This window comes from Pelobates fuscus, chromosome 2 (genome assembly GCF_036172605.1).
Source record: "Pelobates fuscus isolate aPelFus1 chromosome 2, aPelFus1.pri, whole genome shotgun sequence".
Lineage (NCBI taxonomy): Eukaryota > Metazoa > Chordata > Amphibia > Anura > Pelobatidae > Pelobates > Pelobates fuscus.
In genome coordinates this window covers 85396428-85513508 of record NC_086318.1, presented here as the reverse complement: position 1 = coordinate 85513508, position 117081 = coordinate 85396428, and the positions used below count along the sequence as shown (strand labels likewise).

At 41.8% G+C, this 117081-nt stretch overlaps 4 protein-coding genes across 4 annotated transcripts; 1 reads left to right on the top strand and 3 right to left on the bottom strand.

Moving 5' to 3' along the window:
* The first annotated feature begins 1745 nt into the window (after window positions 1-1745).
* On the top strand, window positions 1746-22382 carry ILKAP (ILK associated serine/threonine phosphatase). Its single transcript, XM_063442390.1, has 10 exons — window positions 1746-1860; window positions 7031-7147; window positions 7920-8034; window positions 8740-8846; window positions 8922-9015; window positions 10079-10166; window positions 14478-14599; window positions 20541-20660; window positions 20872-20953; window positions 21720-22382. The coding sequence occupies exons 1-10, from the start codon at window positions 1818-1820 to the stop codon at window positions 21858-21860; spliced, it is 1029 nt and encodes a 342-aa protein (XP_063298460.1). The 5' UTR covers window positions 1746-1817; the 3' UTR covers window positions 21861-22382.
* A 2017-nt stretch (window positions 22383-24399) lies between these two features.
* Window positions 24400-42972, bottom strand: LOC134585539 (erythroferrone-like). The gene is made up of 8 exons (XM_063440969.1): window positions 42403-42972; window positions 40051-40254; window positions 39739-39850; window positions 37684-37823; window positions 35323-35431; window positions 34909-34984; window positions 27873-27948; window positions 24400-24567 (listed from the first exon to the last, which is right to left on the bottom strand). Exons 1-8 carry the CDS (start codon window positions 42526-42528, stop codon window positions 24460-24462), a joined length of 951 nt encoding a protein of 316 aa, XP_063297039.1. The 5' UTR covers window positions 42529-42972; the 3' UTR covers window positions 24400-24459.
* A 2519-nt stretch (window positions 42973-45491) lies between these two features.
* On the bottom strand, window positions 45492-94889 carry KLHL30 (kelch like family member 30). The gene is made up of 8 exons (XM_063441676.1): window positions 94767-94889; window positions 60998-61821; window positions 59001-59160; window positions 55734-55820; window positions 55008-55163; window positions 50643-50831; window positions 48125-48270; window positions 45492-45749 (listed from the first exon to the last, which is right to left on the bottom strand). The coding sequence occupies exons 2-8, from the start codon at window positions 61769-61771 to the stop codon at window positions 45492-45494; spliced, it is 1770 nt and encodes a 589-aa protein (XP_063297746.1). The 5' UTR covers window positions 61772-61821; window positions 94767-94889.
* A 138-nt stretch (window positions 94890-95027) lies between these two features.
* ESPNL (espin like) lies at window positions 95028-101421 on the bottom strand. Its single transcript, XM_063442389.1, has 4 exons — window positions 101331-101421; window positions 98544-98660; window positions 97936-98115; window positions 95028-97101 (listed from the first exon to the last, which is right to left on the bottom strand). The coding sequence occupies exons 1-4, from the start codon at window positions 101418-101420 to the stop codon at window positions 95656-95658; spliced, it is 1833 nt and encodes a 610-aa protein (XP_063298459.1). The 5' UTR covers window position 101421; the 3' UTR covers window positions 95028-95655.
* Window positions 101422-117081: the final 15660 nt, after the last annotated feature.

Sequence of the window (117081 nt, the reverse complement as noted above, 5' to 3'; positions counted from 1 at the left end):
ATACAAAGACACTCCACAGGTACCGAAGATTTAGTATTTTCCAACCCTCCAAAATGTCGCTATTTAGGAGTGACAGTCCCTATTTTAGGCCCATATCAATCTGTCCCTCTTCTCTATCCTAATGTTTCTCTTTCATAGGGAGCTTCATGTTGTTAGTGTGTGATGGGAAATTAATTGTTTTACCTATGCAATGCTTAGTGAATATTCCCCTAAACATACAGAGCTATAAATAAATATATATCAACCTATGGATGTATTGCATAATGAGACATGGATTTAATAACATATATTATCCTGTATCTACAGATATCTGGACAGGCCCTCCTTGATGGTTCTGTTGGTGGAAGATGGCAGGGGAATAGAGGCAGGGGAATAGAGGTGAAGCTATAATTAAAGTCCCACAGGTATAATTAGTACACCTGGATATACCTTGCCTAACACTCTCACCTGCAGTGCCATAAAAGGGGACTTATCATAGATACAAGTAAATAAGGGGTTAAAAGCCTTTGCCTTAGTTAAGTCTTTCCACGTCTGCAGGGGTTAAAAGTAAGAATTTTCTCTCCTAGTCATGTCTGCAATCTGTTGCAGTTGCCTCCCTTTTCTTTCCCATTAAAGAACCTTGCATATTTTAGATAAGACGTGATATACATGCGCAGTAGACTAACAGCAATAGATAATGTTCTATGAATAATTATACTTTTTGCACTGAAACTTCTATGATTGGTTGATTCTGTATTTTATTGTATACACCCCTAAGAAAACGGTGTTTCATATATACGATGTACATGCATTAAAAATATATACTTTCTTGAACTTCATAATGACTGCATTAATTGACTGCATAATGACTGCATTAATTGTTCACTGCAGTGAACATATACAGAGACAAGGAATGCATAATGTGTGAGTGCTTAAGTCCATTGCAGCTTAAGGGTTTCAGACCCTGTAAAATGTTGCTGCCTAACAGTGTGTCTGAGTGTTTAACAGAGCTCCAAAACAATGACACTCACAGCGTCCCGCTTTGTCTATTTGAAATGTTTGGAGGCATGATTTGTCTCTATACAGTAGGCCCAGTAGGCTCTCATTCATGCACTTGGGTAAGTGATACATGAGATAAAAGATTTGAGGCACAAATGATGAGGAGTTCAAATTCCAAGATGTTGAAACACTTGGGGAACTCGTGTCTTAGGGACGTATGTTGGATACAATTGACACTGATAATGTGGAAATATTAATTATGCAGTCCTCTTCGCTGGGTTTATATCGCAATGATATGAAAGCCAGACACACGGCCATTGCACGCTAGGCAGCATAACTATTACTGTATGCCGCAATGGTTATGGTGCTTAGACCAAGCTAACCCCCAAGCTAAGCTCACCCTAAATCAATATTATTCAGCTGGCTGATGATTATTTATTATAGCCCACTGTATGTAAAACAGCTACCAGCCTCTATTAATAAACCTCTAACTGGTTACAGGGAATGATTCATTATGTTTTGCAATAGCTATGAACTATTGTCACTGTGTAAACATTTGTTGTCTCTAACACGGGATCCATTTACTCGGAGATAACAGTATAGGTCTGTCATAAACGTGGACTCCAGGAAGATGGCCGCCAGGCCCGTATTGTGGTAAAAGACCTGGAGACACCAACATCCTGGGACGTGTACGCGCAAGCAACGTCACACGTCCCCGGCGTATACGGGAACTTACTTCGTGGCGCACCCGCACGTGATCACGTGAGACGGGAGAACCCGAGACCCCACTTCTCGCGATAAGAGCCGTGGCGTCCAGGCTTTGGGTCAAGCAGTTAGTGATGGAGCTGTATGACGAACTGCCTGAACCTCCGCGGGCCCCTGGTGAGGCAGCCATTTTTAAAACCCCCACAGACACTGCCAGGCGTTACCATGGAGAGGGCAAATAGCAATGCCATAGTGTGCCATCTAACCAGGACATTACACTGCCCCTTTACTAAAACACTCCTCTCATAGGGCAGCAATGACTTCAATACAGTCTTACTATATACATTTCATATAACCAGGACATTACACTGCCCCTTTAATAAAATGACCACCTCATAGGGCAGCAATGCCTTCTGTACAGTCTTGCTATATACATTTCAAATAAGCAGAATTAGAGAACAAGGAGTGGGATATTTTTGTATAACCAATGCAAACAGCCAAGGGATATATGTAGAATATATGGCAGAGAAATCTGATGTATGTCACTAGGATGGAACACTAGTCTTGGCTGTGCACTAAGTACTGACTGTTACAACATATTACACAACTATTATTATACAACTATAGTTAGTATTGATACAATAAAGGTATTATAGTATGCAGAGCATTAACCAGCAAAGTATTAAAAAGAAAAACATATATTGTGGGAGATAATAATGGCTAAATTATGTTACTGGGCATAGGTTTACCTTGAATTCTTTTATATCAATTCTTCTACTTAAAGCTAGATGTTACTTGCTATTCATTTTGAACATATACAAAACCATTGGTAGAATATGGACTCATATTCATTGTAAATAAAACTGTTTAAATATATATATGTGTGTGTGTGTGTGTGTGTGTGTTGTGCACTGGTAATTTGTGTATATCGAATTGTAAAATCCAAAGTTAAAGGTTGTAAAGGAATCTTGTTGTAGAGAATGTCTTGAATTTAATGACATCATCAATTAAATTGCCTGTTTGCAGTTAATATGCAAAACTGTCAGTTATGTTGTAAAATGCATCTTTTAGACCCAGATTTGCTGATGTGGATTGCATGTTGTACACCAGGGATAGGAAACTTTTTAAGTAGTACTGGGCCAAAGCAAGATCTTGAAGTCCCTTGGTGTGTGTATGTTGGCTATTATATTGCATATGTTTTGTGTAGTTTGTGACACCTATGAATGGGGCTGCGTATGGGGACTGCTTGTGTAATTGTGTGTTTGGTGTGTATAGGTGTGAAGTTGCTGGTGGTATTGCGTGTGAGAGGCTGCTTATGGGGTTGTGTGAGTGTATGTGGATTGTATGTGTGTTATAGGGAAGAGGATTATTCTGCAGCTCTGTGTATAACTAGCAGTGTGTGTGGCTTCCCTGGGGTCCAGTGGAGACCAGGCTGGCCAGGTAAAGATCAAGGAGAGGAGCTGCAATAGCTGCTGCAGGCTGCTTTACTCCAGTGTGGATTCCTGTTCACAAGTGCTGGGAGGAAGTGATCCGAGTGCTGCAGTGCATTAATTGAAGATTGGCTCTCACCACCTGCAATCTCAAGTTGCACTAGAAAATATCTGAAGTTCCTCTGGGACTCCTGATAGGCCACAACCTTTTTGTCTCCAGGAGCCTTGAGTGCAAGCTACTGTTGATTTTTTTTTTTTAAATGCTTAATTCAGTGTTGTAATTTCAGAGAAGTGAAAGTTCCTCTTTAAATGGAAGACTTGAAGTGGTAAAACCATATAAGACCAGTTTGAGAAATTACATTGGTCCTGCTGCGTGCCTGGTTCTGCTTCCTCTGCACTGAGCTAAGCCTGGCGGTGCAGGGCTACACTTATTGACGGAGAGCACTCAGCTGACGCTTTCAGTCAATGAGCACAGCCCTGGAAAACCGGGTTTAGCTTAGTGGAGCTTTCATGAGCTTTCGGCTACAAACGAGGTGGTAATTAGACATCTTGCTGTCATCTGTTAAGATGTCTCTGAAGATATTTAAAGGATCACTATAGGGTCAGGAATACATGTTTGTATAGTGCTAAACCCACCATTTAAGTGGCTTGCCTGGCTTCGCCCCCCCTATGAAAGTTTAAAACTCTTATTATATAAACCTTATTACCAGCGCCACGTTGGTCTGCCGGTGCTGGCTCCGCCCCCTTTGTGACACCATCAAAATGGCCCATAGGGAAAGCATTGGATTGGCTTAAATAGACGCGGGGGCGGGCCAAATGTGATTTTGGCCAATCAGGACCTCCTCATAGAGATGCATTGAATCAATGCATCTCTATGAGGAAAATTCAGCGTCTCCATGCAGAGCGTGGGGACGCTGAACGGCAGGGCTGCTTACTGTGCAGCCTTGAGCCAGGATGCCCCTCCAGTGGCCATCTAAGGAGTGGCCACTTGCAGGTGTCTCTAGGGGCAGTGTAAACACTGCCTTTTCTCTGAAAAGGCAGTGTCTACATGAAAATGCCTGAAGGGAACTATTATACTCACCAGAACAACTACATTAAGCTGTAGTTGTTCTGGTGACTATAGTGTCCCTTTAAGGGAGACAGTCACTGGTTGGAGCTAGCGGAAAAGGTGTTGGGTTTTGGGAGTAGTAGTATATTAGTGTGTCATCAGCATAATATTGAAATCAAGTGAAGTGTTCTTTTTTTCGGAGACCAGCACATGCAGATATTGAAACATAAAACAAACTGTTATCACATCAAGGATCGTAGCAGGTGCCATAGTTGAAAACACTTGTAAGAAATAAATAATATTTCGAGGAAATTATTTCATTGAAAGTGCAATACAGAGAAGTTGTCAGTGATTGTGACAGGCAACATAACATTTTTGGAGGTTGAGTAGAGATAAATAGCCCTTCAAGTAAGAGGAGTTAGTCGGAATAGATATAAGATCAAATTTGAAAGGAAGCAGAAACATGCTGGTGTTAAAAGATAAGTGAATAAGAATTAAAGCTGGCAATTGAATGTATCTGGTAGCTCAGACACACAAAGTATGACATTTTGTTTGTCGGTCTGAATAGCGTTGTAAGCCATTTGTGTAAATATGTTGTCAGTTTTAGATTTAAGGTGGTGGGGCTATTCCTGAGCAATAAGATGGTATAGGGCAGGGGTAGGCAACCTTCGGCTCTACAGATGTTGTGGACTACATCTCCCTTGATGCTTTGCCAGCAATATGGCTGTAAAAGCATTATGGGAGATGTAGTCCAAAACATCTGTAGAGCCGAAGGTTGCCTACCCCTGGTATAGGGGTAGAGTGCAGGGAATATATATGAGATTTAAAATTTTAGAAAAAAACCCAAAGTATTTGGTATTGTATGAAGAAAATGTAGTGACATGTGATCAATAAATGCATTTTTAGTGGAGGAAGTTATTGGAAGAGTAAGATTATGCACATGATTGTGACAGTGCATTTGTAGAAAGTGGGCTATAATAGTATCACAGTTCCTGATACAAATATGTGAAGAGGAATTGAGGTGGTGGGGTCATCGTTTACTAGCATTGATGATAAATTACTTATTGTCTTATATTAAAGAGCAGTGTTGGAATATATCTCACGTTGTGTTTAAATTGATATTTAAAGGACCACTCTAGTGCCAGGAAAGCATACTCCTTTTCCTGGCACTAGAGTGCCCTGAGGGTGCCCCCACCCTCAGGGACCCCCTCCCGCCCGGCTCTGGAAAGGGGAAAGGGGTTAAATCTTACCTTTTTCCAGCGCTGGGCGGAGAGATCTCCTCCTGCTCTCCTCCTCCGATCCTCCTCTTCTCCTCCCCGTCGGCTGAATGCGCACGCGCGGCAAGAGCTGCGCGCGCATTCAGCCGGTCACATAGGAAAGCATTCATAATGCTTTCCTATGGACGCTGGCATGCTCTCACTGTGAAAATCACAGTGAGAAGCACACAAGCGCCTCTAGCGGCTGTCAATGAGACAGCCACTAGAGGACATAGGGGGAAGGCTTAACCCATTCATAAACATAGCAGTTTCTCTGAAACTGCTATGTTTATGAAAAAATGGGTTAACCCTAGAAGGACCTGGCACCCAGACCACTTCATTAAGCTGAAGTGGTCTGGGTGCCTAGAGTGGTCCTTTAATGGAGGTTTAGGAGGCTATAGTCATGAAGCGGGTTAGAACGTTGAGCACATTCACACTGATGGTGAAAAACAATGGCAAATAAGTAATAGTGATACACTAGAGTAGTATTCTACTCTGTGACATCCAAGGAGTTAGTAAGGTAAAGATGTTTTGGAGGTTGTCAAAACTATTTGTACTTCTCCAAGAATGAGTGTAGGTTTCTGTTCTGTAAAATCCTTTGTTAACAATGGTAATGTGTACTCTGTTTTAAAAGATACAAATCTATTATGTATCTTACAACTTTAGACAAAAGTTCAGGTTAGTTGTGTATTAACAGACCAAAAAGAGCAAATAGATACCATTTCTTTTTAACAGAATGCTGTAAGGTCCATTACTGCTTAATGTTCCTTACGCCGTTTATGGTGCAGTTGGTTTCATGTTGCTATCTTCTCTCCTGTTTTTGCGAATCCCTGCAGCTGTGCAGAGGTCTGTTGATTATGCAAGGCAGGTAGTATAGGCTGTGATTAAGGAGATCAGTCTGACTTTTATTGATGTATGTTTTAAAGGGAAACTCCAGTGCCAGGAAAACAATCTGTTTTCCTGGCACTGCCGGTCCCCTCTCCCTCCCACCTCCCATCCCCGGTAGCTGAAGGGGTGAAAACCACTTCAGGTCACTTACCTGAGACCCTGCCGATGTCTCTCGGCGGTGATTTGGGGTCGGCGTCGCTCCTCCCTGTAATCACGTCAGCAGGTGGGCGAGACTGATCCCGCCTGCCGGCTGAGGTAACCTAATGCCTGTGCGCGGCAATGCCGCGCACGTGCATTAGGTCTCCCCATAGGAAAGCATTGAAAAAAAATTTCAATGCTTTCCTATGGGGAATTGAGCGACGCTGGAGGTCCTCACACAGCGTCTAGTAGACAGCCACTAGATGTGGAGTTAACCCTGCAATGTAATTATTGCAGTTTATAAAAAAACTGCAATAATTACAGTTGCAGGGTTAAGGGTAGTGGGAGTTGGCACCCAGACCACTCCAATGGGCAGAAGTGGTTTGGGTGCCTGGAGTGTCCCTTTTAACCCCTTAAGGACCAAACTTCTGGAATAAAATGGAATCATGACGTGTCAGACATGTCGTGTGTCCTTAAGGGGTTAAACTGAGAAAGTGATCATTGAATGTTTGTCTGTAAGGAACAGATTCTTTCAAATTGCGTTTGTGACTATCAATGAATTGTATTAAATATCATTATATCCCCAGTATTGTCACCACCTGATTCTGGACCTGCTCACCTGAACTCCACTGGCAAGCGGAAAGCAGAAACAACTGACTCGGAGGACAGGGAAGGCTGTCATCAGGAAAAGAAAGTTTGTAAAGGTTTTCACACAACTCAAAACTGCACATGGCATTTGTGTGTGGTGGGACTGATTCCTCAATGTGTGTTCATATGTAACTGCTCTATTGATTGTCTTGGCCATCAAGTCTTTGCGTAGTGTCTAAAGTGCTTCTTTCGATCTGTGGTCATCTATTCAATGTATTCCTTTTGATGTCACTATATGGATAGGAGTAGAAGTAATGCTTCACGCACTTAATAATTGTGTCTATGATGTTGACTGTCTAATGTGATTACAGAGGAAGCCATTAACTATTAGAGTGTAATTATTACCCTTAATAGAGCTTTATTATTCCTCAACTTTCTAAACCTAATTGCTTGTAAAGAATCCAAAATATAGTTTAGCGCTTCAATAAATGTAGTTTTGTCAGTTTGATATATTGGCGGGGGAATCTGCATAATTGCTTGTAATTCTGCTACTTAGTGTTTTTTTTGGGGGGGGATGGAGGGAGGGGGATTGATTAGCCATAAAATAAACTAGTGTACATCTAATAAGATGGGGTGAAACCCATAGTTCTAGTCGTGGGTCTCTCCAATACCATTTATTGCCATTAAATTCTGTTCGTTGTAGAAATATTTTGTTTTCTTACTAATTCAATATGTAGATGTTTAATACTTTTAGTATTTTAAAATGCATTGTTTTTTTTTTTATTGGAAGTCTTTTATGATCTCACTGGGAGTTATAAGAATTTGTGTAAAGTATTATACTTTGGCTATTTTTCAACTGCTGTTGATAATTTGTTTTTGTTTTTTTAGGACTTCTTACTTTAAAAGCTCATGTAGCCGAGAGAAGAGGAGAACGAGAGGAGTTGCAGGATGCTCATACCATATTTGACCTAAGCCAGGAGTGTCAGCCAATGCCAGCTGACATGTAAGTGGACCCAAACCTGAGTTAAGTGTCTTGCATTGCTTATCAATGTAAATGCCTTAATAGCATTTGCATGGGTGAAGAATTGAGGAAATATTACAGTTCCTCTTGAATTTCACAGAAGAAGAGTAAGTACTTTGTCATTAAAACTCCTATACTTGTAATATTGTAAGCAGGATTTATGTTTACAGCTAACCTCCTGCTCTCTTAGTGTCCGTGTACCAGCACAGTCTTCCAAAACATACTTTCACAGTGGAGAAAGTAAAAAGTCATTGGTTTTGCAATTTGAATACAGCTTCACAGCTGACATGCTAATGCTTAGAAATGACAGATTCCCATGAGAATTACACAGGAATAGTGATGTTCAGGCTCAAACAAAAAATCAGGAGCTAGAACTTTACTGATCCCTTCTGGTGGTGCTCAGAATATGGAGGATTTTAATGTGATGTATGGTCAGGTGCAGGGCTTTTGCTTTTAATATTTATCCTTCCTTTTAATGCTGTAGACAACAGCTTCAGATTATTTCTGCTGCTACTATGTGCAGTTCTTCAGGCCATAGCAAGCATGTGAAAATATAATGAATGACATAAAGCAATCACGCTAGACCCTTGGGAGGACAGTGCCATTAAACAGGAAGTACTAATGTTTTATACTTGCCATTTTAATATTTTCTCTCTAAATTCTGTTTCCTATCCCTCCATCTTTCAGTTCACGTTTACTATACTTTGCGGTGTTTGATGGTCATGGAGGTAACCGAGCTGCACGGTTTGCTGCTCACAATCTACATCGGAATCTCCTGAAGAAAGTACCTCGAGGTAACACAAGGGTGCAACTCTTTATAGTGGGGGTTATCATGTGTCTGTGAGAGTCTGACTTTGTGAATGTTGTAGGCGAGGGAAGCAGTGTAGAGAAGGCAATGAAGAGGTGCATATTGGAAGCCTTTAAACAAACCGATGAAGAGTTCCTGAAACAAGCGGCCAGTCAGTGAGTATCCCATTTCTTCATAATGCCCTCTAAATATTTATTTATAAAATATTTTACCAGGATGGATATATTGAGATTTCTCTCGTTTTCAAGTATGTGAAAACACTTGAAATAAGGTATCACATAGTATGAATGGACTTTTGAACCCAAGTTTTAAAAATATTTTGGTATAATACCTGGAATACGCTTGGCAGTTCTCCACACTTCCCAAATAGTGCGTAAATCCTACTGTTTCTCCTACTGTGACAGACCGCAATAATATTGGATATACATATTGTCATGTACAGTGGGCATGATTCGGTCCCAGTATTACCAGGGATACCTGAATTGCCTGTTTTTGTTTTTTTGTTCGAATCTAGGGTTAACCTGAATGATTGAAATATTTATTCTGTTTAGCAATTTTGTCTGTTATGGAAGGAAAGGGAAATCCCTTTTGATCAAAAAAGCACTGCTAGGGCTGTGTTATATACTATTTTCACAAAGAACCCCCGCTGTACCTACAGCTAGAACTTGGTAATGTAACACTTTTGGGCCCAATAAATATAAGAATCCAGTGCTTAGTGCTTATCCACATCAGTATTTTCAATAGACCAGGTGTCGTATACTGGTCATGTTTTATGCAGCTCCATGAGAAGTCTTTGCAAGGCAGATGCTGTAATTGCCTTTAGTTTAGCTCCACTGAGCTGAACAAACCAGGAAGTAGCGGGAGCCCTTATCTGACATCCAGGGGTGTAACCAGGTTAATTTATAAAAGTGCCAATTTCTATTGAAATCGCCACTTTTTGTCAAACTAAAAGGAAAAGAAAGACACTCTTCACACACTTCAATCAAGCTGAAGTGCTTGAGGGTCTGGAGTGTCACTTGAAGGGGGAATTTTTTATTTTTTTTAAAATCTTTACTTTCCTAGTGCAGACAAGTAGTGAATTCATATTAACCCTTTCACTCCCAGAACAAAGTTGCAAGCACACTTGGAGTAGTGTGCATCATGACACATAGCTATACCTATTTACAACCAAATGTAATTTCCAAAAAGATTCTTTCGTTATTATTTTGTGTCTTACAGCAAACCGGCATGGAAAGACGGAACAACTGCCATCTGCGTTCTGGTTGCAGATAATGTCCTTTATATTGCCAATCTTGGAGATAGCAGAGTGAGTCTTCTGTAAAACTGTCAGCAGGGACTGAGGGAAAAAAATAATACATTTGTCTTGTTTCAACCATCTGAAAGTGCATGGATGCTTTTTGATTGCAGGAAATTTTGCCCGGTTAATAGTTCACGTATAGTAGGCAATTGGCAGTGGTTGCTGTCATGTGTGAACATTTAATAGCACTCAAATGCACAATTTGTATACTCCTGGAAAGGCATTCAGTTGTTCACAAGCACTCAGCCTCATGGCAATCAATTTATGAAACAGAGTTAAAAATGGTCATCTTGCAAGCGGATAATTAGTCATTTTTATTGTTTGCAGTTGCAAGTTAACTGGTTTGATTTGTTAACCTGCAATGCTTACACTGGTGCTTTTCTTGTGTGCATGAACTGACCAAAAAGTAACTCTCTAAATATATTTCAATTTATACATTTATTAGCAATTTATCGGTAATCACCTGCATAAATTAAACGTTGTTCTCAGACAATAAACACACATAAGTAGGAATATGTATACATGGACGTAAAGACAAAGTATATATAGTTAACCAACATATTCAATAACATACCAAAGGTCTTACACAATTTTATGAATGTTGCCGGGATTTCACCAAGGAAATGTGTAATGTTTTAACCCTTAAATATAATCAAATAACTTGACTACAAGCAAAGTTACTTATCTCATTAAAAATGAAAATCTTATTGGCTATTTAACTAAAATGTGCAGATTTAATTTCAATAGTAGCCTAAGGCAGATCTTGTCGGTCATATTTTTAATGACTGGTCAACTTTAAAGGGAAACTGTAATTTTTCTGTCAATTAAACACTCTAATAAACACTATTAAAAAAAAATTTCTGACATGAAGTGTTCATGAAGGTGTAGGTATTTAACACGCCTTAAAATAACACTATAGGGTCATAAATATAAACATGTATTCCTAACCCTATAGTGTTAAAACCACCATTTAAGTGGCTTGCCCCCTTATAAGGTAAGAAAATGTACATTATTTCCAGCCCTGCGTGGGTTATCCAGCTGGCTCCGGACCCAATTCGCCTCTTTGGCTGACATCAGAATTCATGATCTTAGCCAATCCAGTGCTTTCCCATAGGAAAAGCATTGGATTGGTTGAGATCGGCAAGGAGGTGGGCGGGGCCAAACACTGGCTTGCAGTCAACATCTCCTGTTAGAGATGCATTGAATCAATGCATCTCTATGGGGAAAGTCTCCATGCAGAGCATCTCATACACTGTGCAACACTTCCCCAGGAATCGCCTCTAGTAACCATCTGAGGAGTGGCCACTGGACCTGTCCCTAGGGAGCAGTGTAGACACTGCCCTTTCTCTGAAAAGGCAGTGTTCACATCAAAAAGGTTGCACGGACAGCCTATACTCACCAGAAAAACTACATTAAGCTGTAGTTGTTCTGTTGACTATATTGTACCTTTAACCGCAGAATTATTAATATTGGCACCACCATATTCATGACATGCACTGATCACATGTATAGTAGGGCATCTCTTCTTTCTAACTTGTCCGTTTAACAATGTTTTTTTTTTTAGTATTGGACAGGATGTGCTAAACAGTGATGTACATCCGGGGGCTAATCCTAGGGTCACCGACACCTGGGTGCAATAATCTTTTTTAAGCCTTCAGATGGTCATGGTTATATCACTAACTTCTTATCTTCACAAACCTACACTTTTAACCACACCCATTTCCTATGGAAACCACTCCAACTCTTTGCCACTCACCCAATTCACAAGGTAGCATGTCACCCACTTCCTACAATGCCAGCTTTGCTCCCAAAAAAACTTTTCCATGCCATCTTTGTGCCCAGATTTCCAGTGCCATTTCTGTCCCCATACAGCTACCCAGTGCCATTTGTGTCCAAAAAGTAGCTAATCAGTGTCATCTTTGTCTCAACATAACTAACCAGTGCCATTTTTGTGCCTAAATAGCTTATTAGTGCAGTCTTTGTGCCCAAATTACTTATCAAGGGCAGACCAAGAATCTAATCTCAGTAGAGGCATATGGGCTATAATTTAGGAGTTATGGGTGTATACGGGCTGTAGTGGGAAGGTGGGGACTGAAGTAAGTATGGTTAGGAGCTGTAGTGGAGGGTATGGGCTGTAATTGGGGGTTAGGAAATCTATTGAGGGATACGGTAGTATGGGTGTTAAGCAATGAATTTAGGGATGGCTGTAATGTGGGGGATATGGGCTGCAGTTTGGGGCAGGTGTAGTGGGGTGTAAAAGTGGGAATAGGGGCTGTAGTGGGAGGTATTGAGGGAGTAGTGGGGGATATGGGCTGTAGTAGGGATAGGGACTGCAGTGGGGTTATAGGGGCTACTGGTGGGTTGAAATGGCTTTTGTAGGGGGTTTAGGGGCTGTAGCAGGGTATAGAGGGAGCAATTGGGAGGTTAGGGACTGAGGTTGGGTATATGGGCACTAATTTGGGGGTTAGGGGTTGTAGTAGAGTATAGGGGCAGTAATTGGGGGGGTAGGGGCTGTAGCAGGATATTACGGCAGCAATTGGAGGTGAGGAGCTATAGTAGGGTTTAGGAGCAGCAATTGGGGATTTAGGGACTGTAGTAGGGTATGGGGCAACAACTGGGGGTTAGGGGCTGTAGGAGAGTGTAAAGGGCTGTGGTATCGGTGGGTTAGAGGCTGTGGTAGGGTATAAAGGCAGCACGTAGGGGTGGGTTAGGAGATGTATTAGGGTATAGGGGCTGCAGTAGAGTGTAAGTGGCAGTAGTAGTGGGTTTAGGGGCATGGGATGGTTATGCGTGCTGCTTTAGTATGGCTAAGGGCAGCTATTGGGGAGGGGGGAAACTAGTTCATCTCTCTCCTCCCTGAGGCTTATCTTGGGCTAGGGACGAGTAGAATCCTGATCTCTGGTGGTCCCAGGTGCCGGGGCGCTAAGTGGAGCCTAATTGAGGGGATGGGGCCTACCACGAAGGGGCAGGACCTAATGTGGCAGTGCGCATATAGCTGCAGAACGCCTGGGCGCTGTGCACCCCATGCACCCGCCCAGGATTGGCTCTGTGTGCATCATATGCCATGCTTTGCCATGCTTTTTATATGTTTAAAGAAAAGCAAAACCCTAAACTAAGTTTTGGGGGGGGGGGGGGGTTTGTTTAAATTGTTTTGTTCCTGGAATTTCTCCAGATACCTACACACTTTTCTTTACTGTGACTACAAACATGTAGAGATGGAAACATTACTGTTCTCATCCACATTTATAATATTACTTGTATTGGTTAAGGAAGTGCATGTATCATACATTTTTTTGATAAAAAAAACAGTCATAAACTGTACAAATATTGATATTTTTCAACAGTGTCCTTTCTTAGCTCCATGCCTTTTGACTGAATCTGTTATCTGTTTTCTACCACTCCCCAGCTACAGACACTGACTAACTTGATTGTGACTTATCTTGCGAATGGTTTGCTTCGGTTCTATCCTGGCAGTCACTCAGGACATGCTGTCATTGAGTACATCTTGCAATAATAACAAACACTGTTTGATTTAACTTCTGTTACTTTCTGGATACTCTGTAAATGTACATCTAGTGTTCTGTGCCTGAACATTATAACAGTGATGTCTATAAGGAGAGGAAAGGTCCCAGCAATGTTTAGAAAGTGCCCTTCAGTGATCTAAACAATTTGTAAACTTGTAGCCAGTTACTTCCATTCCCACAGCCTTATTCTCTCATGCACATAGCCACTAGTTTCTTCTTACAAACCCATCACACTTTCATGGGTTAAACTAAATCTGGAATTGTGTATTACGCTGCCTGGGGTGGATTTACACCCCTGGTAGCAGAGAGGTTTGACTCGGTATGTACAGCATTTTTTATATCTCCTGCTACACATAAAGTTTCCAGGCATTAACATTTCAAATCACTGAAGTGGTCATGGTGCATGGAGTAACCCTTTAAATATTAGTTATGTATTTTAAGTGTTACAGAAACATACAGAAAAACCAGTCTGTGCAGCACAATTATGTGTACACACATACACTGTAGGACATCCGTTTTCTGTCATTGTTTGACTGCATCAGGGACATTTTGTACATTGACATAGTTACACTTTTTCATCATGTCCTTGATATTTCTCTCTTATTCTGAGATCTCAGATTAATTTTATTGTACATTTCAGGTCATTGATTTGTTTTGAGCTGTTTTCCACCACATTAAATTTATCTAAAAAAAAAAGTGCATGCAAAAATGTGAAAGAGGATGGGCAAATATTTATTTTATTGGTTTATTGTATTGCTTTGTTTTTCGTTCTAACTGTAGTATTTCTTTCCTCTAGGCTGTGCTTTGTAGGATAAATGAAGACACTCAGAAACCCACAGTGCTGAGTTTGAGCAAGGAGCATAATCCTACTCAATATGAAGAGAGGATGAGGATTCAGAGGGCTGGTGGCAACGTGAGGTGAGAAACATCACAGCTAACCTCTCTGTACATATTTAAACTAGAAATCTCAACATAATGGTCCTTCGCATGCATTACCTATGACACCCATTTATTCATTCTATTTCATATTTCACATATAGGAATGTTGTTAGATTCATCAAGAATTATAACGCTAGCTTGCTGGGGTGGTTATAGTTCCATGATTTGATCTTTGCAGTATTTAAGCACAAAACTTCAAGGTTCACGATATACAAGATATTTAGGGTTTCATGTGTTCTTTTTTGGCCAGAGCTAATTTCAACACTGGCACCTGTCAACCAGCCGCCCGGAACAAGTTCTGTGCTGACTATACTAATTTTATCTAATTTGTGTGTATTGATGCTGCACACACAACTTGTTCTAAGAGAGCGGGGCCAAAGAGCGTTTAATATAGCCCAATTCGGGGGGCGGGGCCGGGCCGCCGAGCAGAGCGGTCGCAGGGAAGACCAGCTCCCGCAAACAACGACCCTGTAAGCCTGCCAAACTAGAATTTGCCCACCTAACTTACCCATCACTGCGACCCTCGATGGCAGAAGGCTTCCGGAACCGGGGAGAGGCTTGCTCCCCGAGTTTTAGTCCCCCGGAGGGGAGATCTCAGCTACAACTGGCGGGAACTCTCTTGGCGGTGAGTGAAGTGGACGGCCGCCGCTCCGCTATCCCGCTTTCCGATGCCTGAACGACACGCTACACCAGTGCGGACCCGGCCTCGGTCCCCCCCCCTGTGGGCCGGGGGGGGTGATCCCGGCCCTCACCCCAAGGCCGCACGCTGAGACCACGCTGTACCCAGAAGGCCCGAAGCCTGAATCCAAGATGGCGGAGGCAGTGTGTTAAGGAGTCAACTCACGGAGACCGCTGATCCCCGCCGGACAGGCATGCTTGGGGAAAATTCATTGCTTGGGAACGAGGCCTAGTGGGCGTTGTGACGGGGAGAGGCGACCGATCTACAGGCCTGACGTGCACTGACCCGAACTAACATGGAGTTCCAGCCTCGCTGCACACCCCTCATCTCCCCATGCCCCTCCAGCAGTCCCAAGAATGCCACGCATGGCCACAGACCCCAGGATGACCGGCCTCAAGAGATGTGGACGGCACCGGCAGTAACCAAAGCAGCGCATAAGTCTATAGACCAGTGCCAACCAAGACAGGGGTCTCCTGGGAGGTCTACAGCTGGAAAACCACAAGCGGCAAAGGGCCTATCAAACCACCAAGGTAGAACGTGCAATGCAGATCAGACATTTCAGACAGGAGATAGGCAACAATATTGAGCTGGTGATGAATGTCAGAAAGTGTCGATAAGACTGCACATTTTTTGTATGGAAGAAGCATGCGGAAAGTAAAAGTCTAGACACTTTCCTTGGATTTTCCTGCTATGCTGAAACTGTTCCTGATGTCTTGCACTTTTTGTGGAGTCTCCTGCAACTCAGTCATCAAAAAAATATTTCTCACCGCTGGAAATACCACACAGCCCAAACGCTCGCATCACAGCATATGCCTATCTTGAACTGAGAACAACTAAACCCATATTGCACTGACTAGCCGTGCAGGTTATTAGTTATTAGTTATTGGATTGCAGCTAAAGCAATGTTTTATGCCTTACAAACTTTAACTATGATTTCACTTTTGTTATGTACAGTTTACACTGAGACACGCTGAATTACAATCTAATGTTCCTAACTGCCACCGTTACGCTCCTTGCAGTGTTTTTCACGCTATTGCCTACATGCGTTAAATTTGAGGAGGAAAGGTTAAATCTTATTAAGCATGCTTAACTCTAATTAAGAAGTTAGACACCAGTACTGGATGTTGATATTGCATAGCCTGTAAACTGACAAACACATAATAACTGTAGTAACTTAAGCCTGTTCATATAAAAAATGTGCAATGTCTAATTTAGTTCTACCTAATCTTGTACCATACCTTTCATGATAAGCAAAATAGAAAAATCTTCTTACTCACTATTACGCTGAAAGTATAATTGTTTAATTAAGCTTGTTAAACCTATAAAAATGTGCGAATTTTCATGCCACTACCTAATGTATGTTACTATTGCAATACGCTGTTGTAGCGCCTGAATTTATGCTGTACCTACCCGCACAACAAAAATAAAGAATTAAAAAAAAAAATATAGCCCAATTCAGTGAACCGTAAACCACACTGTGCACTACGGGAAACTTGATGAGGGTTTTTTTCTTGTTAATGCCATTTCTATATATTGTATTAAAATTGGAAGTCATTTTTTTATTTATTTTTTATTCTTTATTTTTGCTGTGCAGAAAATATACATGAGAAGTTTGCAGTGCCACAATAGCGGGGCAAACTATGCATTTTCCAACAAATTAGACACTTGTAAGGCGTTTGTATGATATGCACAAAATGTTTGGTATATGTTGAGTATATCATTCTGGTTAAGTACATCTAAATAAACTTAAGAAACGTAAATTATTTTTAGTCCCTTTTGGAGGCTACCGAGACAAAGGCATTAGACAGAGAGATGTATAAATGCCGTAAGGGCAAATTTGGACATTAGTATGGTGTTTAGGGTGTCAGCACATACTTAGTAGTAAAAGCGTGAGTCAGGCTTTAACCTTAGTGTTGCACCAGGTGTGATATGTGTTTGCTGTTTAGGCAGCCTAGTTGATTTTAGTGTAAGTACGTTTAATTCTATTTGGTGCTTTCGCCCCTCCGGCGTTTGTGTGCCCTCCCCAGTTGCACTGAGTGCAGTGCTGCTTCGGGTTCTGCTAATTCTGCAAGATTTTTGTGTGGGTGTGTTGGGGAGGTTACTCCGGTAAGACTTCTAGTTTTAGCTTAGTTTCCATGGAGGCCAGGGAAGCTGTGCCCCTTTAGACTACATGGTGGTGCCTGCGGTGATGTGTCAGTGCTGTGACAGGGTGTTGTTCTGGGTACTGTTTGCTGACTATCTTGTCTAAGTTTGCATATGTGCGGTCTTTACTTGGGCATGGGATGTCTAGACCTGTGGACAGTAGTCGGGAGCAGAGACAAGTACCTCTCTAGAGGCTGACGCCACTGTCCGTGCTACAGGTGCCAGAGTGTAGTTCAGTGGTCATAGTGGTGATAGGGGGGCGGCCGCGGGGGTGTATCTCCTGCATGGTAGTGTGTTGATCGGGCCTCATTTGGTTAAGGGGGCTTTTGTCAATGAGTTGTGCTGTCTATGGGACATGGCGCTTTTGTAGTATGAGTACGTTCAGGGATGGGAGGCTGTAGCCTGAGGTGTTAGTTCGTACCATAGCCGGGTAGGCAGGGGGAGTGATGATTGCGGTGGCTGGGATTCGTTTCTATATGGGGGGGAGGGAGTCATTTTTACCCCAAACTTCCCCTTGCAATCTACTTTATCCTCCGTCATAGTTCTAAAGTATAGTGAAGTGAATTGTCTGTATCATAAACATTGTGAGTATATTATTGTACGCTAAAACAAGTCTTTTAAGATTTCCCTTTTGCCTTCAATCATCACATGCCTCCCACTTGCATTTGTCAAGGGGCCCACTGCTTTAGGGTGTGTACAGTGTTCTGCAGAGTCAGCAAATTCAGTGAAATGCCAGCTATCAGTTAGAGCCATACTTGCAGATAGCGCTCTGCCCATGTCTTGGTTTTGTATGTACAGAAAGCACTACCCTGTAGACAATTTAGGCTTAACTCCAATCCCTTTAGGCAGACAATCTTTTAGAGTGCACTTAAAGGGCACTGTCACTTCCCCGGACTTTAATATTCTGTTTAGTGAAACCTATATTTAAAAAAATGCGTATTTATGTGGTGTGAAAAATAAAATGCCTTTTTATCCTGCAAATGGATACCCACATCTTAGTTACCCCGTCAATCATTGTTACAAACTTTTGTCTCTATTTTTAAGCTGCAATGATCGGCCGACTGTTAGAGTTAAGTCGTTAAGCGCTGTTTTTTAACGAGCATTGAAATGTCTGACGTGACATGCAGGGCTGTTGAGATAGCTGAATGCGCTTCACGTCTGAGCAACGCTAAGTTAGGCATGGCTTCCCCTTGGGTTAATAACAGTGGCACTACACTTTGCTACCTGCCGTGTTTTAATTAATTGTTATGTATATTTTTTAATAATAAAGATATATTTTTCCTATACCATTCTGTATCGACTCCCTTTTGAGTGCAAGAGATTTTTCATGTGTGTCCCAAATCATGAGCGGAATAAGGCTTAGAGGAAATGAGACTAGACAAATAAGATCTATCGAGAATACTCAGATTATAGGGCAAAACAGAGAGAAAATATGTAAAGCTGCTGTCCTTTACCTCTGTCATTGGAAATAGTATATGCACTGTTCATCATGAACAGTTCTCTTCATACAAACATGAATGCGAGGAAAAGTCTGTCTGTTATGACAATGAGTGGTGTGATGTACATAATAATCTTATATGGTTGCAAATTGATTTGCCCTGGATGCCTTATTTTCATTTTTATTATTTCATTTTTTCATTTTTCCTCTTAGAAACATGTAGAATTACCTAATTAACTTGCTTAGCTCTAATGACTTTAACAATCTACACTATGAGTTTTAACCCCTTCACTCTACTGATAGGGCAAATATATTAAGCTGCTAAATATGCCCCAAGTCTCTCTCAGTGCTGTGTTTTTCACTGTTAGTCACCTTCTTGACTTGATATATTGCGTAGTTTTTTTTGAGATGCAGTTTTATCTGTTAACTTGCTCCTCTATTAACTCATTTTCCTCTGGTGATCACATTAACCTTTTAGATGTCTTGTCTTCTTACAGTATGATACTTTTTCCAATATTATATGGCTACTGATATTATTTATGAGACCATTATTTTGAGATTTACTCATCATGTTCTGTCTGTTCAACCTCTTCACATTACCATTTCCCTCTCCTTAAGGAACACTATAGCGTATAGGGAATACAAATATATATTCTTAAGGCTATAGAGCCCTAGTCACCTAAACGGTAACTATGGCCTTGTTCCGCGGTGAATAAATGGTTAATTAACCATTTATTTGCTTACCTTAATCCAGCACCGGGCTCCCTCGGCGCTGGTGACCTCTCCTCCTCCATCGACGTTGGCTCCCGAGTGGAGCCAGAGGTGCGTGCGCATTCAAACCCGCCTGTAGAAAAGGGACACTATAGTCACCAAAACAACTTTAGCTTAATGAAGCAGTTTTGGTGTATAGATCGTGCACATGAAGTCTTACTGACATTTAGGAGTTTAAGCACTTTTGTTTCTGTTTATGCAGCCCTAGCCACACCTCCCCTGGCTATGACTAACACAGCCTACATGAAAACAAAATGGTTTCATTTTCAATCAGATGTAACTTACTTTAAAAGTTTTTATGCCCTGCTCTGTAAATTGAGCTTTAATTACATACAGAAGGCTCTTGCAGCAGGGTCTAGCAAGTTATTAACAGAGCAGGAGATAAGAAATTATAGATTAAACAGAATTTGCAATAAAGGAAGTGTAAATGAAGTTTAGATGACTCTTTACATGAAGTGTTTTGGAAGGCTGTGCAAGTCATCTGCAGGGAGGTGTACCTAGGTCTCCATGAACAAAGTGATTTAACTCCTAAATGATAGAGAATTGAGAAGTTAGACTGCACGGGCATGACCTATACACCAAAACTGCTTTGGTACAAAGCCTTCCCCATCACGGTGGATTAGTCTCTTAAGGAGTGGTCTCAATCGTAAAGCTAGCCTTTTAGTGAATAATTTCAGATCGATGTTTATTAATGAGATGGGCAGTAATTTCCACATAATTCTGGGTTCTTCCACAGTTTTGGAATCAGTGTGATGGTGACTTCTAAGCTAGTTGTGGTGATCTGCCGGAAATGGTTTATTGAGTTTGATAGCTTCTAAAAAATTAGGAATAAGTTCCTTCTTAAAAGTTTTAGAATACACTAAGCATTTTTTGTGCCTTTTTTTACACAGAGATGGCAGAGTTTTGGGGGTGCTAGAGGTATCGCGTTCTCTTGGAGATGGACAATTCAAGCGCCTTGGAGTCAGCAACATACCAGATGTAAAAAGATGTCCACTCAATCAAAGTGACCGGTGAGGTTTTATACATTTATTTAATTTCCATTATATTAGTTAATTCAAGTATAACAATATGTAATATTAAAGCATACATGCAGCTATGAATAATTAATAGGATTTGACTTATTGATAAAAACCCACAGAATGGTTCATTTTTATGATTTATGCATGAGGAGAAATATTATATTTTTTGTATCGTATCTAATACTGTTCTTTCTGCTTTTAGGTTTATTTTGCTAGCCTGTGACGGGCTTTTCAAAGCCTTTTCAGCAGAAGAGGCTGTAACATTTATCTTGACAAATGTGCAGGTAAATTACCTTCCCATAACACATAGGGCTCAATTTAAAATTCTGTTCCTCACAAATCTCTTAATGCTGCTCGCTAGGATCTACCTATCTTTACTAATACACAAGTAAGTCCCATCAGGCCCCAACGCTCTGCTGAAGACTTATGTCTGTTCACACTTGCACCTTCATTTAGGGCAGCACTGTCCTTATGGAGCCCTTTTCCCTGCTCAATTAGACTCTAATCAAGTTTTCACTCTTTCAAATATCTCTTTAAAAAAAAACTAAACTTTTCTTGATATTAATTAAACTATCAATAGTTTTCTCTCCCAGCACCTCACTAACCCACTGTGATTCCTCTCCTGTAACTGTCACGTAAAATACTATGCCGTCATTGTAAACTTTTCTAACCGCCTACTTCCCATCTTACACTTACTTATTGTGTCATTTTACCCCACTCCCCTTAGAATGTGTTCCTTTGAGCAGGACGCTCAGCACGTTCTGTTACCATACATCTAACTGGTCTTGTTGCAACTGCTTGTTAGTCCCCCTAGTGTTCAGTGCTGCGGAATTTGTTGGCTCTTTATAAATAATACATAGGAAATCAGATAAAATATAGAACAAAAATTTAAAAAAGAAATTAATTGAGCAACTTGCTCCTAGTATTGTGTCTTTAACTTGAATGGTGTAATCCAGATGAAAGTATATTATATTTGTGAATTTCGTATCCACTTTAGGGTCTTGGGAGAGTGCATAGTTTAGCTAATGTATTGTTTTCCTGCTGTCACAGGAAGAAAGTTCTCCTTCAGAAAACTCTCCTCCAGTCCTTGATGCTCGGTATGAATCTGCATGCCACCGCCTTGCCAATGAAGCAGTGCGCCGAGGTGCTGCCGATAATGTCACTGTTCTGTTGGTACAGATCCAACACTGATAGAGTTGGGGGATGGATGGGGCCACACCACAGACGGATCTATTCACAGCTTTAAAACCTGTTGTAAATACGTTTTTCTATCATATGTTCAATAAGCAAAAAATCATTAGCATTGTTAATATTTTACAGTAAGTTTGATTTGTGTTTTAAAAATTCTGTAGCAAAATACAGCTACAGAAATCTTGCCGAGTATTTTTGCCCTGAGTGTAAGGTATGTCTGTGAGATTACAAGAAGAGCAAAGTGTCTTCAGTTTGAAGCGTGTGCTTTATAATGTAGTATGTCATTTTTAGGTGTGTAGCAGTAAATAGCAAGATGTTTTTTTGTTTGTTTGTTTGTTTTTTTGTAAATGCCTACATTTCTGCATTATGAAATAGCACTTTGTGTTAAAATGTCAACTGTGACTTGTAGATTAATGCATGGTATGTGTCAGAGATACTGTGTAACTCGCTTCACCATGACATTTGTTAAAGTACTGCAATGACATTTTTTTGTATTAAAAAAATGAATGGCCGTCATGTGAACTGGCGATTGTTTTTCTTTCAACATTTACCAGTTGATGCCTTAATTCCAACTCAGAAACAATTTAATAACTCTGCTCTGCAAACCGGAAAAAGCATGTGTGGGGGTTAGTGAAATCATTGTGCTGCACGTGCCAACTATCAACATATATCAACATACTGTGCAGTGGGAGATATTAGCTCAACATGGTTGTCAATCCCTGCTTTTTTTAATAGAGCACTCTTTATTTAATATGTGAATAATTTAACATCACAAACTGTATGTAATCAGCTTTCGTGACTATTTTCTCTTGATCTTTAAATTACATACCACACACCATAATCTTAAAAGAACACTCTGGCCACCATAACTGGTTTATATAAATTAAGTTTGTATGGTTCCAGGAGGCCCTCTGGCACTTTCTTACCTGAATGGGTTAAACTGCTTTCAAACAGTTTAACCCCAAAAGTTGCATCCAGAGCTGAATCTCCAGTTCCCCTAGCAGCATCTGGCTTCTGAAATTGATTGTCAGGAAATGCAGAGTGCCACTGGGCAGGGTCACCCACAGAGAGGACTCGGCGTTGCAGCTGTGGTAGCAACAACGTATGTGAGGAAGGCTGAACTTGATGGACGCAAGTCTCTTTTCAGCTATGTAACTATGTAATGTAACTATGTTTGCCATCACTGCTATAAGCCAATCAGTAGCTCCCCATTCATAGATAGGTTTTAATACAGAAATGTATCTTGGTTTGTCTCACTGGCGATCACTATAGTCTTTAAGTAAACAGGCTGATTCTGCAGTCTGTATTAGCAGAGAAACCTCTCATGTGGCAATCTGACAGCACTGGGAGAGCAGAGGAAAATGAAATGCTGTCTGCTTTCATAGCAAGCAGATACGCCTGGCTGCCTTCTATCACAGTAGCAAATAGTTTACAAAAGCAGTATAATAACTAGGATCATGGACTTAAAAAGAAGCTGAATATCGGATGGTGCAATAAACTCCCAACATACATGTGCGGTATAGAAATGGGTAGTCTGACACAGAAGAAGAAATTGAGGCTGTAGTAACAAACTAAGGTACTGCAATAATAGAGCTATAATTTGGCATGACATGTATACTATAAGTAACATGGTAAACAGAGCTGAAGAATAGTATCACAGAGAATTCTAAAATAAGATAGCATAATAAGGGATTATAAAATTAGCTTACTAACGGACCATAGTATCCAGCAAATATATGAGGAATTATCTGTAAAATGACTTATGTATGTCAGATGTAACACTGTTGTATAAATAGAACCTTTAACAAAAAGAGAAAGGCGTACAAAGAATGGAAGCACCATTAAATATCTCCAGAAGGTTCAGTTGGAGACAGAACAGGCATTTTGCCAATAACTTGTTATTTAGCTCTAGTAGTTGGATACTTACAGAGGCATAAAGTGTGAGATCAAAATATTTATCCCAGTTTATCAAGGAGGGGTGTGTAAATCAGTCCACAGTTTTCACTTGTCTGTTCAGTCTTTTCTAAAAAATATTTGTACATGTAACTAAAAAAAAAAAAAGTGCAGACCTAGCTTCCATTACAGATTGGAAATGACAGACAAAAGTATGCCTTAACTAAGTTGTGATGTCATGTAACAATCATCACCCGCAAGACTGTTGTGGCCAGACGGGCTGTTTTGTAATTACCCATGCACGCAAAAATGAAGAATTGGAAAAAAAAAAATATTCTGTGCATGTGAAAATTCAGATTTTAAGATCAGTTTTTCAAATGTCAGCAATTGGATGACTATTGTCAGTCACAAATATAGGACATTAAACAAATTAGAATATATGAGACAATCTAACCATACATGTTATAAATAGGAGTTATAATAATTTTATGTATACGTTAAATACACTTTTAGTTTTCACTGTCTTTATATCTTGGAGTTTAGTAGGTTGTGCTTTTATTTTACTTAAAACTTTAATATTCATCATTTCACAAACCTACTAAATATTTTAGACAAATTAGATCTCAGAAGGATCGGATTCAAGCTTGAAGACGTAGAAGAAAATCTTGTTTGGTCAGAGGAATACAGTTTCTTCGCTCAAAAGATTTTATTGCGGACCACGATGTAGCAGCACACCACTGAAATCGGATCCTTTTTCCACCACAAGCCAATATTCCATATGGTTCTCCAGGAAAAGTGACACATATTGTCCTGCCTGAAAGAGAGAGTTCAGAACTGTAGTAATTTACAGAGACTACTAGAAAGATATGGGGTCCACGAGAAAACAATAACCTATACATTTAATATGAAGAGAAGATACAATTGTGAAATATAATATGGGAAATAATGTTATTGAGAGATAGTAAACCACAAATCAACATGTCATGTTATGCTTCTGATGTATCTTTTATATTGAATTATTTATTTAACCCCTTAAGGACCAGTGATGATCTATGTCATCTTAACAATCTGTTCTTTGAGGATAGTGTTCCAAAATGGAATGATCCTTTTAATTAAAGGAACACTATAGTCACCAGAACAACTACAGCTTTGCATGGAGACGCTTAACTTCCTCCTAGAGATTCATTGAATCGTGCATTGCATGCACAATAGCCCATCAATGCTTTCCCATGAGATCATCAAGGTAAGTAAACTATCTTTTATTTTGCTGGCATGGGGGCAGGCCACCTAAACTAGGTTTTCACAGCCATAGTGACAGGAATACATGTTTGTATTCCTGTCACTATAGTCAGGGCCGGATTAACATAGGGGCTGATGGAGCTGCAGCTCCAGGCCCAAGCCCATGGAATAGGCCGAATGATTTAAAAATATATATATATATATATATATATATATATTTTATTATTATTTTTATTTTTTTTACACAGTACTGTTAAGGTTGCCAGGTATTTCTCAAAAGTATTTCTCAGGTATTTGAGGCTGCCTAGCCTGTATTGCAGAAATACCGGCAATACAAATGTCAGTCTCAGTAAAGACAGAGATTATTCTGCAATACCAGCGCTGGCCAGTAGGGTCGCTGTTTGTGTGGAGAGAGGCAGGGATAAGAAGTTACAGCATCTCCCTCCCTGCCTCTCTCTACTCACTGATCCGCGGGGGAGCATCTCTGCACAGGGAGTCCAGACAGCAGCTCTGAGCCTGCAGATACAACCAAAGCTCAGGAAAGTGAGGGATGGAGGGAAAGGCTGCATGGGGACACTGAGACACTTGGGAACACTATGAGACATGGGTACACTGAGACACAGGGACACTTGGGAACACTGGGAGACATGGGGACACAGACACTAGGGGAAACTGTGAGAGATGGGGACGGTGAGAGATTTGGGGACACTGGGAGACACTAGGGGGCACTGGGAGACCTGTGGACAGAGACACTAGGGGAAACTGGGAGAGATGGGGATGGTGAGAGACATGGGGACACTGGGAGACATAGGGATACTTGGTGACACTGAGACACTAGGGGGCACTTGGAGACCTGGGGACACTGATACACTAGGGGAAACTGTGAGATATGGGGACGGTGAGAGACATTGGGACACTGGGGAACATGGGGACCCTGAGACACTAGGGGCACAGTGGCCCCATGTCTCTCAGTGTCCCCATGTCTCCCAGTGTCCCTGGTGTCTCTGTTTCCCCAGAGTCCCCTTAGTTTCCCAGTGTCTCCATGTCTCTCCCAGTGTCCCAATGTCTCTAAGTTTCCCCTAGTGAGATGGGGACACTGGGAGACATGGGGACACAGACTTGAAGAGACATGGGGATACAAACACTAGGGGACACTGGTTGACATGGGGACAATAGGGGACACTGGGAGACATGGGCACTCCCAGTGTCCCCCTGTCTCACAGCCAGTGTCCCTAGTATCTCAGTATCCCCATGTCTCCCAGTGTCCCTGGTGTCTCTCAGTGTCTGTAGTGTGCCAGTTTCTTAGTGTTTCCTAAAAAAATCTCAGGCACTCACTGTTCTAGATTTAAGCAGGTTTATTGGACACCGCAATGTTTTGACCTGTACCCAGGTCTTTATCAAGTCTCCAGTGTCCCCTATATATCAGTGTCCCCTATGTATTACAGTGTCTCAGTGTCCCGTGTCTCCCATAGTCCCCTCGTGTCTCAAAGTCACCCAGTTTCCTCAAGTGTCTTAGTGTCCCCCAGGTCTCCCAGTGTTCTCTAGTATCTCAGTGTCCCCATGTCTCTTATTGTCCCCTAGTGTCCTAGTGACATGGTGACACAGACATGCCCCCTTTTTGTGTTCGCCCCTTTCAGCAGTTCTGGTTATGTGATTTGCGTCACTGGCCCACCCTTTTACCCCATCCATAGACTTCCTGCTTTACTGGACACTGCTGCTAGGGGGTATGGATTAACTTGAAAGATAAAAGCATGACATTAGCATAGGGTATGTGTTTTCTCATAGCTGCATCCTATGAGTTTCCCTCTAACACCATCTCTATGAGATACATGACGCTTGGGAGGTAGGACTGTTTTAGTGTTTTTGCTCAATAAGATTTTGTAATTAGGCCCATCATAATTGTCAGCACCAGGCCCACTGGGCTCTTAATCTGGTCCTGACTATAGTGTTCCTTTCATAAAATGATCGCTATAGGCACCCACTAAATCTTAATGAAGTGGTCTGGGTACCATTCCCCTGTCATTTTGAAAGCATTGCAGCGGAAGCATTGGATTGACTGAAATCATCAAGATTGCTGATGACCGCAAAAGAGGCTGGGCCAGCTGTGGGGAGGGCACCAGGACAAGCGAGAAAAGGTAAGGAAACTACCTTATCATTTCACACGGGGAATAAATAGTGTACAGCAGTGGTTCCCAAACCAGTTCTCAGTCCAGTATTTTCTACACTATTAGTTTTCTGCATAGAGCTATGTGATACACAGTTGCAATAGTTAACTGTGCATGGTATAAGTGGTATAATTGATACTTTATTATCCACTATCCTACCAGGAAATATCTATGCCTAAATGTGTACTATTAACTTTTGACTCATTTTGTATCCCATCTACTAAGCGAGATACTTAGATTTTTTATCATAATTTTGTATTATTTGTTTTCACCCCCTTGTTCTACTTTATATACTCTTTCTTTCTATGTATTTATCTACAGACTATAGCTCAATACCCCCCTTTTTTGGGATATTTTAACGTCAATCAATAAAAGTTATATTTTCAAGTGCTCACACCACACTAATTTATTTTGGTTTCTATGTTACTGGCAATGAGTTAGGCTAAAAGTGTGCCAACCTCTTGGTAGCAGTGGGTTAAATGTTGATGTTCCAGGCATTCCATTGTCTTTTTATGTACCTTCAACAACGTTTAACAGTTCAGAGTCGTTTGTAGATTAATAAAAATAATAAAGAAATAAAAGTGTATTGTGCCAACATCACCAGCAACAATGTGTTAGAAGATAATCTTAACAGTCATGAGACATTTTTTCCTCTCCCTAAATTACTGTATTGTCTTCTTATACCGTACTTTTAATTTTAACAAATTTGCGTTACCTGTAAGTGTAAGACTCCATTCAAACTGATTGTGTGAGGACCAGTTAGACTCAGACTGCTGATTTTTTGCAGGGATCTGGAGAAAGAGATTTTGTTAGGGAGGAATATATCATGAACATTAGCTTTTATAGCAATGTATGGCTGGCATTAAGTACAATTTTCGTAAGATTAGGAGAACATAGAATTAATGCACTCAGCAGAACATGGTATGTAAGGATTCATTAATGCCCATATGGTATTAAATGCAGATAAAGGGGCAAGGGTCCTAAAATATTTGCACCTTTTATTAAATTAAATGTAGTGGACCCTGGCATACTCTGTATACATTGCTTCTCTTGTTATCCTATAAACTACTCTGCCTATAGAAGGAGCGAAGTTGGTGTTGTCAGCACTGGCAAAATGATTTCTCATTTTTGTAGTGCCGTAACCACACTTTAAGTTTTATTTTGAAAACTTAACAGTTGAATATGATCCTTGCTCCATGCATTTATATCTGAACTGCCATGTCTACTTTTGTTAATTGGTAAATTCCAGACAATTCCTGGTTTATGGAATATGTTTGTTCTCTTGTATGTGGTGCCTATCCTTGAAATTTAAAGGAACACTATAGGGTCAGGAACACAAACATGTATTCCTGACCCTAGAGTGTTAAAACCACCATCTAGCCCCCTAAATATAGAAAATTCTTACTTTTAATGCAGTCTGATGCTGCTAACTCTGCCCCTGATCTGCCTGATTGGCTGACATCATCAGAAGTGTTGAATAAAAGCCAATCACAATGCTTTCACATATGATTAGCTGAGACTGTCAAGAAGGCAGATCAGGGGTAGAGTCAGCACAAGTCAAACACAGCCCTGGCCAATGAGCATCTCCTCATAGATATATATTGAATCAAAAGCAAAAAGAGAAAATGAGGACTGAGATAAAGAAAACGATCCCACTCAGTGGGTGTAATCCAATCTCGTAATAAAAGCCAATCACAATGCTTTCACATATGATTAGCTGAGACTGTCAAGAAGGCAGATCAGGGGTAGAGTCAGCACAAGTCAAACACAGCCCTGGCCAATGAGCATCTCCTCATAGATATATATTGAATCAAAAGCAAAAAGAGAAAATGAGGACTGAGATAAAGAAAACGATCCCACTCAGTGGGTGTAATCCAATCTCGTTCTCAGTTATATACCTCCAATTATAAGTGTCACATGTAGAGAAGGGGGAGGGAGGGGGAGAGGGAAGGGGGTTTTTGGTTAAGCCTTTATTAAAGTATAATAAAAATTAGCAAACAGTTTCCCAATAAGTACTAGAACCTCAAAGGTGGGTAAGTAGAGTATAGTTAACGTATTTTAGTTCGTGGAGCAACAGGTATGTCCAGGATACAAATGCCTGGGTAGGTAGTGGATGGGAGGAACGATAGTAAGAGGGGAGAAGGAAAAAGGGGGGATCAATATACCGAAGTATAGAGAGATGCCTGGTAGCGGTAGAGGTAGCTCAGGGAGTCACTATATAGAGAACCAAATGGTGCACTTATCCTGAGGGAATATGGAGCATATATATGTAGGAAAATACACTGTGTTTCCTGGTATTCCTGCATACGATTTGTGCAGGTGAGAGAGTATTGCTCTGATATCAAGGGATATTCCGGCTAATGTTACAGAGCCGTAACCCTTTACTCACATAAGTGCCACACCAAAGTCCTAAGTATGCCCTGGACTAGCTGTCAAAACTCACAACAGTGAGAAAAGAATTAAACTGCTACTTCAAGGCAGCCTCACCCTTTCCCTATCTCCCCATACAAATATCAACCCAAAATGCTAAATGGGGGTATTCCCCATCCACTCTGCAAACAGTTACACGAACAAAAAGTAAAAATAAACAACCCAGCCAAAAGGAAAAAGTGAATGAATCAAAAAAGGAAAACTGAAAATAAATTGCATCGGCTCAAAATAGCTCGACGCGCGTTTCGGCGTTTAAATGCGCCTTTGTCAAGAGCTGAGCAGAGACTGAGCTGATTGCCGTTTATGTAGGGTAGAAGGACCTCCCATTATGGGACAGCCACCAATCCGCATGCAGGGGCTGTTACCGGAGACCACGAGGGGCCCATGGGCTCCTCCCACATATTGCTGTCCAATCAGAGGGGGAAGGGGAGTGGTCACCCTTTGTGTGCCGCACTGAGAGATCGTAACCCATTGTGAGTGAAGATGTAAATAGTGGTAGCATCGGTTTACATATTGTATGGGGGAGCTTGTGTATGTATGTAACACGTCAATGTGGTTATACTAATCTCCCCAAGCAAAATGTAAATATACATAGATGCATAGTAGGCTAAAGGGTTGAAAATAGAGTATTTTTACATGTAAAGCTCCTTTTCCGTCAGACAGAGGGTGTTAATACCCGTACAAATCGTTATGTCGCTCAAAAGGTAACATGTAATAGTCTGTGTGATCTGACTATATACAGTATGTACAATATGTATATTGTTTGACAGACCGAGGAAAGGGAGGTTTGTAAATTATACTAGAATTTAAATTGATAGCCTAATGCATTAATAGTGAAAAATTGTGCGGACATTGTATTCCCAAATAATAAATAAACTAATAAATATATTTTTTTGTGTATTTTATTTGATTTTATTTGGTTTTGTTTCTATTTTTTATTTTTTATTATTATTGATTTCATATTATTTATGTATATCAAAGGTGGGAAATATTCTCAAAATGTGGGAATAGGGGGCCCATAGGCAGGGTCAGTCATCAGTTACTGAAAAAAGAAAAAAGAAAGGGAGGGGGAGGGGGAGGGGAGGGGGGGGGGAAGTGTATTATGTGTACATAGATTCACACAAGTACTCAGTCTATATTAGTTAGACGGGTATTCTATATAGAAAGAAAGTAGGGTGTCTATGTCAAATAGGCATAGACTCATCGCTTCAACAGGGTTAGGTATTATATCCTCAGTATAAACATTCAGTTAGAGATGGAGTGGGGGATATCGAATACCAAATAAAAACGTATTGTGTACATTCAATGCGTGGGACTCGTTTAAATGACAGGGGACATATATAATATAATATAATGGGGGGGGGCCCTTATTATTCAAATAAAAGGGGAAAATGAAAAGCCCTCGGATTGAGGGTCTTCAATTTGTGAATCCACCTGCATTCCTTTTGACGCAGGATTTTGTCGAAATCCCCCCGTCTCTGTTCTCGTTTAACCAGTTCTAGCCCGCAGAACCGTATATCCCTGGATAAACCCCCATGTTTTTCTTTAAGGTGTCTAGAGATGGGTGTCTCCATTCGGTTCTTAGTGCACCTCGCATGTTCTTTTATGCGCTCCTTGAAAGCTCGAAAGGTCTTCCCCACATACATTAGTTTGCAACTACATGTGAGAAGATAAATCACACCCATGGAGTTGCAATTGAAAAAATGCTTTTTTGTGAAGGACTGCTTTCCCTCACTATCCTGGACTGTCTTAGAATTCCTCAGAATAAACTTACAGGCCACACACCTACCACATTTGTAAGTGCCAACTGGGATCGTACCACTAAGCCATGTGGATTGAGGATTTTGTTTGGCTACAAAGTGGCTAGGGACCAAGATGTCACGTAGGTTTTTCCCCCTTCGGGCCGTAATTGTGACCTGTGGAGACAGTACTGTTTTTAGGTGAGTGTCTTTAAGTAAAATGGGCCAGAATTTTTGAAGAGACCCTTTTACTTCATCCCAACCGGTATCGAACGTTCCAATCATTCTGATGGTTTTGTTCGGGGTAGTTATAGAGTCGGACGGTTCTGAAAGGAGATCCTCCCTTTTGGTGAGAAGGGCCCTTTTATAGGCCTTTTTCAGGCATTTATTCGGGTATCCCTTCTCCTTAAATTGTAATCTCAAGAGTTTAGCTTTTAACTGGAAATCCTGTAAATCAGAGCAATTTCGTCGGAGTCTAAGATACTGGCCGGTTGGGATTCCTTGCTTTAAAGCTCTAGGGTGGTGACTCTCCCATTTTAGGAGGGAATTAGTGGCTGATGGCTTCCTAAATAGGGTTGTTTTAAGTGAGCCATCCTTGCAGATTGAAATGGTTAGATCCAGGAAATTTAGGGAGCTGCCACCAAATTCCGCGGTGAATCTAAGATTCTCCTCGTTATTGTTGAGGAGAGAGACAAATTGGTCAAATTCATTCCTATCCCCTTGCCAGACCAGGATGACATCGTCGATGTATCTATACCAGGATGTAATCTTAGACATAAACGGCGCTAGTATATCACAAGTCTTAATTTGTTCCTCCCACCAACCCAGGTGGAGGTTGGCATATGATGGCGCGCACGCCGTGCCCATAGCCGTCCCTCTCACCTGGTGGTAGAATTTGTTATGAAATAGGAAGAAATTATGTGATAGTATAAATCTCAGTAGCTTGATCGTGAAATTGGTATGTGCCTGGTATTCAGTGCCTCTTTTGGTCAAAAAGAACTGGATGTGGTCGGTTCCCCTTTGATGCGGGATAGAAGAGTATAAGGCCTCCACATCCAAACTACATAGGTTGGATGTAGGCTGGATGTGAAGGTTCGAAAGGAGATGCAGAGCCTGTTTGGTATCTCTGATATACGAGGGAAGGTTTTCCACAAAAGGTCTGAGGACCTGGTCAATATACAGACTCCCATTTTGGGTCAGGTTATCGATCCCAGATACTATGGGACGACCAGGTGGATCCCCCAGACTCTTGTGGACTTTCGGCAGGCAGTAGAAGGTTGCTATTCGTGGACACGGGTTGAGGATAAAGGAGTATTCCTCGTTAGATAGCAACCCTCTACTGCGGCCCTCATCTAGGATCTCCTTATATCCACCCAGGAACATATTAGTGGGATCCGACTGTAGGACCGTGTATGTGTCCCTATTGTCCAGAACATCTTGGACCATCCTCTCATACTTAGCTATATCCATTACTACCACGTTCCCCCCTTTGTCAGCTTGTTTAATGATAATAGCATCGTTCTCTTTTAGCTCTTTCAAGGCTCTCCGTTCTTTATGAGACAAATTCTCATTGGGATATGAGCTAAGGTTTTTAGTTTCAATGCAGTCAATCTCATTCTTAACAGCTTCCAGAAATAAATCGATGTTTCTGAATGCTGAAAAGTTTGGGGTAAAGCGACTCTTGGGTTTAAGGTCTGTGTGTTTAGATGAGGGTCTAATTTCGTTTTCATCGAGTAAAGACACCAGGTTATTAAGACAATCAATATCACCACTGGAAAGGCCCAGGGATCTTGCCCTCTTCTCCTTATTTAGTTCATGGAATTTATGGAGTGCAAGTTTTCTCACAAAGAGATGTAAGTCTTTTGTCCATATGAATCTGTCAAAAGGAGGAGTAGGGACAAAGGATAACCCCTTTTCCAGAATTTTATGGTGGGAGGCGTTGAGCTGAAAAGAAGATAGATTAATAACCTGTAGTCTGGGCGTATCCATGGATTGAGGGACTGATTTATCAGTTAACCCCTTAATGACACAACTTCTGGAATAAAAGGGAATCATGACGGAATATATCCGTCGTCTGTCCTTAAGGGGTTAATATCGTCTTTTTCTCCCTCCTTCCCCCCTTCTCCCTGCTCTCCCTCCTCGGTTCCTTGATTGGTACCGTGTTAGGTAGTTTGGGTAATCCTCCTGGTGGCTCATTTCTAAAAAATCCACTCCTTTTTTGAGGATACCACGGGGATTGCTGGTACCGGGGGTTATTGGAGTTTGAGAGTCAGGGGGTACAGTGCTAGAGTCTGTATCCGATGAGTCGTACTCCGAGGTAATGTAATTCTCGGAATTGCGTCTCAATCGGCGGTTCGGGAAATTATAGATATTGCCCGTCTGGTAGTCTCGGGAGTCCCTAATAAATTTTTGATGTTTCCGGAACTTAATAGATTCTTGATATCTGTCTAGGTTAAGTTTTAGTTTGTTTTCCAAATTAGGGAAACTCGGTTCACCCTTGAAATGATTTAATTTTTCAATTTCTTCCCCCAATTTTTTATTGGTGGTGTCTAATTTGGTTTTTTCAAAGGTGCAGATAATTTCCATAAATCTCCTAGAGCAGGTACCAGCTGAAAATTCCCACTCTTTCATGAACTCAGGGTTGTCTGAATAAGCTGTTGGAATGTTACGTACTCTTAGACCCCTGGGGATCATCTCTTTCTTGATATAGTTTTCTAAGGATGAAATTTCCCAGCATGTCCTAATCTGCTGTTTATACAGTTTAGTGGTTGCATTAAATGATTGATTGATATCTGGAGAAGACTGTTCATTTTCCAGTCTCTCATTTGAGAAGACGTTTTCGGCGTCTTTACACCATGTGTTAAAGTCCTGTTTGTTAGATAGAAAGCCCGTCATGGTTTGATTTGTTTGTGTAAGTAATGTGTGATAATAGGGTAACCTTTAGGTACTGAAACCTTTTAAATACAGAAATAGATCAAGAGGAGGAGGGAGTGAAAGTAGACTAGCTAGCTTCACATGCTCCGAGTAGGTTACCAGAGGTATATAAGGGGCTTAACCCCAAATAAAGTCAAAAGCAAAAAGAGAAAATGAGGACTGAGATAAAGAAAACGATCCCACTCCATATATTGAATCAATGCATCTCTATGAGCAAAGTTCAGTGTCTCAATGCAGAGAGAAAATACACTGAATCTCGGTGCTGCACAGTGTGCACCACTGCCTCAGGAAGCACCTCTAGTAGTCATCTGAGGAATATCCACTGGAGGTATCCCTAGGCTGTAATGTAAACACTGCATTTTCTCTGGAAAGACAGTGTTTACAGCAAAAAGCCTGAAGGGAATGCTTATACTCACCAGAACTAATACAATAAGCTGTAGTTGTTCTGGTGACTATAGTGTCCCTTTAACTGCAAGACTAACAATGAGTCAAGAACACTCAAAGCATCCTTCAATAAATCATGAAATTGCCCAGGTTATTTCAAATGTTAGTTAAATAAATTGATGACCTTTAATTGGATTCATTTTCCTATTCATTTATTTTGACCTTTTGTTTGAAATTCTCTGAACTAAATTTTGTGTCACTTACAGGTTCTTCTGGCATAGGGACTGGATACAAAGTTGGACTTGAAAAAATCCATGGGTGTTCTTCTTAGTTTCCTGCACTGATAATCCGGAAAATAGATGTAAGGATGGTACAAAAATATAGCAACCAAAACATATATTTTAGTAATTTAGTTATCAAAAATTACATTTAAAAATACAACTAGGGTATGAGAATACATTCAGGAAACCGGTCTTAAAAATAAAATGTTTAATATACCTACAGACTATCCTTATCACCAAGTATTTCATAATTTCTTTTTTTAAAAAGATCTGAATTTAAGAAAAAATTATTTTATATTTTGTGCAAGTGTTAAAAATTTGTATTATTTTTTATTAAAAAGAATTCACAATGACACTCTCATAATCTAGGAAAAACAATAGCCAGTCTGAAACGTACCAATCTTTAGCCTTGCACTGAAGGTATAAAGGCCACTAATCGGAGCTGTGTATCGTCCGCTGGTCAGATTGAACCCATCACCTATGTTGAATGATCCCTCGATGTTTGGCTACAAGATAATGTACATAGTTACATAGCCTGAAAAAAAGACTTGTACCGATCAAGTTCCACCTTACTCACATCTGTTTTTGCTGTTGATCCAAAAGAAGGCAAATCACCCAGTTTAAATTGCTTTCTTTGCATCAAACTAGGAAAAAAAATATTTCTCAACCTCAGATCCTTGGATCAAATGTAGGATATAATTTATGCATAATAAAAACACCACACCATGGACTCACACTATGTCTATTGTCTAATAATTTTAATTCCTAGAGAAATCATGTAACCTACTGTTGAGACCTTCTGGTATGCAAACCTGTGAAAAAAAAAATCTTCACAGCGCCCTCCCTGGCCACAACCCCTCATCCAATACCTCTGACCATTTTTTTTGTGTGTGTGTGTGTGTGTATGTGGCAGTATAGAGGCTATAGTATGTATGTGGGTATGAGCAGTGATGCGTGTCTTTGTGGGTGACAGGGGCTAGATTGTGTGTGATAGGCTGCAGTGTAGAGAGATCGATATTGTAGTGAAGTGTCTACTCTAGGCTGTAGTATAAGAGTTTCAGGCTGTGGTGTAGGGAGTAGAGGCTGTAGTGTAATGTAGCTGGGTGCTAAAGTGTAGGAGATGGAGACTGTAGTGTATGGGGTAAAGGCAGTAGTGCAGAGGAGGAGAGAAGCTGTAGTATAGGAGGTAGATGATGCAGTGTAGAAAGAGATAGGGTTTGTAGTGTGGGAAGATGGGGCCATAGTGTAAGGGGATATAGGCAATAGTAGTGGGGGATAGGGCTATAGTGTAAGGGGATATAGGCAATAGTAGTGGGGGATAGGGTCTGTAGTGTGGGAAGATGGGGCTATAGTGTAAGGGGATATAGGCGGCAATAGTAGTGGCGGATAGGGTCTGTAGTGTGTGATGGGGTAGGAGGGCCTGGGGAACGTTACTGTAGTGGGGGACAGGGACTGCGGGGGCTATGGATGTTTGTGGGAAATATATATATATATATTTTAAAGTATCAAAATGTAAGTGGTGAGCGCTGTGCTCCCTGGGCAGGCACTAATGAAGAATTAGAGTATTGCCACAGTAACTAGCGGTAATGCTCTGATTTTATCCAGGGAACGATGAGTGCTTCCACAATGCAATTTCCCTGGCCCCTATTGCAGTTCACTGATCCACTGGCATCAGAGACCAGCTGTTCCATTAGACAGACTTCCGGTGGTGCCTCTGCCAGTAGCCTAAGCATGCAAGACATTTTAAGAGAGCAGTAGTCATTACTGCTTCCTCCCGATCTCTCAGGCTATAGGACTCCTCAGCCGGCTGCAGTCGGCCTTAAAACATAGCAGGCCTCCTCTGAGGTGAATGAACTATTGTCATGGCGCCCTGTACAGCTGCACAGCTCGCACACCTCAAAAGCAAACCCTGCTGGTGTGCCCATCATGTAGTAGGCTCATTTTTAACACATTTTTTCTCTCTGTGATGTGTATATCCCAGTCATTTTGTAGATTGTCCCAAAAGTGCAGAATTCAACCAACAGAGTAGTATTTGTTTATATATATCTTGAACAATATATTGTTATGTCTCCAACATAACAATCAGCTGATTATGTTTATGATACATAGTTGTTCATAGGTTGTTCATATCCCATCGTTATTTTAAAAACTCAACACAAAAATGCCAGGTATCATATTTTAATATGTTGCTTTATCATCTCAAGTTAAGCAGATATTGAATCCCATTATGGGCAATTATTTATTCTTTGTCATATTAGTTATTAGAAAACCCCTCGACATCTGTCAGTCATCCTGTTAATGATGCCCCATGGAAAATGATATATAGGGTACATCATCTGATAGGGAGCAATATCACAGATTTTCAAAACGAATATTACATATTTAAAATGGAGAACCCAAAATGTAGTTCACCGGATAGATCAGAACTACAACTTCCATGATGCTTTAATATTCTAAAGACTTGCAAGGCATCATGGGAATTGTAATTCTACAATGACCTTTGGGTACCCCTGATCTAAAACACAAAGAATCTCTTTTGAAAAACCAATAGAATACAAACTTCATACCAAACTGGCTTAATTCAAAGCACCCTTTTTCACTCCTACTATTTGCAAATCCTGGGCTCCCCATCCCTACATCCACCTGTCACTTTGTGTAATTGGAAATTCTTGGTGCGAATATCTTCCCTTTCTTTTAAATCTTTCATAGAATTCTTTTTCACTCCACCCATTCATGTCTCCATATTTTGTATTCTAACCTGATGGTAAAGCTGTAATTCTATCTGGTTTCCAGGTTCCACGCTGGCGTCCTGATCCGTCATGCAGGTGAAAGCCGCGTTTACCATTAAATGATTCCCGTGTCCTGGGGTATTCTTCCCATTCTTGCTTTTCAGAATATCTATTAAGAATTTATCATAATAATAATTCATTATAACAAAAATGAGAGTTTCTTTTGGTTTTTAACCGGAATTAAAAAGTAATTTGAATTCCTTAAAAAATTACATAATTGAATAAAAAATTTTAAAAATCCCAAATAACTTGTTTTAACATATTTTTAATGCACCATTTCCTTTTAAATATATAGAGAGATTTAGCAATTGACATAACAATCATGTTCAATCCTGGCACACCCGAGGCAAAACATTTACTGGTAGAGGCAACGTCTGTTTTTTTATTTATCACAAAAACTTTGACACAATTTATAACTATGATTGACAGAGAACCAACGATGGAGGCTCTGCAGCATAGACATAAATACAGCAGGGTTGATATCTGTATTTAATTTCCCTTTTTAGATCCCACAAACATAATTCTTAAACATACGGAATAAGTAGACATTAAAAGGCTTATTTAGTTAATTAAATTTCAAATTTAGCGGCAAAAAAGCCAAACTAGTAAAATTCTCCCAGTAAGCTATGCTGTCAGTTCATCTACTATGGCATTAGCATTCAAAATTCAAAATTAAATTGAACAATTCCCACTTTACAGAATATCCCTGTAATAATCCCAGACTGCGATAGTGAAGTAATTTTTCTAGGATATTAGTTTTTCCCTAATGTTTTTTTGTTTAACATCATGAATAAGAGTACAGTTCAATGAACAGCGGGCAGAAAGTTGCTAGGCAGTTTAACTGGAAGAAAATAAAACCTTGATGCTTTTGTGGTCCTCAGCAATCAGACATTGCACATTAACCCATTGGACCTTAAACTTTGTTCCCAATTTCCATCATGGGAGAAATTTATTGAAGTATTGCATTCACCTTACTGCATATTTCACAAACGTATAAAGTATCTGGTGGCTCTAAAATGCCACATAATAATTCACCAGAGTTTTCAAAATACACGTTTATCTGTAATTTCATTGGAGAGAGTTATGACGTGTGACACTGGCTAGTAATGAAGTGAGTTGAAGTTTAAAATATGGATCGATCACAGTGGAATCAAGAAGAATCAGAATGATCTTTTCCATATTTTTTTCCATGGTGATGTCTTTACTATCAGAAGTTTGCTCTGTGTCTCTACAAGTCACAGGTTAAACCTCCTTCAGTGACATAGCTAGAATATTACTATCAAGAGACCACGCATACAAACCAATCACAGAATATCTACCCATCTTGAATTGTGTTTTATTAACAAGCTTGAGATGATCTTTTAGCCTATGCACTGGTTAAAAATAATTTCTGATGCTTGCCACATCTATGTACGTTCTACATGTAATGTGCAAATCTTTACACCTGCCATAAAAAAGCTTTTTCTTTTTCTTCAGATTTAGGATATTTAAAGATATGTAAAAAATATAGTGTACATGGTTCCTGATTTAATATTGTTGGATAAACTTTTAAAGTGATTTAATATTATGAACAAATATTGCAATTTTGTAATATCTTGATATTGTTTTATATATATTATTTTTTGCATATGATATATTTTTTTTATATTTTTATAATTTGTAAAAATCATTTTAAAAATGTATCCAAAAATATTACATCAAGGCGCCATGATTTCTTTGCAAAAAAAACTGGCCAACGTATGCGGTTTTGTTACATGTATCTTTTTTTACATAATTTACATAATAGTAGGGATAACTATTGAGTATGTATGTGGAATTATTATTATATTATGTGAATATCCTAATTATGTGCATGATCAAAAACTATTGTTCTTATTTGGTAGCATTAAAGAAATACCCCCAAGTGCACCATAACTAGAATATTAATTTAGAATAACTCAAACAATGATTAATGTTATTGTGCAACAGTGTAGGAAGAGCTGATTGGTTCTCATTATTTTTTTGGTATGTTGTTTCGTACTTACCTTTCAACATTTGTATGAAAACATGCAATATTTTTTCATGTGGAACTGCATTTGACAGGTGATTATGATGTTGTGGAGGTGCCGGGGGTCCTATAGGGCCCGGGCGATGATGCTGGAAACCAAAATACAAAGACACAAAAATTATTTATAACAATATCCTCTTCTTTTCATCAGCGATGGACCCAATGTATTTTAGTATGAGCTTGTTTAAAATGATAAAGAACAGGGTTAGAAATCTAGAATTAAACAAAATAAACAAATGGGTTATAGCCTTCCAATATTCACTAAAATAAAAGGTGTTTAGGGGCTTACATGATGGTGGTCTTTATGTCCTTTCTTCTTGATGCGATCTACTCGATCTTTTCTCAAAAGCAGGAGCCAGGCTTCTCTTGGATCCCAATAAGGACGCTTTAACACTGGAACCATTTGGGTCGATTGCTTTAATGTTGTGTGATATGGATATGGGGATGTTGGCGCAGGGGTATCTTGAAAGGGTAGCTCTGTGCCTGGGGCCTCCTGTATGGATAAAAGGCTTCAAATTAGACTATCCCCCTTTTTTACTGCTCACGTAATGCTCACTAGAAGTACCATCAGGCAATAATGTTTTGTTTCAGCAAGTTATTCCCTTTGGTGGCTGGTTTAATTTTGAGCATGGAATGAACAAGAGGGTGGCTCTGCAACCACTGGATAATTAGGGGAGATTTATCAAGGAAAACGGATGCTATTTTGGGTGCAAAGAGCTAAATGCTGAGAGGCATCCTATCGGTTTCCATGGTGATTAATTCCGCATTTTGCCACAGAAGAGCAACTGTTTTTCTTTTGAAGTCCACCCTAAGACCATTCGTTACATTGGTGTGGGAGCTGGCAAAATTAAGCAGGCTGGCAACGTGAGCTCGATGGGTCAAGTGCCTCCTTCATTAATTAACAGGTGCCAAGCAGAACAAGGTGAAGAAACTGATGGTAATGAAAATTTGATGATTGTGATGAGGCTTTTAGGAGGCTTTCTATGCAATGTCTCTTTCTGTTCCAGAGAAAACTTACAACTCAGTAAACAGAGACTTGTGAATTTAGAACTAATAAGCAAAACGTAAATCACAGCTCAATAAAAAAAAAATGCAAAGGGTTGGCATGTAACCATATGAATTGACAATATTTTGACAATGGATTCATGCATACAATAAAACAATATATATATTATTTTTTTTAGAAATGTCTATGTTTGATGATGTAGGCCCGCAGTTTGTAATACTTTCTAAGCTTCTTCATAGGGATTTGTATGAACTATGGGACAGGCTAGTGGCAGGTAAGAGTCATTACAGAAAAATGCCCAGTTTGGAGAGTATCTGGGTTAACAGAAACACTCGGGGCACCATAACAACTTCATACGAATGAAGTTTTTTTGGTGTCCAGAGTGTTCCTTTAATAAAACCACCAGTGCGTGTTCCAGCAAGCAATTCAAATAAAGTTGGGACAAGCACTCTGCTTGATTTAGTAAAAAAGTGTTTCTTGATTACCAAAGCAGACACATAGGGCGAAAAATAGACATTAAATAATAGGTAGAGTTTAAGGAATAGATTGCTAAGTTAATTATTGGAATGCTGGCAATTAAGCGACATGCAGTTAGGATGTGAGTAACGACTAGATCAAGTCTAATGTAGAAACTGTCCTTCATTTATACAGGCTTGTCAGTGGAGATAAGACTCCGGTCAGTAACCATGAGATCTCCCGGGGTTAGCTTTTGTACTGTATTTTAAACCAGCTGCTTACTACTTGTTAGCCAGCACTGGAATATTCACACTTTTTACCTTAAACTCTAAACATACAGGGAGGGGGGCTGTTTGTTAAACTGGGAATTAAACAGAATTAACAAAGGATTTACTGGGTTATTCCCTAATGCGAGAAATCACAGTGAATTTCAAATTTAAAGTTAAAGTCATTAAACGTAAATTCACTCTACATTCTCACTTTTAGTAAATAACTCTCTTTTTTTCTAAAATAGTTATAATGGAAGCAAATTCTCACTTTTACCATTTTTACCGTTTGGCTGCTGTTTGTTGGGATCATATCATGAAGATGACACGAAGGGTGTATTTATATATATATATATAAAGTTAAGGCACTCCAAACCAATCCATAATATGTTCATCATTTAAATAATCAACCGTTATTGCCACTGGGATATATAAAATAATGTTAGAATAAGCCGTGCTTGAGTTTCTATGAAGATGTTTCTATAATAACCAAGTAGTGCTTACTTACTATTGAACATATACAAAAATTTAAATAATTCTATAATGTACATTGACTTTAAAATCGAATGACTGTAAACTCCATTTGACCTGGGACGATCTTTATTTTCTTTCTGCCTAAAATGTCATGTTCCGGGGAGTCCTGCTACTCTTCGTAAGAACACATCATATATATATAAAGTGCTACTCAATAAAGTCAGAATTGCTGGGGAAAGTTGCGGCCACAATACCCAAACCTAGAAATAAAATTGGCTCTGAGAATTTTCCTTATTTGGCTACCTTGCCCTAAATTTTGAAATTCTCTTTGAATTCCTGGCAATTCTCACCTTGCACTCTGTGAGAATCACAATATTTATTGCCATACATGTATCCATTTTCTGTGTGTGACATTTAGTCTGAGAGGCTATGGACTTACTTGAAATTTGGATCCTCTGTTTTTGTGGGTGCAGGCAGGTCCAGCGCAGAGAAGAATCAACAGCACCCCCATACTGAGAGTCATGAGCAGACAGCGCAGAGGGATTGGCTTGTATTCCATATCCATTATGCTGGTTTACTTGTACAATAAATAGAAGTGACAGTTTGCACTGTATTGCACTGATTTGGCAGTAATACAGCAATACAGGAGAGCGACGATAAATGAATGCTCAAAGTGTAGCACCTACCAGTAGTACAGACCTCACACACTCACTGATACTCAGTGTCACCAATACATACCAACAAAGAATCACAAATACACGTGCAGGATGTAATACCCTCTTAGTGTTCTTTAATAGAGAAAACAAGCTTCCCTAGTCTGCACTATCTGTCTCCTCTCCCTCTTCTGATCTCGCCTGCCTCTGTGCTGTTGTGTAATTCCTAGCAGTGCCTCCTCCTTGTAGCTGTCTTGTCCCTTCATATAGATAACAGGGCTGCACATCCAGCTGTCCCACACACACTCATGTGGCAGCACATATACTAAGCCTAAACTTCATCTTATTCCAAGAAAGAGAGTTTAAAGAATTTTGACTGTATGCAACTTTCAGAAATACACACAAGGGCAGTGTCAGTACGTGACTCCAGATTTTGTGTCCTCCTTCTAAGAGTAACAATGTGTTTCAAAAGTTTTTTTAAAACCAAATTCAAGTAAATTTTGAGTTGAGACAGGTATGCACTAAAAATTCCTGGAGTATAAATTATTATTGAAACATCCAGATCTTGTGAAACAATTAGCAATCCCAATAAACCTTGCATCGACAGCTCTTCCCCTTTAAATGCCAGGCCTAGAGCTCAGCTTGCCTGGACATGGATTGTATGTTGGACCCTGGGATAGCAGGTGTGGAGACAATGAAGGCCCCAGGGTGCTTTCAAGACATTCTCTATGTAGGAAGAGGAACCAAGGTATCCAAGGCCAATTTGGGAGATTAGCAATCACTGGCTGTCCTGCTATAAAAATCATTTTTCGAACTTGGGCAAAGGGGGATTTGAGAGATACGTAACTGAGCTGAAATTGCCGTCTTGATGTATATAGATCCAGACCTAATCTGTGGCCTTGCTGAGACCAGGGGACCAGAACAAATAGATAGGATAATTTTTGGGGATGGCTACGCTCACATATGCTGCTTCACATTGTATGATATTCTCAAAATCTGATTCCAGTGTCAGGACAACCAGGGGTATCCGTATCCCTAACTGCAGATGTAGAACAGGGATATAAAGAGTTTAGAGTTGCTGGGCTTAACAGAGAGAAATACACCATCAGGTGTCATCTAACAGGGTAATCCACAATACAAGCCAAGCTCATGATTCCAGGGGAAAGAAAGGACAAGCTAGCTGAAGTCAGGGCCGGCAGCAATATGTCATCCACTGGATACAACTGATTAACTTTAGACATGTGGAATGTTAGCTGAGACATTCCTCAACTTGCAAAGCCTGAGTCCCATTGAAGAATGCTGAACCAAGCCACCTTCAGAACCACATCCCTATAGAACAATAGGAAAAAAGACTTGGATTTTGAAGTCTTGATGAAGAAGTGTGGCCATCACGCCATGCTAAAGACCTAGTTATTAATTGTCAGGACTATTATACTTACTGTACCAGAAAGTATAAGCTCACAGAATATCTTCTGTTTGATGGTTAATCTGCAAGGTCTTCTGGTTCTTTGGTAAGAATATCTGCTTCACATGTGATGTTTTTTAAAAAAATAACTTATTACGGTAATCTATCTGTAAAATTAGAAAGAAAACAAGTTATGCTTGGGTAAAATATCCACAGCCCATGGACTCAAAGTGCTTGTCATGCAGCTACTGTATGGTCCATGTTATTTTCTAATAAATGCAGGAGATCCGTAAAGACTTCAACAAAAAATTCACACACCAACCTAATGTACTTCAAGAAGAACCAATCAGCTTTTTCTATCACCTCTCCATATCTTCCCCCACAGATAGCAACCAAGATTTCATGGATCTGGGTTTAATGCAGATAAAAGAAGTTGGATTGCAACCAGCCATCAGGACCCTCAAAGTTGATCGACAAAGCTTGATGACTGCAAATCCACTTTGCAGGTCAACATTTTGAATCTTCATCAGACGTTTGGTATTGCTTGGTGATCCTACCTTGGTTCAAAAATCTTCTGTCTGGTTTGTTCCATGCTCTGCAGTTTGTTCTAAAACCGTTTTACTACTTACAATGAGGAGGTGCCAGGAATCTCCTGGCACCATAACCAATAGAGAGTGCTGTAGTGGTAGTGGTTCTTGGAGTGTTCCTTTAATTAACAACTATTTTTACTTTTTCCTCATTTAAAAAATTACAAATATCAAGATGAATTTTTTTTTCATCAACCATAACACTCACAATCTTGGCTGATCACTATTTGTATAGTATTAGAAAAACAAATGTGAGAGGGTGCCAAGGTTTAGTACATTTGCCCACTGGTAGGCTGTTCTCAGTAGAAAATGCATCAGGGTTTTTATTTCTGTAAATAATGAAATATGAAGAGTTGACTGAATTGCAAAATATAAAATCTAGGACGAACAGTTAGCTGAAGAATTTAACAAATTTTTATTTTGGCCTAATTTCTTTTCAGTTTGATAGTCATCATAGTTCTCCGACCCACAAAAAAGCATCATAAAAAGCATTTATCAACTAGTTTATTGGTTTGCAAACTAAAGGTTTAAATATCTAAGTATAAAAAAGTTAATTTTACAGTATAAATCTATATTAATTACATCAGTACACGAAATAGGCATGACAACTGAAATTTGTTATTTTATGTGCTGTCATCTATTGGAAATGCAATGTGATTTGCAATGTTTCTGCAATATTGATGATATTTACAATAGGGTTTCTATATGTTAATAACAGTAGAGGACAGCTGGATACATAGTTAAAGAGGTCCAAGAATAAAGTTGATGTGTGTAGTCTTTGTGTAGTCTATGCTTCTAAGGTGCTTGTTAACCCCTTAAGGACACATGACATGTGTGACATGTCATGATTCCCTTTTATTCCAGAAGTTTGGTCCTTAAGGGGTTAAGCCTCTCTCTCTGGATGCTCCCGAAATCTGTCTGTCCACTTGGAAATGTCCATGAAGATTGACGTGGAGCAGTGGTACATCCAACGGCTGGGAAGGGCTCCTTCCCTACTCCAGACATCCTTGGTGCAGTCATAGGATTCCATTACCACACTGTATTCACGCGCCATGCCATGCCAATGTCCACCTGTCACATACAACTGTGATCCAATCGGGGTCATGCCGCCATTCTCATGAAGGGTGTGCAGCAACTGCACCTAAATATAGACATGAGAATAAAAATATTGATTTAAATAATTTTTCTGTTTTCTTAATCTGGAGGTGGAACTATGCACTTCTGGTCCTCGTTAAATTTACATTCATCATAGAGTGAACAGCCATATTGTACAAACCTGCTCCTAGTGATATTAATAATATTTGGGAACCTGACACTTGTGTTTCATGAACACATTATACATGGTAATGCAAAGTGCTGCCCATAGTTCATATCTGCAATTAATTTCAACTAGCCAATTAAGATTCCTTAATCTATCACGGAATATCAAGAACACTGGGCAGTTATAATTATCTCTTCATCTTTCTTCTCCCTTGTTAAATAGAGACTCTAAACACCAATATGACAATGCGTCTTGTAAAGGTTGTGGTCAAAGGTACCTGTTTCTCTGAATTATGTTACTCATGTATGCAACAATTAGCAGAAAATCTCTACATGATCCATGTGAATCATTAAACTGATCAAAGTTATCATCACTTAGTTATTTCGATCATCTCACATTTCCTCTTAACTTTAATTATGTCTGTAGAAATTGTGTTTTACTGGCAGAAGTGCAAGTCTTCTACAAAACGAATAAAAGTGAGCTACGTTATAGCGTAATACAAATGTAACTATTCAGGTTACATTGTGTTAAATTGTTTAGTGTATTTCATATACAAAATTAATCATATTTTGGGATCGACCAATGTGAGATTTATATATATATTACAATGCCTAAATAGATGTACCTGACCATTGAATCTTAGGAACAGGAGTCTGGATCCATTCTAAATTACAACATTAGTTCACATGCAGTTAAATCTTTATATTGAATTATTTATACACTTTAACGTGGCCAAATTCTATCTCTAGCAATAGTGTAGCCATATTTATTTATTATTAATATTTACATAACACCAGTATATTCCGTAGCACTTTATAGTTAGAGAAAGGCTCTGCTCAAATGAGCTTGCAATCTATGGCAGGCAAATAAATTGTTGCCGAAGAACACTAACTGGTAAGGTGGACTGACTGGGATTAGAACCTAGATCTTAGACAGTGATGCTCTTTGGTTGTGTATCCATGGTTATGTAATTACATTATTTTTGCTTCTAGAGGATTCTATTTGGCTATATCAGGTTATGTTTCCTTCTTGTAATTCACAGTGGAACGTTTAGAATGATTGATTGTTAATATACCTATATTTAATTCTTTATACTTTTTTTTCTTTCTTGCCTTTTTTTATTATTTATTTGGGCAGAGGGTTCACATAGAGGGTGTGATAAGATTCTTTTTTATAGTTTATTTTTAATAATATTGCATACATTTACAAGAACAGTTCTACTGAATTTATGAAAATGTAGCGCCACCTAGTGGTCTCTTAATGTTTTCCTTCATGGGCCTCCACAAAGAGCCTTGGCTTTCCTTGACTTATTTTTCATTCAGCCAATTGTTCTCTCTGATTGTATTTAAATTCAGTATATTAATGTTTGTTTGGATAACAGGAACCTATAACTCTTAATATCCCCATATCTTTAAAAGTACAATTCTGCATTTGGTTTTAGTTCTATTTAACCCACAGTTTGGAGAGATAAGCTCCTGTGACTATGCAACAAGATGTAACAAAAATAAACCTAATAATTCAAAAATTCTAAAGATAGTTTAAGATCATACATGTCCATAATATACGGACAAACTTAAACAAAATATAACTCATTAAATATTCTCAAATAATTTATTGTGAATTTCTTGGTATAAATGTTTGTAAAACTATATAGTACTGGCAAATCATATGATTTTGACCCTGTTCCATTACTAGCCCTGAGTAGCAGTTGTGTGGCCGACTGGACAGGGAGCTGTGTTTTAAGTTCATTACTGATGTTCTATCACTCGGAAGTGGCGTGCTGGAACATCAGTATAAAGTTTAATGTTGCAGGTATCATATCAGCCGTGGCAGATATTTCTCACCTCCGTTCTCACTTATCCTTCGTGGTGCACAACACATAAAGTACCAACTGATGGTAGCTGGAAGCATATACATGTCCTTCATCGCCTAGAACTTTAAGGTACGAGAGAGCAGCGACAGAAGAACAAGGAGGTGGGACCAAGAGGGACAAAATGGAAAGCTGGCATGAATTAAGAGATTGGGTTCGGGTGTATCTATCAATGCCTCAGTTTAGCCTTGGCAAGAAAGTGCAAATTCTCCATCTAATTCCACTAGTATTAATAGATGAGAATTCTTCCTTTTGACCTTTCTAGATAGCTTGTGGGAAGTGTGAGAGACAGAGAAGGAGGTTCTTTAAATTATATTTAAAATAACCATTCATGCTCTATTTAAAAAGTATTTGCCTTAACACATCCCACCCTGCCTTTACTAACCTTCTTCCACATGTTGGCTTCTGGTAGATACATATACACCTTCTTGGTGTTATCAGCTACAAGATACACTGCACCACCCAGAACGCTACAGCGAGGAGATGACAAGTACTTTGGAATAAATGGTGAGGCGATAACACTCCAACCATCTAAAAGACACAACAGGACAGGATCTTAAACACAACACAACATGACATTCTCAAGAGATAACTGCAAAAAAATGTGTTTTCACAATACAAGTTAAAGGCATTTGATGGACTTTCAATGCTCAATATAATTTATTGTAGACAAACTTAGAGTAATCTAGAGATGGCTATACTTAACTCCTGGACACATTCTGTGATAATTTCAATGATTATGGCTGGAACATGAGCTGCAGGGTTAATGAAAATTATTCATATTAACCCCTTAAGGACACATGACATGTGTGACATGTCATGATTCCCTTTTATTTCAGAAGTTTGGTCCTTAAGGGGTTAAACTGGCAAGATTATTAGTAGGTAGAGTATTGCATTCTAGTGGTGACTCTACAGCAGTGATTCCAAACAGACATGGTTATTCTATAAAGGCATACCAATGGTTCAAGTTTGCCAGTATCCTCATTGGATAAAAGTTCTGTAATATTGAAGTGCCTTGGTGGCTGGACTGGAGACTAGGGATGTGCATGGGCAAAAAGTTTGGTTCGGTTTGGCACTTCAGAAAATCGGCAATTCGGTTCAGTTTGGCATGCGAATTTCTGAATTGCCGAAATTCGTGCGAATTGAAATTCGGACTGAAACAAATTGCACGTGTCTACTGGAGACCACAGCTCTAGTCTAATCTAATTTTCTACGCAAGATTTAGTATAAATGACACATGTATGTGCAAAATAGTACTGTAGTAATAGTAGAAATGATGGGCACTAAGAAAGTATTTATTTTGGAGGGTTTGTAAATAACGCTATCTGTTGCGGGGATCTATTTACCATTGGAGATGTTTAAAAGAAACACAGGCCTCCATCTAGTTGACCTTACTGACAGATGTATGTGATAAACTGTCAGAGGAAGAGGAATATAAAGATTACTTGATCTACTAGATTAGAATCTAACACTTAGAATTGCAATATTTTAATTGTGTGGATAATGTAACATAACTAGATAATGTTTGTTGCTTTTTCAGTGCACAATAATGATATTGGTATAAAACAAATAAAGTTATTTTTTTTACATTTCAGTTACAGTTCAGCTGTTTGTGAAGAGCCAAAATAGGAGATTTATTCAGAGATTCAGCTGACTTTAATCGTTTACTACACTGAAATAACTGAATTTGCCATTTTGTAAATACCCAATGGATTACACAAAGCAAACACAGGCACTCCACATAGAACATGTTTGTTTTAACCTGAGTGATCTGACAAAGGATTCATGTCAGAAACGTTAATGATGGAGAAATCTACGTTTATGGTTTGTAAGTAAGGTAGGTGAAGGTGAGTAAGTAAATAGTGCAGTTAGCATGTTTATATTTCGGTCTTTACAGGAGCACCAATACTGAGAAATCCACGCTCCGGTGTACCCCAATTCTATTCTTTCTGTATATATTTGGAATCCAGACCAGATTCATTCATCAACCCACCCCTTCATTAAAAGTGCATCTTTGGAGATACTTTGGAAGCAGTTCAAGCCGTAAGTATTGCATCTCCCATGTTAAAATGAGGGTAGAACCCACCTGTGACAGTGGTGGGCTTAACACAATATGGCCATTTGGTGTAACTGAGTTCCTATATTTGATTGCTAAAATAGGTCATTTTAAAGGGACACTATAGTCACCTGAACAACTTTAGCTTAATGAAGCAGTTTTGGTGTATAGAACATGTCTCTGCAGCCTCACTGCTCAATCCTCTGCCATTTAGGAGTTAAATCCCTTTGTTTATGAACCCCATTCACACCTCCCTGCATGTGACTTGCACAGCCTTCCATAAACACTTCCTGTAAAGAGAGTCCTATTTAGGCTTTCTTTATTGCAAGTTCTGTTTAATTAAGATTATCTTATCCCCTGCTATGTTAATAGTTTGCTAGACCCTGCAAGAGCCTCCTGTATGTGATTAAAGTTCAATTTAGAGATTGAGATACAATTATTTAAGGTAAATTACATCTGTTTGAAAGTGAAACCAGTTTTTTTTTCCCCATGCAGGCTCTGTCAATCATAGCCAGGGGAGGTGTGGCTAGGGCTGCATAAACAGAAACAAAGTGATTTAACTCCCAAATGACAGTGAAATTGTCCCAATCCCAAATGACAGTGAAATTGCAGGGGAATGATCTATACACTAAAACTGCTTTATTTAGCTAAAGTAATTTAGGTGACTATAGTGTTCCTTTAAGTAATTGTAAAAAAGTAATTGTGTTTTTGCGTGTCTGTGCGCTGTTCCTTAATCTCTATTTTGGATTTTGGATTTTACAGCAGCATCACAGCTTAGAAATACATGTTCTGGTGTTCCCTCCCAATGCCCTTTTTTTCTAGGTTTACAATAAGGGTCCACCCATACCTATGGCAGGATTGTAGCATTGAAGGGTGAGCGCATTATACTTCATTGCACAGGAACCAACCAAATACAGTTTGCCACTGCACCCCACCGCAGAAAAGTTACTGACATACTTGCGGGCAGGACTCACGGGTGCCCATGTGCCAGTATAGGGGTCATAACATTCTACCTCCACGGCATCCTGCAAGGTACCTGGGAAGAGAAGAGAGAATATATATACATGTATAATTGTGATTATTTTTTTAGAAACCACCATTAAGTTCCATCAAACTCTTCAATATTATACAGTTCCAGATTATTTATTTATTTATAAAATATTTAACAGGAAGGATACATTGAGATTTCTCTCGTTTTCAAGTATGTCCTGGGTCCACAAAACATTGCATTGTTACAATAGGATACAACAGGCAAAGGCAACCTTCGGCACCCCAGATGTTTTGGACTACACCTCCCATGATGCTTTGCCAGCATTATGTGTATAAGAGCATTATGGGGGATGTAGTCAACAACATCTGGAGTGTCGAAGGTTGCCTATCCCTGGGATACAATATTACAAAAAATACAATATACAAACAATATATATATATATTTATACTACTCAAACACTCCATACGAATTCTTCTTGACCTCTCTGCGGCCTTTGACACCGTTGATCATGCTCTCCTTTTTCAAACTCTTCAATCACTCGGTCTCTGTGACTCTGTCCTCTCGTGGTTTTCCTCTTATCTCTCCCAATGCTCATTCAGTTTCTTCTTTTCTATTGATACCTCCTCCCCTCGTCCTGTCTCGGTTGGAGTCCCCTAAGGCTCTGTACTTGGTCCCCTTCTATTTTCTCTTTATACTGCCTCTCTTGGCAAACTTATTATCTAATTTGGACTGCACTACCACCTGTACGCTGATGACACCCAGATATATCTCTCCTCCCCGGACCTCTCCCCTGCCGTCCTGCAACGTGTCACTGCTTGCCTTTCTTCTATCTCTGACTGGATGTCCTCCGGCTTTCTGAAACTCAACCTCTCTAAAACTGAGCTCCTTGTCTTTCCTCCTCCTAATACTGATCCTCCTCTCTCGCTCTCCCTTCAAGTTAGGGGTATCCACATAAGTCCATCCTTGCAAGAGCGCTGTCTTGGGTTCATACTTGATTCTGGCCTCACCTTTGAGCCTCACATCCAGTATGTTGCCAAATCCTGTAGACTCCTTCTTAAAAACATAGCCTGCATCCGACCCTTTCTTATGCAAGATGTCCTCTCATACCTCACCCCTGTCAGTCCTTACATGGCTTCCTGAATCCTATAGGAGTCAATTCAAAGTCATAACCCATAACCCATAGAAAACATTGAATAATTCTAGCCCCTCTTATATCTCTTTACAGATCCATAGGTATGCCCCTTCTCTGTCTCTCCCTCCGCTCTGCTCTGCCCGTGACCTTACATACCTGTCTCTTGCTCTCTCCTAAAGGGCAGCACTCTACTCTCTCCTCCAGCTCTGCTTCACTCCCAACTTATTTGATTGCTATTTCCTGTCCTAATGTGTGTTATACCCCACCTCCTATAGACTGTAAGCTCATTTTAGCAGGGTCCTCTTCAACCTATCGTTCCTGTAAGTTTGCTTGTAATTGTCCTATTTATAGTTAACCCCCCCCTCTCATAATATTGTAAAGCGCTACAGAATCTGTTGGTGCTATTTAAATGGCAATGATAATAATAATAATATTCATACACACACGCACATATATAAATTCACATAACAGGTGATAAATATATTCAGCCATGACACGTGCATTCTGTGCTGAGGTATATTGCCATAGATCTCTTAAAAGATTTTAGATTGAATGAAGATTTGACTGTGTCCCTGAGGTTATTCCATAATTGTGATGCTCTATAGGAAAAGGAGGATCCAGCCACTTTATTCTTGTACTGCTGTATGCTAAATATCGTGCTGGTACTGGATCGGAGGTTATAGGAGGTGGGAACAGCTGGGGAGAGCATTCTACTCAGGTAGGGTGGGAGCTTCCCAGAAATGCTCTTAAACACAAGGCTGGAAAGATGAAGAGTGCGTTGGGATTCCAGCGACAGCCAGTTTAGCTCTTTTAACATGTCACAGTGGTGGGTAAAGTAATTACATTCTAGTACAAAACGGCAGAACTAATTATAACGTGCTACGTTTATTAATGAGGGTTTGCGGTGCGGGTGCATACACTGCATCCCCATAATCAATGACCAGCATTAGCATTTGTTTCACTATCTGTTTCCTTGCTGTAGGGCTTACACAGGATTTGTTTCTGTACAGGGCACCTAGTTTGGGGTAAGGTTTTGAAGAGATTTTTCCAATGTGAAAGCCAAAGGATAGATTGGGGTCTAGCAACATACCTAGATATTTGAAAGAACAGACTGCTGTCAGTGTGCTATTTGAATTTGTTCTGTTGATTTTGTAGTTTACGTAATTTAGGTAAAGTTCCAAAGATCATTGTAACGGTTTTGTCAGTGTTTAGGAAGAGTTTGTTATCCGCTATCCACTTTTCTACCTCTGTGAATTGGTTTTGGAGCACAGCTTCAAGCTGCGGTAACTTGGGCTTACTAGCATAGATTACAGTGTCGTCTGCATACGTGTGTACAGTTGAGGATTTGCAGACGTTAGGCAGATCATTTATAAATAATGTGAATAGCAGGGGGCCGAGTATGGAGCCTTGGGGAACACCACACGTGACTGGAAGAGTGAGGTAGGTGCTATCAGAAATGGCCACATATTGCAATCAGTCTGAAACATATGATCGAAACCAGGTTAGCAAACGATCACCAATACCTGAGTTTTTATGAGTTTTTATGTTTTTGCAAAATAATGCCATGGTCTACTGTGCCAAAGGCCTTGGCAAAATCAAGGAAAATAGTTCCAGTTAAGTCTCCTTGTTCCATGCCAATTTGGATGTCATTGCAAACTTTTAAGAGGGCAGTCGAAGTTGAGTGATTTGGATGGAAGCCTGATTGATCAGGGGTCAGATAATTTGATTGTTGATAATATTCACATAGTTGCGTGTGGACGCATTTTTCCAAGATTTTTGCCAATACCGGGAGCAATGATATTGGACGATAGTTAGATACCAAAGTATTGTCACCACTTTTATGTATAGGTACAACTTTTGCAGTCTACCAAAGTTTGGGTATGTATCCTGACACCAGGGATTCATTGATAAGAGTTAGACATGTTTAGCAATTGCTGGCGCACTGAGCTTCAGCAGCATAGCAGGGATTTGATCTGGTCCACACTGGTTTTTCATTTGTAAATTATTAAGATGTTTATTAACAACACTAACAGACACAGGTCTAAAATTGAATTTCTCTAAAGGAGGATTTTGAAGATTTGGCAGGGCCTGATCTTTATTTGTGGTCTGAAAATGAGTGTCATTCGTTATCGTAGCAACTAGGGTGGTAGCACATCCTACAAAGTAATTATTAAAGGCATTTGCTACATCTATGGGGTACTAAAGTGTTTCATGTCCATTTTGACAGTGGAGGGTTGGGAGTGGATTGTGGAGGTTTGTATGCTATTTATGATTTTCCAAAAGTTTCTTGGGTTTCATATGTTATTGTTCAAATTTTCACTGAACTATTGGGCCTTTGCCACTTTTAGTGTATGGTACTGGAACCATTCAGGAGTCTATTGAGATAATGAAATTCAGACTTTCTTACATCTGCTTCTGCTGTTAATACAAAAGAAAGCAAAAAAAAAATGTCTGAAACTCATTTTACATTTTGCAACAAACTAGAAAGAAAAATGCCTTCTTGCTCCCAGATTGGCAGTCAGATCTCTCCTTGATTCAATAAGCTGTTATACCACGTATTAAATATTATACCCCTGAACATTATGTTTTGTAAGAAGACAGTTTTCCAGCTTTGTAAACTACAAATACCTATTTTCTTCTTTTATTTTTGCAAACAACTTATAAAATACTTATTTAATTGCTTTGTATATTCACCATGGAACTTTATGATGAGAATCTTCCCATTCATCCAGATTCTTTAATCATTTCTAAAATTGGAATTGTCTATGCAGAGTCTAGATAGATTGTGGTCTCACAAAGCACTCAGACGATGAAGAAGTCACAGCTTACAGAATTTAGATTAAGACATCCCCAATATTATCCGACGCATTTCATCCAACATTGGATTTAATCATGGTCATATTTTAATATTTTTGGACAAGCTTTTCAATCAATCACGCTTATAGAATATAATCCTTCACATTTAACACATTGCATATTACCTTGAGTCTCATTCACCCTAAGTGTCTGCAAACATACATAAACATTCATGACTTTCAGAAGTCAAAACCAGATATCTTAAATATTATTATGTATACAATATATCTGACCTCCAATAACATATATCTCTCCATTCAGAGTGGCACTGGAATGGTTTGTCCGTGGGTTAATCATAGGAGAAATTGGCTTCCATATCCCCTCATTTAACACAAAACGCCACCCCTGCCGTGTAGACCACGAATCATCCCGAGACCCCCGGGAACCACCTAAAAAAGAGAGATGGAACCTTAACATCTTGCTTCTCAGTCATAAATGATCTATCCATGCAGAAACATATCATAACAAAATAATGGTATTTCGGTTAGTGGACCAATTGCTTAAACAGGTAGCACTCTCAGAAAGGTACAATAAATGTGGGTGCTCTACATTCTGAATTTCAAATTCTCTTATATGCAATCAAGGTGTCAGCTCTAGAGATACATAGAGACAGAAGGTGGAAAAAACAGAATAGGGCAAGCTTTTTATTCATTTAGTTTATTTCTAAATATGAAATGTGGATTATGATATTTAATGATGAGAAAAAACACACTGGTATGCCAATAACCTAGTCAGCTTTAAAGTTATCACCTTCCATACTGTATATACCATGAGGTGTGTTTTTCGTTTTGTTTTTTATTTCTTCTTTTTCACTTGCCTATTTGTTTGTTTTTTGGGATATGAGCAATACAGGGAGAGTGAGAAAAGGGAAACTAATAACGTTACTTAACATGGATATCAAGTTAGTGCTAAGATTTGGCTATCCCTCATCCAGGATATGTGGGGTACACAAGACGTACCTGTGACATACACATCGTTGTTGAGTGAGGTGATGGAGAAACCCCACTTATTATAATCTGGGAAATCAGGAAGCGACATCCACATTTCTGAGAAAGACGGAAGAGACATTCACAGAGCGCTTTAGTGGGAGCACATAACATTTTGATAAGGTTACAAAAGACTCATGTTTATCAATTTCAGTCCATGTGTTGTTAAATATATTCAGTCTTGCATTAAAGTAAATAAACATTTATTATATTTACTATATATCTTCTCCACCTATAAATCTTTACTATTTGGAAGTCTCCTGCCCACCATACAAACCATTACTGTAAGAAACTGGCTGCCTGTCAACCATAAATACCTTTATAAAAACATTCACAGCATTTACAAAAAGAAACAAGTATTGTTTTATTCACCGCCTACACCTTTACTCTCATATTTAAAAGAACAACCAAATCTACACATTTGTTTTAAATCGTTTTTTTTAATTTTATATGCAAAATGTTAGCAGATATGGAGCGAATTCAAAAAATCATTGCATGGATGCCTGCGCAGAGGCGTAATAAATCAGGCTTAGGTCACATACGGTATTTGGTCACCTACGCAGAGGCTTAGAAAGCTGAAGATGTAGGCATCGTTAAGTCAGTTACAGTTAAAGTATTTAGAAAATTGGGCAGACTAGATGGGCCGAATGGTTCTTATCTGCCGTCACATTCTATGTTTCTATGTTTCTATTAACAAGTGTCGGCATAGTTTACTGCGCTGAAATGATTTAGTCTGGTTACAGCATTTTACTAACAGATAACAGTAACGCTAATAACAACCTATATGTCCTGTGTCTCTACCTTCTCCGGCCACTCGGGGTAGCCGCCGGGGGCTGCCGCGTTCCACTCCACGAGGGATCACAGCGTCGGGGACAGCTGCCTCCAGGTCCTCCTCAAAACCCAAAGGTGACGGCACTTCAGTCTCCGCAGGGCACAGTCCAAGGATCGCGGCATCCGGCCAGCGGGCCCCAAGGACACCGCAGCATCATCCCTCCTGGCTCCCCAGCCCACGTCCATCGCCTCCAGTTCCCCACTTCACCTGCGGGTGTTGCATCCACGGGACAGCTTCAAGCCAGGGTGCGTGTTGATCTTGTAGCGTAGGCAATAATCGTCCCTTAATTTCGGGTGTAGATATCAGGCGGGCCGCGGTTAGGCAGCTAGTGCCTGTGCAGGAGGTCAGCATGCACCCCGGGTGGCTGCGTCCGTCCCAGGGCGTGCAGCCTTCATGTGGACGAGATTACCCCCACCGGCCAGGGGGGGGTGGAGCGGGGCCGCAGCTCTCACCCGTGTAAATCTCCACCAACGTCCGCATAGCTGGTGTGCTTGTTCCTCCGGCCAGGCAATCAGGCGTCTGTTCTCTGTCTGCAGCTGTCCTCATGCAGGCTTATGCAGGTGTGTAGGCCGGGTTCATCAGTCTCGGTGTTCCCCGTGAATTTTTGGCCGTAGTAGCATATAGGTGCTTGGGTAGTACCCCATTGCATTGCAGCATGTAATCCGGCCCTGGGGCAGGTTGTGGGCAAGTTTTATGTCGTTGTTTAGGGCTTAAGCTCGGAGCCACGTTGCTCTGCTGCCATGCTGCTTGGCGGCCCCACCCCGCCCCCAATCTACACATTTGTAGAGACCACTGACCCACAAAAATATGGAGTTTGTTATTGCTGGAGTGGTGGTGGGTTGTTATAGTCTTGCTTATTTGGGTAGCCACATATAGAGGAATGGGAAGTCCCTGCCAAATATGTTGTGTTCCAAGTCTACCCATCTTTTAACACCGTATGGGGCATGTAGGTGTTGTACCAGGGCAAGTTGTGCCACATGATAGTAGTGCATACAATGAGGGAGACCCAGTCCTCCCGCTCTATTTGAGTTGTAGAGTGTTGCTCTTTTGATTCTGGCTTTTTTGTTGGCACAAATGAAGCAGTCTGTTTGAGATTGTAATGTCTTGAAGTCGGTGGTCGTGATTGGTATGGGAAGGGCCTGGAATAAGTAGAGGAATCTGGGGAGTAGATTCATTTTGACCGACGCTAGTCTGCGCAGCCATGATACAAGAGGCCGGCCCATGTTTGTAGATCTTGTGCTGCTTGTTGCAATAGCGGGGTGTAGTTGTGTCTGTATGTTTGTGCAAGGTCTTTCGGGAGGTGGGTACCTAGGTATGTTATTTCCGTGTGTGTGAGGTCGAAAGGATACGCGTTCGCCAGACTTTGTAGCTGTTGTGTGTCTATTTGGATGGTTAGGGCTTCTGTTTTTTCTATGTTTAGTTTATAGCCCGAGATGGTCGCGTATTCTTGTATGGCTTTTAGAAGTAGGGGCATGGAGTCGATGGGGTTAGTGATGGTCAGTAGTACGTCATCCGCGTAGGCCGCTGCTTTGTATTCTTCTGCCTTAATCTTAAGTCCTGTGAAGTTTTGTCTGAATGTTTGCAGGAGGGGTTCTAGTGAGAGGGCGAAGAGGATAGGGGAGAGGGGACATACATGTCTCGTGCCATTATGTATGGTGAACGTAGGCGGAAGGGTGAGTGGCAGCAAGAGGTTGGCTGTGGGGGAGGCGTATAGTGTTTGTAGGGCAGTTATAAAGGGTTGTGGGAATTTAAATTTGCGTAGGGTTTCGAACAGGAATGGCCAGAGCAGGCGGTCAAACGCTTTTTCTGCGTCGAACGACAGTATCAAGGTGGAGATTTTGTATTGTTTTGTGGTCCATATGAGGTTGTTAGTGCGCCTAATATTGTCGCAGGCTTGCCTGTTGGGGATGAATACCACCTGGTCTGGGTGGATTACTTTGTGTAAATATGGGTTTAGGCGGTTGGCCAGAATTTTTGTGAATAATTTGATGTCCACATTTAATAGTGAGATGGGACGGTAGCTCCCTCTCTGTTTTTATGAGATAAGTTGTTTATCCATGAAGATGAGTTCCATTACTGCATAGGATGAATGGAAATAATCTGAAAAGGTCATGGTCTCTGCATCTTCTGGTCACTGCCATATTTGCATTAACCAGTAATGTGTGTTTTTACTATATTGTAGAATACTCTTTGCCCTAGGTTAGCGTGTTGGAGTAAACCTGACTTGACAACATTACGCAATGACACAATTACACAAATTTATTGAGATACAGAACTGTGAAATACAGGACTTATTATAGGATTGCGGTTATGTGGCATGCCCACTTTTCAACCTGAACATCTAAAACACTGAGATGAACAATTACTTCTCCAACCTCTCTAAATGTCCTGCCGCATGTTTTACGTACTGTTTTTGGTATTGTAGAAGGTAAAGTTAGGGGAGGTTCTGGGTGGGGAGTCTTCATCATCTTCATCATCATCCTCTTCTTCCTCTAATACCTTTCCTCCGACCACCACTAGGACTTCCTGAAGGGAGACCGATAACTGCTCCGTGGTTTCCTTTGTCACCTGAATGACAAGAGAAAATATGAACTGAAAAATAATGTATAAATAGCAAAATGTAAAAATGAAACGAGGAATCATCATAGAAACTAATGAAATGTACTGGTGATTACTGAACTTTTAAAAATCCTACTCCATAATGTTATGTATTTTCGATGCAAGTAAAAACCATAAAACCATAGTACCCATCTACAAAACCAAAGAAAAAGAAAAACTCAAGGAAAAAATATTTATATTACACACTAGTCTAAAATTGCTAACTATCTACAATTCCATTTACTGTGTCATTATTATAATCCTGTCTTTATTCGCCTTGTATATCACTCTGTTTAATCATTCAATTTTACATCTATAATTACCAGCGCTAACACTGGTAACAAAAGAGTGACAGATGTGAGAGGTGACACACATTTGAGAGATAACAGGTGTGGGAAATGTGACACGGAGTGTAACCGATAACCCCCAGTGTGTGAAAAGCAATACAGACAGAGAGATTATCAAAGTGTCCGGTGATGGTTCTGCTAAGTGATATGGATGTAAGAGGCGGCCGGTGTGGCTGGATACGCCGGTGATCAAACAGGTGTGAGAGTTGACACTGTAGTGATGCGATACATTAGGAGGCTGCACAGGTTCAGAAGGTCATTATATGAGTGAAAGGTGACACAGCAGTTAGAAGGTGATTGCCAGGTAAGTGTTAAATCCTGCATAAGTCAACCGAGATAAAAACATGCCACCGTTTAGAAAACACGTGTGAGACACGATATACAGTATACGTTACTGTGACACCTACGTAAGTAGCAGCATTGGTATAGGAGATAGCGTTAATTAACCCTTTTACACTTAAGGAAATAATCAAAAAGTAAACCCTGGAATGGGAAGATGGGTATTACCGTTTTTTTCAGTGGAAGGAAGTAAATGTCAAAAAATACAATTTATCTACAAAATGAAAGTCAAAGGGACATTTTAAAGTCCTTCTTGCATCTGGAAATACAATACGAACAGCAGCACAAAATAATCAGGGATAAAATATTGGCAAGCTGGTTACAAAGGATACATTTGGCAATAGGTCTAGCAGCGGTTCCTCTTGATGGGAAGGTATGGCCAATTGTGCAACCTGGACTTTTAATTTTGGAAAATCAGCCCTGTTAGAAATTCTGTCTAGCTGGGAGTGTAGATCCCTGTATCTTGCTCCCTGCATCAACACCACAATGTTACAGACAATGTGAGATGCAATATTACATCATATTCCATCTTCTTATGTCTGTAATTCAGAGATCACACAGGACATCTCTCCAGAACATAGAAAAAAGAGGGGAGGGGGAGAGACTTGGGGGCACAACCAGAAGATGGATTTCTCAGCAGTGGTGCTGCTGTGAAGACTAAAATTTATACGAAATGCAAATTAAGTTACAGCGCCTACAAAAATAGTTTTGAATTTTACACAGCTACTTAAAATCACCTATCTCAGCAAGCAAATATGGGAGCTCCTACAACAGATTAATTAAATACTTGTTAGTTCATTTAGCACTGTTTGATTTATCTCCCATATTAAAATGAGTGTAGGACCTACCAATATTGGAGACTGTGGTGGGCGTAACACAATATTCTTATATTTGTTTGCTAAAACATGTGATTTTTAGGTAATCTTGCAAAATCTAAAACGTTATTTTCGTGTGTGTGCTGTTCCTTAATCTGTATTTTGTCTACCACTTCAGAATATGACATATATCATGTTGGCCAGACATGGTGGACAACATGAAGAAATTAACTATTTTGGAACATTAGCAACATATGAGTGCTACTGTGGAGAAAGGAACTTTTGCATGTTATTCCCGGTACTCACCTGCCCAAGACTCCTGCTTATCAGGGCTTTGCAGGCCTCAGACTCATTGATTAAAGGCTCAGCATCCATCAGCTCCTGAAGGTGGAGGTCAGTCAGGGTGGACAACCTGGCCATGCTCAGCAGCTCTGGAAGATATTGGGCCCTGTATTTCTCATCTTGTCTTACCCAATGAAGCACTGCCATTGCCCGGTTCTGCTCTTCTCTTACTTGTAGTAAAGGGTCCCCCAAATAACGAATTAGGCGATCTGGGGGTAGAAGCAGAAACTCCTCTTCCTTGGACACAGCTTCGAAGTTCTCCTGCAAAAAGGCCCATGCCTTGGCTATAACCTCTGGGCAACCATAGGTTTCCCCAAATTCCCAAATACCCAGACAATTGGTGGCATCCATCTGCTGCTGCAAATAACGACTGCACACTTTACGTACGGCTGGAAAATGAAGAAGATTTGAGGTGCGAATAAGCCCTTCCACATTACCCTGGTTAATGGTGAGTCGTCCAGTGTACGAAAAGTCAATTAGTGTCTCCATCATATCAGCATCCACCTCTTTGATTTCTACATGAGCAGAGATGCTTTCTTGGAATTCTCCTGTGAACATAGCATGGAAGTACTGACTGCACAGAGCAAGCACAGCACGGTGACAGGGGAATTCACGACCTTGGACCATCAGTGTGACATCGGAGAGCTGAGGGTTGAAGCGCAAAGTCTGCAGTCCAGAAAGAATAGAGTCTGAGTGTGAGGGGAGGCAGAACTCTAAATCGTCAATGTTCCTCACCATTGTTACTGCTGAAGACTGCCCAACAGAGAGAAAACCATTCAACGAAATCTCTGCAGAGGAGAAACAGATTTCAATCAACACCAATAATAATTTATAATTTTATCATTTTAATTTTAGACTCCAGCCTGCCCTGAAAACCTGCATGATAATGGAAGACAATACAATAACTGTCTTAACATAATATCCTGAAATTCAAGAACAGTGTTCTACAATTTGAAAAGAGGTCAGAGGACTAGTAAAGGCCAACGTCCTTCATTTTAAAACCGAATATTGCTTTAATAAGCCTACACTCACATTATTTTACAACAAACTACACAACTGATTAGTAATTTCCTTTACTTCAAAACACTAATATTACTATGCTGCATGACATAATGTACATTGCTATAAAGTAGCTCCCTCTCACATAGTTTGCCAAGAACCCTAAAGGTCACATCCCTATTTGGTATACGGCAGCTTAGAGGTGAGATTAAGGGGAGATATGGTCCCTTGAAGTACCCCCTCGCGGTTGCCACCATTTTCTTTCTTCAGTTCCTGGTTTGTTAGCCACGAGGAGCCCGAGTGACTGCCATACTCTTGCATGCACAAGAGCACATGCATTAAAACTATGAAGAAATCTATGGAGGATCTCGCAAGACCTCTGTATCCTCATCCACAAGAAGCCCATTTTCCATTGAAATTCCCATACAGTCAAAACATGTATTTAGAATATATTTTCTATAAAATACTCAAAAGTGATATAAGTGTGAAAAAGCTGCTAATAAAAAAAATAAATAAAAAAAAAACAGGTTTGTGGACAGTATACATCTACGGGCATAACTGTGCATCTAGCACAAAACGTGTTAGGCTGCTGTCCTGCAGGTATGGATTTTAGTTTTTTTTCCACTTTATATAGGTGTGCTGTGTATTTGTACCATTTTAACATGCTTTTTTTAAATAAATGCTACGTTTTATTTGTTTATCATTTTGTGAGCATATTCTTTCATACAGTCTTAACATTTTTAAACATGTAATCATCATGTATATTAGGGGTATTGCTGTAACATCAAAAACAAAAAAATATGAGCTCTGAGAACAACGGACAAAAGTTTAGAGAAACTCAGTAGCTTTCCCTTTGGTTAATACCTGCTCAAGTCTAAAAATCGTTTTTCTCCCTTGTGCCATTACAGAGAGAACATATGCCATGGCAAATCAGACTGATCCCACCCGTAGAGGCAGTTCAGAACCGAAATGCTGGCAAGTTCTCTCTGCACGAGAGATACAGCAACCCCAGACAATCTTTTCAGCCTCATCAGTGAGGTGTAGCTGATACTCCTCTAGTAACAGTGAGGATGGGGTCCATGTCTGGGTTACCCTTTTAACTTGGTTATCTTATTGGTGTAACATGCAGTGAATGTACATCTTCAGACTGCACAGCTGAATTATTGTCGAGGTGACAAGACTGGATACATATCTGCCACTTTCTAACACATGGTGAGATTTATCAAAGCATACTATTGTTTCTGCTGGTTTCCTTGGTGATTGTCATATATTTAGGAATTCAGGCCACATTTTGGAACAGAATACTAACTCATTGACAATCGTGACAATCTCAGGTGTTTGATTCTTTGACAATAATCAGTGGAGTCGTTTGTACAGCAAGATAAATACTGCACTCAGAACATCTCTGCATGTTTCAGACAGATACATTTATCATCATGTTCTTGAATTGGGACCATGATGGCTGAGGAAGACATGTCAGGTGTTGGGGAATATAGATTGGGGTATTTCTCAGTGCACGCTCACCAGTTGCCAGGGATACAACTTGATTCAAACCATTAGTGAAGACGAGGAATGTAGATATGCTGCATTTAGAAAATTAGTTTTCTATTGAATGAACATTTATCGCATCATGTTTAATATCTTAGTAATAAATTGTGTGCGCGTTAAAATTGACAGCATTGTTCCCGCAACAGTTCATCCAACAAATATTTGCCCTGTACTGTCAACCTAGGGCCCAAGTACTGCAGGCGGGGTTTAAATCAGACCCATTCAGGATTACGAATGGCACCCGACAGGGGTGCCCTTTGTCTCCCTTGTTGTATGTGCTGGCCTTGGAGCCCCTACTGGTGGCCATCAGATCTCACCCAGAAATAACGGGAGTGAACTGGCATGACAGGCAGATTAAGATTAGTGCATTTGCGGACGATATCCTGCTGTATGTCAGCCAACCTGATAAATCCCTCCCCCACATCATGCAACTTATTAAAAATTACGGGGAACTCTCCTACTATTCCCTAAACGCAACCAAAACACAGGCATTAGGGCTAAGATTAGACCCATTGGTTCTAGCACAGCTACGAGAAGAGTACCGATTCGAGTGGAGAAAACATGATATAAAATACCTAGGATTAACGTTCACTAGAAACACATCTGACATGTTCCCCACCAACTATACCAGAGTCTGGAACGAGAGCTTGTCACTAGTACGGGGATGGAACAAGCTATTCCTTACCTGGACAGAGCGCATTGTAGCGCTTAAAATGTCAGTATTGCCAAAATTGCAATATGTGTTTAGAAACCTCTCCCTGCAGGTACCACAAGCCTACTTTAAAACCATACAGTCTGCGCTTGCTCAATTTATCTGGGGCACGGGACGAGCGAGAATCTCTCGTAAACTACTAACTGCTCCCGCAAGTCGGGGAGGAATGGCAGTCCCGAACGTAAAATCCTACTACCATGCTGCGGTGCTGGCACCCCTACTGACTCACCTAGTGAGAGGCAATCGGCCACAATGGGTTACCTTAGAAAATTTAGCCATTAAACCCTTCACAGTCAACAACCTATTATGGTTACCAAGAAAGAGCAGGCCAAACATTCCATTGATACCCCTTCAACTTCAACTAGCGCTACAGACTTGGGACCTGCACCGAATGAAATTTGAAACGGCCCACCCCCTTTCCATGGCGACCCCCATTGAAGCAATAACATACTGCATCCCGACCTTCCATGCCACCCCATGGAAAGAGAAAGGTATCTCATACCTATTTCAGGCCTTTGATCCAGGAGGACTGATAATGAGTTTTGAACACCTAAGTAAAACCTATGACATCCCACGCACATCACAATACTCTTACATTCAGCGTAAATCATTTTTACATAAACTTAACAAAGATAATAAGGTAGAAAACAAAACACAGGGAGAATTCACGATTTGGGAACAAATAGGTACCACGGGTAAAATACCTCCAACCTTTAAACCGCTGTCGGGTTGCTATAAACTTATCCTGCCATACCAACCCCTGTCAGGCTCGACACAGGCGAGTCAGTGGGAGCTGGATCTTCAGACCTCCATCACTGATAAGCAGTGGAACTATATCACATCTTCAGTTAGGAAGCTGGTTAAATCTGCGACCCTGGTGGAGCAACACCAGAAAACGTTATATAGGTGGTACATGGTGCCGGCACGCTTACACAAATTGTATCCCCACACGTCTTCGACGTGCTGGAGATGCAAGCAGGAGAAAGGCTCCGTCCTGCACATATGGTGACGGTGCCCACGACTAGTCAGGTACTGGGGTGAAGTCCAAAACCTCATTGCTGACGTCACTAATGTCAGGCTGCCCTTCGAACCCATGATCTTTTTATTACTGGACATACCAAAGGAAATGCCTATAAGGTTGAGGAAACTAATGTACCATATCCTGTTGACAGCACAAAAATTAATAGCCAGATCCTGGAAAACAACTGGGGCTCCTACCATTCCAACTCTTATGCAGGACATAGACAACCAAGCGATCTATGAAACCAGTTTTGCTGGGGCTCACCCGGGACCACACCGCTCGAGCGGGGCGTGGGACCAGTGGCGCTCCTGGAGAATAGCTAACTCACAGCTCCCAACTCAATACGTGTTGTAGCAACCTAGGTATAAGTAGTTAACTCGAATGGGTAGGCCAGAATCGGGGTAGTCAGACAGTGTGTACCTCTGAGACGACCGACTAGTATACACAGCAACAGGGTTAGCGGAGACGACCAACACAGAGAGAGTTCAAAGGGTGCTCATGAATCGATGCACACAACTGTAAATGTAAATAATGTAAATAAGGTAAATAATGTGAAACAATGTATATATTGTACTGACCTAATCAAAGTGATTGCATATCCCATTGCTCGACATGTGATATAATGTATCGTGACTGTATCCCCCCCCTCCCACCCCCCCCCTTTTTTCTTTCTGTACCCATTCCCCCTCCCCCTTCCTATCTATGTTTATGTTGTTGAAAAAAAAAAAACAATAAATTACAAATTTCAAAAAAAAAAATTGACAGCATTGCATGTTGGCTTGCAAGGGTATGTCATTCACCTGACCTGAAACATAGCTCCTATTGAACAATATCCTTTAAATAAGCTCTTAATCCTACCACCCTTGCCCTGAAGTTTAATTAGCCTAGTAAGCTTCAAAGCCTGTGAATTTCCTCACTCTTATGCAAGGCCTACCTGGCTGAGAAAGCTGGTAGTTACAGTCCACAGTATTGCAAGAGTGCCAAAAAGGCATTGAGAAATTAAGTCATCTATAACTCCTAGCCGACCTTGAACTGTAACTCTCAATGCAACCAATCCCTACCCTATAAGTGTTACCTCTATCCATAAAACCCATACTCTAGTATAATCCCAGACAATAACCTCAGTGCCCAGAATCTTTAGCCCAAACTTGCCAATTAACTATAATAATTTTCTGCTTCACTGCTGTTACATGCCGTAACCCCTTAAAGGGACACTATAGACACCCAGACCATTTTATTTTGACGCCCCTGTTGTTTTAGTCCTCCAAGCTAAAACATTTAGTAGATACAGCAATGATTTGATTGCAGGTCTAAACACTTCCTGGCATCCACTAGAGGGCGATTCCATAGCAATTGTTGAGTTTGACTTGGTTATGTGATGTTTGATGTTAAATGCTGATCATAGAGAAGCATAGGATTTATTGTTCCTCTATAATAGGCATTGGATTGAATGAGAAGCCAACTAAGCAATGCATGCAGGACGATGTCACCGGTGGCAGAGTGGGCAAAGCACTGAGTGAGTCTCGGCGCTGGAAAAAAGGGTAAGTAAAAACCTTTTTTCCCTTTTATTTCATTTATGGGGGCCTCTGAATCTCAATAGGGAGGAGAACACTATAGCCTATGGAATATTTGTATATTTATATTCCTAATACTATAGTGTTCCAATAAGGAGGAAATGCTAGACTTTGCGATCAACACAATTTGACAATTTGATCCCTGAAGACCTTATGCCAGCATGGAATGTGCTGCTTATTTAACTTTGTCAATTCTGGACAGGCCTGCGGTCATTAGTTAAGTGAGAGAATCTGTTCTGAAATAGGATTCTTAAAGAACAGATTGCCATAACAGCATCAACTGTAAGTGGCCCATAAAGAAGCACTCCACAATCCCCTGGTCACATTCTCTGGTAAGGCGTTAGCTGTAGTGGTTAAAGGAAAATTGTGAAAAATCTGAATTTGTTTTTGCTGAATTTGGTTGGTAGTGACTGTTCAGTAAATACAAATACAAAAAGAGAAGTCCTGCGCTTAGTCCCATTACTACTGGGCCAGCAGCAACGACTACAATACACATCAGCCCCAATATATAGTAAAAACCAAAGAAAAGAAAATGTTACCTGCGCTTTCTCCTTAATCCCTATGTATATTTAGACAAATGGAGGTAATTTAGTTGCTCCAATGGCCATTGGAGGGATGCCCGCCTGCCAACGTCAAGGCAGACCCCCCTAAGCGGGTCCTAACACTGACCCTTCAGCCTGCTTCCTTGAGCTTCTGGCAAAGATATCTCTAATGAGACAGAAAGGGGTATTTTTTATATACACTCCTATACTTATTAACCCTTAATAGGGAACACATGGGATGGGCAGCAGCATTGTAACCAGGCTGTGTGATACAAAGTAAATACAAATACAAAAAGAGAAGTCCTGCGCTTAGTCCCATTACTACTGGGCCAGCAGCAACGACTACAATACACATCAGCCCCAATATATAGTAGAAACCAAAGAAAAGAAAATGTTACCTGCGCTTTCTCCTTAATCCCTATGTATATTTAGACAAATGGAGGTCATTTAGTTGCTCCAATGGCCATTGGAGGGAATGCCCGCCTGCCAACGTCAAGGCAGACCCCCCTAAGCGGGTCCTAACACTGACCCTTCAGCCTGCTTCCTTGAGCTTCTAGCAAAGATATCTCTAATGAGACAGAAAGGGGTATTTTTTATATACACTCCTATACTTATTAACCCTAAATAGGGAACACATGGGATGGGCAGCAGCATTGTAACCAGGCTGTGTGATACAAAGTAAATACAAATACAAAAAGAGAAGTCCTGCGCTTAGTCCCATTACTACTGGGCCAGCAGCAACGACTACAATACACATCAGCCCCAATATATAGTAAAAACCAAAGAAAAGAAAATGTTACCTGCGCTTTCTCCTTAATCCCTATGTATATTTAGACAAATGGAGGTCATTTAGTTGCTCCAATGGCCATTGGAGGGAATGCCCGCCTGCCAACGTCAGGAGAAAGCGCAGGTAACATTTTCTTTTCTTTGGTTTTTACTATATATTGGGGCTGATGTGTATTGTAGTCGTTGCTGCTGGCCCAGTAGTAATGGGACTAAGCGCAGGACTTCTCTTTTTGTATTTGTATTTACTTTGTATCACACAGCCTGGTTACAATGCTGCTGCCCATCCCATGTGTTCCCTATTAAGGGTTAATAAGTATAGGAGTGTATATAAAAAAATACCCCTTTCTGTCTCATTAGAGATATCTTTGCCAGAAGCTCAAGGAAGCAGGCTGAAGGGTCAGTGTTAGGACCCGCTTAGGGGGGACTGCCTTGACGTTGGCAGGCGGGCATTCCCTCCAATGGCCATTGGAGCAACTAAATGACCTCCATTTGTCTAAATATACATAGGGATTAAGGAGAAAGCGCAGGTAACATTTTCTTTTCTTTGGTTTTTACTATATATTGGGGCTGATGTGTATTGTAGTCGTTGCTGCTGGCCCAGTAGTAATGGGACTAAGCGCAGGACTTCTCTTTTTGTATTTGTATTTACTTTGTATCACACAGCCTGGTTACAATGCTGCTGCCCATCCCATGTGTTCCCTATTAAGGGTTAATAAGTATATAGGGGTGTATATAAAAAATACCCCTTTCTGTCTCATTAGAGATATCTTTGCCAGAAGCTCAAGGAAGCAGGCTGAAGGGTCAGTGTTAGGACCCGCTTAGGGGGGTCTGCCTTGACGGTGACTGTTCAGTAGGTAGGTTTTCTGTTAATATTATTTTTATAGAATGATGAGATATTGCCTCTGCCCCCTTTCCCCCTTTGCCCGGCGTGTTTCGTCATATTGAGAGATCTTAGTTTGGAATGACCCAACTTAAGATAACTTTCAATGACTCAGCACTGCGCATTCACTCAGTGATGACATCACCTGCTTTTGCGAGCGCACAGCCTAAATGCAGCTTTCAGTTACAAGGATCACAAAGTAATCTGATTCTTACTTTCTTCTCCAAAACGCAGAAGAGAGTAGTAAACAGATCGCTTTGTGATCCTCTAAATTATAAAATGAGCACTAAGTGATGACAAGTGATGTCATTGCTGCTTGAACATGTAACACCCAGGTCAGTGAGAGTGCTCTTGGGTTGGGTAACGGCTGATTCTTACCTTAGATCAGTCACAACAACTGGACAATGGAGGGAAGGTGACAGAGACAAGTAGAACTCCCACAATGTATGCCTTTAGAATGTTTTAGGATGACAAAGCATCATGGAAGCTGTTTAAATACATATGGGGATCTGCCTTTTGGGTACCCAAGGTGTATATTGCCTTTTTCAAATAATATAGATGCTTTGTTTTCCATGCAAAACTATCAAAGTACCTATATCTAAATTTGACGGCTAGATAGCTGTATTAAAGATAATCTATAGTGCCCCTTTGCAATTAAAAATGTAAAATAACTAATGATTACTTACCTCGTTTTAAGCGCCGGAACTCCTTTGCCACAGCAGTTTTCTCTGCATTTGAAGATGTCAGCATGTCTGCTAATGTCTTCCGTGATCTCCTCCAATCCAATGCTTCTCGTAGAAAAACATTGGAATGGAGATATGCAGGTCCGGCTGTATACCACTCTCCTCCAATCAGCAGCATTTGTTTCCTGGACCAAGTTTCACTTGTTTTTTGTTCAGGAAGCATCTCTAGTGGCTGTCAGGAAGACAGCTACTAGAATTGTATTTAATTTTGCAATGTAAACATTGTCGTTTCTACAAAGCTGCCATATTTTACATTGCAGGGTTAAAATGAAAGGACCACTGCACCCAGACCATTGAGATGGACCGGTCTGGGTTCCTTTACTAGCCCTTTAAATTTAGATTAATTGCACCATTTGCTCATTTGAGTGTCTGGATTCCTTTTTTCTTTTTTTCTTTTCTTCATTCGATCGATTGTAAGATCATGTTAAACTGTTCTGAGCAACAGAGATACAGTTACTCGGGGAAAGACTCAAACGCTCCCAGCTCAAAGAGTCCCATCTCTGATAAAGCATCACCTCCCACCTCAGCTACCTGCCATTGTTTGTGTCACTTGTTTCGTGTGCTCTCAATACTGCCTCAGCTAATGAATATAGCATTGTAATTAAAGTTTCATGACATCCATCCAGCACATTTCTAGGCTCTGTAATTAGGATAGAGGCTTGACATTGAAACTGTAAGCTTTTCTTTTATCCACACGGAATGCACAAAATCCTGCAATGTAGTAAATCTGTACAGAAACAATTGGGGTGTCCATGTCACTAAGTTCCCAAATGTTACGCAGTGATATATTTTAGAACATTACAATACTATGCTACCATTACCTTCTTAACATCTACAAAACACAAAATGCTGGTACCAATGCTGACTTTTAATGTTATCACATAGTCTGCTAACGTCCCCTACAAGCAGCTGATTGTTAATGAGTAGTGATGTCGCGAACATAAAATTTTCGGTTCGCGAACGGCGAACGCGAACTTCCGCAAATGTTCGCGAACGTGCGAACCGGGCGAACCGCCATAGACTTCAATGGGCAGGCGAATTTTAAAACCCACAGGGACTCTTTCTGGCCACAATAGTGATGGAAAAGTTGTTTCAAGGGGACTAACACCTGGACTGTGGCATGCCGGAGGGGGATCCATGGCAAAACTCCCATGGAAAATTACATAGTTGATGCAGAGTCTGGTTTTAATCCATAAAGGGCATAAATCACCTAACATTCCTAAATTGTTTGGAATAACCTGCTTTAATAAAATCAGGTATGATGTTGTATCGATCAGGTAGTGTAAGGTTATGCCCGCTTCACAGTGACAGACCAAACTCCCCGTTTAACGCACCGCAAACAACCGCAAACAGTCCATTTACACAACCGCAAACTCCCCATTTGCACAAGGTTGGATACCAAGCTAGCCATGTCCCGTTCCATGTCCTCACTGATGTCATTGAAGGTCTCTTCCTCCACCCAGCCACGTACAACACCAAGGGTCCCCGAAAGGTGACAACAAGCCCCCTGGGACGCCTGCTGTGTTTGGTCTTCCACCTCCTCAAAGCCACCTTCCTCCTCTGACTCCTCTTCTTCAGACTCCTCTCTCTGCCTTGCCTCTCTCTGCGTTATTATAAGGTGTGTTAAGTAGTACTATTCCTATCAGTTTAATCCCTGTTACGTCCCCTATCAGGGGACGTGTATATAAGGCATCGATTTTAGGAAGCGGGAGATGGAAAAAGATGCTTGGTCGGTCCTCCTACTTCAAATTTGGGGCACTGCGCGTGCAATCTAATGTGCCACCAGATAGGAGTGGTGTGTTAAGTAGTACTATTCCTATCAGTTTAATCCCTGTTACGTCCCCTATCAGGGGACGTGTATATAAGGCATCGATTTTAGGAAGCGGGAGATGGAAAAACATGCTTGGTCGGTCCTCCTACTTCAAATTTGGGGCACTGCGCGTGCAATCTAATGTGCCACCAGATAGGAGTGGTGTGTTAAGTAGTACTATTCTTATCAGTTTAATCCCTGTTACGTCCCCTATCAGGGGACGTGTATATAAGGCATCGATTTTAGGAAGTGGGAGATGGAAAAACATGCTTGGTCAGTCCTCCTACTTCAAATTTGGGGCACTGCGCGTGCAATCTAATGTGCCACCAGATAGGAGTGGTGTGTTAAGTAGTACTATTCCTATCAATTTAATCCCTGTTACGTCCCCTATCAGGGGACGTGTATATAAGGCATCGATTTTAGGAAGCGGGAGATGGAAAAAGATGCTTGGTCGGTCCTCCTACTTCAAATTTGGGGCACTGCGCGTGCAATCTAATGTGCCACCAGATAGGAGTGGTGTGTTAAGTAGTACTATTCCTATCAATTTAATCCCTGTTACGTCCCCTATCAGGGGACGTGTATATAAGGCATCGATTTTAGGAAGCGGGAGATGGAAAAAGATGCTTGGTCGGTCCTCCTACTTCAAATTTGGGGCACTGCGCGTGCAATCTAATGTGCCACCAGATAGGAGTGGTGTGTTAAGTAGTAACGTACAACACCACGTACAACCATCTTGCCATCTTGGACGCGCCATGCGGTTGCTGGTCCATGGAGAGATGCCCCTCGTGGAGGTGAGGCTTCCCCAGTGGGGACCGGGATATCCCCCGACGGCCCATGGGGGGGGTTGCGGGTTGGCAGGAGGTCTGTAGCGTGCAGCGAACCCCGCATCGGGAGATCGGCCGCTTCCCCAGAGTAGCAGGTCACCGCTTCTGCCAGGCCTCGTGTCCAGACGGCTCGGCTTCATTGCCGTCAGTGCCAATTTCGTGTGTTGCTCCGTTCACGCTCGTGGTCGGTCAGTTTACAGTGTTCAAACTGCTGTGTCCAGCGTGGGCATCAGCAGTTTTTTGTTTTTTTTCAATGTGACAATTTTTATTTTGTCAGCAAATGCAGTTTAAGGGGTACAGAAAAAAAGGGAGGGGTAGACAGTACTTCTGTACACAGGTGGGGCGTACGACCTTCAACAACTTTGCGATATACAATATACAATATACAACAGAGGTGTGCAAGCATAGGAGAAACACAATGCATAATACATTTCCCACACGCTACATTTAGATCATGGTACAAGACGGTGGTCTATCGTATCTTGTGTCACTCGCAAGTCGTGGTGGGATGGAGTTCCCTGAGTTTGGTACTGGAGGATAAAAAGGAACCATAGATGAGGAGGGGGGGCAAGGAGAAACTAAGTGAGTAGGTAGAAGGGTGGGGGGGGTTTGCGTCCAGCAAATTCTTTAGAAGTGGTTTGTAAGGCTGTCGGTATAAGCACCTTGTTCTAGGCACGTAAGTTGTGGGTGTGTCTCAGCATATTTGTATGGGGTTGGTATAATCACCCATATGCCTTGACATGAGTTGCGTAAGGCTTTTATGTAGACCTCAAGTTGGGTGTTTCAGTTCCCAATTTTCCCATACTTCGTGTCTCCAGCTTTTAGTTTTTTTTTATTAATCACGTTTTTATTGAGTTATACAGTTATACATATTAGTAGGCAAATTTGGGCGCGCAAGCCCGCAGAAAAGGTGTAATATATAAAGAACAGGGTTAATATAGTAAGAACATAACATTACACAATACATATCGTAGAGTATAAACATTGACTGTTGTAGGCTCAGGTAGCAGTAGAGCGCTAGTGTCAGCTGATGCCTCGTACCCTCCTGGGAGGCGCCACATCATAGCTCTTGTTAGGTACGTGAATTACCAGGTTCAATCAACTGCGGGCTAGGGCTGTGCGGGTAATTCTATAGGCACCTGAGCCTTGGATTCATGTGTGCTTTAGTGGGGTGTATGAGGGTGTGGTGTGGTGTAGTGTGTCAGTGTGTGGTATAACCCGGATGGGTTCGGTGTTGTTGTTGGTGTTGAAGAGGATTGGTACTGTACGGTCGGGGAATATACAGGGAGCAGAGCGGGGTTAACGGGGTTGCATGGTAGTGTAAAGGGGCCCCGCCAATAGTCGAGTCGGTTCCGATCCCATATGGTCCGGTGTGAGTTCTGTTAAGGTAGCCAGATAGTGCGAGGTTGTGTAAGTCTCGTAGGTGGTCATCAGTGGGTCTCGTGTTGCCCCGAGGATCAAGATGTGAGGTGTGTCTGAGTCGGTCTCATCCGGTTGCTACCGTCCTACCTATCGTGGGTTGACTATCTGTAGTTGCTGGGTCAGTGCGTTAGGTGTCTCGTATTTAGTAGACTCATGGTCATGTGGTTGTCACATAGTGCGGGTGTGAGCAGTTCATGGGCGTGGGTCCGTTGGACAGTCCCATGCGTATGCATGCGGTCTTTAAGAGCGGTCCTGTAGTCATGAGTTAGTCGTGATTGCGTGTACGTCTTGTCAGGGAGATGTGGGTGGTCCGTGGGGTGTGGTGGTCACCGCTGCCAGCTGATTAGAGTCACTGTAGGTCGTATGAATGTAAGGCTGGTGGTACTCGAGGGCCGCGCCGTCCCCCGGGCCCAGCCCCCCCCCGGCGGATCCCCCCTACGGTCGCGTCCGAAAGACGAGCCATGGTGCCCAGACAGCTGCGTATTTTGCCTCCCTGCCCGTCAGTTCCGCCTGGAGCGACTCCGCTGCTCTGATGTCGTCGACTCTGTGGATCCACTCATCCCTGGTGGGGGGATCAGTTGTCCTCCAGTGTACCGGGATAAGTGACTTGGCCGCATTCAGAAGATGGCGTAGGACTGACCTCTTGTAGGCAGATATTGATTGTGCGGATATGTGCAATAGAGCTAGTTCCGCCGACCATTCAGTGTCCTCTCCAAGGATCAGGTGAATATCTGATTCAATTTGTTCCCAGAATGGTGCGATGAGTCTACAATCCCACCAGATGTGCAGTAGGGTCCCGTTGTCTTCCAGGCACCTCCAGCATGTCGGTGGTGTGGCAGGGAAGATCCTATGTAGTAGTACTGGTGTTCTATACCACATTGAAATCAGCTTGTAATTTACTTCCTGATAACGAGAGCTAGAAGAGCTCTTATGTTGCCATATTAGAGCTGTCTCCCATTGTGTCTGGGTGAAGGTCTTGTTCATGGCCCATTCCCATCGTCGTTGGAAGGTGTTGGTGTCTGTTGTGGGTTCGGTCAGCAGGTATTGATAAAGAGTCGAGATGGTCTCCAGCTTTTATTAGGTGGAATTCGGGAGAGGTTCGATTCGTATTTCCCAACTTGGGAGAGATGTCGTATCACCTCTTGCATTGTTGCATTGTTGGGTGATAGCCAATTTTTTGCGATAAAGTATTGGGCTGCTACAAGTACATGGAATATTAGGTATTTAATTTGCTTGGGGTATTCGGCTTCAAACATGAGCAGGAGCAGAGAGGTCGGGGAGTTCGGTATTGTTACTGAAGTGTGTTGGTTTATTAGGGAAATCACCGCTTTCCAATACGGCTGAAGTTTCGAAGATTTCCACCAAGTGTGTATGAACGTGCCCAACTCCTCTCTGCAGCGCCAGCAGATGCTGGAAGCCTTTGGGTCTATAGTGGCTAGGCACGTTGGGACCATGTACCATCGGTAAAAGAGTTTACGGGTGATCTCTAGATGGGAGGCACAAAAAGTTAAACCCTTGGTTGCGTTTACTGAGGTCAGCCAGGTCTGTTTTGGCAATGTCCGATTCAGGTCTTTTTCCCAGGAGCGTACACAAGTAAGGGTTTTTATTCCCTTTCGGGGCAGTAATAACGTGTATATGGTGGAGATGGGTTTTTTCGCCGGCACGTCTGCCATTATAATCTTTTCAAAAGGCGTAGGGGTAGTGGCATTTGGTGACATGGGGTTTGATAGGTGATTCTTCCACCATGAAGTCAGCTGTAAGTATGTGTGGAATGCGGTGTTCGGTAGCGTGTGGCTAGCTTTCAGTTGATCGAACATGGCTAACTTGTTTTTGTCCAGTAGAGAGTGTATATAGAACACCCCGCACCTATTCCACACCCGATAATTAAAGTCAGGTATAAAATGTGACAAAGCTTTGATAGGAGTTGAGAGGGAAATCGGATGGCAACTGCACAGGAGTCTGCGGGTGGTATCCCAAATTTTCAATGTCGTTAAAGTGGCTGGCAGTGCGTCGGAGGTATCACCTCTCAGGTGGGGTGGTAACCACATTCCCGTTTTAATGTCTCGGTTTTGCAACCAGTACTGTTCTATGGAGACCCACTGGGGAGGGGAGCTAATTTGATTAATGGGGAAGAGGGTGGCTAGGACTGCTGCCTTGTAGTATAGTTGCACATTAGGAAGGCTCATGCCTCCCATCCGTGTCGGTCGGTACAACGTGGATAGGGCTACTCTCGGTCTTTTTCCCTGCCATATGAATAGATTAATTTGCATTTGGAGGGATAGGAAGTAGGAAGTCGGTACTGTCAAAGTAAGCGTCCTGAATAAATATTGTAACTTGGGTAATATCACCATCTTAACCGCTGCTATGCGGCCGGACCAGGAAATGAATTTGTGTCTCCAGTTTAGGAGGGTAGTGGCAATATCCCTACTAAGTTTAACATAGTTCATATGATATAGGTCAGACATGATGTGCGGGAGCTTGACCCCTAGAAATGTGAGATAATCTTTTCTCCAGTCATAGGAAAACTGGCTCTGTAATTTGGACAAGTAGCTACCCTCCATCCCCACTCCCATGGCCTGCGTCTTGGATAAGTTCAACTTATAGTAAGAACAATGGCTGTATTGCTGCAGTATATCATGAAACGCTGGTAAGGATTTATACGGGTCAGTAATAGTTAGCAAAACGTCGTCTGCAAACAAGTTTAACTTGTGTTCAACGTTTCCCACTTTAACGCCCATAATCTCCGTCGATAAACGGATAGATTCTGCTAAGGGTTCTAAAGCCATGATATATAAGAGGGGTGAGAGAGGGCAACCCTGTCGGGTTCCATTAGTGATAGGGAAGGGCAATGATTGGAATCCGGACGTGAAGACCCGGGCTTCTGGGTTGCTGTATAACGACTTAACCATGGAAATGAAGTGTGAAGGGAACCCAAATTTAGTCAGGACCGCCTGCAGGAACGGCCAATGCAGGCGGTCAAATGCTTTTTCAGCGTCTAAGGATAGTAGGAGGCTGTTGGGAAAGTGTTTGTGCATAGTGTGTAGCAGTGCAAGAGCTTTGCGTGTCCCATCCGCTCCCTGCCTGCCATGCACAAAACCAACTTGGTCTGAGTGGACAATAGTCGGCAGGATTGGCGTTAGCCTGTTGGCATAGATCTTGGCCAGGATCTTCACGTCCGAGTTCAATAGGGATATCGGTCTAAAGTTGGCGCAGTGAGTTGGCGGTTTTCCAGGTTTAGGTAACGTGGCTACGTTAGCTGTGAGAATGTCCCGCGGTATGGTCTCCTGTGCAGTCGTGGAAGTGAAGAGTGACACCAGTCGGGGGGCGAGGATGGAGGAGAATCTCTTGTAGTACAAATTTGGCAGTCCGTCTGGGCCTGGGGCTTTGTTCAATGGCAAGTCCTGTATAACCTTAAGTACTTCCTCCTGCGAAATGGGTTCTACTAGGGACTCACATTGTGAGGCTGAGAGCAGGGGTAGAGGGATTTTGTCCAAAAAGGTTTTTATGTCCCCTTCGGTGCGTTGTTGTACCGTAGGGTCGTCTTTTAACCCCTTAAGGACACATGACATGTGTGACATGTCATGATTCCCTTTTATTCCAGAAGTTTGGTCCTTAAGGGGTTAAATAATATAGTTTGCTATAAAAATCAGCGAAAAGATCGCTGATCTCTTGTGGTTTGATAACTTTCTTGCCATCTTGTGTAAGGAGATATGCTATCTTAGTCTGTGCCTGCGACTCCCTCAACCGGCTAGCCAGAAGTGAATTGGCTTTATTGCCCAAACTGTACTTCTAAGTTCTCAGTCTCTGAAGGGTACGTGTCGTATTGGCTATATTCATGTCATTGAGTTCGGATTGAACTTGGGCGATTGTTGCAGCGTCTGTGAGGTTTGGGTTTAGTAGGTGGGAATCAGATGCATCTCTCAGTTTTTTCAGGAGGTTTAAATATTTTGTCTGGGAGATCTTTTTTAGGAACGAAGAACGCCTTATAAACAGCCCGCGCACAACAACCTTATGGGCCCTCCATACTAATGTCGGTGATGTCTCTGACATCTCGTTGGTGGAGAAGTAATGTGTGAGTTCAGATTCTATTTCTGAGCTGAATTTGTCATCCTGTAATATGGATCCATTAAGTCTCCATGGGTTACAACCCCTAAAGGCAAATTTGTCGCTGAACTCGGCAACTGCTTTCGCGTGGTCCGACCAGACAATATCGCCCATGCGACATGTCTGAAGTGAATTTAACGAAGGTCCCATTATAAGTATTATATCTATTCTGGAGTACGTTTTGTGAGGTTTAGAGTAGTACGGGTATTCTCTGTCTGAAGGGTGGAGTATCCTCCAACAGTCATATAGATTAAATCTCGTCAGGAGTTGTGTTAGGGCTTTACAAGTCGGTTTAAGGGATTTCTGTCGATGCGTAGTAGGAGACACGGAAGTGTCCAGTGCCGGGTCCAGGACATGGTTCATATCTCCACAAATTATTGTGGTGCCTCTCTGTGCAGCTGCCATCTTTGTGAGGACGCTAGTCATGAAATTTCTCTGGTTCTCATTGGGCGCATATTAGTTCACTAGGGTATACTGAATGTTATTCATCATACAGACTACGATCAGGTATCTACCTTGATCGTCTGAGATTGTGTGCAACAGTTCAAAGGCAATCGAACTGTGTATGTTTATGGAGACTACGCTTGCTTTGGATATATGTGCTGAGTGGAACTGGTTAGGGAAATGTTTCATACCAAACTGGGGGACTTTTGCTTTGGGAAAATGGGTTTCTTGAAGGCACAATATGTCCGCTTTTGACCTACGTGCTTCTTGGAGCAACATATGTCTCTTATGGGGCATATTGAGCTCTCGGACGTTATGTGAATAGACTTTCAGTGTGGTTTATATGGAGGTTTGCTATCATTAGGAGTGAAGTCGTGAGTCTTGACGTGCATCATTTACCGGTGAATGTGGGGTTTTTTACCCATTAAAGCTCTGTTGGTTACCTTTATTTGTGCCAATCATCTTTTATACACTCTATAATAATTTTGTTGATTTTTACCTGGCATTTTTATCATTGTGGACTCCCAAGAAATCCTAGGTGGGGATCATACCACCAACGCTTATACCAGTGGGATTTCTGTCTGCCCCACCCTTGTGAGTACCTTTTTATATATATTTTAACACCATTGTCTTATTCAGAGAGCACTATCGGTTGTCTCTATTTGATTCTCGTTAAATGTTGAACATACCTTTGAAGCAAGACACCTGCACCATATCCCATAAGCGGGGATTGTACCGCTGTACGCTGTTCATACTAGAGCTAGCTATAGCTCTTACTCATGTGAGTGCACTACCGTCTTCCTTTTATTTTCTATTTTACCCTATTGGATATATTGCACTATTTTGGTTCTATCTTTTGTCTTTGTAAATTATTGGATCTTTTCGGGGAAGACCTACGTGGACACTATCCCTGACCAAGCACGTTACATACCATTTGATCTAAAGAAAGAACTGTCAAGTTAAGACTTTTTTTGGGATATATTATTGTTATCCTATTATATTTATTTTGTGTGGCGCAGCCTCTTTTCTGTATTTTCTCTCATGCTATAAAGGTCAGCGTCAGCAGGTAAAGTTAGCAATTTTTCTTTTGGGTGCAAGTAGCTGGTCTTGCACCGGCCCTGACTAAGGACAACAAAAAACTATTACACCGGTAATAAACACTAAGGCAAAGTGAAAAGACATGCCTGATTTGATGCTTTTACACAGTGCATGGTGCTTTTAGAGGTGGTGTTTTGCTCAAATTGCTGCCTCTATAAGACAAGCCATCAGACAGCTGCCAAGCAAGCTGAATTATATCAGGAGAGAGCTGAGCCTTGGATTGGGCATGTGGGGTCTGCAGCATAGTCAACAGCAAAGCACAGCCCACTTCTCTAAAAAGTGATCTGGGTTGTGTAAAAAAAAAACTATCGCAGTCACAATACATGATCCAGTCATCTATGATGGTGGGAACTGCACATGAGGAATAAATAAATAATAAATTATTCTTCAACAAACGTCTGCTGGACAGGAGATTACAGGATAAGATCAGTCCCCCCAGAAAGGCCCTGGGGAGTCAGCACAGCTAAACGGACAAGGGCACATGTATGAGTGTGGGGATGGTGCTAGTGATTGGCTATATGTGTTTAGGGGAGTGGTTATGGGTTTGTAGTGGGGCAGGGATCATCTTACCTCAGTGCCTTTTGGGATTCTGGCCAGCAAACATCTTCCCTGCCTCTGCGCTCCTGTTTGTCCTGGGCCTGGTGACTTTTCCTGCTTGAGGGATGGCTGTGGATTCACTCCTGCTGCCCTCAGAGCTGCTGCTGCCCTGGATGATGGTAGGCACATTCAGGAGCCATGTGCTCCCCTCCAACCTGTGGCCGCCGGTGTGGGATCACCCCCGCGGTCAGACATCTCCTGGGGCCTCCCACGCGGCTACAGCCCTGATCCCCCCTTCGGGCCTGGTATGGGAGCTGGAGCCCAGGCCCAAGGCACTACCAGGCCGCGTGTCAGCTCCATCTGACACGCGGCCTGCATCATCTGCCACCCCCGCAGTGGACAGCAGGCCAGTGGGGCCAGAAGACCTGCTGAGCATCCTGGGGGGTCTGGGAGGCCTTCCCAGCCCCCACGTGGTCGGCGCACGGCAGATCCAGAGCCAGGCCGGTGGTGGTGAGTGGGCCCCTTCAGGGCCACTGGGGCACGGCTGTGCTGCCGCTGGGGGTGGAGGGGGGTCCTCCCAGGGCACTGATGCCTTTTCTGGGGATGGGGATCGGCCGGGGGTCCCCCTCTTCTCCCCCGGGTTCTGTCCACAATTCCCTCCTCCCCCTCCCTGTGGTGCCATCCCTTGTCCCCTCTCCCTCTGGAGTCCCCCCCCCTGCCTTGGTGTTTACGTCCTCTCTCTGTGCTCTCTGTCTGTCTCCCTCCCTCCTCCTCCCCTGTTCCTGCTGTGCTGGGTGTCCCTCCTCTCTCTGTGCCCTCTCCTGGCTCTCTCTGTCTCCCCCTGTCCCTATTCCTGGTCCCTATGTCCCCCCCTCTGGGTACTTACCTCGGCTGCCCTCCTCTGCGGGGTGTGAGCTTGCCTCCTCTCCACGGCTCTTCACACAGGATCTGGCTGCAGTTCCTGGAACCGTCCAGCAGATGGCGCCTGGTGCTGCTGCAAGGCTGAGCAGTGCTGAAAATGAAATTAACTCTGTCCTGCCTGGATCATCTTCATTTCCTTTGCCGCGGGAGGTTCCTCGGGCATCGGCTGGTGAGTTCACTAATGTTTCTTCTTTTCAGTCCAGGGGTTCCTCGCTGGGGGGTTTCTGTCAGGGCTTAGGGGTTTTCTTGATCGGTCAAAAAAAAAAGAAATGAAAATAAATAAAGGGAGCAGCGTGCGCAAGCAGGTAGGGTCCCCCCCATTAAATGGTCCCAGGCGTTGCAGCCACAGGGGGTTTTGACTGTTTCTAGGGTCACGGGGTTACCCTCTCCCGGAGTGGGCAGGCATGCTGGCACCCCTGCTACGGCGTCGGGTGCCACAGCACCTGCTGTTGCTGGGGGGTCCCTGGCATTAGGTGACCCCCCGGGTGTTGCTGCATTTCGTGTGAGTCCGCCTATGTATTGGTCAGGGCCCTTGGGCTTGCACCTTCAACAGGAGATTCGTGAAAAACTTTGGAGGGGAGACTTTGTTGAGATTTTTCCCTCCTTCCCATGGAGGAGGCTCCTCCTTTAATGGAAAAGGACGGGTAGGAATCCAAAAAAAAAGACAAGGAGAAATACCAGTACCGAAAGATCCCTAAAACTTGCGCGAATTGGATTTGCGCGTTTGCAATCCTGGCCAGTGTAATTGGGGAAAGGGCTTCGCAGAAGTGCTCCGCATTATTCTGCTACCAGGATACCATTTGGAACACTTGTCGTACCTATGGCAGTCTGGGGTGGTGGAAATATGACGAGCAGTTCCGTCAACGGTTGGCGGTGCGCACCTCAATTTCGTGGGAACAGATTGACATTGGCCTCTGGCTCTCCACTGTGACCTGCCCAGCCACACAGCAGGGTGGGTTCTCGTCCTTTCTCAGGGGGGCGATGGGGAGGGTCCTCCTCCTCACCGGCCGCGAATCAGAGGCCTTGCTGTTGTTGAACTCCAACGACAGTCACTGCAAATGGGGGGCATCTTTCTGTTTCCAGCACGAATGTTCCACTTGTGGGGGAGCCCATCCCGCCTCCCACTGCTTCAAGCGGGGTAAAGTTGGCGAGATAAGGGATTTGGGGTCAGAGGGCGATGGCGCCAGGGGTCTTGAGCGCGATACGCCCTTGGCTCACCAGTTTATAGGAATCGTCGGGCGGCTGGCATCCTACTGGATGTGTTGAGCATGGGTTTTGGACAAATACCGTCTGATTCGCCATTTATCGTACCCCCGAGTAGGGGGGGGGGGAGGTTGGTGAATGACGACACCTCTTGGGAACTCTGCCGGGTATCTTATGCATCCTTTGACGTGGCGGTTGACATGTTCAGGGCCATGGGGCCTTGTTGGCCAAGGCTGATGTGGATTCGGCCTTCCGTCTACTGTCGGTGCACCCGGAATGTCACCATCTTCTGGGCTGTGTTTTGTAGGCATGTATTACATGGATATGTGCCTCCCTGTGGGTAGTTCCATATTCTGTTGTTACTTTGCATGCTTCAGCATGTTCTTGGACTGGGTGGTGAGGGAGGAGACTGGGATAGACTCCTTGCTACACTACCTCGCTGATTTAATTTGTGTGGGTCCTGCCAATTCGACAGCCTGTGCGCTGCTGCGACGGGTTCTGGGTGAGGTGTTCCATTAGTTTGGGATCCCTTTGGCACACAGCGAGACGGTGAGCCCGGTCACTTGTCTCAGCGTTCTGGGCATTGAGATTAACCCTTTGGCGGGGGACTGCCGCTTGCCTTTGAATGTGATTCAAGGCTGGCGGCGCGAGGGGGCCTTGGCCATGGGGCGGCATGAGATTCAACTGCACTGCCTGCAGTCGCACCTAGGTGAGCTGAATTTTGCCTGTCGGATCATGCCCGTGGGGCGGGTCTTTAACCGGCGTCTGGCTGCGGCGACAGCTGGGTTCTCCGGGCCTCGCCATTTCATTCGACTCAGTCGGCCGCTGCGGGAGATTTTGGCGGTTTGGGACTCCTTCTTAGCTGCATATCATGGCCGGTCCTCCTGGCAAAGGCCCGAGGTTTCTAATGCCGACCTCCACCTATTTACGGACGCGGCTGGCGCGGTGGGGTTTGGGGCCATTCTGGGCTCACAAAGAATGTGGCCTTTTTGGAGCGTTTCCCCATTTTGGTGGTGGGGGAGGTCTGGCGGTCACATTTTAAGGATCTAAGGGTAGTGTTTCAATGTGACAATTTAGGGGTTGTTCAAGCCATTACTCGGCTCACAGCCTCCTTCCCTCCAGTGGTTCACTTGCTTAAGGGGCAATCGCCTCACAGGCGTATCTGGAGGGGACGCCTTGCCGGCGGACTCATGGTCGCTCAGTCTGGCAGAGTGACGGAATGGGTCCGTGGATCAGTTTCCACGGCCACCTGGACGTTATGCTCCTGGGGGCCGTGCATGTTGGGGTATTGGTGGTTCCTAGTAGGCCATGCAGTGGTGGGGTATTGTTTGCCACCATTCGGCGCCCTGCGGGTCATATCACTATAAGTATTTGACAATCCAGGTTGGATGTTTTTCGGGAAGGGTATGGCGGTTCGGCTGTTGCACTTTTCCTTTGTAGAGAACTGTGAGCTGCGCCCAGTATGCACGGGCCCTCTTTTGGGTTATGCGGATGGGATTTCTTTCCCATTCCCAATTTTTTGGGTCTTTCGCTCAAGTCTGATGGTTCTGGGGATTGTCGGCAAGGAATCTTGTGGCATTCCTTTCAGTTTAGCGCTGCCTTGGAGGCTTTTAGGATGGGTATGTCAGCGCACGTGGCTCAAAGAACCGGGAGGGGGTATGGTGAGATGTCTCGGTGAAGTAATGCTGGTTTTGTGGAATTTGTTCAATCCTTGGGGGGGTTCGGGTTCAATTCTCAGCGGCGGTGGCTCATCCATTCATTCCTTTAGAAGGTAGATAAGGAATTTATTCCTTTAGGAGGTAGATAATTAAGTACCGCTTCCTTGGGTACAAGTAACAATTCCCAGGGTGCACTTGGAAAACAGATAATATCTGGATGTCCTTTTCCTGGTTATACTCCCAGGTGGGATGCGGGTGTCCGTCCGGGAGGTGAGCTATTGGGTTGTGCGCCTTCTGGAGCGGAGGTTCGTTGGTTTGATACCAGAGGTATGAAATGTGTTCGGCTCCTCCCGGAGCAGGTTCAGCTGTCCCTAATGTTCGGGTTATCCACCTGGCGGGAATTGAGCTTGGGACGATACCAAGGTGGTGTTTGGCGTCTGCCCCTAAAAGGTTATTCGTGCGTGTTTTAGTTGTTTCGTGATGCGTGGTGTTGGGTTCACTGTATGACCCTGTGTGTTAAGTTATATATGTTAAGTTATGGTTATTTATGTTTAACGTTTTGGTTTCAGAAAAGAAGAGAGATTATGGTTATAGAAATTATTATAATAAGTTCTGGATGTGTTATGCAGGACTTGTCATATGTTATAACAACAGCAGTTAAAAAAATAATAATAATAATAAATAAAAATAAGGTCATTTCCCGTATCTTTTGGCAGCGGCCCATAATCAGTGCATGGTACGCTGCCGTATGAAGCATAATTGGACCAGATGGAATGTCAGGAGATGGACAAGGTGGGTCTCAACCTCCCCTGCGATGTAAGGTAAACTTTTAAGTTACCGAATAGGACGTGCCCACCGAGCAAAAAGCCGGCTGGTGGTAGAGCATTTAAGATGATGGGAATTTTTGGTTTGGACGAGGGGGGAGGCAAGACACCAGTGGGTAAAGTTTTGGTGCATAGGCACCTGGTTAAGTTCGTTGGCAAGGACGGTTATTTAAGTTGGAGGCTGTAGGGCAATAAGTGTAATTTATATGTTAATTATGGTATGTATATGTATATATTTATATGTTTATTTATATTTGAATTAAAGAAAAAGAATAAGGGAGGGGCGGAGCCTGCGCATGAACCGGAGCGGACGCAAATAACATCAGCTCCGACAAAATACTCGGCAAATACCCCAAAATACCCCCAAAAAACCCACTCAAGCAGGCGGAACACCCACAAGCACCGAGGGCACAACCCCGACACGCCACATGCCGTTCTTCCAAGCGGCCAAGGCGCCACGGAAGAAACGGAAAACCGGGGCCTACTACACCACCCAAGGCCTGGACCTGGCAGCACTGTTCGGCGCATACTCACCGCCGGGTGCGATAGGAGACAGGCCGACACCTCAGGTCGCAAACGCCGCCGAGATGGGACGCAGGTCCCAAAAATCGCCCCCACACACACCATCAGGGGCGCAGAATATTGGAGATATGCTCCAGAGGCAGCCTCCACCAAAAATGGCGCCGTCTGGGAGCAACAGGGCCGTGGATGCACAGGAGAATCCTCCACTGAGCGAGACCAACACACAGCCTGCCCAGCCACATGCAGGGCACACCACACAGGCTACAGAAGAGGGATCAGCCCCAGTCACCCAGAGGGATTTTCAAAACTTGGTGGGAGAAATTAAAACCCTGCTGGCGGCTAATGTGGCAGTTATAAAGGCAGACCTGCAGAGGGTCAATGACAAAGTGAGAACAGCAGAGGGAGACATTGCAGACCTCAAACAAGGTATGACCACAGTACAGGAAGCCATCCAACAACTACAAACCACGCAACAATCACTCTTAATACACCAAGCCACGCTAGACGACAGATCAAGGAAAAACCATCTTAAGATAAGGGGCATCCCAGACACGGTAACCCCAGAGGAACTCCCACACTATGTGAGGCGATTGGTGGCTACCATCCTGCCAGCTGCACATGCCAAAAAAGTCTCCCTGGACGGGACCTACCGCCTGCCGAAGTCCAGCAAGGCCCCAGCAACAGCCGTACAGGACGCCATAGTGAGATGCTCACACTCCCACGACAAAATCTCCATCTGGTCGGCGGTGCGGGGTAAGACGCCGCTCATCTTTGAAGGCGCTAGCCTCACCTTCTATCAGGACCTCACGAGGTCCACCCTGCAGTGGCGGAGATCTCTACAACCACTCACAAGCCAGCTAAGAGCAGCCGGTATTAAATATCGCTGGATGTCCCCAAGACTACTAGTGGTGGACCATGAAGGAACGTTACACAAGCTTTCGTCGCTGGCAGACGCCCCGACCCTCCTCACGGCACTGGGCATACCACCCCAGACGATAACCACCGACAGACGGACAAACTCACAGAGCTGGAATCCCTCCCAAGTTGCCCAGTTTATTCCAGGTGCCAACCCGGCCACTCACGCAGGGACTTGAACCCTTAAGAGACTACACCTGCTCGCAATGTGTTATGCCAGAGCCTGTTATAAGTAGTTTGTAGATATTACGTAGATGTTACATAGGTGTTACAGCACTACACACACGTTAGCCCCCTCAAAGGGAACCTACCACCCCTTGACCCACAACACCTGGAAACAGGGCACTACATGGCAAGAGACCGTCTCCACACGGGCCAGCCCTCTCCCCCCCCCGCTACCCCCTTGGTAAGGGGTATTACCTATGGCGGGCCAGTTCACCCACCTTCATTAAATACACGACATGCCACGATACGATAGCTCCAAAACGAACAGCCCGACCCGACACATCCACACTACCAATCCAGACAAATCACTGCACAATCTCAGAATACACACTCGCAACCACTCCTATAACCCATCCCAGCTACACCACAACATACACAATCAAACAATTAAAAAGTGCAAAACAATTATCGTAATGACTGACTTTAACCATACAAATGCTATATGTTGTTCAAATCCCGCTGCAGCTGTTGGGGCAAAGCGGAGAAACATGTTGGATGTTACCTTCAATATGCACGAAAAAAAAAAGAATTAAAAAAAAGAAAAAGAATAAAGTTCGGATGAGTCCTACAGTGGTAAGTTTAATAAATGCTGTGGCCTGTTTCATCCAATATTCGTTGTTTGTCATTATTGGGGGTAGAATTGGGGTAGTCTCCTTACTCTTAGTCGCACCACATTCCCCACTACGTACATACATGATATCTGACCGGAATATCCTGGTGTCTGTATGCAGCTAGAGGCAGAAGCAGTGCACCTTGAAAATCAATGCAGGTTTATAACATTTTTATTTTATTAAATGTTTTTAATATATTTTTGTTGCAAAAACAAAACAATCCACATAGAATAAAGTGACATTGAGCCTGATGTAGTTAACACAGACAAGGCATGAGCAGAAAAAAGCTCAAATTATAAAATGCATTGTGGTATCTATCGAATATATCCTGAATTATTTTATGAAACCTGAAACGCACAGCACAGCCTTTCAGCACTCAAATGGTTAATGCTATTAAAACTAAAGAAAATATATGAATTCTGACGAGCTAGAAAGTTCATTGAATAACATTATTCTTTGCGCAGCCTTACAAACGATCCCAATTAATGATTCATGCGATGGACGAAGAGCCAGAATAGTAACCCAATCTGCCACTGCAATGATCCATTTAATATTTCTGTACTATGCTAACCAGTGAAGCTTGATGAAATGCCCTGATAGCTTGAAACGGAGTCACAATCTTTCACAATGTGTCAAGCTTAATCTGCGTTACGCTGAGTGACAGCTACACAGTGACACCAGTACTTTAAGGTATCAGGTGGACAGAGAGGGATAGACTTGAACATTAGTGTATTGGCTAATGTCCGATAAGGGCCACGTTTACTGCACTGATATACCTCTACCTAGATCAGGGATAGGTAACTTTCGGCACTCCAGACGTTTTGGACTACATCCTCCATAATGCTCTTACACCCGTAATGCTGGCAAAGCATCGTGGAAGGTGTAGTCCAAAACATCTGGAGTGCCGAAGGTTGCCTATGCCTGACCTAGATCATTGTAAAATACATTTGTTTCCAATCCAGTGTGTGACAATGTGGGGGAGATGTGGATATTCTGCCTTTCAGCCCCATTGTACTAAGGCCAGTTTTTTTAACCCCTTAAGACCGGAGGGCGTACAATTACGACCTTTTTTAAGCGGCTCTAAACGCCGCCGGGCGTAATTGTTCGCCCTCCGTTTTTTTTTTTACTTACCCGGTCACTCGATCACGGTTGGGGGGACTCCCAGGGAGCCCCCCGCGGCACCTCCGTCCTCTTCAGCCCCCCCGGGCCATGTGAGAGTGAGGTCCTTTGCGAGGACCTCACAATCACATGGCCGGGTTAGCTGGCTGCAGCAATGCCAGCAGGAGGACTAACTGTAATGACAGTTAGTCCCCCTGCTGGCTGAAATCAAATAAAAAAAAGTTAAAATAAGTGTAAAGAAAATAAATATATACTTAGATCATATATATATATTTTATATATATATATGATCTAAGTATATATATATATACACATATACATACACTGTCTAGGTGTATTTTAATATTAATATATATAATTATATATATTAATATCAAATTACACGTAGACTGATAAAGATTAAATATATATATAATTATTGTTATATATATATTTATATATAATATAAAAAAATATGTAAATAGGTAAAAAAATAAAATAAAAAAAATAATTAAAAATAAAATATAAAAAAATATATAGATGTGTTTTATTTCGTTCTAACTGTATTGTGATATCAATATATATATATTTATATAAAAATACACATAAAACGAAATATATATATCTATATACATAAATATATACGTATATATCACTATATATACCTATATATAAATAAAAATATTTTTAAAAAATTATTATATATATATATATATACGTATATATACACATATATATATATATATATATATATACATATATTAATTCACATATATTTATGTAATATTTTTACATAATTAGGTATCCTAATTAATTACAATTAGCGGGACCTGCCTGACAACCCATGCCGAAAGTATAGGGAATTTAATTTGCTAGCACTATATTTAACCCTATAACTTTCCAAGACACCAGAAAACCTGTACATGGGGAGTACTGTTTTACTCGGGAGACTTCGCTGAACACAAATATTAGTGTTTCAAAACAGTAAAATGTATTACAACGATCATATCGCCAGTAAAAGTGACTTTTTTTGCATTTTCCATGCACAAACCGCACTTACACGGACGATATTATTGCTGCAATACTTTTTACTGTGTATTAAAAAATTACAGCGTCAAATATAAGGCTTGTGTTTCATTTTTTTCACATTAAAATTCGCCAGATTGCTTACGTTGCCTTTATGACCCTATGGTAGCCCAAGAATGAAAATTACCCCTATGATGGCATACTATTTGCAATAGTAGACAACCCAAGGTATTGCAAATGGGGTATGTCCAGTCTTTTTTAGTAGCCACTTAGTCACAAACACTGGCCAAAATTGGCGTTTTTTGCATTTTTCACACACAAACAAATACTACCGCTAACTTTGACCAGTGTTTGTGACCAAATGGCTACTAAAAAAGACTGGACATACCCCATTTGCAATACCTTGGGTTGTCTACTATTTCAAATGATATGCCATTATGGGTGTAAATTTATTTCCTGGGCTACTATACAGTCTCAAAGGCAACGTAACCAATCTGGCGAATTTCAATTTCAAATGTAACACGCTATATTTGACCCTGTAACTTCCCAAAACACCATAAAACCTGTACATAGGGGGTACTGTTTTACACGTGAGACTTTGCTGAATACAAATATGTGTATTTTATTGCAGTAAAAGCAAACAGTATTATGACATTGCCAGTTAAAATGTCATGTAGAACTAAAAAAAATCAAAAAAAAAATCTTATTTTCTCCCATTTTTTTCATATTAAATTATGTTTCATAGCTAAATATTTGATATTAAATGAAAGCCCTGTTTCCCCTGAATAATATGATATATAATAAGGGGGGGTGCATTTAATATGAAAGAGGTGAATTACGGTTGGACAGACATATAGCGCAAATGCCAGGTTTTGTTTACATTTTGTTTCGCTGGATGCTGTCGGAATATGTCCAACTCAGAAGTTCTCAGAATGGAGAAGCTTTGGTTGAAAGAGAAGAAATGTTATGCTCCTTGTTATGGTTTTGCCCATAGTTTTCCTCTATGTATTGTGGAAATACGTGTTTGCATAAATGTATGAAGTTTATTGGTATGAACTAATAAAGATTTATAACTAGTAGAGGGTCAGAATAGGAAGATGTAGTACTCCATGAAGGATGTGTATACCCCCCACTGCAATTGTGACTGAACAAAAAGTTCCCACTTGTAATAAAGCTGAGAATATATAAATATATATAATCATACATATATTAAACCCGCCAACAGTGCCAGATATAAAGTCAGGGCAGGATGGCGGGGTTGTGCCATCCTGTGGCCAAATACATTGTGTGTTATCCCTGCATGATAACATTAAATCTTTCAGGGTTACTGTAGCTCTCAGGTCAGGTCATCTCTCTATTAAGTGACTGACTCTGCTTGTAACGACTCCCCAAGAAGCACTAAGCTCCCTAATGACCATGACACACTAGCTTCCATCCATGCCAGCACATTGACATCAGAATGGAGTAACAGCAGTAGCTCTTTTCCATTTCCCCTAAAAAGTTTGACTATTATTATTATTGGTATTGTTATAGCGCCAACCGATTTTTTGCAGCGCTTCACAATATTATAAAGGGGGAAAGTTAACAATAAATGAGACAATAACAGAATGTTACAGGAACAATAGGCAGACGAGGGACCTGCTGAGACGAGTTTACAGTCTAGATGATGTTCTTGCTGGGGAAATAGGACTGTGAAGGAGAACCAAACCAACTCACTTCTGCCACTTAAACATTGTAACAGACCTCCATGCAGTGATTTGATTGACAGAAGTTTAAAGGGACATTATAGTACCCCAAAACAACTTTAGCTTAATGAAGCAGTTTTGGTGTATAGACCATGCCCCTACAATCTCAATGCTCAATTCTCTGCCATTTAGGAGTTAAATCACTTTGTTTATGGGGCGGAGCCTGGCATCCAGACTGAGCGGTTGTGCTGAACCTCAGCTCCCGCTCTACTCGACACTTTCTGGGGGTAGTTCCCCGAAAAACCGGCACAATCGCCCACTGGAGAGCAGCTATAATGATGGGGACACCCGGGGGAATCACCCGACACCAAAACCAAGCCTGTGACAACACATCCTGAGGCCTGTCGGAGGTGGGGGAGACGGCCGCTGCCTGCGCTGACTGGCCTGAAAATGGATCCCTTGGGGTTGCCATCACCTACCCCCTCCCCCCCCCCCCCCCCTGGACCGACAGGGGTCATCTCGGTCCACAACAAGCAACAGGAGTGGTAGTCACAGGCGGATCACAGAGCCAGCTTCATCACAGCACAATGGCAGCCGAGCACATGGTGCACCCAAAATGGTGGCAACATGCACATCAAGTGAGCCATACTGCATGCCCGAAACGGAATCCCACAGTGAGGACATGCGACGCCTAGAGGCCACTTTTTGCCCGGTATCTGGCATGCCCTAAATGAGTAGTTGCACGGACCTCAGGCAGCACAGCAAACCCTGCCGGGACCGAGTGAGCTGCACCACCCCCACGGGGAAAAGAGTAAGGTACCACAGCACAGGTTGGCGGGATGCGGGAAAGAAGATGGGAGCGGAGGAAAGGGGCGCCCTGTGTCGTACAGGGCCACAGCCCCCAAGCTACCAACCCACCAACCGCAGCGCATGATGAGAATCCACCGCCGCTGGCGGCGATGTCGCAGCAAGAACACCGGCCATCCCTTGCCACAAAGAGACCCAGCCCTGTCCAAAGGTTGTATCCTCTATTTATGTGCTATTCCATCTTTTTTAGCTTATGTTGCTTGTTAAGCCATATTAGCTAATTCACGGTATTATTGTATGTATTGTTGAGTGAGTGAGGTACACTCTTGGTGATAGCACATTTTCCACTTTGGATTAACGCTATAGTACACATCTTTATATATGGACTCACTATGCTGCCCATGCGTACCCACCAAACCGATCGCCCACCCGGGGTGAAGGTCCCCAGGGGTATTGCCCCCCAACAACAGCCACACACACGGAGAAACTCCCGCCGCAGTCAAAGCGGGCCACCGCAAGCACACACATACTCCAGTCAAGGGAAGGGCCTGGCACTACAGAGAACCCAAGCCAATGGACTAAAAACACTTACCCACACATGGGCCAGAGGTTGGAGGAGAAACCAACACGGCATCACCTTGGCTGCTGCTCACAGGGACATCCCCACGCTTGTTCTACCGCTGAGGGGAATCGACTGACCGAGTATCCATCCCCGCAACTGGGACGTACAGTAGCTTAAAGGGGTAGCTGAGCAATTGCTGTACCTGCAAAGAGTCCCTTAACTTCACGCTGTTGCCATATATTACCTCCCGCTCTATAATGAACTTACCTAAACAACTATCACCACCGCCGTTAACAGGGATCGGCTGATCCTGAACTTACCGCTAGATTCCAGGGCTACCTGCCAGGGACATAACGCTGAGGGGTCCATTGCCAGCACCCACGGCTGGCTTACAACATTGCTCGCCACAACCGTAACGTTTATATGCCTGCCTGGTTGCTCTGATGTGCTGGCTGATGCTCCTGCATGTATAGTAAAATAACTAGAAAGTCCCTATATTAGAATGCTTTGTTTTTGTCTTAGTTTAACAACTCCTAGCCCACGATGGGCACATTACTATAACAATAACGTAAAGGCAGACTTAACCCTATGTTGATAGCTTGTTATTGCATAATAGTCTACACAAGAGCAGCGCAACCTGTATGTACATCACACATAAGCCAACTACTGATACACTGCAAATCGTACTGCCACTCTACACCTATGTAGGTATAGCTAATCTAGTACTGTTAAACGTTGACTATGTTATATTTTATTTTGTTTTACTTTAATCTAACGATTTCACTGTCTAGCCAGGCTTGTTATCATTACATACAATGTGCAATCTCTTAAGCCACTGTCTAACCTTAGTACATCGTTAAACACACTGTTGTGGCGTCTGTAGATAACTTGTAAACAGCTTAAGCATATTTGAATTGAAGCATATTCTTGATTTACCTAAACCTGTTTAAACGCTAACAAGTCGTTGCATCTGAATGTTAGACCTCTTAATTATCGTTACCTTTCCCATTTAAAAATGTATGCATACCCTACATGCCACAATACTGTTATAAAATGCTTATGGAAATCGAGCCTGCTGATGCTGTTGTGGCGATACAGGCAGTGCTGTACCTACCTGCATACCAAAAAAAAAAAAAATCACTTTGTTTATGAACACTAGTCACACCTCCCTGCATGTGACTTGCACAGCTTTCCTAAACAGTTCCTGCAAAGAGTCATCTAATGTTTATCCTTCCTTTATTGCAAGTTATGTTTAATTTAGATTTTCTTATCCCTTGCTCATATCTTGCTAGACCCTGCAAGAGCCTCCTGTATGTGATTAAAAGTTCAATTTACAGAGAAAGAAATACAATTATTTAAGGTAAATTACATCTGTTTGAAAGTGAAACCAGTTTTTTTTTCATGCAGGCTCGGTCAATCATAGCCAGGGGAGGTGTGGCTAGGGCTGCATAAACAGAAACAAAGTGAATTAACTCCTAAATGGCAGTGAATTGAGCAGTGAAACCTGAGAAGCATAATCTATACACTAAAACTGCTTAATTAAGCTAAAGTTGTTTAGGTGACTATAGTGTTTCTGTAAGTAGATATAGCTTAAAATCTATACATTGCAAGCACAATACATAGATAATTTATTTGTATGCTTTTTCATTACAGTGTTAACCAACATACCCATGACAAGCACATTTTAAACACACTTGCACTGACAGTACTTTACGTAGACTTTCCTCTGGTGTTCCCAGGCGCAGAATGATGGGACAGTAGCCCAGAACTGTAACTGATGAGCGTGAAGAGGTCTGGGGGAGGGAGAGGGGCAACTACAAACAAATTGTCCAGTTTAACTTGTTTAACCCCTTAAGGACCGAACTTCTGGAATAAAAGAGAATCCTGGCATGTCACACATGTCATGTGTCCTTAAGGGGTTAAATTGCCCTTTAACTTTTAATCAGTTAAACGCTTCTCATACTTTGCATTCTGCAGCAAGACGTAAAATAGATTCAGTTATTCAATATGCGTTAATCCGAAGCTTAAGCCCATAGTTTCAGTCCTACAGAGATTCAAAATGTAAACAGAACAATTCCTCGAAACAGGGGCAGCATCTATACCCCCAAATCACTTCTTACACATTCTCTTTAATATTATTGGATCAATTATATATTATCATCTTTCATAACATTATTGAATTTTCCTATGGAGTTACATGTCCGCTGGAATGCATTTCATTGTATCCACCACCCTTTCTGGAGATAAATAATAATTTGTATTGTTTCTCCTGCATTTTGAACTATTTACCATCAAACCATGACATTAAGGCTTGATAGGATGATCAATCATCATCATTTTCATACGAACAATATTAACTCAACTGCGAAAAACTGTTTATTCAACACAAAAAAGTTCTGCACATCATGCAATACGTATTTCCATAATTACATAGATCACATTTACTCCTAAGTCACACGCGCAGCAATAAACAGGTCACAAGGCACTATACAACATGTCGCATTACAAAGGCTGCCTGCAAGAACACCCTCACACATCAAATGCAAAATGATTCTATCTGTGTGGCTCACAGTACTGACTACTGTCATCATAGTCCAATATGTATACAGTTTACATTGTGCCAATCTCTTACCAGTTATGAGTTCAGTATGTCCAACTCTGCTGTCTGTCCCTAAGTTCTGTTGTACTTTTTGCTTTATGTTTTCGTTGTTACTTGCAAGGGGTATTTCTAGTATGTGACAGGGCTGAGAGCTTACTGAGATTATTAATAGCCCTTCCACTTACTGGTAGCTTGCCACTCACATTCCAAGCCCCTCTCAGTCATATACAGCCCCTCCTGTTCTTCTTAAAGCCGAACACACCAATAATCAGTATGGTAACACGGCAGAAACAGGACATATCATTATTAAGATATATAGAATTTAGGGCAACCAACAACAAAAGCACCTTTTCTCCTACGTACAATCATCTATTTTAAAACAACTTTTTTTCTTTTTGACATTGAAATTTCCTTTTGAACTGATAAAACAATGACATTCGTGGTTGGTTGGTTGTTTTGTTTGTTTGTTTGATTTAAATAACCAATTTTCTTTTCTATGCAGGTTTGTCTGCACTTTCAATGCTTTAAAGGTTTTATGAGTGTACCTCGCCGCCTTTTGCCATAGCATGTTAATGGGAAGCCACACACATAGAAAGCTTTTAACTTTGAACTATAAAATAAGTAATCAAAATTTGAATTTTCTAAACCCATGCTGTGCTTCATTTACTACTGATATTGCTATGCCACAAGTAGTGCAACAGAAGTAGAAGGACATTGTGTCTTTACTAAATTTTATGAGTTCAGATTGAAAGTTTGAATTTTTATAGTAATGCATGATCAATAATTTTCCCAACGTTTGCAGCAAAAGTTGTTATTCTTCAGATTTAATCTATACAAAGACAAGAAGCCCATCTTGTGAGATAGTTTTCAGGTGTCAGGAATTTATAAACTTTGTACATTGCAATATTTCACAGTTAATTGGTTATGGCTCCGTTTCAAATATTTCAGACTCTTTTTCTTTCCAAAATGTAAAGCTCCTCTCGATACACTGACATACATCATTGGAATCTGATACTTGTTGGTTACTGATTCTATCTTCATTCTTTTCTGTACCAGGTCCAAAAAAGCGGGATTTGATGTCATCAAATCCATCAGACCATGTCCTACGCCCAGTAGCTATCTCCTGTAAGACAGTGCAGTGGAAGTCTCTAGCCGTTGGCCAACCATGACGTCCAAGCTGGTCAAAAACTTCAAAACAGAGTAGATGCCTCATACGTCTTTCATCCTCTGGAAGGTCTTGTTCGAGGAGTCTGAAGTATCCTAGCATGAAAAGATCGAGTGTAAGACTGTCATGATTCAAAGATGTATTTCTAGGAGTTGTTGATAGAAAATGTTCAGGAGATTGAATAACAGATTGGTTTCCAGAAGATTGTGGGGCATTTTGTGATACCGATTTCCAACTTCCAATCAAGCGCTGGACAGTAGTTCTTTGTCTCATCAACTGATTTAAAATTCCACCAATACGAGGGGAGAACTCACCCTCCAGTGAATCTTGCCCATTTGTTGCAATCTCATTCGTGTTTTCTGTATTATTGAATAAAACAGTATTCCCATTATCATTTGAAACCTCTTGAAAGGTTTCCACTGTTTGTTTTCTCTCATGAGAATTTCCATTCATTGTTTCAGCTCCGAGATTGTTTCTGTCTCTATTTTTGTTGTCTTCAACACTTTTTTTCTTATTATGGTCATCATTCGAACTTAGTGAATCCTTGCATGTCCCATTGTTACATGAATCCCTTATTCTATGCAGAGAATATACAGATCTCTTCCAGTGGCTTAGAAACAAAAGAACAATGCGTTCTTTTCTTAATGTCCGAGGTGGTACAGGAGAGTCCCTGAGAGAAGGAGGTTCTTCTGAACTTACTCCTGAATCACTTGTATCCTCTATGTCTGTTTTTACTTTGCAAGGTTTTCCATGTAACTGGTTACGTGGTTGCTGTTGTTTTTCAAACTGAACTTTTAATCTTCGCACTGAGACACCACATTGCAGCAACTCTCTCATTGGAGAAGGTGAAGGTGACCGATTCCGACGTGCTTTCACTGTGTCCTGTGACAAACCTGAAGTTGAACTATTAGAAGAAAGAAGCTGGTTCATACTGTTGACCACATTTGACATACAAGTACACCAATCTTGATCCTCTCTTTGCTGTAGAAGCTGGGTGTTGAGGCTCACATTGATCAGAGGTGTTGGAAGTAGGGATCGCAGTTGCTCCACCTGGCGACTAAGCTCTTGTTCATATTGCTGACATTCTCTGCGACGGCGCAATCCTTCCATCTGTCCATCAAACATGCGTAGCTCCTCCTCGGTCACAAGCTCACCATATGGGCCCAGCATGGCACTACGAGCACGGGAATATTTCCATTCATCCTAGAACATAAAGCAGATTATTTAGAGTACAATCAGCATATCATAAACATTATATATATTTTCTGAACAGTTCCTTGAAAATTGGAATAATCAGTTGGTTATTATTGCCACTTTAACGTCTAATACTTAGTTGTCATTATGCTCTGCTATGCGAATTCCTGGAGAAGGCATTCTTTTTACATCACTGAGTGGGTTTAGTTTGACAACTTTGAGATACTATAAAAATATCAAGAAACCTAGTTTGCCAAGGTATTGCCAATTAGCTGTATTTGTAATATATATGTGTGATTTGTCTAAAAAAAATATGTGCTGTGCATCAAAGTCGAGGGACTTCATATGTTTTTTGCAGCAGGAGCAGGAAATAATTAGAAGGACTATCAGTGGACAGATAGAGCCTAAAGCAGGTCATTTACCTTCTCAAAAGGGGATAATTCTTGGGCATTTCCACCAAATGTGTGACATTGTTCCCACTTGCGTGGCGCATCTCCAACAACTGGAAAAGGCCGATGGGTATATTTTGTATAACCGTCTAGGTTTTCGGGAACCATTGGTACACCAATTTGCAGTGTGCTTCTAAATAGTGATAGCATTGCGGTTTCTACTTGAGAGCATACACAGATTGTACCCAGTCCCTGTTAGATAGGGTTGTCTTACACTCTGCAGTCCATCTATCCATAGAGGCATATGTTTTGGCCTGTATTCCCTCCTCTAAAGCTTTATAAAAGACCAATAAATGTTTTAGGTTTCTGTGGATTATTTTCACATCTATCTATGAAAAATCAAAAACAAGGTTTGAATGTTACAGCCTCCCTACCACCGCTATTTTTAAAATACCTGTTTGGCTTCTTCTTCCAGATGTGACTGCAACCTCCGCACCATGACTTGCCTCTTCCACTCTGGGATCGGACGTCCTTGTTCATCATGTGTAGGCACTAAAGAATCCAAATCATACTGAGAGCCTGAGTCGATCTGGCTGTCTTCCACCCGTCTTGAGTTTATATCGGAACGTTCTCCCTAAATTTATATAGTTATGAAGAAATGTCATTAGTGAATTTGAAGGAAATACCTTTGAACTTATAAACTAGTAGGCTGAATGAAAGAGTCTTATTCAGTACACAGAAAATTGTTGGGCACTCAAAAAAGAGTTGGAGACTGTAGGTTTATCTATCTATCTATTTGAGATCCATCCATCTGTATCTATGAGACATATCTATGTAAGGGGTTTTAATATGTCTTTGGCATCTATCTTTCTATCTATGGGTTGGACAAGTGTATCTAAGAGCTTTTATAACTCATGAACATGGCAATCCTCATTGCAGTGCTGAAGGACACCATAGTCATCAAGAAGACTTGCATATTTAGATTTAGAAATATTCAACTCAGTGTAGTACATGGGTAGCATGGATTTAAATAATGAAACTTTCAAGTAGAAGAAAACTCACAGCTTGTAGGAAAATTCCAGTGATTCTGGCTTTCTGAAGACACTGAGTGATTTTGGATTTGTCCGGGAGTTGTAAAACATCCGTTAGCTTCCCTGACGGCTCCCCCCGTCCACCTCTCTAGAAGAAAAAGAACAGTGAGTGATATAAAGACAAGAGAATGTAATGACAGGAGTAGAAAGAAAGGGATATAGATACAGATACCAACTATGCTGGGCCAAACACAGACAAAGAATGAAGTACAGTATAACCCGGACATATGAACTTTGTGTAACAAAGGCAGACTGGAAATGGAAAAGGACACCAGTATAGAAAGGACACAGATATGTACAAAGCTAGTCAACAGGCCTGAATGTGACCACCGCATTATTTACAGAGATTGTTTTCTATTTTTCTTAAAACCAGAGGGGGTTATGTCCAGAGATGCGTGTCTACTATGTGTCTACTATGTGGACATAAAGGTACACCAGAAATAAAAGTATGTCTAGAATGCAAAAGGCAGATTTATAAAATAGGGATCTATGCATACCATGTTACTGTGCTAATGGTAATCAGATCCAGCCTGAAATACACACACAAAAACACTAAGGTCCTAACCATACTACAACACCTATACACAAACATACACACTTCTCCCTCTATCCCCCAGCTACACATGCAACACCATTAGCACAATACAACTGAAACCAACTTATTTACTCAACATATCTCACCAAAAACAGCCCCCTCAACGCACGTAATTCCACAAGCAGCTTCAAAATACATGCATAATACACTTTCTTGGCCCTTCTGTCCTCTAGTGTCCCACTTATAGAAACACCAGAGACAAGTTACCAGCAAACAGAGGTCAAGGGTGTCATTAAATTCACTTGACTGTGCAGAACACATAAAGTGCATTTTCCCAATGTGGACCCTGGCATGGATTTCTATGAATTCACATTTATGCCAGTAGTGGTGAGCAATGGACCATTGTTATTATTAAAAATGCATGCCGCTGCCCACAAAACACAAACAAAATTGTTATGGTTTGGACTAGGAAAAGCTATCCATCAACTTAGTGATACCGTATAAACCTTATGCCCTCATTGGTCTACGGAGCCCAATCATGAAGTGTGACATTTACTTGGCAATATATAACAACCACTACCTCACCCAAAAGTAAATATGGGTAATGACAAAAACAATACTTCAAATTAAAAAGACAGTCTCTCCTGGAACCTTTCCCAATGTCCCTAATATCCTAAGTAAACAACAAAACAAACAGGAAACACCTCCAATCGTAAAAAAAAGAACAAAAGATAGCAGTGCAATACCAGCAAATTATCTAGTATCTGAAGGTGTCTATTACACTCCCACAATATTAAGAATAAGGAACCTTGAACAAAGCCACTGTAGTGGGTGTATAGTTCAACCTCGTTACACTGTAATGCATATCTTTATCTTTAGCAGAGCCAATTCCTTCATAATGATGTTGAAATCCCCCTTTTTTATATTGTAACTCGCTGAATAAGTTGGCTCTTTATAAATATAATAATAGTGATTTCCATCCTCTAATACTTTCTATATATTTATACTGCATTGAAAGCTTGATTCAAGCATACATTTATAAAAGTAGTTTGCAATCTACAGCAATTCACAGTTCTGTATATAAATCTCTATGGAAAATGACTAAAATTGACAATTTACTTCCTATTTTGAAAGCATTTCCAATCACAGCTAAAACAAAGAAATTGTATGATCAAATAACAATAGTTCACTGATCATATTTCATTGACCCTGGTACAAATTGACCTCGATTTACATTTTTCAGGAGCTGCCTATTGCCCCGTCAGTTCTGTATATTAGATATTATTACCAGATTACCAGTAGTTTAGGATTAGTCCACTCTCTTAGCAATATGAATTATTACATATAATGACAGCATTTAGAAGACAGATGTAATTATAAGCATATGTTTCATTAGAAGATAGAACTTTTGCTTGGAAATCAAGTTCAAGCTGAATTTAAAGTCTGAATTGGATTATAAGGAGAAAACGGCTTATTTGAAGAGTTTAACAGATTCAACCAAACACATAATCACATATTCTCAGTCTGATAAATAACTTCATTGGCATCGTGAATCATTGCCTTATTAACTAGACATGGTACAGAAAGACTGGAAAAAAATTAAATCACATCTAACTTCATCTGTATTTAAATGAAAATGTACTTGTAAAGGAAACACCAGGAATTAATAGCATGCTAATAACCGGTAAGGATGCTAGCATGCTAATAACAGGTAAGGATTGCTTTGACACCATGGAATATAAAGATTAGGCAATGCTAACAAAACATGGAGCTGTATGGATTTTGGAAAATACAACTGGAAACTTGCAGGGTTATTCCGTAAAGTGAGAATTCAAGGTGAATTTTAAATTTAAGGTCAAAATGATCTAAATCAGCTATGCTTTCCATACAGCTACACTGGCCTTAAATTTGAAATTCACTTTAGTAAATAATCCCATTAAAGTTGTTTATTCACTTAATTGTGAACTGCAGTAAACTGAAGTATGAATGGCAAAAGTTCGGCTAAAATAGATGACCTGGAATATTTCTCCAGCGTGGTGATTTTAGCCTCAGATTTGCCGTTTGGTTTCAGTTTGCTGCCATTTGGAGTTCAGTGAATAACCCTGCAAGAAAAATATGAGATTATGCGATATCCTGCAGAGTGGATTTAACGCTTTCAAGATCAGTAAAGAAACACAGCCTTGAAGAAAAAAAATGATTAATAAAAAAATAAAATCTGCATACACTGCTGGCGAATAGTGCTGTGATCTTGGCTTTCTGGAGCCCTCTTCCAACTTTCTTCTCCACGACCACTGCTTGATCCAAAGGCTCCATGATCACATTGCAGAAATACATGTAAGCACTGATTACTTGATCAGACTCCTTTCCTTGAAAAAAAAAAAACACAAAACAAAAAGAAGTCTGCCCCTACCTTATTTAAAAAAAAATATTCACTTTCTTCTTAGAATGGTAATGTATCTCCCCATTATTTTTTGCCTACATAGTTTCATTTGCCCTTTCAAAGCGCCCATGCACGTCTAAGTTCGATGCAAATTGCACGTGTGCGTGTTGCACTTTCACACATCATTAACCTCCTTGTAAAGCTTAACCTCCCACCTGGTCACCTGTCCTCTCAGTAAGGGCCTGACACTGTCTCAGATACCTATCTCTCCTTAACACACCTGTCTGTAGCCCTGCTGCTATTACACCTCTTGGTTGCCCTGACTGCTTGAGAAGACACAGGAGAGGGATCATGTGGCAACAATACCTGAGATGTACTTTAATAGGGAGGAAGGGAGCTCGGGTGTAGGGTGTCTAGATAAAGGCGGAGGGAGAGCTGGGCTTCTTGCATGTGGGATATTTTACCTGAGCTTATTGTCCTGCTCATTTGCTCAACTGCCTCCCTCTCCTCCTCCTCGCCATCACTTATAATAATAAAAAAAAAAAAACTGCACCAATAGACAGAGAGATCATGTAACTACACGGCAAGATCTGTGTCACATTCTGCTCATTAATGAAATGAGACTCACAGCAAGCACCTTGGCCAAAGGTCGCAGGAAATAAAGGATTCCCAGGGCTAACATGGAAATGACAGATAGAGGGAAAGACTGGCACAGATGGAAGTGTTACAGGAAAAGCAATATGTCCCTGACACACAGATAGTCACAAGTCTGATGACTTAATCCTTTAAGTACTACATGGAGTGTCCTACATTTCAAATATGTCATTATCCAAAGGCTCTGTGAAGCGTGAATGAATAGTTATCCTTATTTACAAGACATATGCACATTACTTGCAGGTGACTGACACTACATAATACTTATTCCCAAACCAGTCCTTGTGATCCACCAACAGTCCATGATTTATGTATTTCATGGTTCTATTCCAGTGGAGATACTGGCAAAACCTGAACTGTTGGTGGATCCTGAGGACTGGTTCGGTAAACACTGCATTAGAGGTCTATGTCAGTTAGATCAGATAGTCGGTGAACTAGTCACGCAGAGACTGGAAATAATTGTACATTCTAATTTACTTAATACACTCGTAACAACTTTGCCTACTGTTGTCGTCGTGTGCTAAACTCACTAGTTATATATGATGATATTATTTCAACACCTCTATTCACCATCATGTCTACACTATACTACTCCCTACTTGTAGGCATAATTTTGGGTTGTGGAACCCATGTTAACATGATCAGCTTTCCAGATAGCAAAGTTCTTTTTTAAAGGTTCTTAAAGGATCTTTTTGCGGTCAATGCCAAACACACACACTCTCTTTCTCTTACTTCTGACACCTCTCTCTGTTCCCTCGTTCCTTACAAAACACATTTTCTTCCTTTCTCATATTGTATTAATCAATTAATTTACCCTTAGTATATTTTTGAGTATCTTTTGACTCAGGTCTAGCTTCTTGAGTATTTAGGAGTGCAATACATGACTTTGGAAGATCATATTAAAAAAAAAATGAATTACAATATATGATTGCCCTTTATGTATTTGTCAATAGCACAGTCTCTAGAGCTCACACCCTGAATTTATAAAGATTGGTTAGCAGATACCATTTACATTTTAAAGCCTCAAGCTGGTTCTGCTCTGAGACACTCATGCCATTGGCCGTGTACCACACAGCACCCGACAAATCATCTCTGGAGAGCAACATTTCTAACCATTTCTACAACTAGTAGTTTCCGTTGTTCAGCATTATCACTGCATATCTGATATCTGTCTTGAATTACATAATTATTTATATATTTACAGAAGTCAGGGTGCAGCTCTAAACCTTCTTCCCTGCTCAGTGAAGCCTATCGGGTGGTGATAAATGCATTGACCACCCGATGGGACCCTCAGGCATGCGGGCCCCAGTGCGGTGCAACAGTTGCAACGAGGACGAACCTACCAAACCAGATCAAAGCCCTACCTATTTTCCCTGAACTAAACATTTAACCCCATATCAATTCGACCTTCCCCCCAACATTTCTCTCCATCCTCCACTGCTGTGACCAAAACGGGAGAAATTAAAGGGAGGGAGGGTGGGACAACAACAGGTGAGTGCAGCTTAATTAAAATGTCCCCTTAATCTAAAATGGCCCCTTTACATATGGCCTAGTAATTCCACCCACAATGCTATTTTGTAACCAATCACATACACCCACGTCACTATATGCCTGTCTCCTAGCAATGTCAAGGCCCACTCCCCTTAGCTACGCTGATACATGGGCTACATTCTTCAAGTAACCCCAGAACACAATTGAATAATCTAGAAACCATGAATCATTTCTCTTGAGTACTGGTTTGAGAATCATTTCTCTGTACTGCTCAAAGACACTATGGAGCTGAATACTCATAGCTCACCATAGGCGGCTCTATAATTAGATGATTGAGGCAGACTCCAAAGTCTTCTCTGATTGAGGCCTCGCAGCCGCCTAACTCGCATAACCTGAGAGCATAGCCTGTAGCATGGGGCAGGCATTAGAGGGCCACAACCAGAGGGCTTGGTCACTATTTGTAAGTGAGAGGAGCAACAGCAACCATCCGCTTACCACTGGGGGAGAAAAAGGGTGCACCAGCATAGCTTTCGAGCATCAGATACTATTGCAGGTGGTCCCTGAGGATTAGGATACTGCCTGCACTAATTGTGATGGGTGATGATTGTATATGTGAAGGAGCTGGTCTGTATTTGCCTGTCTGCACCAGTCACTACGTAAAGCCATACATCAGGGATCTACTGAGGGAGGAAGTAGGAAATGCCATTTTAACACCCCACCCCCTCCCTCATTAAGACTTAATCACACTGAATGAGAGCTGCTCTCTTCTGGAGAGACGGAGAATGTGATGCAGCTCCCAGGAGTCAGTAGCACTGGGCCACCTGGGTAATTGGCCTAACAAGTTATTGTGCTGGGGGAGAGAGACAAACAGGGATGGGAGGAGAGAGGAAAATGGTGATATGAGAAGAGAGGCAAATAAAGCCTGGGGAAAAGAGAGAGATGGGTTGGAGTGAGGGAAATGGAGCTGGGTGGGAGAGAGGGAAATGGAGCTGGGTGGGAGAGAGGGAAATGGAGCTGGGTGTTAGAGAGGGAGATAGAGCTGATGTGTGAGAGAAAGATGGGACTTGAAGGTGAGATGGGGATGGAGGGGAGAGGGAATGATGGAGCTGAGGGGGAAGTGATGCTGGCTGGGTGAGAGGGGAGGATGGAGCTAGGAGATGGAGTTGTGTATGAGAGAGGGAGATGGAGGAGAGAAAGTGATTTAGAGGTTGGGGGGAGAAGAAGATGGAGCAGGGTGAGAGAGAGGAAGATAAAGGTGTGAGAGGGAGTTGGGGGAGAAAGGGAGACACTGCATGTAAGGAGAGGGTTCAGGGCAGCAGGACCATCATCAGAAGGATATAGCCCATAATCTGATAAGGGGGATAGTCATGCTTTAGGATCAGCAAGGGTCCCTGTAATGTTAGGTGGTTCGGCTGGGCACCTCATTGCGGAATACGGTGATGGCACAGACCATTTACAAGGTGCAGCCTCTCCACATGCACAGCCGCACTGAAAGGAAGTGAGGTCCAATATATTTCTTCAAGTGCTCAAAAATTGTGTTTTCTTCTTTATAAATGAACCGATAGACCGTTAAAGAAATAGACAGAAAAATAGCTAGGTAGTTAACCTTAAAGGTGAGACATACCGAAAGACCAAGTGCACAGAGATTCAGTCGCCGTCTCTCGCAGTGATTTTGTTCCCATTAATATTTAACCTGGAAATTTGGCAGCTCACCAGAAATCTGACCCCTTATCACTTTGAGCCTGTTTATATGTTCCAGGAGGCTGGTCCTGGTTACACTGTGTGAGTGTTTTTTTTAAACTGTGCATCTCTAAATGTTTATTACAGTTCAATTAGACACAATCAAGGGCAAACAAAAAACCTGCTGGAGTAGATAGGAGACAGGATGCCTAATGACCACTACTAAACAATCTATAAATGATCATACAAATGTGAAATTATTATAACAATATACACACTGCAATAAGAGTCCACAATTACCCAAAAAAGCGACATTTCTGTCCATATAAATGCATATTGAGTAAAAACTAGTTTGGTTAGCACTGACCCAAAAATATCATAGATAGTTATAGTAGTGCATACTACAGGTATAAAAGAGAAACTATAGTGTCACGAAAAAAAACCCGTTTTTCTGGCACTATAGCTTCCCTTTCTGTCAAGGCCCCCTCCCGCGGCACTGAAGGGGTTAATAAGCCCTTCAGTCACTTACCTAGGTCCAGCGCCGATGTCCCTCTGCGCTGGCTCAGCTCCGCTCACACTCGCGCGCACATTAGACCTCCCCATAGCGTGGGGACGTCGAACGTCATTTAAAACACTTTTCGTGCTCTAAGAACATGGAAGCACCAACTAGTGGTTGGATTAGCCCTGTAATCAAAACACTGCGGTTTCTCTAAAACCACAGTGTTTTGACTAACAAGGCTAAGGGGAGAGGGGCAAGGCACCCAGACCACTCCAATGGGCAGAAGTGGTCTGGGTGCCTACAGTGTCCCTGTAACGGATCACCTTCCGTTGACGGATGCTCCTAGCGCTTCCTGAGGACTCCACGCACTGCAGATGACACCACAACCACCGCAGACTCCACAACCACCGTAGCTTAACTGGAGCCGCGCTGTCTTCCTTCCACCCTGAATGAACCTCCAGCATTCAGGACCGTGTGGGAAAGACCTCTCCTCCAAGGAGAGCGTAACAGGAACAAGAATAAGTTATTAAAGCTCAGTGGAGTATGCAGAGCATAGCAATCCCCAGTGTGATATAGCAGTTCCCTCCAATAACGAAACAAGGCTACGTTTTGAGGGTCAAGAAGATCTCTGGTTTAATGACAGGGACTCTGCTTTTATGCAGCGCTCCCCTGCAAGGGAGGCGCCCACAGGCAATTAGGTATTAACCAATCACATATCGGTTACATCCCACATATTCCCTCCCCTCTGCTTGGGAGATAATTGAGTTTCCTACTGTATCTACTCAATTATCTCCAAGCTAAAACTTATACATTTGATACATTTCTATAACTTCTAAAATATACATGTCACAAACATAAAACATTTTCATAATCAATCCATTGAGGGGAACAACATATTAAAAAATGGCATGAATCAGACCAGGGGTTCAAAAGTTAGTAAAAGTATTTTTAAAAACCCACTGCCAGCATGGCTTTCCGGCCCAAACCAGTTTCAGAGTCTTCTATTCTGGAGATAATTGAGAAGTAATCCAATTATCTCCAAGGACAGAGGCAAAACTCCATTAGCCACATGGCAGACAAAGTACAATAAAAGACATAAAAATACATACTGTTACATTTATCACATAGAACATACACATACTACCTATCCCCAGATAGCTTAGATCTGAGCGCACATTATTACCGGATGGCGCTCAGATCACATACATACAGTTCAATCGCCATGGAGCCAAAGTCTTTCATACAGTCTTTCAGTATACGGCTGGGCTCCATGGCATAGCTATCTGGGGTAGCATGGCTTTAACAGTCCGCAGAAAGGCACAAATAAACCTTTCGGCAGGGAAAATAATAGTTTTGAACTGCAGGGCCATAGTCGCAGGGCAGGAGGCTAGCAATAAGTCCTCTCCAATGCCCAGTGGCAAATGGCAGTTTGTCACAGTCCCTTTAAATGTATACTCTTATTTTTATATATTCTACTGTGCAAAATTTAAATGTTATTAGTTTATTTTTTTTGCAATGAACAAAATGCAAAGTGAGTGAACAGAACAAAAATTTAAAGGGACTCTCCAGCCAAGCCTCTTTACTCACCTGGTTCCAGCGCCGGGAGCCTCGTGAAGCCGCGCCCCCTATTTCGTCAAAATGACGAAATAGGCGGGCGCAAGCAGGGACCATTTGGAAGCGTCATTGCTCCCTTGTGCGCATGCGCGGCTTCGCCACACATGCGCACATACTTTAGAGGGCGGCATTCATGCCGCCCTCTGAAGTCCTGAGTGCACTACCAAGCATGCACGCGGTGCCTTCTCTCTCCTGCACACGTCAGACATATTTTAATACGTCTGACGTGTACAGGGCCTTTTTAGGGCCCTGCATGATAGGAAGTCCCTCTGGTGGCCGTCTGAGTGACGGCCACTGGAGGTATTCCTATCAATGTAAACACTGTATTTTCTCTGAAAATACAGTGTTTACATTAGATTGCCTGCAGGGAGCTATAGATCATACCTGAACAACTACATTAAGCTGTAGTTGTTCAGGTGACTATAGTGTCCCTTTAAATCAAATCAATGTTTGGTGGAACTTCCCTTTGCCTTCAAAACTGCATCAGTTCTTCTAGGCACACTTGTACAAAGTCAGGGATTTTGTAGGCATCTAATCAGATGCATGAATCAATTATACCAAACAGTTGCTAATGATCGTTCATTTAAATGGACATTCCAGACCCCTAAAGCAGCTTGGTGAAAAACTTTATCTGTGAAGAGTGTGTCCTCTTTTTTTTATTTTGCAACAAGTGCAGATTTCAATATAAATTTGTACTGGTATAAATTAACCTGGTTACACCCTCTTTGCTTTCAAGCATACAACAGGTCATGATACTTCCTGGTTTTGTTAGCTCAAGTTGAGCACCTGCCTTGCAAATATTTCTCATTGAGCTGCAATTGTTAGTCTGTGATTGGACAGCCCCAAAAAGTCTGGGCGGGGTTAGAAGGGGAGGGCTTGCAAAGGCTGCAGACAAGAGATATGCAGCTTTTGCAAGCTGTTTTTACATATAACATATTACATATAACATATAACGTTTTTTTGGGGGGTATATCTACTAACCAGTGATTTACTTATTTATTTTGTATTTGGACAGTGGATTGTCCCTTTAAAATATAGGTTGAAATAATACTGGACGAGAAACAACCAAACTAGACACAAGGCAGACAGTGTTTTACAGATGTGCTGTCTAAGCTCTCCTGAAAAAGCACACAGAAATGGACATTGTTAAAAACTGTAGAACATATGGTACTCATACTACACTCGACTATATAAACACCTGTCAACCTTGTTAACTTGTTAGCTTCGACTGGCGAGGTTAGACGATCGTGTAGATGAATAAAATACATAAACTACTTGAAACTCAACCTGGACTTGTAACTCAAATAGGCATATGCACTGGTATAACATGATGTAACATTGTAATGGGATGTACTATGGCACCCATTTGTCTCCGAATTCATATGATAACTTATCGAATGTGATAACTTGTCCAATGCACGATATTCCTCTGTCATGCATCATCCCCCCCTTCCCCTTTCTTTTTTCTGTATCCCTACGTTACCTTTTCATTGGAAAATAAAAACCATTAATATAAAAAAAAAAAAAAAAAAAAAACTGTAGAACAGTGGCAATCCAAAGAAACCCTTGCAGCTCATGATAGGAACATCATCCTTACTTCCCATTGCAACTGGAAGTGTTTGCAGCAGTGCCCTCAGCTGATTTAGCAGAAAACATTTAAAAGCAATGATTGCATGGAAACTCACAGGAGGCGGATCAGAACTTGCGATCTACTGCTGATCAGAAAAAATCTTTGTGTTTTTTTCCTATTATAATATTTTAAGGCATACGATTTCCATTTTCATTTATGAGTATTCTTGAGATGAATTATTCATGATTAAAAAAAAAAAAAAAAAAAGAAATGATTATAGATATTCCTGTAAGTGCAGTACATTAAGAGATTGTTTGTTTTGTGGGCGTAGACGAGGATTCTGCTCTTTAGCGATGTTGTCACTATGAACGGCACTATAACAAACTCATCTATAGATCGTCTCTCAGCAATAAACGCCACATTGGTACAACTGACATTTTATTTTGAAACCTACAAGGGTTGTGTATAAAAATTGTCATGTTTGCTTCCACGTTTGTGCCAGTTCTGTGCAAAAGAGTACCCCTACTAAAATATTATGGACCTATTCCTAATGTTTCATATAATCCTCTCCGAGATGGTAGATGACCTCCCACTTCTCCTCATATATATATATTTGTATACTTATATCAGGTTTTCATTTAGCATTTTTGTTAACCAAATTTAAATGGTTTGGTTTTTTATATCATAACTTCATGTGTTTTGGTGACCAACAAAAGATTATTTTTTTCCATAAATATTACAAAAATCTTACTACAGTTTTGCTTGTCTTGTTTTGGTAGATGAATTCACGGATCCATTAACATAGAAAATTGTGGTCAGGTCTGTTCTATGAGAGAATAGAAAGACAGAGGAGATAAGAGTGCCCTTCGAGACTCTATGCAGTATCAGTTTCTCTGTTCCATATAATGTCAGTTATTGCTGAAATGATCTATCCCGTAGCAAGTTATAGAGTATCTAGCTAATACACAGATAATCACGTAATGCATGATATTTCTATATAAATATATGAAGTGCATCAGCTGTGTAACTGGAGGAGCCTATGCTACAGTATCTGTAAGTGTATTATCACACTTTCCTATGCTAAGCCTTGTTTGAGAGTTGCCCTGACAACCAAATGACAACTGCAGATAATGAACTGATAAAACTTGCCTTACTCAGACTGCTTAGTCCAGTACATAGTGGTTTTATTACTTACAGCATGGGATATCATTGCCAAACCCACAGCTCTATAGAGAATGTTAGTGCTTTATAAATAATGCAAAGTTAGTAAATGTGAGGGCCAATGCAATACTAACACATCCAAGGATTAAATTGCTGTTTGTGGTTTAGCACTATGCATTCATAATGTGTGCAGATTGCTTATATCTGCATTAAGGTATTCTTCCTCTTGTCTGCTATCTTATCAGACTTTTGAGTGTGCAGGATCTAAATATATAGTCCCACTTTCACAACTGCACAGAGAGTTCAAATTGCAAAGTCATACTAACCCTGCAGCAAGATAAGGGGACAATATTTAAAGGGACACTATAGTCACCAAAACAACTGCAGCTTAATAAAGCAGTGTTGGTGTGTAGATCATGTCCCTGCAGTCTCACTGCCCAATTCTCTGCCATTTAAGAGTTAAATCACTTTTGTTGCCATTTATGCAGCCCTGGTCACACCTCCTTGCATGTGACTTCCTAAACACTTCCTGTAAAGAGTAATCTATGTTTATGCATCTTTTATTGTAAATTCTGTTTAGTTTAGAATTTTGTATTTCCTGCTCTGTTAATAGCTTGCCAAACCCTGCAGGTCTTGCTGTATGTAACTAAAGTTCAATTTAAAGAGCAGTACATTAACACTTTTAAATTAAGTTACATCTGGTTGAAAATTGTTTGCAGGCTGTCAGTCACAGCCAGCGGAGGTGTGGTTAGTGCTGCATAAACAGAAACAAAAGTAATTTAAGCCCTTAATGACGAATAACGGACTGGATCCGTCATGCTGGGGAAACACTTAACACCCAGATTGCCAGGGTGCTGGTGATCGAGGGGTTAACACTGTTGCTGGGTGCCTCTCAGTCAGGGGCAGACCAGCAACATCAAATCCCACGTGATCGCTGTGACAGCCAGTCACAGCAGTCACAATGCTGCTGGAATATCAGATATGCCTCCCTCCACCTCTTGTGGGTTTGTGAAGTGGAGAGAGATGGGTTGTTGTTACTTTGTGTTCCTGAAGAGAATAAATTGTGTCAGAAAAGGTTCCAAATCCCCTTTACCCTTCTTTTAAAAAAATATCCCTATCTCTGCTGATTGATCACTGCCATCAGTGATCAAAATACAGATCACAGGAAGGGGGGGGGGGGGGCGTGGCCAACTGAGAGACTGAACGGACGGCTCTATGCGAGGCTCCGTGCCAGAGAAGCCAAAAAGAATCCTTTGGCCGAAAAATACAGGTACCTGCTACTGCACTTCACCCCCCCACCAGCAGACACAATGGGGCGTAAAAATAAGAAAGCTCAGCGTCTGGAGACACACCGATCTCAAGACATAAGGCTCTCCTTTGAGAGGCCCGAGCCGCGGCTGCAATATAAGATGGCGCCGGAAGCAAGTAAAGAACAGGAGACGTCGGAGGACTCCAATGAGGAGGATGTAATCTCCACGCCACAGCCAGGCGGAGAATCCGACGCACCTGAGTCGGATGAAGACTCAGCCCCCGCCACAAAAGGAGACATAAAGAGGCTTCTGCTAGACCTCAGAAAGGTATGGAGGGAGGACTTACAGAAGGTCCAGACAGAGGTGGGGGAGGTCCATAATAAAGTCCGGGCTATAGAGGCAAAAGAGGCAGCAAGGAATAGCCAGATGCAGGAGACCAAGGCACAGATGGAGGGCTTAGTATCACAAGTGCAGCAGTTACACCGCACGGTGACAACGCTAGAAATGCGCCACATGCGCAGAAATATACGCCTAAGGGGGATACCAGAAGAAATAGGCACACAGAAACTACTACAATATACACAGACCCTGGGATCGACTCACTGGGAAACAAAGGGGGGTCAACCCCACCACTGATCTCCTCGGTGTTCAGAGTCAGAAAATCCCCAGCGGCGCCAGAGGGAACCTCCAGAGACGTCATAGCAGTGACACGAGATGTGACAGTCAAGAACGCGATCATGACGTTCTCCAGAACACAGGGGAACATAACCCACAAAGGGAGCCCAGTGGCAATCTACAGCGACATTCCGTTCCCAGTGCTGGTAGAAAAACGCAAATTGGCACCTGTGGCAAGGAAACTACGAGACCGCTCAATAAAATACCGTTGGGGGTGGAGGGAGCCCTGAAGGTGACAGCTGATGACACGGCTTACACACTGACCTCGGCAGACGACCCTGAGGAGCTGTACAAACTCCTTGAAGCACGTCCCCAGCCTGGACAGAGATACCCGCCAAACAGCAAAAAGCAGGCAGAAGAGAGACAGGCTCAGAGACTGGCCAGACCATCAGAGGGGGCTACATCCTGGCGCTGGGCCACAGAACACCTCCACCCCGCTGCTCCCGAGCAATGTCACCCCCAGCCCATATTCCCGAAGATCAACAAGAGTGTAAACCGGGCAAAGGCAGGACAGCCGAAGGGGCCTCAGGAGTGGACTATCTGCGACTATCACCCAAAGCGGAGCGTTACAGCACTGCCCCTTTCTAAATACCCCAAGACAGTGGTCATCAGAGACTTCAAATTACCCACCATTATCTATATATATATAATGATACAGTTGTGTTTTACTCATGATAATGTTACCCATATGCAGCACAGCAAAGTTATGTCTTATTCATAAAAATTTTATAAAATACAAATTAAAAAAAAAAAAATACAGATCACAGTACTTTACGTTAAATTAGATGGTTTTTTTTAGTAACCCTAACTTTCAATATTTAGGGGTTACATTTTTAGATTTTATTTTATTAATTCCACCCGCCCCCCAAAAAATAGTCGTCCCCCCTCGGCCCCCACCTCTGAGCGGCGGGTGGGGCCCCTAAAGTAAAATGATGGGGGGGGACCTAATGTCCTCCCCCCGGGCCCCCACCCCTGAATGGCGGGTGGGGGCCCTAAATACTAATAAGGGGGGGGGGGGGCGGGTGGAATTTAGTGGGAATTGGGGAATTTAGTGATAAGCTAGTTAGGGGTGAAAAGAATAATAAAAAATAAATAAATTAAAGTTTAGTTGTTTAGTTAAACTTTATTACCTTAATACATAATGCTTAGGAAGTATAGCACAGAGGAGGCTTATGCCCCATTAGTGGCCGAGTCAGAGGCGACCGACACTGCCTCAGAGAGTGACACAGGGGACAGGGACTATGTGCGAGATACTGCAGGACCATCAGGAGAAATAGCGGATTCCCCTAGTGCTGAACATGCAGATGACTGGGTACCCCCTAATAGTTTTTCACCAGACATCCCAGAGTTAACGGCCAATCCTGGCAAACAGGCTGACCTGTCTGGCTATAATGCGCTGGATTGTATGCAGCTGTTTTGGGGGAGATAGTCACCCAGACTAATCTGTACACTGAGCAGTATCTGGCACACAATCAAGAGTCTCTTATCGCCAGGAATCCAACCAGTGTGCCAGAATTGAAACAATTCTGGGCAATGACAATGCTAATGGGCATAATTAAAAAGCCCACAATTAGAATGTATTTGTCTAAAAACCCCATTTGCAATACCCCCATTTTTCCCCTGGCAATGAGTAGGGACAGGTATGAAGACATACTGCGATATATGCACTTTAGTGATAATACGAAGTGTCCCCCAAAAGGTGATCCGCAGTATGATCCTCCATATAAAATAGCCCTCTAATTGCCCACTTTAACAAAATATTTGCCACTATTTTTACCCCCAAAAAACACATTTCTATTGACGAATCCATCATGACGTTTAAGGGAAGACTGGGGTTTAAACCGTACATCCCATCCAAAAGATCCCGATATGGGATCAAATTTTATAAGTTGTGTGAAAGTGGCAGTGGCTATGTGCACACCTTCTTTATACGAAGGAAGGGATAGCTGCCCTGATCCTCAGGTTGCCCAGATACAGTAGGGACAAGTGCTTTCATTGTGCTTCATTGTTCTGCCAATACATCCTCATGGTCCAAAAAGACTCCATACCAACAAGCAATATATAAATAAATAAAACCCTCTCCCTTTACATATATAGTGTACAATGTCGATATGTGACTACAAATAAAACGAAATCCAAACATGGAAGCAAAGTTAATTTAGGACTCCCTGTTTTTAAAATATTCATTACATGTCTGTCAGTGACATAGAACACTATACAAAACTAAACAATAATAGTGCAGAAGATATCTGTAAGACTCTTAAATGTATCCCTGTCATGTAGCTTTCCACAAGGTTCTGGAGATTATCAATCATCCCGACATATATGATATGCTTAGAAATAAATATATGGGCTTAACATTTATGGCCAACCACACACTTAAGATAGAAATACTTTAATAGACATGTGCAATTCGTTTCGGTCCGAATATGAATTCGGACGAATTTCGGACAATTCGGACATTCGGGTACTTCCGAATGTCCGAAGTGTCGAAGTGCTGAATTGCCGAAGTTGCCGAATTTCTGAAGTGTCAAAGTGTCAAAGTGCCGAAGTTCCGAAGCACAGTATTGCCTAAGTACTAATATACTCACCCAGTGAAAGAAGAAGAATGTTACAATGTAAACTATTTAAAATAAAAAATATACAAACATAGCCAGGATTCAGCTGTAAGCATTTGCAACACTTACAACAATCAAGTAACATACATTCATATAAAATGTAAGTTACTTGGCCAGTCAATGTAATGACAGGAATGAATAAGTAGATAACTCCCTAATTCCCACGGTATTAGGGAGCTATCTACTAAAAGTCTGAAAGACCTAAATTGGTCTTTCAACCAAATTTACTAATACTAAGTAAAGATTACTTAGTATTAGTAAATTATACCCCTACTCGCTATACCGCGAGTAGGGGCATGTCTATTAAACAGTGAGCAGCCTGTGGCTTCTCACTGTAAAAAAAAACAACAACAAAAAAAGGTCCCCCAGGCCCCCACCCCTGAGCGCTGGGTGGGGGCCGTAATGTAAAATAATGGGGGGGGGGGAACCTATTGTCGTCCTCCCCCCGGCCCCCACCCCTGAGCGGTGGGTGGGGGCCCTAAATCAGAATAAGGGGGGGGACCTAATGTCCTCCCCCCTGGCCCCCACCCCTGAGCGGTGGGTGGGGGCCCTAAATTATAATAAGGGGGGGACCTAATGTCCTCCCCCCTGGCCCCTACCCCTGAGCGGTGGGTGGGGGCCCTAAAGTAAAATAAGGGGGGGGACCTAATGTCCTCCCCCCAGGCCCCCACCCCTGAGCGGTGGTTGGGGGCCCTACAGTAAAATAAGGGGGGGGACCTAATGTCCTCCCCCCTGGCCCCCACCCCTGAGCGGCGGGTGGGGGCCCTAAATTGGAATAAGGGGACTGAGCTCTGCAGGGCGGGGGAAGGCTTATAAAGCCTTGCCCCGCCCTGCAATTAGGCTCAGAGCACTCTGATTGGTGGGTTTAAGCCATCCAATCAGAGTGCTCTGACAGGTTAATGAGACTGACAGGTAAGTCTCTACATTTACCTGTCACAGCACTCTGATTGGTTGGTTTGAAATCCACCAATCAGAGTGCTCTGTGTCATTTTACACAGCGTGGGAAAGTTCTTTGGAATTTCCCCACGCTGTGTAATTTGACTCATAACTCTCTGATTGGTGGATTAAGTAACCAATCAGAGAGTTATGAGTCAAATTACACAGCGTGGGAAAATTCCAAAGAACTTTCCCACGCTGTGTAAAATGACACAGAGCACTCTGATTGGTGGATTTCAAACCAACCAATCAGAGTGCTGTGACAGGTAAATGTAGAGACTTACCCGTCAGTCTCTTCATTTACCTGTCAGAGCACTCTGATTGGATGGCTTAAACCCACCAATCAGAGTGCTCTGAGCCTAATTGCAGGGCGGGGCAAGGCTTTATAAGCCTTGCCCCGCCCTGCAGAGCTTAGTCTGCGCGGAGGATTTTTTTTTTTTAGCTCGTTTTTATTGTTTTGTTTTTTTTAATAATTGCGTCGGTTATTATGGTTTTTTATTTGGCCTTTTTGGTGTCTGAAAAAAGTAGATTTTTAAGAAGAAAGAAAACATCAAATGGTAAGTTTTTTGTTTTTATTTACAGGTACTTAGTTAAAGGCCCCCCCCCCTCATTATTTTTAGGGTGAGGGGGGAAGGTAGGGGAATAACTTTTATTGGGGGGGGAGAGGTGACTAGGGGTTTGGGGTCCCCTAGTCACCAGTGGGGGGGGGACACATTGTTTTTAGGGCCCCCACCCGCCGCTCAGGGGTGGGGGCCAGGGGGGAGCCTTAGGTCCCCCCCTTATTAGTATTTAGGGCCCCCACCCGCCGCTGAGGGGTGGGGGTCAGGGGGGAGGACACTAGGTCCCCCCTTATTACAATTTAGGGCCCCCACCCGCCGCTCAGGGGTGGGGGCCAGGGGGGAGGACATTATGTCCCCCCCCTTATTAGTATTTAAGGCCCCCACCCGCCGCTCAGGGGTGGGGGCCAGGGGGGAGGACACTAGGCCCCCCTTATTCTTGTTTAGGGCCCCCACCCGCCGCTCACTCTTGAACTCACTATCCTGATTTAGCGATCTTTACCTAATAACAAAAAATGTGCCTAAATTTCAAACGTCAAAATTTGTCTTGCGTATTGTATTCCTCTATACCGCTGTTGTGGCGTACTGATGCTGTTTGTTCATTTTGTGCACAACAAAAATTAAAAAAAATTAAAAAAACACTGCCGAGTATTTTTAATTTTGCAACTGAAATTTAGAATTTTATTTAATTCTATACTTTATTATTCCCCCTTTGGACAATATTTTGTCTAATATTTGCCATTTGTCTGTATTATATTGCTTGTGAAAAGACGGAAAAAAAAGTTTTGCTAAAAAAAAAATCTAAAAAAATTAATCTATATAATAGGAGAAAAGGTCGTTGCTTGTAAAATCATTCACTGATTTGCTGTTTGACCCATTTGTTAATTAT

Excerpts from the sequence above, each read along its gene's own strand:
- ESPNL (XM_063442389.1), bottom strand. The coding sequence starts at position 101,420 with ATGGAGCCTTTGGATCAAGCAGTGGTCGTGGAGAAGAAAGTTGGAAGA. Across the intron at positions 98,661-101,330 it reads CAGCACTATTCGCCAGCAGT|AGAGGTGGACGGGGGGAGCC; the intron begins GTATGCAGATTT and ends TTTTTCTTCTAG. Across the intron at positions 98,116-98,543 it reads CTGGAATTTTCCTACAAGCT|GGAGAACGTTCCGATATAAA; the intron begins GTGAGTTTTCTT and ends ATATAAATTTAG.
- ILKAP (XM_063442390.1), top strand. The coding sequence starts at position 1,818 with ATGGAGCTGTATGACGAACTGCCTGAACCTCCGCGGGCCCCTG. Across the intron at positions 8,035-8,739 it reads CAGCCAATGCCAGCTGACAT|TTCACGTTTACTATACTTTG; the intron begins GTAAGTGGACCC and ends TCCATCTTTCAG. Across the intron at positions 20,661-20,871 it reads CCACTCAATCAAAGTGACCG|GTTTATTTTGCTAGCCTGTG; the intron begins GTGAGGTTTTAT and ends TTCTGCTTTTAG.
- LOC134585539 (XM_063440969.1), bottom strand. The coding sequence starts at position 42,528 with ATGGATATGGAATACAAGCCAATCCCTCTGCGCTGTCTGCTCATGACT. Across the intron at positions 37,824-39,738 it reads TTTCATACAAATGTTGAAAG|ATATTCTGAAAAGCAAGAAT; the intron begins GTAAGTACGAAA and ends AATTCTTAATAG. Across the intron at positions 35,432-37,683 it reads AATTACAGCTTTACCATCAG|CCAAACATCGAGGGATCATT; the intron begins GTTAGAATACAA and ends ATTATCTTGTAG.
- KLHL30 (XM_063441676.1), bottom strand. The coding sequence starts at position 61,771 with ATGGTGAGGAACATTGACGATTTAGAGTTCTGCCTCCCCTCACACTCA. Across the intron at positions 59,161-60,997 it reads TAAGCAGGAGTCTTGGGCAG|GTGACAAAGGAAACCACGGA; the intron begins GTGAGTACCGGG and ends CTTGTCATTCAG. Across the intron at positions 55,821-59,000 it reads CTTCTACAATACCAAAAACA|AAATGTGGATGTCGCTTCCT; the intron begins GTACGTAAAACA and ends CGTCTTTCTCAG.